This window comes from Brachyhypopomus gauderio, chromosome 10, assembly GCF_052324685.1.
Source record: "Brachyhypopomus gauderio isolate BG-103 chromosome 10, BGAUD_0.2, whole genome shotgun sequence".
In the NCBI taxonomy this organism is placed as follows: Eukaryota; Metazoa; Chordata; class Actinopteri; order Gymnotiformes; family Hypopomidae; genus Brachyhypopomus; species Brachyhypopomus gauderio.
This window is the reverse complement of record NC_135220.1, coordinates 13,089,678-13,233,856: the sequence shown is the minus strand read 5'-3', so window position 1 is coordinate 13,233,856 and position 144,179 is coordinate 13,089,678. Positions and strand designations below refer to the sequence as shown.

Below are 144,179 nucleotides of genomic sequence, written 5' to 3'. Positions count from 1 at the left end.
TGTGTCTCATCCCATCATCTTGGTAATATGTCTTGTTTTCTCCTGTGTTTGGGAGTGCAAAAATATTGTGGTGCACAAAACTGTTTATAAGTAAAGTTTTGTCTCTTGTGATATAAGCCCAGTCTGTCAGTATGGTTTAAGCAGGCTTGCAGTTAGAGCCATAAATGTATCTGATGATTTTCACATAATGAATGGTCAGGAAATAATATACGTACATTTCCATTTACATGAGAAATTAATTAATTTTAAAATCTTTGAATTAGAGAACTAGGTTTATAAGGAACAGGGATGGGTTTGGACTGTTAAATCCTCTAGTCACAAGACTCATGGAATGGCTACAGTTTTAAAACCTAGACATAACCTAGTTTAAACATCACTACAATGTGCACACAGCACTTATAAATTCAAGTCATAATGTTAACTGAAGAAGGAATTAAGAAATTTTCTGTCTTCTCTCTCTCCCTCCCTCTCTAACTCCCTCCCTCCTTCACACTTTTCTTGTGAAGATCAGATGCTTGTTTGCACTGTGATGAGTATGAACCGAGTTGTTATAGTGTTATAGTGAACACTGTTTAACACAGCTCTGCAGAGGAGAGCCAGAAATGCCAAATGTCTCAGTTTCTGGGTGTTCCACAGAGGATCCTCTCTCTCTCTCTATCTCTCTCTCTCTCTCTCTCTCCCATTAGAATGCTACCTCTGCAGGAACTTTATTAAGGCAAGCCGCTCGTCTTGTGCACCTCTGTCTGACACTTTTGGATTACAAGGTGGGTGTTTTAGCTTAAAAGGGTCTATTCGTTTACGCCATGGCGAGTGACAGAGCAGGTGATGAGGGCCGTGTCGGGACTGCAGGGAGCGTGGCAGGACGAGCGGGACGCTTCGTCGGATGATTGGTGAAACCAGTCGTCCTGCACCCGGAGGGGCCCACCCGACGCCGGGCTTTCTGCTGCTGCTTAGGAGATAATGTATGTGTTCTTGGGCCGAGCTGGTAATGTGCTTCTCCTAACTCCGCCTTTATCTGCAGAAATGAAACAAACAGAACAGAAAAACAAGGTTTTCGACCCATTGCCTTTGATTAAGTGATTTAGCATGCGCAGTTCCCAGGCCTGGCAATATCTCTAATGGTCTGGAAAGAAAAGTGAGGAGTGGAGGATCGGGGTGGGGGGCTTTGGTCAGCCTCATACAAGTAACATTATGTGGAGAGGGAAAGTGATTATGTGATTATGAACTTTAAAATGGGCTTCTTATTTTCCTGCAGAGCAAGTTTGGTTGGGAAATTATACGTAAGCCAGCTTTGGGTTAAGTAAATGGGCTGAGCTGTACGGTTCGTATGCCGAGAGCAGTCTGTCTTCTGTCTGAGCTGCTGTAATGTAAGGCGACATACAGCGGGTCTCGGGACATGAGCGCAAACATAACTGCTTGTCCCCCATATTGCTTTCTAAGCAAATAATTACCTGTAGTGGTTCCACACAAACGAACAGTCATCGTAAAATTTGCTTCAGGTTTATTTACTTTACTCAAACGATATCTGCCTTGTGTTAGTAACAGCTACAAACAAATAAACAAGCCAAGCAAAGGATGAATGTCCAAATAATTGCTGACAGAAAAAAAGCAAATATCCATTGAAGTGAATATACTGAAACACAGTTCAGCCTTTGGTCCAGCAGGACACTATGTGTCGTATAGCTGTCACCATGTGGAAGTATACCCTCCAAAAAACATCTGTCCTCTACAGGCAATTATCACAAGTGTTGTGTTGAAAAGAACATTACCGGTAATTATGGCAGGCAATAACCATAATGACCAGAGTGGGAGGATTATAAAACCGTGGAGCAATTAGAAGTTAATCAACTAAAAGGTGGTGAATAATTAGAACTGCGAGCAGCAGGGGCCTTCTGGACGACCCGACGTTTCCAGAGAGGCGTGCGGGCCCGGCACGGCCCGGCCTGGCCCGGTCGGCCCACTCATGGAGCCCATCCACAGCTCCGTTTTCATTTTGGAGCTGTTTGCACGCCGCGCCGCTAGCAGGTGCAATTAACGCCGCCTTTCATTCTCCACCAAATGAATTGTTGGCCATATTTAGTGTGCAACTGAGCAGGGCCTGGACTGTTGGTGCAGTTAGTCATGGGGGGTTGGGGGATTCACGGAGCCCCGTGTGGCCTCGCGCTTCAGAGCGTTTACAGGTTCACCATTAGGATTTTGTAAAACAAATGGAGTTACCATATGTGTGCCATATTTGTTCTATAGTGCTTCTGCGTGTGTGTACGCCACTGTGTGTGTGCGGGCAAACACACACACACACACACACACACACACACACACACACACACACACACACACACACACACACACACACACACACAAGCTGCTAATAGTCTGGCTGACAGAGGTAATAACTTGTTGTGTTTAATTGCACATTGTGTATGAGGTAAAGAATTGACTAATTAAGAAGGAGTAATCAGTGCGGCAGCATCAAGAGAAGCTCATCTATAATTAAAGCAGGATGTTTGTCAGCATTCAGTAAAACGAACACACCACTGCTGCGTGCGTGCGTGCGTGCGTGTGCGTGTGCGTGTGATAAAGAGAGAGCAGGGAGGTAAACAAAAGCCAAGGAATTAATGAGGCCAACATCACAGCAACCATAACCATTTATATATGTGTGTGTGTGTGTGTGTGTGTGTGTGTGTGTGTGTGTGTGTGTGTGTGTGTGTGTGTGTGTGTGTGTGTGTGTGTGTGTATGTACCCTGTACACTCTGCCCAGTCAACCGTGTTGCTATGACAAAAGCTCAAGTGACAATTACCATTGATCAGTTACTGAAAAACACAAACTCAGTGACAAGGGATCACACCCTTTCCCAGATACTCCACAGGGGTAATTGTCACTGGTGCTTTTCCCCCTCTTGCCCCGTGTCCCCCACACTGTTCCCCTCCAATTTGTAAGGTCCTGTTAAAAGTAGTTTATGGGGCCGTTTGACTGGGGCACCTGCAGGGCGGATGCTTAATGAATCTGTCACAGCTCCATTGACTGACATGGCAGGGTAAGTGATACATGCGATAGGGATTGACTCCCTAATTACTACAGTGGTGATGTCTGGAAGGACACGAGGGCCAGAGGTTAATAGTGCTGGACAGCTCCTCTCTCTCTCTCTCTCTCTCTCTCTCTCTCTCTCTCAGCCCTCTCCCTTTTCCATCTTCTGTCTCTTTTCTCTCACCTGAACCCAAATCAGACATATCATCTACCCTGTCTGACAGCCTTCTGGGTTCACTTGAAGTTCTGATTCAGTGTTTACCCAGATTCACCCACATGGCACGTCACTGTGTGCTTGTAAAACATAACATGTCCTTCAGTGTGCAAATGACCTTGAATGGGTTTCCATTTCAGCTTGTACTGGTGGAGTGTCCTCTGGGATAGCACATTTAAGTTTACCCTTAGGTTAAATCACACACAGGTAATATGTAATATATTTAGACCAGCCAAAGTAGTCAAACTACAGCTGTGGTAAGTACAGCAGTAAAATGTTTTTTTTTTCCCTCTCTGGTTTATTAAAGGCAAAGTAAGCAAGGCTTGTCCATTCTGTCATTTGCTATAATTCACTTTTATGTGCTTGCTGTTGACTTAATGGGCTGTTGATAAATATCTGTGTCACCTCGATGGCTGAGCACAATGGCGGTGGAGTGTGAGCAGGAAATGTTCTCTCCTCCTGGGTTAGTTCATCATAGAAGAGTCTCTGAACCCTGGCTGGGGCATGTCTGACCCGTGGTCCTCAGAGTCCACACTCTCCTCACTTCACTCTGGTCTTTAGTTCAAACAAACTTCAGTCTAATGACTCAGCTTTTCAAGAGTTAAGTCAGTCACCTTAATACGCTGAAGTGTCTTAAACAATTTTTGCAGATGACAGTTAGATATTATATGCACTACTTTTGTAGTGCAGTGGTTATTTATTGCTACCGTATGCCACTGTGCAGATAACATTGATTACTTTATTAGTTAACACAGCAGTAACAGTTATGTGCACCATAACATTGATCAACCCTAACGCCTGTCAGTTCATATTTAGTATGTGTTACTGGAAAGGGCGATATGCATATGGCTGCTGTTGTTCTTTTTTTTGAAGAATTCTTGATTTGGAGTTTTTTCCTGCTTGACTGGCACACCTCAAAGGCATTTCAGAGGAGTTTGTCTAGTTCATCTTGTGTCTCTAATATAGGTCATACTAACAAGCTGGACGGCTGGGAGTTGCCGGAAACCACTTGTGAATACCAGAAAAGAAGACAAATAATTAAGCAATTTTGTCACCGAACGTTAGAGCTCTTTGTAGCCCGGGGCAATGAAATACGATTAGTAAAAGCGGGTTAGAACCCTAACAGATCACAAGGATGCCAGCGATCTAATTGAACAAACACGACTGGCCCAGATAGAGGCAGAGAAAATATATGCTAGCAGCCGTCACTGGGGAGCACTTAACAGAGGAAACAAGACTCGCGTACGCCACCAAACACTCGCGCTGGCCGCCACAAGGCTTGGCACCCCCAACTGGAAAGTCAACAGGGTTCAGCTCGGAGGTAATGGTCGTCCGGATCAGCCGCTAGTCACTAGGAATGCCAGCCCTGGTGTGAATGGTCGAGGAGGAAACGTCAACTCTTTGTTCCGTTCTTGCTGATGGAGGTCTGCTGTGGGTCAACTCAAGACCCTGTAATCAGATAATAATCTGACTTTATGCTGTCACAGTGACGTGTAGTGTTTGTGCAAGTAAACATAGAGGTGCAAGAAAAGCTTAGATGGGCATTTTTTGAGAAGTCTCCTTCCAGATTGGCAGTGTTTTTAGGCTGATGAGTAAACAGCTTTAATTACTAGTCCTTTTGCATAGGCGTGCTGTAAGAATGGCACGGATCATTAATAGTGTTAGTGAGGGTACTGGCTCTGTTTTTCCCCCTGAGCTGTTTGACAGGCTCTGGCTGTATCAGAGAGAGAGAGGGAGAGAGAGAGAGAGTGAGATAGTCAGAGAGGGGGGGAGCGATAGAGAGAGAGGGAGAGAGAAAGAGGGAGAGAGAGAAAGGGAGAGAGAGAGAGAGGGGAGTTGACTGCTATTTGGGCTGCTGATTTATTAGACACTGCAGTTTGCCAGATCCGTGACCTCTGAGCAGGGATGGAACACACCGGCCCCTGGCCGCACCTCTCTGGTTCGGCCTCGCGCCCCCCATCACTCGTGGGGATATGAACATCCCTGTGAACCAGGGTGGGGGGGAGGAGGGTGGGGGCTTGTCCTTGGCTTTATAGGCTGGGAGTTGTCAAAAGGGGTCTGGCTGTAGCGGCCTCCCAAAATCAATTTCAATCAGCATAGAGTGCAATATTATCAAATGTCAAGCGCGAACAGGCCCTGCGCTTGGAAAATTATCCTTGACAGTCTTGTGGTGACTTAATTAAGTGGGAAAAAAGAGAAAAGAAGAGAGGGGAGGGGGAGTTAGTGGGGGAAAATCAAAATATCTCAATCGCCTGGTCTTTTTTTTGTGCTTGACTGGTTGTATTGACATCTTGTAGAATGATTGCCTCTGTAGGGAATGGATATGCGGAGAGAGAGAGGGAGAAAGGGATGGATGGAGGGGAAAAGGAGTGGCTGGTTTATTGATGATGTCTATACACGGTCTGTCTTTTTTTTCTGAAATTGAAATGATTCCGACCAAATAAATCACATTTCGATTTTGTTTGTAATTGCTGTAAATCGATAGCAGACTGCGAATGGGGCACTTGAGGAGTCTTGCCTTCTTAGGGCTGCTCTATTCAGAAAGGACCAGAGTGCTTTGGGTAGTGACCAGTCAAAAAGAAACCCAGAATGCTACAATAATTACACCATGGCGTCCTGACATAGTGATAATGACCAGTGATGCAAAAAACACCCCTCGTAAAGACCCCCATAAGCTGTTCGAGAGTGTACTTGTAACGCCCTTCCATAGTTCACACGATCCTGATACCATGGTGCTTCTGGGAGAGGCGGCAGTGGAAGTGGACTGAGACGAGTCGAGAAGTCAAGAAGGCGTGAGCACCACCGTACCAATGACAGGGCCCCCGCTGCCACGACGAACCGCCGCGTGCGGTAATCGACTCGTTGGGTCTGTCGTGCGGCGTCATTTGAAAGTCAACAGTTCTGGATGCGGTCGGCGGCTGAAAGGTTAAATGGGTGGCGACAGAAGCCACGATTGGAAACAAGACGCTGGCACAGATGATCAGTCAGATGGCAAGAGCGAGACAGCACAGCACTCTCCCTGTTAGCTCTACATGTCCTTTAAATGCACTCTCCTGTCATCCACAGGCACTTCATTTTTTGTGAAATGATATTTACTGTAAAACTGTGGCCACTGGTTTGCATTTAGGTGCTGTATAGATAATAATTTTACAGCCCCACAGGAAGCATCTCAGGTAAACTAGTGCTAAAAGCAGAGGCATGTGGGAGCTGAGGAGGATGGGTATGGATTATCCAATGTGTGGAGGAATTGACTACTCTCATTTTACTGCAGAGGCGAGTGCTTATGAATATGATCATAGATTTCTGTTCTGTAATGTCACAATAAATGTGACTCCCCTGTTGTAGTCATGGCACTTTGGCAGTTTCAAACCCAAATTTGAGAAGCAAAATGCACTCTGGAGTTGGAGCGCTGGCTGGGGTGTTATTTTGATAGGTGGAAAGCGTTCAGTCATGCAGGACAGGTCACTGATACAGTGAAAGTCTGAATACAAGTCAAAAAATGGGATTCATTTGAGGAAAATGGTAGTTCTGTGTAGTGTAGGAGTCATACTCCAGATGGTCTAGAGTCTGCAAGCAAGTTTAATATCTATTGACAACATTTTAAATTCTTTTCAAAATTGTCCTGTGAACATATGATAATAACCAAACATCAGAGCAAAGCACTTAACAGAAGAGTTTTCATTATTCTGCATGCTCACCATTGAAAGACCAAAGTCTTTAACGTTGTGGTGACCTGAGATTACTTAAGGTACTTTTCTGTATAAGCAGCAGGACAGGATCTGTGTGTAGTGTGTTCCTTTTGGAATGAAATGATCGCAATGGAACGTGTGTGTGTGTGTGTGTGTGTGTGTGTGTGTGTGTGTGTGTGTGTGTGTGTGTGTGTGTGTGTGTGTGTCAGGGCCGGATGGAGTGTGTCATTAAATATATTAAGTAGCATATGTATGCTGTTTGTTAGCATGGCACCTTTGTGTTCTGGTTTTGGTATATTTGAGAGAAGTGTGTGTCCTCACCCAGGGGGACTCTGTGTAAATAAGCATGCCCCCTCTCCCAGAGGGCGGACAAAACACAGCTCTATCATCTGCTGCTTTAGGTCATCTAGAGACAGAGTTTACAGTTGCCCCATTCGCCTACAGCCATCATTTACTGAGTCCTGTTCCAAGTGTGTTTCGGATGTGTAACACTAGCCAGGCCATCACTGAGACAGACACACACACACACACACACACACACACACACACACAGATGCCCAGGAAAGATAAAGCTATTGCCAGGAGTGTGATGTGTGCAGATAGGTGTGGACAGGCCTGTTTTTCTCACATAGTTGTAATGCATTTAGGCGAGATATGGTGTAGATGTCATCAGGTGCAGGAGAGGCTGTGGTCTTCTCCTCCTGCCCATGACTGTGATTCCACCAGGGCATATTGCTCGTATGGCCATCCAACACTGGACTGTACTGGGGGATCCCAATGAGATTTGTGTCAAAACTGGAAAATGAGAGATTATATGTGTGTAAGGACATGTTAATGAAATAGCTGAGATTTTGTGCTTTACTGATCAAGAGGAAGCTTGTCACAACCATTCAGGTGTGGATCACAGCTTGAAGAACTAGTGTCATCAACTAGCCAGGACTGCTACATTCAGCCAGTGTTACTAAGCTGATTACCATCTGTGCAGAGGTGGGTTTATCATTTAAAACCCTTCAGGGTTGCCTGCCCATCCTTAAACTTTAGGATCGAGCAGTTTTAAGTTTGAAAGAAGCTTTTAGGTTCTCCAGCAGCTCTCCAGATTGCAACACGCTGGTATGCAGGAGCCATGGAGGGAGGCCCTGGGGGGGGGGGTGCAGCCAGCCTGACTCACGCCTCCTCCCCGGGCAGCACTTCATAGCCGCTAAATCACCCTTGTAAATGGATGCTGAGCTGCTTGGGTGACCCCCCCCTCCCTCCCCCTTCCTCTTCCCTATGTTTTTAGGTCTCAGACGTGTAGCGCAGACGAGTAGTGCAGATGAGTAGTGCAGATGAGTAGCGCAGACGTGTAGCGCAGACGAGTAGTGCAGACGTGTAGCGCAGACGTGTAGCGCAGACGTGTTGCTTTGACTCTTTTCTTTCAGGCAACATGGTTTTGGTCAGAAATTCATTGATTTCATTTGAGTGCGTTTCTACATTTCTGGTGCTCTTCAGTGTCTTTTGTATGAGTTTCCCATTCACTACCAAACCACACACACACACACACACACACACACACACACACACATGAATACGCACACACACACACACACACACACACACACACACACACACACACACATACACACACACACACACACACACACACACACACACACACACACACACACACAGCTCTAATGGATAAGTACTGCATTATCTCTCATGTCTGTACTTAAAAATTCATCAGGCCATTAGTCAGGTCACTGTGATGCTGCTTGCAGTTCTCTAAAGGGTTAATTACCCCTTGTATCTGCTAAATCCAAGATTTAGACTCTTGAAGACCAAAGTACTCATATTAATGAGTAATGTATTATTTTTGAGAGATGGATGGTCTAAAGGTGGTGTTTTGATTAAATTGCGTTGGAGGATAAGCTTTAAGCTTAACCCAGAGCCCTGTTTTATGAATCCTGTAGTGACCCCATTAAGACCTACACAGGCTTATTAAAGTAAGTGATGTATTAAGACCACAGTGTGGACAGGCTTACTTACACTGTCACCCTTGTGCTGATTATTCTGAATTAAAACCTTTACCCCTGTGGCCTGGCATTCCATATAAACACTGTTTTCTTTTTTGTGTGTGTTTATATTTTGTGTTTGTACTTTGCATTCGTGTTTATTATTGGTGGTTTATTGTGCTGTCTACCTGTAATGCCAGAGTTCATTTAAAATTTAAAATCATTTCAAAGCCTCATACTGAATGTATACGGGTGTCTAATGCTGTCTGGCTCAGGTGAAATATCTTATTCATCAGGGTCTTATGCAAACCATTAATCCTCAGAGTTCCATCCTGGAGCACATTAGTGTCTGAGATTTCATGTGGGGCAGCTCGTCCTGAGATTGCTGCAAAGAGCCTTTTAGGTGTGTTTTATTCTCTTGGTGATCTAACATGCCAATCCATGTGGGTATCCGTTAGCCGGGAGGGGAGCTAGCTTTAGTGCGGGGGGAGGGAGGGGGGGTGGTGGGGGTTTGGGGGAGGAAGAGGTGGCATGGGAGAAGTGGGTCAATGATCTCGGCACTCTCAAACGTCTGATGTTCGAATGCAACAGTCATGGCATGTGATTTATAACCAACAAATGCTGCTTGACATGAACCACAAGGCACATCATGTTGGACAGGTTAAAAAAAGGGAAACTGGAAAAAACAGCCATGACTTCTGAAAAGATGAAATTTTACAAAATTGTGTTATGTTTACTACACATTACAAACACATAGTTGGAGTCACGTTGTTTTGCTGTTAAGGGATACGCAAATGGTTTCCCCACCCCATACTACCTTGGCCCCGCCCAGGCTCCACCGTAGCTCCGCCTCCTGTGTTTTGTCATAATGCTTGTACATAGTGTCGGAATCCTGAGCTGTGTTCCTGCTTTCTCTTGGTCCCTGTTTCTCATGTCTTTTGCTTGTCCTGTTCTGGGGTTGCAATCCTAGATCACCTTTGGGTTATCTTGCCTGCCTATACTGTAATCTATTCATCTATGATTATTGGAAGTAACCTAATAACACTCATGCTTACTTCTCATTATTATTATTATTATTATTATTATTACATATTCTTAATCACAATGTGAATTTTCCCTGGTTAAAAACAGGTTAAATAAATATATATTTCTTGGATAATAAAACCTGATGAAGTGCAGCTTTCTTGCTTTCTCAGGTCTCATGTGCAGTAAACTGGGTGTTTGTGCCTGAAGGTTTGATTTATCTGTGAGTAAAAGAGATTGAGAAAGTGCTGCAATCTTGAGCTTTCTTTACTGATGTACAGTGTCTTACATCTAAGAGGGATTGTTTTGTGTATGTTTTACTTGTACGTCCAGTCCGAGGTGCAGTGAGGTGTATAAAAGAAGTGAGAATAATCTTCACAAAACTACTTTCTCCTTAAAAAGACATCTTGGTATGTCCGGTTTGTAGTATTGCATGTTTAATAATCGCCTCCTCGCCCAATTTTCAAAGTTTGTTCAAGATCAGTTAAATCATCTATTTGTTTACTTGTTAACTCTCATGCTGGAATCGTCACCCGGTCCGTTCCTTAAGAGCCCTGCTTTGTTCGGGCTTTTAATTGCTGGAGTCGATAACCCATCCGGATGTGTTGTGGTCAGTGAGCGGTCAGCTTTGCTTACACTGGCCGGCCGCACATAGAGCCACAGGCTTTTAGAAACATCTTCTTTTTTTCCCATTCGCTCCTTTAATGCCATAAACACTCTGATTGTTTTCATCGTGTTTAAGATCCATCATGAATGTCCAGGGGATGCAGTCCCCGCTGAGCTGTGGTCAGACAGCCCACGCAAGTCTATCTTCCTTTTATGTTCTTAAATATTCATAAGTAGCTTTGCAACATTAATATCTTAGATGGCTTACAAGAACACTTAAATAATATCCAGTACTCTTGCCCCCCTCCCTGTGTTTTTTTTCTCTGTCTCTCTCTCTCTCTCTTTCATTTGTATAATGCACTAGGTTGTTTTAGGGATGGTCCTGGGATTAATGGACTGGGTTCCATAGTTTAGTTGCGTAGAGGGCAGTAATTACAAAGGGTGGACGCCCTCTGCCAGACCGCAGAGGCGGGGAAAGACGAGGTTGGCCAGGAGTTTGGGCCTGGCATCTGTTCATGTCTGAACATTCTCACTGTGAAGGCCAGAGTGGAGTAAGGAGATCTTCACCACCGTGGCCTGTAAATGAGGAAACCCCCGTCTGCAGCAGACCCAGTGCTGACAGAACGGCACTTAAAAGGCTAAAGCTGGCCATGGGTGTGATCTCACTCACAATCCACAATCAGGCTCTTGCTTTGTTTGTTTCTTCTTTTGCTTTTTTTACAACTTTGACAGGGCACAGTCTGAGGGGAAATCTGTGTGTGAAACTACAGCAGGTGCACTGTTGGCTCCTCCGAGTCTCCTCAGAATGTCACGGACCCTCTCATGAGCATTATGGCTAGTTTTTGTTGACCTCCAAATGCTTTAAGAATGCAACCTTTTTAAGAAATCTTGTGTATCATTTCATAAATGTTACAATGCCAAATAACCAACCAAGGCTCCCAGTGTAATCCACACCCTTTCTTCTTATTAATAATAACCAATTATTCAAGATGGTTATTACTGGTCTCAGGTCAGTTTTCAGCATTGGTTTTGCCCGTGTCTGCCAAGCTGCCTCTCATGGGTTTGAAGTTAAACTGTCAAGTCGTGTACTCTGAATGCTTTCCAGGTCACCTGCTGTGCACAGACGATCTCTGGGAGATTGCCAGCCTAATTAAGCAGTCAGCTTGGGGGGATCTTGCTGCTCTGGTGATGTCTGTCTGATAACTAGCAGCGGACTCAGCTAAAGTTACTGGCCACATGAGCTTTGATTACCTGGAAATGATTCAGAGGTTTTTCCAATCACTCCTTCTACAGTGAGGCGATAGTTGTTCAAATGGAAAATTTGGGCTAGTAACAAATGCCAAAAACAACAGCAGCAAATTGGTCATATTGTCAAGGAGGATGGTAGAGCAAATGATATGCAAAAATACACAAATATATGCAAACCTAATGTGTAAAATCTAGTATAATAGTGTATAACAAAACTATAACAGTATTGTATAAAATTGTTAAAATTATAATACAATTAGCTTAGAAATTGTGCAAAAAGGTATGTGATGGAGAAATACAATTCTTGCCTGCTGAGAACACTCATTTGTATTAATTTCACATAAGTGTTTGATTAGTGAAAACAAGGGCACGCATTTAACCCCAGACATGACGTTAATGAGAACCTTTCACTTCCCCTCGCGCTCAGCCAATAATGAACCACACACTGCACAGCGAATCAAGTCTCAGAGGCGGACTGTGGTCCAGCGCGTCCCCCTCAGAACTCCACCCTGATGAAGCAGGCGATTTGACACAAACCTTTCATGAGCGATTACTTTTGGGGACAACGTGAGGCGGTGCCTCTCCCCACTTTAACTTTCTGAAAAACGGGCCCGGATCAATCGCTGCTCGCACAGATTAAGTCTTATTCTGCTCTGGCATGTCCCTGCTGGAGACCACTTTGACTTAATCTCACCCACACGGCACCTACGACCCCACAGGGACGGCTTTGAAAAGGCCCGGCCTAATCCTGTCTAATCACCGCGCGACTCTGCCGTATCTGCGGTGGCTACGCTAACCTCGCCTGAGATTCAGAACATTTATACTGCTTAACCTGAATTTAGTTCCCAATTGTGATGACATGACTAGGAAAACTGGATATGAAACGTGACTCCAATTTCCATGTTTTTCTAGCTTTGATCATAGTTAGGTTTTAATAGCTGGCATCGGGGATCTGTCTCAGTTTTGAGTCAGGGGAAACAAATATTAATTGCTACACATTTGTTTTGCACATCTGTTGCCCACATCCAATATTGCTCCATGTAAAGGTGTCCTCTGCTGGTGCCTTTGGCATCATTACACAGTCCCCATAATCAGATGCCCAGTAAGGCGTTCAGTGGTGGCCACAGCGCGTTGGTGAGCTGGAGGAATCGGCGGCGTGGTTATGCCCGGCTCGGCCGAGACGCAGGAATGAACTCCACGCAGCCCGGACCGTCTGTTCATTAGCCGCCGTTGTCGGCAGGAATCGGAGCGCGGCTTCACTTCAATAAGACAAATTTGTGGCGTGTTGTCCACGCGGCAGTCGAGGAAGCCAGACGGAAAAGAATGATAGGGCGGGGAGTGGCGAGGTTCATCAAAGTCACCCCGCGCTCCTCCACTCATTTTTCAGGCACTGAGGGGGCGCATACCTGCAGCCCACCTGTGAGCTATATTGGACAAATTGAACGACAACATGTCTCTTTCATATTTCACACACCAGTAGTTTTGCTTGGGAGGGGAGAATGTGTGTGTGTGTGTGTGTGTGTGTGTGTGTGTGTGTGTGTGTGTGTGTTTGTGTGTGTGTGTATTTGTGTTTGGGGGGTAGTTGCTTAAGGGAGAGAGATGGCCCACACATTTCAAGCCATTATACATTTACAATTTTTGCCCTTAGCAGCATCTACCTCTCCCTCCCCCGACTCCACTCACTAAAACCCCACTGCCAGCTCCAAAAACAAACCTCTGTTAATATAGAATTAGCTTCACTTGGCTGGATGAAACATGTCAATTGAAGTTCAGCTGTTAAAGGTACATGGTGGGTGCTGGGCACTGCGTCCCAAGCAGGTGGCCAACACAGTCTGCACAGTCTGCAACGTAGTCTGTTTGTTGAGAGACACTTGTCTGCTTTAAATTGAAGCTAATTAGCTATTCGCTATTAGCTAATTAGCTTTAAGGGTGAGGGTTGTCTCTGTTGGTCTGCACACTCACCTAAGAGTTTTGTCTCAAAACACATCCTGTATGAAAGTCCAAGTTGCTTGTGTAAAACAGTAGTAGTCCAGTAGTCCAGACATTTAATCTCTGGGTGTGTAAAAACTACAACTGCCTATGCACTTGAGACTTGACAACAAGAGTGGGAAACGGGGGAAAAAAATAAAAGGTCAAACTCTGACATCTGCCCATCTATCAAAGAGTGATAGTATTTAAGCCATGTTGACAGGCCTGATTGAATATCTCTCAGCACTGGCAAAGTTTGCGTCCAAATGGCTCCTATTACTTCAGAAGGCTGGTACTGGATCTCCTGAAGGTAGCCAGGTTATCATCAAGCTGTGATGATGCTCAGTGGTGTCACAGGACTTTTGATTGTACTCTGCACCTCTCGGCTGCCCCGGGCCGATCCTGCTATCAGAAGGTGGGGGATGCCACTGAGACAATGAAACACACACACACACACACACGCACGCCGTAGCGGCAGCCATCACTCGCAGGCTGTCAGGGCACCACATGCCGGATATGCTCCGTGACACAGAGATATCAGTTACACGTTTCCTCCAGCTTGAGTTTAAACCCACACAGGCCGCATGGCGAGGGTTGACTCAGATGTGCATTACACTGGGAATGCCACTAATCCATCAAAAGCCGAATGTTCACATCCACACCCCATGTTCTCCCAGGATGTTTGTATAGTGTTTGAGGTTGTGCATCAGTGATGGGATCTATAAAAGGGGAAAGTTTTTTTAACTGTGTAATTGGGCTTAAGCACCAAGTAAACCACCTTTCTCTGCACTGATATCAGATTTCATCACTTATCGTTCACTATCTTATTTAGCTCTTAGATCTTGAGATCTTTTTAGAGGCCTTGTGTTGAAACACATTTCACACTTCACATTGGATTTCACCTAATTCTTTTTTTTTAATATATGAAGTTCAGGAAAACCACTCTGAGCATCCAGCAGTACTTAAACTGCATGTAAACATTTTTGACAACCATTACCTTCACTCAACCAAGCCACCTCTGACTCTATACGGATTTCCCAAATATGCATTTAGCCGGTTTCTCCTTCAATAATCTTTTGTAGTTGTAGTTATATCTCAGATGTCTAGCTCTGCAACTATGCATAAAACTGCTAAATCAAATGTTAACAAGACAACCAACACCCCCTTATGGTTCACACTGTCCTGTTCTCTCATTTTGCCTCACGCCTTAAAAAGACAGCGATCCATTTACTGCCAGAGTCAAAGTCGTGTTCATGCCTCCGTTTAACCGCGAGCCTCTATTGGACTCCCATTAGTAGATCAATAACTCAGCAATTGAAGAGGAGGTGCTGACATTTGAGGTTAATGACTACATGCCCCAAAATCAATTAGGATCATCTCGTTAGCGTTCCAACAATGTACCTGTTTCAATTGATAGCAACACAATGAATGAGGAATTATGATTACCTCATGCCAGATGGATGAGTTTTGCCAATACCATTATGGATCTGTTGTGGAGTGTTTGAATTTTTATAATGCAATTACTTTTCATATATGTCACCAGCAACTCTGTTTGTTGTATATTAAATGGTTGTTTTTTTTCTTCATACCAATGAAAAACATCTGTATTCCAGTCTGTTCTCTGTCACTCTCTCCCTCTCTCCCTCTCTCTCTCTCTCTCTCTCTCTCTCTCCATCTTTCTTTCTCTGTCTCTCTCTCCCTCTCTGTCTCTCTCTTCTTCTCACTCATACACACACAGTCTATTCTTTCTTCTTTCTTTTCATCCTCTTATACACACACACACACACACACACACACACACACACACACAACAACAACGACAACAACAGAAAAACAAAATCCATTATTGTCTGCCAGTGCCACCTCAAGCCATAGGTGACATGTACAAACTGCTGCCAGGGGCACGACTGCCGCTTTGATTTTTGCTCTTGTTTTTTTTTTCCTTTCCTTTTTTTCCTCCGTGGTGTGAAGGTTGAGTCCAGTCATTTTGCACCCAATTACACTGCAGTAAATTTGTCGGATGGTTCTTGTCGCGCTGTATTGATCCGCCATGTCACCTTGAACTTGTTTATTGACACATCGAAAGCGGCCCTCTCAATTTACTGCCGCTCAATTATGGTATTCATATGATGTCACGGTCTCCACGGTCTGTCACTGTGGACCCCCCCGTGCTGTCCCTCTCTCTTCAGCCTCTCTCACCCCCTCCATCACCTGCCATGTTCCCGCCATCCTCCCCTGACCTTTCCTTTAGACAGATGGCAATATGGAGAGCACCATGCTATTAGCACACATGTCATATTACTCCTGACCAGATCTTTTTTTTTTCTTTTTTTTGTAAGTGAGAGGTACTTGCTCAACAAATGGATTTTCAATTTGCTGGTTGTGGCCACTTTTTTGTTTTTGTTTTTTTTTTCTTCCCTGCAGAGATGTTTCTTTCATGGCCATCGAGAAAAATTACCCAGAGATGGGGATGGAGAGTGTGGCAGGGATGGGGATGGAGAGAGTATGGAGGGGACAGAGAGAGTGTGGACAGGACAAAGAGAGTGTGGAGGGGACATAGACAATGTGGACAGGACAGAGAGAGTGTGGAGGGGACAGAGAGAGTGTGGACAGGACAAAGAGAGTGTGGAGGGGACAGAGAGAGTGTGGACAGGACAAAGAGAGTGTGGAGGGGACAGAAACAGTGTGGACAGGACAGAGAGTGTGGAGGGGACAGAGAGAGTGTGGACAGGACAAAGAGAGTGTGGAGGGGACATAGACAGTGTGGACAGGACAGAGAGAGTGTGGAGGGGACAGAGAGAGTGTGGACAGGACAAAGAGAGTGTGGAGGGGACAGAGAGAGTGTGGACAGGACAAAGAGAGTGTGGAGGGGACAGAAACAGTGTGGACAGGACAGAGAGTGTGGAGGGGACAGAGAAAGTGTGGACAGGACAGAGAGAATATGGAGGGGACAGAGACAGTATGGACAGGACAGACAGAGTGTGGAGGGAACAGAAAGAGTGTGGACAGGACAGAGAGAGTGTGAAGGGGACAGAAAGAGTGTGGACAGGACAGAGAGTGTGTGGAGGGGCAGAGAGTGTGGAGGGGACAGAAAGAGTGTGGACAGGACAGAGAGAGTGTGGAGGGGACAGATACAGTGTGGATAGGACAGAGAGAGTGTGGAGGGGACAGAAAGAGTTTGGACAGGACAGAGAGTGTGTGAAGGGGACAGAAAGAGTGTGGACAGGACAGAGAGTGTGTGGAGGGGCAGAGAGTGTGGAGGGGACAGAAAGAGTGTGGACAGGACAGAGAGAGTGTGGAGGGGACAGATACAGTGTGGATAGGACAGAGAGAGTGTGGAGGGGACAGAAAGAGTTTGGACAGGACAGAGAGTGTGTGAAGGGGACAGAGAGAGTGTGGACAGGACAGAGAGAGTGTGGACGGGACAAAAAGAGTGTGGACAGGACAGAGAGTGTGTGGAGGGGATAGAGAGAGTGTGGAGGGTACAGAGACAGTGTGGACAGGACAGAGAATGTGTGGAGGGGACACAGGGAGTGTGGAGAGGACAGAGAGAGTGTGAAGGGGACAGAGAGAGTGTGAAGGGGATGGAGTGAATGTATAGGTGAGAGGTTAGGGGGACAGCGTGTGACGGGGACAGAGTGTGGAGGGGACAGAGAGTGTGATGGGGACAGAGATTATGGAGGACAAGAGGCTTTGGAATGTCTGGCTCCATCTCCCTATCAAGATTTGGGTCTCAGCTGGTGATCCAGTTTGAAAGCTTTTCTCTCGCAAAAATGGTTGTGATGCCAAGCTGTCTAAATATATACAGCAGAGGACACAAAGAATGTCCTTCTCAGGCCAGGGCCGTCGCTGTGTCCCCACAGATGTGTCAAGATGGACGTCCCTGCAGGGACAAATCATTTTTGCATAGTCTTTTCATCAAACGTCACAGTAACTACACAAATCAGACACTGGGAATGATCACCAGTGTCAGCGTAACCTAATGCACGGCCAAAGTTCCTGTCCAAATGTGATGAAGTGTTTGGCAGGCCACTGGTAGGAGTGGGTGCGGTCTCCGTAGGCCCTGCCCTCAGGAGTGGCCACTGAGGGCAGGCCCCCTGGCCCGTTTACAGCCACTGCACAGATGCTGGGCCCCATTTGCTGTGGCTGGGGGTCAGAGATCACCTGTGAATCTTTGATTTCACTCCATCCATCAGCTTTATGGCCAGGGTGCGTCAGTCCAGGCACACACACACGAAGGAACCCGCAGGGACCCGGTCCGCCTGACCGTCCTCTGTGGCAGCCTGCTGATCAGGGTCAGAGGATCAGGCTGCTTCTTGCTTAAAGATGAATAGGCAGGACGAAGGAGATGGTGAGAGAATGACTAAATGGACGAGTGATGAGCTGTAGATGAGACGTAGGTTACTGGATAAACGCTTTGGTCAAACGTATCGCAGAAACAAATCTTTTTTTAATGATTCATTCATGTAGGTTTCATACATTTCATTCATTGACTTAAATGGGTGTTTTAGCACAGTGTGATGTGCTCCACTTCTCCAGTCCGCGCATGGACGTGAGTTTTACCTTGAGATGTCCGCCATGGACAGATTTGGTTCTCCCTGTGTTCCTAGCTGTAACTACAGGAGGCCCCAAGGGACACAAGCCACTTCTGCCTCCTGTCACTTTCTCTTGCTGTCACCCACTTAAATAATGACAATTTAATTTTCTGTCTAATTGGACCTGTAAGTTATTTAAATGAAACACTTGGTGTGTGAAAAAGGAGGAGGGGAGAAAGAGAGAGAGAGGGGCAGAGAGAGAGATAGAGAGGGAGAGAGAGAGGGAGAGAGAGAGAAGGAGAGAGGGAGAGAGAGAATGAGAGAGGGAGAGAGAGAGGGAGAGTAATGACAGCTTATCGTACACTTATCTTTCCCATTTCTTACTGAGAGGGGTGAAGGCAAGAATGAAGGCTGAGGAAGCTTTTACTTTCATCTATAGAAGTGAGGTGAGGTGATGTGAGGCAGAGCCGCACATTCCAGGACACGATGGCCTTGTGTCCAAACCCCATGGATGTCACTGCCCTTAGTGTGGGTAAGCCCCGATTATAGAGAGCCACTCTCATTTTGATTTTGCTTGGCCAAATATGATATGCGAATGTAACTATCCGTTTTAATACATGGCTGATAGTAAGTAAAAATAACCTTTTGTAATATCTTAAGATTAAATACAGTGTTGTAGGCCTGTGGCCATCCCAGAGATATAAGCTGCCCTAAGCTCTGTCTTTCCCTCAGCGTCTGGTGTTAAGCCTTCTAGAGAAGTCTGAGCTTTGGAGGGCAGAAGACATTACTCTAAATGATGATTTAAGCATATTTAGTTATTGGACATAGTGTATGGAGTGAACACACTTAAAGTTTGAGATTTAAGGAATCAAATTTTCATCATGGAATTGACAGCAATTCAGTAAAGAGGATGCAGAGTCAAATGAAAGGGAACAGAGAGAGAGAGGGAAAGAGAGAGAAAGAGAGAGAGGGAAAGAGAGAGAGGGAGAAAGAGAGAGAGAGGGAGAGAGAGAGAGGGAGAAAGAGAGAGAGAGAACGATGCGAGAGAGACTTTGTCCACACATCACCATCAAGCCTTCAGTTGGCTCTTGGCACCCAGCTGCCACGGTGGGCCTGCTGTAGGTGGGAGGTCTGCACACAGACTGATCCTGCACTGGGTGGGCCTGCTGTAGGTGGGAGGTCTGCACACAGACTGATCCTGCACTGGGTGGCCTGCTGTAGGTGGGAGGTCTGCACACAGACTGATCCTGCACTGGGTGGCCTGCTGTAGGTGGGAGGTCTGCACACAGACTGATCCTGCACTGGGTGGCCTGCCGTAGGTGGGAGGTCTGCACACAGACTGATCCTGCACTGGGTGGGCCTGCTGTAGGTGGGAGGTCTGCACACAGACTGATCCTGCACTGGGTGGCCTGCTGTAGGTGGGAGGTCTGCACACAGACTGATCCTGCACTGGGTGGGCCTGCTGTAGGTGGGAGGTCTGCACACAGACTGACCTGCTTCTGCAGCAGGTCTGTAGCTGAGCCAAGCAGAAGGGACAGGGGGTGCCAGATTCATTTATATCCCCCCTTCGTTCCCAGGTGTCAATCTGGGTTGGTCAGGGCTCATCCCTCCTCTCTACAGAAGGACGTGTTAATGGTTCCAGTGATCTCACATGCTACGATTGCTGTGTGATGCTGCTGTAATTTAGTTCTGGTTTACGCAGCCATTGGAGTAAATGTCTAAACACATATTTTCTGCTGAAATGATGTAAAATAATATATTTTTAATTAGACCTAACTAACTTTTTGAATATAAAAGCCTCATTATCTTGTGGATAATAAAATTTATATTATCGTCTTGGTAAGTGATCTGTGTTAAGAAAGCCGGTGCGTGGAGCTCTGAAGACGGCCCACTGCAATTTGTAGCTAGCAGCAGGCACACATTACAAACGCACACGCACATTTCTCTGTGTCTCTGTCCAATTTACCTCCAGTTCGAGGAGCATAACCTGTGTTTGCTGATTTAGAGGGGAGCAGTTCTGTAATTGAGCTGGGGAATTCAATTTTACTTATGTCCAATTATCCACTAAATCTGCTGTCTCCTAAATGAGATTATTGCAATACAGTAAGCCTCTCCCATTGGGTTCCATTAGCTTTGATTACTGCAAATTATTTACTTACAGCTTTGGTTCGCATTATTGCCATAGCAGACGTTGGGGAAGTCACTCACTGTGCAGCGGAAGTGCACCCGTGTGCCTCGGTTCCAGCTCCATGATGAAAGGGTGTGCCCACATACACACGTGCACACACACACACACACACACACACACACACACATACACACGTGCACACAGCCAGCACTCACCTCTCCATTATGTCAGTTATTGCATATGTATGTGAGTTAACATTAGATGGAGCGGTCCTTTGACATGGGAGACAATGGAATCGGCATGTCCGCACGGCTAAGGAGCCGGGCTAATGTCCTAGCCTGTCCAACTGTCCCCAGAGCGTCCCGCCATGTGGTGCCTTCTGCCTCTCTGCCTCTGCGGTGCCCTCTGCCTCTAAGATCGCACTTGTCTACTTGGCTCGGTGATGCCCCAGGCATATTACCATCGTACACGCTCAACGAAACGCGAGCCCGGCGCACTCTCAGGCTTGCGAAGGAAGCCTGTCCTATTTATCTCTCTGTTTGTGACACGCACATGTCCAGTGGTAATTTCCCCACATTTTGAAGAGTGCCATTGATGGTGACAGGCTGTGAAGACCATCAGGCATGCTTTTGTGTACGACATATCTCATCCCGCCTGTCACCATCACTCCATGGCCTGGAGTTTTCTGTACTCTGTTCAGTTTGCCATTCTTGCACCTTAAATGAGGCAGCTATCCATAAGGAAAATCCATCCAGTACAACAAATTCACTTTTTACATTTTTTGTAGGGGAGGTGGGGCTACCTTCCACAAACCTTAAAGGGAGGCGGGAGCTTTAAAGCCTAATTTCATGACACTGTCCCACACCTAATTGTGAAATCCTTTCGTCTATTTTTTCCCTGGTTTCTCTGTCTGCCAACTTCCTCACGCTTGCAGCTAAAAGAACGAGTCTAATTTCATTTCAGTTTGTCTTAGGACAACCCTTTGGATGTTTAATTCAATCCCATTTTCGTGTAATCAGGCGAAAGGCTTCCCCCGAGGAGAAGCAGAGCTGTGAGGACCAGCAGCTCACAATTTGCAAATGTAATTGGCCCACCTCTTTCTCTCTTTCTTCCTTTTATTCTTCTCTGCCTCTCTCTCTCTCTCTCTCTCTCTCTCTGTTTGTGTTCTACCACAGGCTTTATTAACTAATATCATTTTTTGAATGTTTTCCATCTATTTTATTTGTCCTTTTTTTCATGGCACTTCTATTCACATATCTGAAGCCATCTCCCAGCCCCACAGAAAGAGAGGGAGGGAGAGAGAGGGAGATAGTGAGACTGAGAGAGAGAGAAGGGACAGGGACCATCATCCTGTGTTTTCCTCAAGGCAAGCCTGTTGTTATTGTAATATTCATATTTCTCTGGATTTACAGCCGCTGGATATTGAGTACAAAATCCATTATCATTTGTATATTTTAATTATGCAAATGAGGCTGCTCAGCTGGTTGGCCGATCCTGCAGGGAAGCCTAACTTCATTTCGGGTGATTACAATTTATCCAGTCGAGTCACTTTAATTGTAACAAGCTAATTACCTTGTTTCATTTAGTTTTAACAATGCCAAAAGAAAAGCACGTGGTGATAGCACTTTCACTCACTGAAGACCCTGGAACGCCAGGAACAATAACAAGAGAGGAGTGAGAGGGATGGAGAGATTGAGAGTGAGAGACAGAAAGGGAGAGAATAATAGAGCACAATAGAGCTGTGGTTTTCTCAAAATTAGTTCTCCCTCGTCCATTTTTCACAGAGGCTCAGATTCTTTGTGGTACGGCCCCTGTTGACAGTCTGTGAAGAAATTAAAACATATGTGATTGTCTTTAACTTTTACTTGAAGCTTCATCCCTACAGTAAATGTTTAACAAACGCACAACTTTGACTGACAGCTGAAAGATGAGGACACACATGTTTATACATGGATGTTGTAGAGGGGCGCGGAGCTGGGAGGAGCAGGAGGAGCAGGAGGAGCAGGAGGGCCCATGCTGGTCGTCCCCACTGGAGCTCAAATGAGACGAAGGTTGTGCTTATATTACAGTCATACCACTTATCAGGCAATTATCGAAGACAAATGTGGCCTGTGTGCGTGTATGTGTGTGTTTGAGAGAGAGAGAGAGAGAGAGAGAGAGAGAGAGAGAGAGAGAGAGAGAGAGAGAGAGAGAGAGAGAGAGAGAGACTGAACAGTTACAAGAACAAACACAGAGATGCTAAAAGCTTGTAGGGTTCACTTGTGCATTGTAATTACTTCACTGAGTGGCAACAATAAACCAGTGCCCCTGTCCATGGTGCTGAAATGCTCACTACTGGGACTTTTTTTTCAAAGCATTTATATTTCCATACGTATATTATAACACATTATGTTGCACAAAGCTTAATGTTAAATCTTTGTTTTCACTTTTTATTCAATGTAAAATACCTCTATATTCTCACGAATTCTCTTCTACTTATGCTTAGTTTCGGGAGGCCTGAAAGGCCAAACACTGCTGCACTTAAACATTTAAGAATCGTACATTTCCCATCTTGCACCCATCAGAATGAACAAGAAAGCATCATAATTAACAGTTTGCCCAGAACCTCCCATAATCCCAGGCCAGTCAAAGTACAGTAAAGTACATCAGATTATCACATTAGCATCTGGAACCCCACTAATGTGCTGCATATGGTTTTTTACGGCTAATGTTTAAACATGTTTTTCTCACTCTCTCTCCTCCACACTTTCACTTAACAGTGATAAAGCATGTTTCAACACTCCTGGGAAATAATTCCCTGCTCCACATATTGAGATCTGTTGTCGTGACTTGTAGTGGTTGCGACAACATAAAACATATCCAAAAGCACTTAAGAAATGGAAAAAATGAAGCATCTGTCAGTTTAGTTCTGAGAGTAAATAAGTTCTCAGCAAGCACGCCTGTGAAACTTAAAGCACACTGTGCACATGTTCATGATGTTTTTAAGTAAAAAGAAACATTGTAGAAAAACCAAATGTAGCATTAACATTTATTCTCCTTTTATGTTGTGCAAAGTTGTATATTACATGTAATATATGTATATTATACATCACTGTTTACAATAATATGCAACACTGATTTCTTTGTGTGCCCTGCTTTATACTTTCTTATATTTGGATGAGAGTTCTAGATCTCACAGGTGTTTTTTAATAAATACGGCAATCCTTTAAGCCTCTTGTAATGCTCCTTTACTGCTACTTTACTGCTCCTTTACTGCTACTTTACTGCTCATTTACTGCTCCTTTACTGCTCATTTACTTCTGCTTTACTGTTCATTTACGGCTCCTTTACTGCTGCTTTACTGCTCCTTTGCTGCTCATTTACTGCTCCTTTACTACTCCTTTACTGCTCCTTTGCTGCTCCTTTATGGCTCATTTACTGCTCCTTTACTGCTCCTTTGCTGCTCCTTTGTGGCTCATTTACTACTCCTTTAATGCTCCTTTACTGCTGCTTTGCTGCTGCTTTACTGCTCCTTTACTGCTGCTTTACTGCTCCTTTACTGCTGCTTTACTGCTCCTTTACTGCCCCTTTACTGCTCCTTTACTGCTCCTTTGCTGCTCCTTTGCTGCTCTTTTACTGCTCCTTTGCTGCTCCTTTACGACTTATTTACTGCTCCTTTACTGCTCCTTTGCTGCTCTTATACTGCTCCTTTACTGCTCCTTTACTGCTCGTTTACTGCTGCTTTACTGCTCTTTTACTTATCTTTTACTGCTCCTTGCTGCTTTACTGCTCCTTTACTGCTCCTTTACTGCTCCTTTGCTGCTCCTTTTCTGCTCCTTTACAGCTATTTTACTGTTCCTCGCTGCTCCTTTACGAGTCTCTGAGTCTGTGTGTCAGTGCCTCATAGAGGCAGAGGTTATCTCTCTGGTTTTGCTACTTTGCTTGTGAACTGTTGTGCAACTTTCTTTTTCCAAATTCTGAGACTGAAGATGTATCAGACTGAAGATGGATAAAACTAACCACAACACCTGGATGATTTTGTTGTTTCAACATACATCAGTTGTTTACCTCATTCTCTACCAGTCACTTTGATAATACATGATTTAATCTCCGTAATAAAAAGGACAAACATGATGTATCATGTAATAATCCATAAAGAGCTTGCATGTGGTTAATATCATCAACAAGAACCAGTGTGCTTAAAGTCATGATTATGAGGTTCATATGTTTAATCCCTCATTAATCCCACATTAATGACCTCTAGTTTTCCGTTCAAAACCTGCCCTGATACTGTGATGCTATTGGATGGCTGTGATGGATTTAAACTGGACTCACTATGATTGTGTTAATAAGAATGTTTCATTTGCCATGCAAGGCACGGGCTATAATGTCAACATGTCCTGTTGTGGTGTGTTATGTCTGATTCAAGTGGAGATTACTGTATTCTCAATGCCAATGCCAGTTGTGCATTACAACTAATGACAATTGTTATTTAAAAAACAGAAAGAGATTTGTGGGTTGTTGCCTTGAAAATAATTATGTGTGTTAATTGGTTCTGTTTTTGTGCGTTTGCCCCGTGGTGTCTCCCAGGTAGAACATTTCACTCAAGTGCTTCTGCATTTAATGATTGCATTATATTGTTTTGGTCGTTTTGGTGCAAATTATCTCCCCTGCTCTCATTACAAAGGTTTAGTTATATGTGTGTTGAAAATGTGGCCCTAAACATGTACAGTTATTACATTTTTAACAAAATTATTTCTTTGTTTGTTAAAATACTACATTGTATACAGTAAGTTGTAATATTATAGGTTTCAATATAGTATCACGTAGAAATGTTCATTTCTGATCAGTTGCATTTTCTTTTCTTCACTTTTGATGTTTCTAAGAGTCAGAAGCATTCTAGAACACCGAACCTCTCTGTGATGAACCAATGAAAACAGACGTCATGCCATAAAAGACCACCAATCAGCACAGCGAGCTATCAGATGAGCCCCTGAGGTAGGACGTCTCATGAGACAGCTTAAACCATGCCTATGTTTTGTTAGTTCATGTATGCAAAGAACAGTAAACAGTTTAATCCCCATATTTGCTACTGCATATTACTAGGGATTACAGGTCCGATTAGGAGAGCGTTCAATTAATGGTAATCTATGGTGGCCCAGAGGACTGTGGAAATAACGTGTCTCTAACAAGCAATCTCATCTCAACTGTGAGACTTAGGTTTACGTAGTAAGACTTCTCAGTTCAGACTGATAACTCATGGTAAGAATAAATTGGCTCATTAGGCTCATTACACATTACAAGATATTAATAATCTCCAGTATTTCAGAAAGTTTCTTGAATTCAAAGTTAATTTAAAAGCTGGGACAGTAACTGTCACATTTATATATAGCCAAAAAGAAAAGTAAAAACATAATAGTTGCAATCCTATAATCTCATATTCTATCATTTTTAATATGTAATTTCAGGCACTGTGTAAATGAATTAAATGATAAAATTAGAGGGTACATAAATGGATAATGGACTTCCTGTCTCCAGAAAAGGACCACTGAAGTCTTCACTATGCAAACAATGGTGATTAAGCAATGGATTAAACCTCCTCATGAATAATGAAGAGCTTTTTTTCCCTGTTTCCTGTCCTCTTCTTCTAATAGCCACATTAAAAGCTGTTTACAAGTCGGTGGTGAGAGGAACTAAGAGCACCCCTAATGAGCTACAGAGGGGGAGGAGGAGGGGAGGGGGAGGGGAGAGGGGGCTGGGGGGGAGGAGAACAGAACGCAATAGATCTGTGCTTCTCTCCAAATTAGTTCTTTGTGAACGTTTATGGCAAAGACTAGAATTTCTCCCACCTTCCTGGTGCGGTTGTGGTGGAAGTGTAAGTTAGAAGAGCTTGCTTAACTGCAATCCTCCTATCCCCCAGTGCAATGCGTATGACCCTTGAATTCTTTATACGTGAAGCATCTCGTGTTACCAAAGAGTCTTCAGGATTAGGGTCGATATTCTGCCTTATGCATTTGTCCGGTATCTCATTTGCAAATCTTAACCCAATAGAAGCAAGTGCTTCAAACTTTTTCATTTACATGCTACTCTGCTTACGGTGTCAAAGTTTACTGGGCTTAAGCAAACAGATACATATCAGTCCACAATGCTACCATGCGGTCTGTTCACTGAGCAGAATAAATAATTAGAAATGGTCAATTTTACAATCAAATGCAAACTGGACCATTGGTATAACAAACTGTCAAACTTACAAGGTAAGGGGTCTAACCATATAATGGTGACAACCAAAGTTAGGCAGATGACACTGGCAAACAATTTTGCTAATAGTCTGTTATATTGAAGATATTGATGATTAAAGTGCTGATGCAGAAAAACATTTGAAGTTTGATTAACTGTGAACAAGCAAGGTGCACTGCTGCTCACGAACATCAGGTCAGAAATACTCAGTATTAAAATATCTTACATGCACAGACTACATGAATTTCCATTGCTATCTGTTATGTGTGAGTTGCTGCATCGTGATGATGTTGAGAGGTGTTTCTTGTGTGGGCTTCTCACTTCTCACACTTTTCCCCATTAGTACGCTATAATCTCCTAAAGCCTGTGCAAAAGCTTCCTGTATTTACAAGTCGGCAGGGAAAACTAAAACCTGTTTCCCTAAATACTGTAACAATACTTAAATTGAATATGATACAGAATTATCCTTTTTGGTCCAGTTGTTAATTTTTGAAGGTTCTCAGTTTAATGCAGTGCTGCAAATGCAAAAAAAATAGTAAAAAAGAAAACACGCAGGCAAGCACTTTTGACATTTGACATGCATTCATGTGAAATCCAATGGATTTGCATGAAACCGAGTGGCCCATTTATAGACTACCCATACGAAATGCAGTACATAGCCCTGTGTTTTCAACCCAGAGATGTAAGATGACACCAACTTAAACGAGCTTACGCTTATGGTAGATGGAGAGAGATGTAGCTTATATGGAGGCTATGCTGGCTTGTATTGCACCTATATTGGAGAAGACTATTAGAGGACTATAGACCGTATACGGTCAGGGGACACCAGCTTAACTCTCATGCATGTTTAGAGTGAATGTAGACTGTAATGAAAGGAATTTGTTATGAACATAGTAGTGCACACCGTGTAAAGAAAACACGTACATGTACAAGTGCTCCTCCTTAGACATTATCTCTGTAGGTCGTATGTTTTCAAGCTTACTCTGAATAGCACTGATGCAGAGCAAAGTGACTTTAATTGGAATTTGAGGGAGATCTTTGAATGGTGTCTGCATCTCTGTTGTTTCATAGACTTTTCCAGCCGTTTTCCAAATTGTAACTTCAGATGTGTTTCTGGACATTTCTGGATGTCTGGAAGAAGATGCCTGCTCTTTCTCATTCGAGGTTCTTCACCAAGCTCTTCCAGAATGGAGATGTTCCTTGCAACATGTTTCTAAAATCCATTTGCTGTAAATTGTTTAAAACACATTAGATGTGGTATTTATGGTACTTTTTAAATGCTATTTACTTTTAAAATAGGCCTATTTCAAGTAAGCATCTCCACTGCCTTTACACAGATGTTCATGGTGTATGTGAAGCGATGAAGGCCTGCCATAAAGATGGAATTGTTCTCATTAAACTTAAAAGAAATTTGAGTTTATGTAAACTGGCTCTGTTTTGGTAATTGTGTAAAAGAAAGTTAATGCTGTTCATGTATTTTATTATATATATATATATATATATATATATATATATATATATATATATATATATATATAGAGAGAGAGAGAGAGAGAGAGAGAGAGAGAGAGCCTATTTTTGTTCGTGCTCCTCAAACGAATAATAATTTTAAGAGGATGACAAAATTACTTCATCGCTAATCTTTATCAAGATATACAAAATCCGGTTAAAATCTGCAAAGTGAACATTTTAGCCAATAAACATACAACAACGTGCCTAAAAAGAATTCACTGTCATCAGTCGGTAAATCCAGTTTCAAATTTCCCTCAGAAGTTTAAGGTAGGAAAGATGAAAAGTGATTTGCCATTATCCATTTTATTATCCAGTAAAAAGCCCGCCCGCGATGCGAAGATCCTTACGATTTGTTCTCGTTCAGACCTCGAGATGAGAAGTGATAGCATTGGCTGAATTGAGCGGATTTTTTCAGTCCTGTCCCCATTGTAGTCCAGGAGAGCATGCGGAGATCTATTTGGTATGTTTTCATGCCTCATCCGTTTGACTCAACAGTCCAAAGCAGCAGAGAGGCTATACCACAGTCATTGTGCCGGTATCAATCACTTCTCCTGGTAGGTTAGCGGTACATTTGAAAAGCTCAGGGAGGAATACCGCCCGTCTGTGTAAGAACAGAGCGACGGAACCGCGTGTCGAGGCGTGGGGCAGCACGTCTGCGCTGACACCTCTCCGCAAGTGCACTGCACATCGCTTTTACATGGTACATAAGGTAAGACGTTTCTGATAATATGTACAGTGCTTCGGCCGTCAAAAAGTTTTTTTATAGGCTGCTCTGAAACAGTAGGCTACTTGGTAAACAAGGTTCTGGAAAGTCCAGCTGCTTTGACAGGCGCGATGGGCTCGTGAGGTCGAATAAATGCGCTGTTCAACTTATGGATTATCATTTTTTTGTTCATTTCACGTATGATTCTGTGGACTGACAACAGAAAATGTTTTATGCAAGCAGAATATTGTGCAGTACAGTAACCTGATTTTCAAAGAAATTGTATTTAAGAAAATGTTTTCTAAGTTTTCACGTTTTAATACTTGATAAAGGAACTGCTCGCAGTGGTTTCGTGAAGATACACTCATACGGTTCAGATGGGCGATAGTTGTAGCCTTTATAAATGATGGAAAAGTGGTCCTCTTTAGCACAGCCTAATTTTACTGTTAATGATAATTATCAATAAATCTTTTTGTACTCCTAACTTAAGTTGGGTTGTGTAGGCGTAATTTTAAAATGTAGTATTTTTATTTGTAATTATTTGAATGCAACGACAAAAATCTTATTCGTGTATATAATTAGGCCTGATCCTACATAATCTGTTCCTACTTTCATTTTACATTACCTCCTGAAAGTCGAGTAGTTGATTTAAACCTAACTTGTATCTTGCGAAATAGGCCCGTGTCACCCAGAAATCCAGATATGGCACTGAATATTTCATATGGACATGTTTTATTGCGAAAGCTATTTTTAAATTAGTTGAAAACGTCCGTTCACCTTTTCAGATCTGATGCTGCAGCTTGACTGGACTGCAGAACAAAATTTGAAAGACTAAGAATACCTGTTGGTAAGGTACGTAAGTTATTTTAAGTTAAACTTTTCAAACTTTTCACTTTTTTATATCAACAGTTTCAGTTGCCCACAGAAATTCATTACCAAACCTCGCAGATTGCAAAGCAATTTTGCACCTGTCTTCATAATCTCTGAACTCAATTTTCTCGCATTTTCTTTTTACTGTACATTTACTGTTGTTGGTTGGAAATTTGTGAGAGTTCCAGTTTACTTTTTAACTTTTTTTTGTTCTGAGTACTTTAAGCTATTTATATGTTGAACAGTAGATATACACAATGTTTATTCGCTTTAGTAAAATTGTGATATGAAACTACCTGCATTGAAGATGGTGCTTCTGGAATTGCAGCTACAGAGCTTGGAGGGCCGGTGGCCCCACTTCATGTACTGTGGGACTGCGTTTGGCCTTTAAATGAAGAGTAAAACATTACTTAATCATTAAACATAAAACGTTAAACATTCATAAAACGTATCGCATAATGCTGAACATTTTTTTTCCAACGACTTAACCAAAATAAACGAAGTGCGTTTAACAATGGTAAATTGGGGTCTTCATTATAGGTCAGCTGAAAAACCTCGGCACAATACCTTCATCATCTTGCCTTATGTGTTTGGTTCGCACGCTTCGTGAATCTGAAGGGCGCGTGTGCGGTGGGTCCGGTGACGTCAGAACGAAGCGTTACGTCTCAGTCCGCAAGAAACCGCCACTAGTTTTAATAGAAAACACCCGTAAATGATTTTAATGAAAAAGGTGTGAGGAGTACATTTAAATTATATTGCGTGATAAATCTGGTGAAGAGACAGACGTAGAAATCCCACAGCAGGGATTTGTTTTTAAACAAGGACTTAGATACGTGTAGTTTTTTAAAGAAAGCGCCGGTACATTTCTGGTCATAAATTTCCTCTTCATTTTAGGCCACGAATACGATGAGAAATCATTTTTTCTCTTCGGAAATCTGTTTTGAAAAGTTAAATTCATACCGGAACATCCTCGTGGCCCTTTGTATAAATATGATGTCTTTCATTTGTTTAAAAATGAGACTAATTTGCTCCAGGCATGTTTGATTTGTTGACTGATTTGGTGTGTAATGTCTTACTCTTGTAGCTATTAATTTCAGTAGTATCTCTCCTCATACATTGACCCCTAGGTCACGTAAGCAATTCTTTTTAAACGCATGATTAATTTCACAGTAGGGTTTCCGCACACATAGATGACGCCCAATGCATCAAGGAAACTCATAATTTATTGATACCTACATTTTTAGGCAGTTTACTGTTCACCATGATCAGCTCTGTGTAACGTCTGTAGCTGTTGAGAGTTGCTGTATCCCAGCAATCCAGGGCTGGTGTGTACACCAACAGCAAGATAACTTAGGCGTTATAGGTAAACAGAGAGTAAAAATGTAGCCTAGCTATTTAGTAGACCATTTATATATTTGTCATATATATATATATTTAAACTGGATGCTGCGTAAGATATATATATCTTACGCAGCATGCAGTTTTAATATCCCACGTCCATATATCAAAAATAATTTTCATTTTGGGTCATGGATTGCGTGTCTCGGAGGTGCTGACTCCGGGTGCGGTGCGCGTGATGCTGCTCTGTGTCACGGCTGAGATGGAGACAAAGGCAGACAGGATGGGATCTAAATGAGTTTTAGAACCCAGCAGATGGGACCCATCCCGGCTGTCACTATAGGCCGTCGCTTCAAAAACAGTTAACCTCTAATATTCTATTAATCACCCCGAAAATACCCGAAAAATAACAATGACACTGTTCTTGTTATCGGGGTTGTCACACTTGCGCTTAAACCTGCTAACAAATGTACCGAACAGCCTTTAATTTCAATGAATTAAAGCGCTATTTATGATTTTGTCACTTCAATGTATTTTGGATCCAAGATTATTTTTAATAATGCCCAAAATAAATCAATAGCCCAGCAGACTATATTATAGGATAATATTATTGATGAGTTGGTCTAAGACGAAAGATGTCATTTGTTCAAATAATCACTTAGCCCTTTGCACTTGATTGTGGTCGATCGTGGGTGTAACCTATCGCTCTCATAATGATGAAAAAAATGACAGCTCGGTACTTATCCACTGTCTATTTTCTGTCTACCTCCTTAGCAGAGTCCCTGATTAATAAGTGGACACCATTAATAAGCTGTATCGTCCATCAGTTTTAGGTGTACAGCTGAGGTGAATCGAATAGGTTACAGGTAGTCATCTTGTCATACCGGAAAATTAGAATATATTGTTGCTACTATTAATAAAGAAGACTGATTATACATTATAGGCCAATTATAGTCTAGTCCCATAAATTAGTAGGCTAGCAAGTTGTAATTATACCTATAGCACAGTATGTAGCCTAGTTATATTATATGCCTCTCACAAGACCACCATAAGTTCATAACAGATAAAGATGGCCTAAAGAGAAATACACGTGCATTCGATCCTATAGTGTACAGCTTTTGAAAATATTTTAGACATATATTTTATTCACAATCACAGTCTTTTCTCATGAGTGATTTGCGAAATAAGGCTCCGAAGAAGCCTGAAGTATCAGCAGGCCTATCCGAATTCGCAGTGGCTAAATAGACTCGCTTGTTGCCAGCACAGAATTAATGCCACGTAAAATGAACGTAGACTGGTGCTTATCACTGCTGTCTTGTTTTTGGCCATGGGCAACATATTAGTTTGTCATACAAGCATAGAACTAATCACCACCAGCCTGCGTGTGTCTCTTTTAAAATATGCGTTGAATGCAGTCATATGTAAGGTAGACAGCATAAAATAAAATACAATACGACCGTTTTACTCTACGTGTTAAACAAACAGTGCTTATGGCACGCGTCGATTGCTGTTTTTTTTCCCTCATTCCAAATTTCAGCCGCACGAGCTCGGAATGGCCCGGGGCACGGCTCGTGCCTTAGCCTCTCTTTAGAGTGTTGAGTGGCAGTTAGTGAAACGTCATTGGCTCCTCGCGCAAAGTCTTTTGAGCCGCGAAGGCAGAAGAGGGGCAGAGCCAATCAACTCAGCCCCAGCAGCGCTCGCGCGGCGCCTTTTACGCAGAAGAACCCAACTCGTGCCGGGCAGTCGCTCGCGCGTTCGCTCGTGTTAACGCGACTTAAAAAGGAACTTTTTTATTTTGATGTTTGTTTGGCTTTGTCGTGTTTAGGCCTGTCCTCATCTGTGAAGGGAACACGGACATGTTTTTAATTTTGTAGCGCTTGGATATCTCCGACAAAAAACGGAGGTGAGGTGCTCAAGCTAAAACTTTATTTTAACAAAGCGTGGTGATTATATATGGTATATTTTAAATATTTTGCTGTGTTTGCTGTTGTTGCATTGTGAAATTGTATTTCTTTTTGTTTAAAGCTATAATCATAGCCAATTACTACTGCTACTACTACAAAGTATTACTAATACAAAGTATTATTATTGTTGTTGTTGTTATGTTGCCAAAAAGAATATAATTAATCATGACTCAAATCTTGTAAACGGACATCAGAGCCGTTATAGAATGTAGCGTTGATCACGGGTCGGGAAATCTGTCACCGTCACGTTTTGTTTTTAGGCGATAATAAGACCGAGTTTAGTGTACGGCTCAAAGTTGATGTGGGAAAAACGGCGCGTTGCAGTTCAGTTATGTGGCTTTCTAAATGTTTTTAAAATATTGTATTTATTTTATTATTTTATTTTTTCTAAACATTATACATTCAAAATTATATATATATATATATATATATATATATATATATATATATATATATATATATATATATATATATATATATATATATATAGCCTATTTTTGTTTGTTCCTCCTCAAACGAATACTAATTTTTAAAAGGATGACAAAATTACTTCATCACCAATCTTTATCAAGATATAAAAAATCCGGTTAAAATCTGCAAAGTGAACATTTTGAGCCAATAAACATACAACATATATATATATAGGCACGTTGTTGTATGTTTATTGGCTCAAAAAAAATATATATATATATATGTGTGTGTGTGTGTGTGTGTGTGTGTTTTGTTTTTCATAAGAATTCACATATGGTCGCGATTTCTATGAATATCCTTTCACATTTCTTGCTAAAGAAAGTTGTTATGCAGCCTACGAGGATCTGAATAAATAACATAAATTGTTATATTTCTAATCTTTTATAATTAAAATATTTAGCTGATAGAAATAAACAAAAATGCAATTTATCCCTTTTGCTATTTAATAGACCTGTAAGGATTTATATTTATATCCACTGATTATATGTCTATTGAATTAAATTAATATTAAATTAAGCATATTTACGCAAAACAGTATTGCATTCACAATTAGTGAATACTTCCAATTGTAATATCAATGCTTTCCTCTTTTTTTGATTTACAGTGAACAAACAGTGTCTTAGTTACGGCCTCCACAGGATGGACAAGAGTCTACTTCCTGGACCCAACGATATAGTCATGACTTCTCCACCTAACTCATTCCAACAAGAACCACTCACCCCACCCAGATCCAACCACACCTCCCTTAAGCCCAACCAGGTGGGTCAGGTCATTCTCTACGGAGTGCCCATCGTCTCCTTAGTCATTGATCACCAGGAGCGTCTGTGCTTGGCTCAGATCTCCAACACCTTGCTGAAGAACTACAGCTACAATGAAATCCACAATCGGCGTGTGGCGCTGGGCATCACCTGCGTGCAATGCACCCCCGTGCAGCTGGAGATTCTGCGTCGGGCGGGCGCCATGCCCATCTCGTCACGCCGCTGTGGCATGATCACCAAACGGGAGGCGGAGCGGCTGTGCAAGTCCTTCCTGGGCGAGAACTCTCCGCCCAAGCTGCCAGACAACTTTGCGTTCGACGTGTCGCACGAGTGTGCGTGGGGCTGCCGAGGGAGCTTCATCCCGGCGCGCTACAACAGCTCCCGGGCCAAGTGCATCAAGTGCTCTTACTGCAACATGTACTTCTCGCCCAACAAGTTCATCTTCCACTCGCACCGCACGCCCGAAGCCAAGTACACGCAGCCCGACGCCGCCAACTTCAACTCGTGGCGTCGGCACCTCAAGCTCACGGACAAGACGCCGGCGGACGACCTAGCCTTCGCTTGGGAGGACGTGAAAGCCATGTTCAACGGGGGCAGCCGCAAGAGGGCCCTGCCCTCCTCCCACTGCCAGCCCATGGACTCGGTCAAGGCCGTCGGCTCGGTTCTGCCGCACATGATCTCCTCGGAGCTGGGCCAGAAGCGCGGAAGGTACGAGGAGGAGGAGGAGCTGGATGCCGGCGGCCTCTCGCCCCGCAAGAACCCGCGCAGCTACCCGGTTATTCCCGTGCCCAGCAAGGGCTTCGGCATGTTGCAGAAGTTCCCGCCCACCTCGCTGTTCCCGGGCCCTTACCCCTTCCCGGCATTTGGCCTTTGCCAACAGAAGAAGGATGACAGCGAGACGCCTGGTGGGCAGAAAAGTGCCGGCCTGTCAGGCCTGCTGTGGCCAGGGCGCAAAGATACGTTTTACCCGCCGTTCTGCATGTGGTGGCCCCCGAGGGCGGCGGGAGGAATCCCGGTGCCCACGTACCTCCAGCCCCAGCCCAATGCCCTCTCCTCGCTCACGGAAGCCCCGTCCCTACGCCAGGCGTTCCTGGACCTTTCGGAGCAGAGCGACTCCGGCACCGGCATGGCTGCCAACCCAAGGGCGGGGCTCTTTGAGAGCGAGTGCCCGCCCGTGGGCCCCGACCTGCGGCCCGCCCCGGAGGGCTGGCTCAAGCTGCTGGACACACCCGCCCTGCAGGCACGCAAGGCCAGCTACCACTCCGCCTTCCGGCCTGTGGTGAAGGACGCCGAGAGCATAGCCAAGCTGCATGGCAGCATGGAGGACTTCGGAGTGGACAGGCACCCTTCGCCCGGCACCAGCTGCAGCTACCAGAGCGAGAGTGGGGAGAGCGACGAGGAGCAGGAGGTGGACGTGGAGACCAAGCAGGACGAGGAGCACGAGGGCTTCGGCGGCCCCCCCGCACCTCCCCCCACAGCTCACCCCGCAGACGTGCACCCTGCACTTGCGCGGGCACACCGACAACGACGCCGGCGAGCGGGATAAAGACGCCGCCCCCTTCTCCGCCGTCGCCCCCGAAAGCAGCGCGGCAGACAAGTCCCGGCTGGCCGTCAGCCCGCCCACGTCCCTCAAAGTCTCCAGCCCCGTTCACGCCTCGCTGGAGGACACCGCCGTGTACAAAAACGTAAATATTCCCCGCAGGCCCTTAAACTAATTATTATTTAAATGCGGGCCACAGACTGGCGGGATCTGCATGCATAAGGAGATTGATAGTGCCGCGCTCCCTCCAGAAATGAAACAGTGCGAGTGCTCTGATCCCTCCTAATAAGCCCAGGCGTGTTTTGTTTAATGGCGACATTATGTTTGCTCCCCTTTTGTCACTCCTGTCTATTCGCCCTCTCAGTCTTTAACCTGCCGACACTACATTAACCGGGGGAGCTGACTGAGCTGTTGGCAGCTGCTGGGGGGGGGGGGGGGGCTGCTTAGCAATGCAGTGGAGAATAGAACACACACACACACACACACACACACACACACACACACACACAGACACGTACATGGCCCAATTAATGGCTCAGTTGTTAAACAATCTGACCTATCTGGCAAAGACATTTCAACAGAGTGCACGTGACAACACCATCGTTCTCGAGGCCAATCACGTGTGTGCTTTTGGTCAGCTGACAGATGTGCATGGCGTTGCATGTGCAGCCTCTGGCCTGCAGACATGAATCAGGTCTAATCAGATCACTCTGGTGCTCTGGCTTTACAGTCACACAAGAGCAGAGAGGATGGACTCCCCGCATATGCAACCAAAGACAAACCAGCACGAGCAGGTGAGGGGCATCCCAGAACAGCACATCAGATCTCACACCGGCTTCTCGCCTTAAGCTCTATGTGACAGAATCCGGTGTTGGCATGTGTAATAAAATCGACCTTAATGTAGGCAACAATGAGCTGTTTATTTATTTATTTAAAACACTTACGAAATTAATGATGTGAGTAAGTAGCTTTGAGTAAACACAGAGGGCTGGATTATGCTGGGTATGGTCATACATAGTCAAAGGGGATTACTCAGAAAACCACAAACTGGAGGAGGAGGCACTAAGTGTGCATCCCCCAGGGAGACTGACTTTGCGGGCTCGAGTCTGTGTGCACGTCAGACATTAATGGCATTAATGTGTCTCTGTGCTCTTACAGAAGAAAATAAAGAACAGGGAAGTTTCTTTGTATCAGAGACAGAAACGTCAGCGCCAGAATACTGGAGGGAAGGCACAGGTAATTCTTACATCACTGCGTTCATCACTGCCGTTCTACTGAAAATAAATAAATAAGCAAAGAAATAAAACATCTGGCATTTACAGCAAGACAGACTCGAAATAATTCGCACAGCACAGTTAGGATATTTCTGCAAAGATAGTGGGATTAGACTAAATATAAAAGACGAAATGGAATATGTATTCAACTACAGCCACACTCTTAAAATAGAGCAGTTCTCTCCACAATGTCATTGGGAAAATGTGTTCAGTGGGGAGCCATAACAGTTCAAGAAGACAGTCAGCTCTGTGCAGGGAAGGTGACAATCACCATTTGAACAATATCAAATGGATATAATTGCCTTTTGCCTGGCAAAATCTTCCATTACAAAGATCATAGCTTATTGCCTCTTATCTGTCAGGGAGACATTAAAAGTGTTTTATGACATCTATGCCAACATTTATATTATCGAGCCGATAATGATCTCCTCACATAATGTATAATATGTTTGAAAAAAATTACATGAAACAAATTAAATGAAACCACCTTTGCCTGATTGCTAAATGTCTCCAAGGGGCTACCGGGGAACGTGATTAGAAGTTCTGATTTCCGCGTCTAAAGGCAGTGTCTTAAAGAGAGCTCTGTTTCTTGGGAGAAAAAAAATAATCTAATTTTCCATTTATGTAATGCAAACTGCCTTGGCTTTGACTATTCACGGTTAATTGACTGTCAAACGAGGTTGTTATCCTCAGGCAGTGTCTGCAAATTTGCTTGTCAAATGAGACAGAGAGAGGAGAGCAAGAACAAGCCCGCTTTCCAAATGAGGAAGGCATTGTAAGACTTAAGGACGCAAGACGTGTGTGAGAGAGAGGGAGAGAGAGAGAGAGAGAGAGAGAGAGAGAGAGAGAGAGAGGGAGAGAGAGAGAGAGAGAAGAGAGAGAGAGAGAGAGAGAGAGAGAGAGAGAGAGAGAGAGAGAGAGAGAGAGGAGAGAGAGAGAGAGAGAGAGAGAGGAGAGAGAGAGAGAGAGAGAGAGAGAGAGAGAGAGAGAGGGGGAGACACAGAAGAAGAGAGAGGGAGGGATTATATACACAAATGTGCTGGATTGCTTCATTTAAGGCATTTGATTTGCAACACAGCACACGGAAAGCAGACACCCCTGCATTACCAATATACTACATAGGTGCAATATGCTTAATATGGCAACTCCTGAGGACATGCAGGTTATAATAATTTGATATTTTAGTGGAATAACAACAATAAAATCAATAACATGAAGAACCTTATCTTCAGAACAACTTCTCACCTTAAATGAAATTGCTTTCATTTTCAAATGTATAGGCAGATGAATGCTGGTGCAGTTTAGACACACTGATAAGCACGAGGATTTGATTAGAAATGTATAACAACGGAATACTCTCCTCTTAACTGAGACAAGCACGTGTCATTATCTAAAAATATTACCATTGACACACAACCACTTGTTTATTGACAATCATAATAATTAGTGTACTAATCTCATTTGAAAAAAAAAAGATTATATTATATTATTATAGATTATATTGTCGTAAAGGAACATTGTGACCGCAGCACAGAATTCTTACAATAAATACACTGTACCTGAAAATTTATCTTGTTATTAGACTGACACCTACTGGTACTTTATTGAATTGCATTGGATGAAATGTTTTGACATTATTTTCAAATTCAAATGTGAGATGTACGTCATTATGTGGGATTTGATACACACTACATTTATACATTTATAGTAATAATAATATAAATGCTGTTTTTTGCAGCATCAGCAGCAGATCAGAATCAAGATACACCTGCTTCACTTAAGAAGGATGTTGAAAACATGGAGAAAGGTATGGTCAAGAAAGGAATCTTAACTGTAGCATATCTGAAAGGCCTTTAATTTTAGACCTTCTCACCAGAGATGTTCTTCATCGTTCACAGTGAGACCCGACCCTGCCGTGACATCTTGTAATGTTTTTCTTTCAGAGGAGCTCCAGAAAGTTCTTCTTGAGCAGATAGATTTACGGCGACGTCTGGAGCAGGAGTTCCACGCCCTCAAAGGCAGCTCACCCTTCCCCGTTTTCCGTAAGTCGCTCCTGCACGCCTCTCTTTTCTCAGCAAGTGAGAGTTTACAGAAGCATATTGCGCAAGGTTTACTCTAATAAGGTTTTTGTTAACCGGAGTGAGATGAATTACAGTATGCAGCAGTAACAGTTAGTGAGGGGAAAGGAGATTGGTGTTTATCTACTCGAACAGTGCCTCATTTTCACAGAATAATTTTCTTCTTTAGACAACTTTCAGGACCAAATGAAAAGGGAACTGGCATATAGAGAAGAAATGGTACAGCAACTACAGATGGTGAGGATTCTTCTCTTATTAACACAGACTGTAAAACCTCAAGTGCTTCACCTGTGGGTCAACACGAGTCCTCGGTTATTGCTCAGAATATTCATTGAATGTTGCTTTTAAAACAGGCTGATAACATTTTGTTTCAGATGCGTCTGAATTTCCACCTCTTATCTAATTATATTAGCCTGTGATGAGACAATTCAGACAGGGAACATCATGGTCTGCTGCTACCTAACGCTGGGGATTTTTGCCATCCTACTGAGTGTTGCGTAGATGGTTGTCATAAAGACAGAACCCATAACCACTGCCTGAAAATCAAGTTGTAGAAAGTTTGACCACTGACTTATTCCCATACATTTGTTCATAGATTCCCTATGCAAACATCATCAGAAAAGAAAAAGTTAGCGCACACCTAAACAAAAGCTAAATGGTAAGTATTACGATTTAATCTTTGTTTTGGGGGGGGGGGGGACTATATGGATAATAGAGGTAACATCATTATGGGTTTTTGTTGTTGTTTGTCATGTTCTCCTTATCTCATCTTTTGCGTGAACATCAAATCAAATCAAATCAAATCAAAGTTTATTAGTCACATACAGTTATACACAGTACAACAAGTAGTGAAATGCTTTGAGCAACATACCCCCCACACCTGACAGTTGGTAAGCAAATAAGATAAGATATAAACTATAAGTAAATATAAAATATAAGTAAATATAAGATTTAAAATATAAAAATATGAAAAATTATTAAAAATGTGAGCAGCAAGAAGTGAGTGACCGAGTTGAAAAGGATAAAGTGCAATGTATGTACATGTCCGGGTAGCAACACATTCTGAGAGGTTTCTTTAATAGCCACGATGCACGCGTTGCCTTTAACATAAAGGTCTTTTAGGTTTACTACAAAGCTACCAAATACTCTAACATTAAATATGTTGCCAACAAACTAATAGTATACAGCATGTTATTGTGTCTGACGACCCCCAACCCTTCAGTACTTCTGTAACTGGGATTGTGTCTTCCTGTTTTCAGTTTTGGCTAGTGCTGTATTACACACAGGACTGTGGCGGGCTGTCTTCAACCTCACTTACGCACTCTGCGATGCTCTGGATCATTCCTGATGACTCCAACAATATGACAAACACAGCAGCTAATGCCGGTTGTCAGAAGATGCACTCTCATCGTACTGCCATTACATGCCGATGATCTGAAGATAACAAACTATGTACATTTCCCTGACAAACCAAAATGCATATTTACACTACAAAAAGCCTGTCCTCTCTACTCGTGCTACAGAACACATCTTTCACCACACACTTCCTGTACAGTGAGCTCATTTTGTGTATTCTTTTATGTATTTATTTATTTGTAAAACCTGAACAGTCTACAAATATACTGGCTACAGAATTACCATACATATACAAGGATGGTGTCTAGAGAGCCACACAGGACATTAGCTCTTTACTGAAATGCCGAAGGGTAATTGCACAAGTGAGCAATCTGCTTCAGGCTGCTTGCTTGTTTACATACAACATTAACATAAAATTAAGAATGTTATTATTGTTAATGCAAATGTATTTAAATATGTTCTTGTAGTTTCTCTACTATTTATGTGGATAATAAAAGTCTATAACATTAAACAAAATCTTGTGCATTTCTTAATTTTGATTTATTAGCAATGTAAAGTATTCCGAAATCCGAGAAAGGACTATTATTTACACGCAAATAAAAATAAATGAAGCTCATTTTGCAAAACGATTGATCCTATTCGGGTCTTATTGATCAGTCTTTGGCTAATTGGTTTAAATTCACTAGTCAAAAGCAGACGGCAGACACGGACGTAAACGTGCCGCGTTAAGACGAAGCGAGTGGAGGCACGTGACATGCTTGCGTGACGCTTTGCGTCCTCTTGCATGGTTGCGTGATTACGTCATCGCGTCGTCACAGAAGTGCCAACATGGCGTTTACGTTGTACTCGCTGATTCAAACGGCAATTTTGTTTACAAATGCGGTCGCTGTGCTACACGAAGAAAGATTTCTTAGTAAAAGTAAGTGTTCATTCATGTTCTGTCTTGACGGAGAAACCACTGATTAGAAAGCCCGTTGACACTAGGCTGTCCTAGCGAAATGTTCCGGTAGGTAGCCTGGCTGTAGTAGCTAGACTAGTGTTTCTTTATCTGACTACCAGACTGAACCTGTGCAGATTAACACGGAAACTGTTACTACTGCATCGCTAATTACACATTCAATTAATCATTAATCATTCACCATTAATCATTACAATTAAGTAATGGATGAAATAATGTCCGCGAAGTGTAATTGTTAACCGGGGACTTCAAACCACATAACACTGTGAATATATCGGTAAGATACAAACCGGTACAGTACCAACGTAACGGTGTTTTACCATGATGTGGTAAAAATACTTAATTAACAAATAAAATGGTTAGACATTTGTGGTTAGACAAATGGTTAGTTTTAAGATCCCTGGGCTACTCTAACTGCAGCGTGTCATTGAAGAGTGCTGGGTGTATCTTTAATTCCAGTTGGATGGGGAGCAGACCAGGGCATTGGTGGCTTTGGAGATGAACCAGGAGTTAAAGCACAACTTCTAAACCTCATCCGCTCGGTCAGGACAGTCATGAGGGGTGAGTGGATTTCACTGAATTGTTCTTTTCCTCTTGGAGTCATTAGATGTAGTCTGTGACCTGCTTTAACCCCAGTCAATCTGTTCATGTCCGCAGTGCCTCTGATCATAGTAAATACAGTGTGCATCTTGTTACTGCTGCTGTTTGGATGAAGAAGGACGAACATTCAAGACGGAACGTGAAATGGCAAAAAAGGAAGTGGACTGTGATTTTTGTACATGCTTTTCTATGTCTGTTGTTTCCCAAACGTACCTGGGATTCATCAGGTGATCCTTTCCTACTCTTGTCTACTACAACATTTTATATCTCCATCAGAACATCCAGTCTTTTGTTTGTATAATGTTGCTCAATAGAAATATGGCTTTTAGCAGAGCTCTACTCACTTGTCGTTTACAGAATTAACTTTTCCAATATAGTCCAATATAAAAGTTCTCGTTAACTTGCTTTGCCCCTGGCGTCATGCACTTCTGAACACACGTGGGCATGTCTGTTCATCACAACTCTTGAAGGCAAAGCAGTGCCATTATGTCTAGGTTTGATTGTTTTAGTTCTTGTTTATGCTTACTGAGATGTCAATATTCTGTGCTAAACGTGCACTCCTGACATTAGAGAGTGGAAACAAATGTTTACTGGAACAAGGTTTTTGTGTTCTTTAACTAAATGGAGAAGACGGTTGCTATTGTCAGTGGTAGTGGTAGTAGACAACATTAGCTCGTCAGTATTACTGAAAAAACAAGCTTCAATTCCAAAACATCTAAAGTGTCCAAAATACTGTTTTGCTGTTTGAGTGCAATCATCCTATACCTCTTTAAGCAAGTTGGTATGTTTCTCACATTTTAATAAATCAAATTAATCTATCTCTGCATTTGTGATGTACCTTCACTAATAAGCAGCTAACGCCTTGAATCTGCATTCGATTTATTGCTATTAACCTATTACAAAAACGTAGGTACTGAAGGAGTGTGTACTGTGGATTACTAATGAAGACCATTATTAACACTTAGTGGAGCCACCTATCGGTTTTTAATACACACACATATATGCTAGAAAATTATGCACTTGAATGAACTTCAGTAGCGATTTAAGAGGAACGTCTTAAATCTCAGTCTAAGTCTGCTCCTGTATTCGTTTGGTCCTGTATTGATCAGGTGCCCATGTTCATGTACTATACATTCCCTTCATTGTTCATTTATTTCTTGTAAAGAGACGATAAGGTCACATTTGAAAAGTTCATTGTTGGCCAGTTAAAAAGTTACCAACCTTTAGAAACGTTTTATTGAATGTAAATAACTTCCATCTATAATGGTAACATTTTCACTTTGATGAGCAACTTTTAAATAAATGATTAGACGATGTTTGAAGTCGATTTGTGCACATATAGCTGCTGGTAAAATAGGCCACACGTCTTTGCTTATAGCAAATGAGTTCTCTGCTCCATAGATAACCCTCTTAAATGATTAAACGCTCATTATATCTGAGCTATTACATGTACCCTGAAGTAACAATGTGATTGATTTAGTGTGTCTTATAGAGACTGACTGACTGCAGGTTATTCGTGAAATTGTTTTGATTGCATTAAGACAAAAACGTCTATTTCACATTCACACCCATTAAATCTTACTTCGAAACAGTGTTGCCAGGTCCTACAAAAATATCCAGCCCAAAGTCAGTATAAAATCCGCCCCTCAGAAGCCAAAACTAGCCCAAAGGCCAAAGTTGTTGAGCGGGGGGGGGGGGGGGGGGGTGGCGAGTGTAAGTTGTTGAGCGGAGGGGGGGGGGGGTGGCGAGTGTAAGTTGTTGAGTGGAAGGGGGATGTAAATTGTCGACTGGGGAAGCAGAGACAAATTAAGTATTATATCGCCATCGATTCTTAGTGTTGACTTGTAACTCCCGCAGTGGCCCAACTCAAAAGTAGCCCAAAAAACCGCACCCCGCGACCCCAGAATTTTTACCCGCGGAAGGAGTTTCAAACAAGCCCAATTTGGCGTGAAAACCGCGAACCTGGCAACACTGCTTCGAAATGATCGATCAAACAGGCATATACTAGGGCACCAAAATGTTAACCCGAGCGAAGGACCCAACCCGGAAGCGGGTGTTAAAACAGAAGCGAAGGTTCTTCAGGCTTGTTTCGCTTTACTTTTTAATTTCGTATTTGATATATTTCCAACCTGATTCAAAGGAAATCCATTTGCTCTTAGGGATTAGAACTGTTTTTCTTTTATTGCCCACTTAAAAGGTTTATTGTACCCTATGTTTCCCGACTTTAGCCGCAGACGGCACTGAATTGAGTCTATGTGCATAAATACAGCCTAAAGATATTAATGAACGGTATATTGTAGTTCCCTCATTTATACGCCTCTTATCTGACTGTTATATTACATTTGTGTGATTCTGGGCTTCCTTATTGTTGTATATCTAAATCACTATTGATTTGTTGTGCAAATGTCTGGCACTATTTTACAAAAAAATAATTTTAGCGAAACTTCCAAATCCTGAAATGTTTGGATAGATACAGATAAGGTATCAAACACGTTGGCCTGGCGAGCATGATTAATACGGAGTTTGCTTTCAATAAAAGAGTAATCGTTTATTCAACTTTACGGATTTCATTGCACTAAGTTAATATTTATAAATAGGCCTACATGTGAATCAACGAGGCTTATATGTTCTTCAGTTGAGCTGTTTAAAAATCCTTAATAACTGTTTACTATTTAATAACCGTTACTATTTTTACTCGCCCTTAATAAATGTTTGTAATAATTACACATTTTACTGCTGTGTATTTAAATTTCTTTATTTATAAATTACATTAGTGCGTACTCCAACAGGTCAAAAGAAAGTAGTGTCTGAAGTTTGGTGTGTAGTGGGCTCTCCAAACGGGGCTGGGGCTCGCCGAGGTGACCCGAGTGTCTTCTGGTTTGATAGGTCATGGCATCCCGTCGGGCACTGAAGACAGTGTTGATTGACTTAAGTGGGACCCTTCACATTGAAGACACTGCCGTACCTGGGGCACAGGAAGCACTTGCAAGGTCAGTTATTATACAGTGGGTTGAACTACGAAGTGGCAGAGACCATCAAACCAAAATCACCTGCATACAGTAACAATTTCTATTCATTTGCTAGGTTACGGCATGCTCCAGTGGCTGTGAAATTTGTAACTAACACGACAAAGGAGTGTAAGAGAACCCTGCTGGAGCGACTGCGCCGGCTCCAGTTTGACATTGAAGAGCATGAGATATTTACCTCACTCACTGCAGCTCGTAATCTGCTGGAGCAGAAGTTGGTGCGCCCCCTGCTGTTGGTAGAGGACAGTGCATTAGAGGACTTCACAGGTGAGCTGGGAGTCATATCCAGTACAGTATAGTTTTTTTCTGTGAGATCCTGGTCTCACAAAGGGCTTGATAAAGGCATAAGACTGTACTTATCTTTAGTTTTTAGTGGCAGTGCCACACACTAGCATGCGTTCTAAATGAAGATTTTTTTTGCTCTTGTAACAGGAATCGAAACCCACGATCCAAACGCTGTTGTGATAGGCTTAGCCCCAGACCACTTTAATTATCAAACGCTTAATAAAGCCTTCAGGTGAGTTCTCAGGTTAAGTGGCATTTTAGTGCAGAAACATTATGTATGTCATTTACATGTTTTCATCCACTTATTAGCAAATTGTCTCCCAAAAAATACGCCACTGCCCACTAGGTCTGCTTGTTATGTGAATGCGCTTTCCTGTGAGCTTTGTACTGTTTGCTAACTTAACAGAGACAGTGAATATTTCCACATTAAGTTAAAATGCAAGAGTAAAACCACATTTAAACACTTTTGAACACTGAGGATGCATCACAAGCAAGGACTTCGAGCATTTAGCAATGGTAGCATGTGATTCACTGTTCATCCATGTTTCTCTCGGGTTCGCGTCAGGCTCCTTCTGGAAGGCGCTCCCCTCATCGCGATTCACAAAGCCCGTTACTACAAGCGCAAGGACGGTCTCGCACTGGGGCCCGGTCCATTTGTGAGCGGACTAGAGTATGCCACCGACACAAAGGCCATCGTGGTGGGCAAACCCGAGCAAACCTTCTTCCTAGAGGCTCTGCGCAACCTGAACTGCAGCCCTGGAGAGGCGGTGATGATCGGAGATGTAATGATGATTCTGCCTCTTTAGCATTGGACACTTGTTATATGGTTTGATTGATTGGTGAAGAAGAAATATTGTGTTAACAATAGACTTTTAATTAATGTTTGAAATGCTGATAAGTTGAATAATAACTGAAATAATGTGGCGTTTGCCCTTACAGGACGCTAGGGATGATGTTGGAGGAGCCCAGAACACAGGAATGCTTGGAATATTAGTAAAAACTGGTAAAATGTTGTAACCTTACTTCAGACTCATTATTCTGTTTGATAATTCCAGTTGGAAATCCACTTCATTCCTCTGTAGTTTTGTAAGTAATTAATGTATGGCTGTTCATGTTCTTAGGTAAATATAGAGCTGGTGATGAAGGCAGAATACATCCTCCTCCTCACATGACATGTGACAGCTTCCCACAGGCTGTAGACTATATCCTTCAACATTTGCTTAAAGAAAATGATCTCCACTGATGCTGCTTGAAAATGTGATGAAATCGTGGAGCATTGTGTGACAGTAGCTGTGTTTTTGGTTGGAGGAACAGTGTCAGTGTTGTTTACTTTTGGGATATGGTACAATACTGCATCTAATCCATAGGAAACTGAATGTATTTCAGTAATTCCATGTCAGGCATGTTTTGATACAGTAGGGTTCTACTGAATCACCTAATTAAACTCACATATCTTGTAAGTCGTAGTCAACTATACTGCTTGCTATAATGGAACTAGAAGTAAATCCTGTTAAGAGCAGGATAGTAGCAGCAGTTGGGGGTTTGACTCCCAGGGAACACACATACAGCCATACTGAGAAACATCCACGCCACTCTGGATCAGAGCATCTGCCAAGTGCTGTGAGTATAAACCGTGTTTGCCCAACCTGAAGAGAGATCCATCTCCCCTTGCTTTAGCAGTAAATCCTCACTCCAGACCATAGGAACTGTACGTGTTTGTACTGTCACTATAAACAAACATATAGTCTTGTTTTTGAAACGCCTGCCTAAATAAAAGTATACAACAAGATAAAATAAAAATGTCCATTTTATTTTTGTGGGGGTTTTCCTCAAAATGTAGGCCAACTCTGTGTTTTATGTTGTTGTTATCCTGTGATCAAATTGCAGACGTGGGTAGATGTGATGAATCACATAAAAAACATTGGAAATGTATTTATTTATAAGGTCCCCAGTGCCACTGTCATTGTGACAACCATCTTGGTTGCCTCCTCAGACAGATTCATACTCTCTCTCCCAGGCAGAGAATCTGTCGGACAGGTTCCTGGCTGATGGTTTGGTGTGAGCGATTACTTCCAGGAAATCTGCTGTGGTCACCATTTCCAGCTCAATGTGCGGCACATCCCAGTGACCTGTGGGGAGGAGTGAGGGCATTAGAGTGAGGGCATTAGAGCACACGCTGACGGAAGAAGCAGAAGAAACGTGGCACTTGGAGGTCAGAGGTCACGTCTTACCCTCGCTCTCATTTTCCAGGGCGTCAAAAATCTTCCGGACGGGCCTCATTGCGGCTTCTTTACACACGAGTCTGATATCTGATCCGGAATAACCTTCCATCTCCTTAAAGGCAAACACTATCATCAGCACCTATTATTCATCATTCTCCTTTTGCCATAATGTTGCATGACCCACCTGTGCCAACACGTCATACGCTAGCTGGGTTCGAAGCTCCACGCCTCCCGTGCTGCTGACCGGAGGAAGCCAGTGGTTGATCATGGCCTCCCTGGCGGGGCCAGATGGCAGACCCACCAGTATCCTCTTCTCCAGTCTCCGCAGCATGGCATGGTCCAGCTCCCTGAGATCGAGCGAGAGCAGAAAGAGACGTCTGGAGACTCACGCTGTGGACCTCGCTGCTACCGCAGTGCAGCGCGCCACAGGTAACTTCAAACCACAGTGCGTTTGTGCCTCCTCACCAGGGCAGGTTTGAGGCAGCCAGCACGAACACCAGGTCGCTGGAGCGCGCCAGTCCATCCATCTGCACCAGCAGCTCCGTCTTCATCCGCCTGCTGCCCTCGTGATCACCTCTTGGTAGGAGTGACAGGGCATAATTCACACCAGAGGACGGGAGTGCAACATACACATTTACGTTACTGCATACTTCCCCTATATAGTGTACACTCACCGGCCACTTTATTAGGTGCACCTGTCCAACTGCTCATTAACGCAAATGTCAAATCAGCCAATCACATGGCAGCAACTCAATGCATTTAGGTATGTAGACATGGCCAAGACGATCATGCTGCAGTTCAAACCGAGCATCAGAATGGGGTAGAAAGGTGATTTAAGTGACCTTGAACGTGACATGGTTGTTGGTGCCAGATGGGCTGGTCTGAGTATTTCAGAAACTGCTGATCTACTGGGATTTTCACACACAACCATCTCTAGGGTTTACAGAGAATGGTCTGAAAAAGAGAACATAACCAGTGAGTGGCAGTTCAGTGGGCACAAATGCCTTGTTGATATTAGAGGTCAGAGGAAAATGGCCAGACTGGTTTGAGCTGATTGAACGGCAACGGTAACTCAAATAACCAGTCGTTACAACCGTGGCATACAGAAGAGCATCTCTGAACGCACAACACATTGAACCTTGAGGTGGATGAACTACAGCAGCAGAAGACCACAACGGGTGCCACTCCTGTCAACTAAGAACAGGAAACTGAGGCTACAATTTGCACAGGCTCACCAAGATTGGACAGTAGAAGATTGGAAAAACGTTGCCTGGTCTGATGAGTGTTAATTTTTGCATTTGGATGGGTATGGCGTCAGAATTTGGCGTCAACAACATGAAAGCATGGATCCATCCTGCCTTGTATCAATGGTTCAGGCTGGTGGTGGTGGTGCCAATGGTACTTTGGGCCCATTAGTACCAATTGAGCATCGTATCAACGCCACAGCCTAGCTGATCATGTCCACCCCTTTATGACCACGGTGTACCCATCTTCTGATGGCTACTTCCAGCAGGGATAACTCGCCATGTCATAAAGCGCGAATCATCTCAGACTGGTTTCTTGAACACGACAATGAGACACTGTCCTCGAATGGCCTCCACAGTCACCAGAACTCGATCCAATAGATCACCTTTGGGATGTGGTGGAACGAGAGATTCGCATCATGGATGTGCAGCTGACAAATCTTCAGTAACTACATGATGCTATCATGTCAATATGGACCAGACTCTCTGATGAATGTTTCCAGTACCTTGTTGAATCCATGCCATGAAGGACTAAGGCAATTCTGAAGGCATAAAGGGGGTCCAACCCAGTACTAGCAAGGCATACCTAATAAAGTGGCCGGTGAGTGTATATGCTATACATTTATTACTTGGAATGTCGGGTGATGTATTTTTGGGTGAGGGTTCATACCCTTGTCCAGCACCTCTCTGACCCATCACTGACTCCAGTTCATCCAGAAAGATTGTGGATGGTGCATGGTACCTCGCCAGGTCAAACAGAACCTGCAGAAGAACCACAAAAGCAGACTGGATCTCAATGATGGAGCTCCCCCTCCGACATGGACCTCGTGGAGCAGTAGAGTGTAGGTGTGTCGAGTTGTGGAGTGAATGCCTTTTTGAACGGGCTAGAAGTGCAAATTTAATTCCACTGTGTAATAAATATGAAAGCCCCCTGTCCTGAAGAAGGTTCTGCACTCATGATGTTGGACTGCAGGAGCTGGAGAAGATGCTGACCCGAACCAGCTTCTCTGAGTCTCCTCTCCATTTGCTGACGATGCTGGAGGGCCGAAATGTTGAAGAACGTGGTGTTGCAACTCTGTGGCCACGGCTTTGGCCAGCATCGTTTTGCCGTACCTAAGGTTTACAAGACCACAGCACAAAAATAACAGCTGGGACACGTCATGTCAATAACAGGTTGTTACAACGGCTGACTGGGTGGTGCGTTGAGGACAGCGTGAACCTGGAAAAGAGCCTGTGTGTAGGAGGGTTACATTTAGCCAGTCCTTGCTGGAAACTGCTTGTTATAACCTCCAACTAGCGTGCATGTTGGGCCTGTAACTCTCCATCATGAGACAGGTTCATTAACAAGCAGCACGGGAAGTGCGGTCCTGCCATATTTCATTAAGTCCATTTACGAATTATTGCTTATGAACACTTACCTGGAGGTCCGTAGAGAAGTAGTCCCTTCCACGGGGAGAGAATACCGGAGAACAGTTGGGGGGTACTGGACAGCAAGAGAGACATACGGCTTGTAATTAACCTTACGCATTGATTTCACTTATACCATTTTAACTTAACAGTGTGGTGGCCTCTTAAAACTGATCTTTATTGAAGGTGCATACTGGCAGGCAGTCGTAGCTGAAGCCCAGGGGAGTCTCTGTGTATCGACAAACTACATTTCCCAGCTGCTTTAAGATACTGGAATGGCTACGATGGTAGTGCTGATAATCCACATAACAGTGACTTTATATCACTATTACGCATTTCAGGCCTGGTAATGTGCAATATCACAGTCCCTTTGCAAATAAACCACTCTGCCCTGCATACAGGAGAGGAAACCGTATCGCGTCAGCGCCCTGTGCGTCAGGACTGCCACAAAAAAATTCGTCACCAGCACAGGAAGCAGGAATGACAGAGTTGGAGCGTGTCGAGACTGGGTGGTATTCAAGTATGGATTTAGTGTCATCTGAAGCTATGGCCGCCTGCACCACACTCCCCTGTAGCCTTTAGTGAGGTATTCAGAATCGAAGGACAGTGGCAATTTGAGAAATACCACCCTGTTTAGCAGACTGGCACCTTAATGGGGTAGACGACAGCCTCTTTGACTAATCGCTTGCCGCCTCCAGGCCGATAATGTCATTCCAGCGCACGTTGGGGTTGTGTAAATAGATATCCTTTAGGGGAAGACAGGGTGGGGATGAAACAGCAATTCATTAATATCCACTGAGCGGTGGGGGCTCACATGTCCACACACTCACATACTTTGTTGAAAGAGATTATCGAACCTAGATTGTGAAAGACTAGATACATTTTTATTACAGAATGCAAATCAATAGAACTGTACTGACTCACTGAATGTTTGATAAAACACCCTGTGCTGAATTAGAGCTGCCTTTCGTTTCTAAGTGTGAAACAACCGAATGGTATGATGTGTGTAGACTGCGCCTACCCTGCTAATGACCGACGCTAGCTCTCTCATCTCACTGCTGGCGCCGTAGATGGTACTGATGGGTTTGAGCAGCCGGTCCTGTCCCAAGGTGAGAGAGAAACCCTGCGTTTTCCAGCCAGCCGTGAACAGAACACTCAGCCGCAATGCTACCACCGTGGGTAGGACCAGCAGTAACATGCACATGGATCTTGGCTCGTCGAGCCACTTATGCACTAATATTGAACCGAACTATGTTCTTAATGTGTTGGTCAGAAGGCAGTGAGGTTTACTGAGGGATCCGGATTGCAGGATGAGGCATTTGCAGTCGTCTCATTAAAGGTTCCTTTAACCGCATCCTGGATCAGACCCCTGTAGTCAACCAGGACTCTAACAGAGGAGAAATTACTTTGACCTTCATTTTCACATCTGTATTGTACATGTGTATTCTTTGAAATAAGTCCTAATTCAGGAGTAGCTGTTGTTGCCCATAACAATCTGTTGTCATGGATTTTCACCTTTTTCACATGGTTCCCTTCACTTCCCCCGTTCCTGACTATGGTGGACACGTTTAGGCGAAGTTCGGCGCTCTCCGCCGAGAGGAGACTCCGTTCTCCTGAAGAAGGGGAACAGCCGTGGTGTTGGTGTGCTCCGACCGTGACAAGACTCGCCGTCTGACAACTTTGTGCGTCCGCCCTCTAAACGGCCCGGACGGAGAAGACACTCACACAGCCTGATTTAGCGGGTTCCTTGGCTGCTGTTTTATTCTCAAACCTTTTGATCCCAGTCTTGGAGAGGGGTCGCGGGACAGTTATTTTGGGCAGTGTTTGAGTTGTGCATGGTGTCCTTTAAGACATAAACATAAACTGCTTTTGAGGAAGAGAATTTGTTGTTTTTTTTTTGTGTGTGTGGGTGAGCATTAAGAATTCTTGGTAAATACAGGGTGTCTCAAAACTAAGGAAACACCCCATATCAAATGAATACATGTTGTGAAGATTCAGAAATGTTGTTTGTCTTAAAGACAGATTTATTATTGCTTGTGCTGGCATTTTATCTGGGTGTTTTCTTATTTTTGAGACATGCTGTTCATCATCAATACTCACCTCTTTTTACCACAGCTTCTAACAAGTCTGTTCTCCCCTGTGTGGTATAAGAAGCAACAGATTGAAGACCAAAGACAAAACTAGCATGTCCTCTTGGGCATTTTAAAATTTTAAATCACTTTGTTATAATCACACCCACCTTGCTCAGGCAGTTTCTTTGTTAGTTTGGGGTATTTATGAAACTTTATGAAATAGAAGCTTTCATACTCCAGGAGAACTGTGTCCAAGTCAACATTGTCGCACACTTCAAACCGCCGCAGTCCAAAACTGGTCTCCTGTTCCAGTGCAGCTGCGGCATCTAAATACCTATACGGGTGTGGAAATGTGAGAGGAGAATGTTGGATGTTCTCAGTCCAAATACTGAACAAGGATAATGCAGGTTCATTATGAAAGATCCTTAGAATCTCACCCCTCATCCAGTAAGTGATGATAAATCAACACAAGCAAATTTCTTTTTCTTGTCTCTGTTCTCAGTTCATCCTAAAAGGAACATAAAGTCACTGATGTTTTACTGTTTCAACTCACCTAAAAACATGATAGTTCACTAATGACTATCTTTTTTAAAAGTCAGTATTTCACAGGACTAAAATGACAATAACTGTTCATTACATTCTGTCAATATGTCAAAATATATATGCTCAGTTCCACACACATGAACAGGGGCATGACACAAAGAACAGAGAAGCAAAGAAGAATAAAAAACTAAAACATTACATAAACAATAGTGTAAACTAGTGTTAAGTGTAAACTAGAAATAACAACTATTGTATTTATCACACCAACTTTTCCAAAATGTAGCAGATTGGTATGCAAGTCATTTGCCAATTTTTCTAGGGGTGATGAATGAACTGCTTGTGTGAGCAACATCTTAAAATTTAGCAAATAAAAAAGCGCCTGTCTTAACCTTATTTTTGAAACACAAAGTGGGGATATGCAATAGGTAACCATGGTGAAAAGGTGTTTTTTAAGGAGGAAATTCATCAAACTGTATTAGAAGATAAGACGCCCTAGCCGTGAATAAATGCCTATGAACAAATCCACCAGAAGATGGCGCCAGATCTTCGGAATAAAGAATAAGCAACTCGAGCCACGTGAAGGGTTGCCTAGGAAACATAGGACTCCAAGCAGTGTAATACATTTGTCAGGCACAAACGTTACCAAAATGTACAGTGCAAAATTAAATAACATCCCACATAAAATACGGATAATGAATAAACTCTAATGACCTTCTGTAGTTTTTTTTTCACTGAAATACATTATATATTTAGGTAGATAACTCCCTTTAGAGCTAGCTAATTGGCTAGCCAACAGTAGCCGACTAGCCAGCTGAGAGGAATGCGCGAGACACTACAGTGGTATAAACGGTTAAAATGTAGCGGCCAAGCTAACCGTCTAGTTTACTCACAGCTTCCCTTGCTTGGGTCGCAGTTCTCATAGCTTGATAAGACAGCTCCATGCTGATGTTAGCCAGCAATGTAGGGCATCCACGCAGCCAACCACCCACATACAAACACTGGCCCCGAACTAGCCGTCTAGCTAGCGCTACTGGGAGATCTCATTCTAGAGATCCATTGGTCACATCCGAGACGACACCGACAGAATCAGATTATTAAAAAATCTGATAAATCAGACATAAAAAGAAACGCACAGAACCGTAGACCTCTTGGCTAACTTTACAGTTAATGTATGCACCAGTTATGTATTCAGTTACTGGAATTACATTTCTTAACTATCAGGTATTTTTTCACAAGAAATGAACGAGTAACGCTGAACAGTACAAGCTTTTTTACATTATTTTTATTCTGAAGAACAATTAGTATTTGTTCAACAGTAAGTATTTCCCAGGGAACTTGAAGGAACAATTGATATAAAACTTGTAATATTCAACAGCTGAAGGCGCTGACACAAGGGCCTAACACATGAAACCGTTATACATTAAACAGTCCATTTGTCAGCAGGTTTTTAGAGTCCAGTGGCATTGTATCATCAGGTTGACAGCTTTGTAAAAGTGCAGTTCACAAGCGGCAGTTTTCAGTTTTCAACTGTCCATCTAAAAGACACCACCACAGCCATGTCAGTGTGTTGCAAGACAGCATGCCGCACTTGGGAAATACAAGATGTCACTAGAGAATACCAGGGTCGTCAGAAGAATCCAGCTTCAGTCAGGAAGGTGTTGGCCTCCAGTAGCATCCCCTTGATGTACACACGCACAGTGTAGTACAGTGTAATGAAATCCTGTGTGCTGAAGACCGTGTCGGCCAGAGCAAAGCCCAGCGTGGATGGAATGAATCCTCTGCCATAACTCTACCATCCAGGTCCCTGCACTCCACTGCACTGAGGTAGCTTCTCCCACAGCGTGCACAATTGTGTCACCTTTCAAAATCACATGTCCAAACGCGCACACACAGAAACACACACAAACATGTTGTTCTTGAAAGCTTTGCATCCTATAAGGCTGATGATCACACTATTGTGGTAGCCAAGGGATGCAGTATGCCATTTGCTCATTGACCTATGAAAAAGTATATCATTAAAGTCATACCTGGGTAGTAAGTCTCACTTTTAGTTGTTCCTTCCTTCCATTGCCTAAAGGTTCCAGAAATGACTGTGTCTGATATTCTGCCCAATACCGCCCTGAAGAAGACATCAAAAAGCAAGTACATCTCTTTCAAAATGGAGATTATTCTTAAAGCTAGGAACACTGTTTCAATACTACATATGCATTAATGACATAAAAGGTACGAGTTTTGCCAGACAATGTATTCGTATGAAACAGCATCCCAAGCCACTTGCATGCAGACATGATACTACACAGAGGCGAAGGTAAAGCCAAGTCCAGTGTGAGTTTCTTGATCTATAGTACTATATACAAGTCAAGTGGCTTTTTATTGTCATTACATCTGAGTACAGGTACACAGTGTGATTAAATTTCGTTCCTCCGCAACCATGGTGCAACACAAATCGACAGTACAACAGACAACATAAATTGCGGCAGGGTAGCAGTACATGACTTTGATCAGGGCAGTAAGTATATATGTGCTCTACACAGAAAACAAGTCCCATGGTAAACTTGACAAAGCTGAATGTTTTAGCTTCAGTTTTAATTGTATAACTTATTAGTACTCTACATTGATTCTAAATGCAAATAAACACTTACAGCTCAAATAAATGGCCCAATTAATTTCTTAGATGGCTTTCTGCACAAAAATGCAACTTTAAGTCACCTGAGTGTCCACTTGTGTCGACCGCTGTCCCAAAGAGCAGCACGTACTCTGTGAGAGAGGAATGGAGCAGGCACATGGCACCCATCCACCCACCCGCATTCACAAACACCCACTGCAGGTCCTCGTCGGGCAGAATGTGTCCCGGGTACCGCTTCCTCAGCTCCACCACTACTTTAGAGAAGGCTTGTTCATGATCCTGACCTACACACACACACACACACACACACACACACACACACACACACACACACACACACACACACACCACACCTGTTCTGTGTGGAGGTCCAACTTAAATAGGCTTATTAGAAAGTCACTGACAATAACATACTGTGTAAATCTTAGTTTATATGTAAAAAGGGAGAGAAAAATACAATTATTTTCAAAACGGATAACAAAGCAACTTTAAACTGAACTTTGAACTGCCCTACAAACATTAACACTAAGAAAGTAACGTGCCCGTCTGACTGGCTCCCAGATGTGTGTACTGAATATGGTCCATACTGGATATTCTCCATTTCAGACAGAACAGATCTTGCTAGACAGGCTTGCTAAGCTATCCAGACTAACCTACCTAACCTTTTAATTTTAACAGCACACACCGTTTTAATTTAAATTGATAAAATTCATCAAAAACCCCCAAACATAGCTCCCTCCTGAACTCACCCGCGTACTGTTTGGCCACTCTGGCCACCTCCTCTTTCGTGAAGACATGTCGCTTATTAGCCATCCAGTAGCGCAAATACTGGGCCACCAAGACCAGCACGCCAACCGCCACCACCAGTTTTAACAATTTTGTGGTTACTGACATGGTGATCGGGAGCACGACGGCGTTTTAAGCGTTTAAAAACACCCGACACACTCTCGTTCCGCCGGACATAACGGTTGATGAACGTTAGCTAGCTAGCTAACCGCCTGACGTGACGTCAACCCTGTCGTGCGTTTTGACCAATCATCAGTCAGCCTAAGTTGCTTTCGACCAATGAAATATCGCAAATATGTCTACTAAGGAGGAGTGCGCAATTACGCACATCAACGCCGCACATAAAGACGCAAATAATTAAGTGTATCATAAAAAATCATCTTACCTTTTGGAACAGGTAAAACGTCAAAAACACGGATAGACTCCCACTTTCGTACTTTTTAGTTTCCGCTTTCTCTTATTTCACCTTATGATACTTATGTTGAATCGAGAAGTAACGTTTAATTCGTTTGTTTTGCGCTATTCTAACGCAAACGGGTGTTCACTAAAGCCTACAGGAAAAACAAGAAACTTCCCAAAGACTGGAGGACTCCACCTGCACAGATAAGACATGACATGTGTCTAGACGACCCGTGTCTGCTGCGCTCTCTAAGCACATCTAAAAGAGTTTAAAAGTCTTTGGGCGTCATCTTCTTCACCTCCATTAAACGTGCACTGCTCGCTTTAATCTACTTTTGGAGGAGTCCTTAGTGCACCATGGACACTGGCATCAGACTCCAGTTTGACCCCAGGGGTGAGTGACAACCTGAGAGCTTCATGACCCCTGACTCATGATGCACGACCTTCTGTCGGGAGGATTTTGTTGACACGGGGTCATTTCTTTTACTCTCCCGTTGGCGATATATTTTCTATTCAAGAGGTTCGCAGCTTGCGCAAGAATATCCGGATTTTGTCCTTTTGTGTCACGCTGCTAACTCGTGATTTGTCCCGTGATCAAACTTCTGCGTTTGGACCCTCCGTTACTGTCGTAGTTGTGACCTTCTCACACATGGGTATCATTTGAATTTCCAAAGAAAGTCAGCTACATTTGACGAGTGTCATATATAAAATTGTGGAGAGTTTTAGACCTTGACCTGTTGATGCACTTGTGTGATTAGAGCACCAGCACCTGAGGTACAACCCCCTGCGTGACTCCTGGGTTCTGGTCTCAGCCCATCGGATGAAGCGTCCATGGAAAGGACAGGTGGAAAAACCGGCCGAAGACAACATCCCGCGGCATGACCCACACAACCCGCTCTGTCCTGGAAGCGCCCGGGCCAATGGGGAGGTGAACGCTCCTTATGACCCTTCGCCTCTGTCACTCCTTATTACCCCTCACCTCTCTCGTTTACCCGTTTACCCCTCACCTCTCTCTCCTTATTACCCTTCACCCCTCTCGTTTACCCCTCACCTCTCTCTCCTTATTACCCCTTCACCCCTCACCTCTCTCTCTCCTTATTACCCCTCACCTCTCTCGTTTACCCCTTCACCCCTCACCTCTCTCTCTCCTTATTACCCCTCACCTCTCTCGTTTACCCCTTCACCCCTCACCTCTCTCTCTCTTTATTACTCCTCACCTCTCTCTCCTTATTATCCCTCACCTCTCTCTCCTTATTACCCCTCACCTCTCTCTCTCCTTATTACCCCTCACCTCTCTCGTTTACCCGTTTACCCCTCACCTCTCTCTCCTTATTACCCCTCACCTCTCTCTCCTTATTACCCTTCACCCCTCTCGTTTACCCGTTTACCCCTCACCTCTCTCTCCTTATTATCCCTCACCTCTCTTGTTTACCCCTTCACCCCTCACCTCTCTCTCTCCTTATTACCCCTCACCTCTCTCGTTTACCCCTTCACTCCTCACCTCTCTCTCTCCTTATTACCCCTCACCTCTCTCGTTTACCCCTTCACTCCTCACCTCTCTCTCTCCTTATTACCCCTCGCCTCTCTCTCCCCTTATTACCCCTCACCTCTCTCTCCTTATTACCCCTCACCTCTCTCTCCTTATTACCCCTCACCTCTCTCTCTCCTTATTACCCCTCACCTCTCTCTCTCCTTATTACCCCTCGCCTCTCTCTCTCCTTATTACCCCTCGCCTCTCTCTCTCCTTATTACCCCTCGCCTCTCTCTCCTTATTACCCCTCGCCTCTCTCTCTCCTTATTACCCCTCGCCTCTCTCTCTCCTTATTACCCCTCGCCTCTCTCTCTCCTTATTACCCCTCGCCTCTCTCTCTCTCTCCTTATTACCCCTCACCTCTCTCTCTCTCCTTATTACCCCTCACCTCTCTCTCTCTCCTTATTACCCCTCACCTCTCTCTCTCTCCTTATTACCCCTCGCCTCGCTCTCTCTCCTTATTGCCCCTCACCTCTCTCCTTATTGCCCCTCACCTCTCTCCTTATTACCCCTCACCTCTCTCCTTATTACCCCTCACCTCTCTCCTTATTACCCCTCACCTCTCTCCTTATTACCCCTCACCTCTCTCTCTCTCCTTATTACCCCTCACCTCTCTCTCTCTCTCTTTATTACTCCTCACCTCTCTCTCCTTATTATCCCTCACCTCTCTCTCCTTATTACCCCTCGCCTCTCTCTCTCCTTATTACCCCTCGCCTCTCTCTCTCTCTCCTTATTACCCCTCGCCTCTCTCTCTCTCCTTATTACCCCTCGCCTCTCTCTCTCTCTCCTTATTACCCCTCGCCTCTCTCTCTCTCTCCTTATTACCCCTCGCCTCTCTCTCTCTCTCCTTATTACCCCTCGCCTCGCTCTCTCTCCTTATTGCCCCTCACCTCTCTCTCTCCTTATTGCCCCTCACCTCGCTCTCTCTCCTTATTGCCCCTCACCTCTCTCCTTATTACCCCTCACCTCTCTATTACCCCTCACCTCGCTCTCTCTCCTTATTGCCCCTCACCTCGCTCTCTCTCCTTATTGCCCCTCACCTCGCTCTCTCTCCTTATTGCCCCTCACCTCGCTCTCTCTCCTTATTGCCCCTCACCTCTCTCTCGTTATATCCCAGAATGGGCGTGAGCCCTGACGTCACGTTGTGCCCTGCTGAATCAGGGGGCTGCAAACATTTATTGCAACTAGTGTGTGTGTGTGTGTGTTTTGTGTAAATATTGGAACATTTTGTGCAAACTTTCAACACCCTGTGCTGAAGAATTGGCCACATTAGCTTCTTTAATGTTGTATTATACATTGATTTGAGCCAAGTTATTATCTCTAGAAGACTGACGCAGGGTTGTTGCTTCGATTGAGGTGCATTTTATTCTAAACTTTATTGACCATTTCTCTCTATTGTCCTCTGAATCCATGATGATGCTGAGTAGCTTTAAAATTGTGTTTCTTGAGCAGCTTTCAGCATGTCCCTGATCGCCACACAATGTACTCATGAGTATTGGGTCTGCTGTTTCTGTGCTTTCCTTTTGTGAAGTCTCAGGTAATACCTCTGTGACTAAGCAAAAGAAACGATCATTTGTGCGGCTTTGAATAATTACTGCAGTTTTTTTTATGAGCTCCTAAGTGTGACAAATCTCCTTCATAGACTCTCTTCCCCAGCACAGTTATTTAATAACTAATCAATGGAGTTGACTTTTTATTATATTCATACTTTTATTATTTTATTTAGTACCCTACAATCACATTTTAAATTTCATTCATTATTACCTGAAATAAGTTGGCCTAACATTTCTTGTGATGATCTACTCAAATCCAAAAGTTAGCACTGGAAGTGACTGACAGGTGAAGGGAATTTCAACTGCAGTCTTCACATTGTTTGTTCCCCTGTTGTTTCAGGTGAATCCAGAGTATGACAGCACTTTCCTCTTTGATAATGACTTCCCTGCACTGCAACCAGACGCTCCAGACCCTGGTAAGATCAGCAGGTCTCAAACAGGGTCTGTTCACCTTGCTACCCACCCAGGAAAAGCTTCCTGGACATTCAAGACAAAGTTCGTCGTCATGAGGGTCACAGGCCTGAGGGTCACATCTGAGAAATCTCTGAGCATTCATAATTGACAGATATCTTGGTTAAGAGGTGAACACTGTATTTATGTTGGTCAGGCTAACAGGCTGAGAAGGACATCTGGTACTTCTTTGCTCCCAATTTGGTCTATGAAAAGACTGTTTTCCAAAGATCATGTGTTCCTTGTGTGTTGTAGGGTCTGATCATCACCCTCTGTTCCAGACCAAAGCGGCAAGAGGGATTTGGTGAGAAAATGTTTCCTTTCTGTAGAACACCCAAAGGTCTATTATTTTCCCTATTATTTGCACCAAATGTGCAACATTTTGCCCTGTTCACACCACACACACGTGTTCTGCTGTGCCTCCTGCACCCTGAGCTCACTGTCCATTACACTTTCACAATAGGGTTTGTCTGTGTGCATTGTGACTGAACGATGAACAAACACAATCATGGATCTACAGGACACACTCTTGAGCTGTTCAGGAAGCGGTGTGTTGTTCATTCGAACATATCGGGAGCAGCAGAAACAAAAACGATACACTAGATTGGATGTATTTTTGGAGGGTGCACACAATAAAGGCCACTGTTGTAACTGTGGAAAAATAAGAGACTAGTTCTCCTCCTTTCCTGTCAGATTAATTGTAAATGAAGGCTATTTTGCTTGGAGTAAATGGAAGCCCCACACATTTTCTCAGCACTGTACATTTGAGTCCCGGCTACGCAGTCAGAGGAAATGCTTGCCCTTAGCTTATTAGTGTCCAGTGTTGGAACACTAATGCTTTGTGTCCTCTCCAGAGAGAGTGCTGTTCGAGGAGAAAGGGCAATGCCCAATGATTTTGTATTCAAACTTGTGGCAAATTGATGTTAAATCAATAGGTGGCGGGGATGCTGGGTCATTGTTTCTACCAGGCCTGGTGTAGTTCCTTAATGAGGTGGAACATGCCTCGTTTGGGCTGTTCAGGCTGCCAAAGGTCCCTGTAGATCAGTTCACTTTTAGCGCTGCTGGTTGTGCATTATCATGAGACCTGGGTATGCTGCTCATTTGGCTAACTAAAACCAGGGTGTGTTGCCAGACTGAAATGATTAACACTGAATGGGCAGCAAAAACTTGACTTGTTTTTTTAATGTCAGGAGTGATAACGAGCAAAACATTTCAGTGAAGTGCTAGCTGACACAGGTACACTAGGAACACTAGGTGGTGCTGTCATCAAATGAGTGTGTAACTGATGAAATTCCAGTGTGTTGAGCTGTTGGCTCTATTCATTGTGGTGATTTGTGATCAATTATGACCCTATGACTCTTTACTAACATAAAACAGTCAAAGTTAAACTTTCTGTATGATTTAAAGTAATATGGTCAGCCAGCAGTGTTGTCATATCTTCTGTATCTTCCATTGCTTCCCCCTTCTCTACACTGGTTTGAAAGTGAAAACTCCATTAAAGCACCCAGACTCCAGCGACCCCGTCTGAAGCAGTCATGCGTATGTGCGTGGGTGTGTTTGTGTGTGTATGAGTGTAGGAAGCCAATTAGTGGTCCTGCCTCAGCAAAGGCTAGTGTAGGAAGGTCTCCTGTGACCTTCCCTGGAGTCTTCCTCCCTCACACGAGTCTTCCTCCCTCACACGAGTCTTCCTCTCTCACACGGGCAGCTTATGTTGTTCTGCTCGAGCCTCGTTACCGAACGCTTCGTGCGCAGTGGACTGCTAAGCCTGCCAGCCCCAGATGAGGACTGAAAGGGGAGATCGGACACATTGTGGGGGGTGTCGGCCCGCTTTGGCTGCTGTGTGCCCTTTGAAGCTGGGCATGTGGTCCGTCTGGCTGAGGGGCTGCTGGGAAGTCCGTGGTCCGTGTCGTATTCGGACCCCCTCTGCCGCGAGCACTAGGGGGTGTGATGGATCGGGGCACTAGCGGGTGTGATGAATGGGGGCACTAGTGGGCGTGATGAATCGGGGCACTAGCGGGCGTGAGGAATCGGGGCACTAGGGGGCGTGAGGAATCGGGACACTAGCGGGCGTGAGGAATCGGGACACTAGCGGGCGTGAGGAATCGGGGCACTAGTGGGTGTGATGAATCGGGGCACTAGCGGGCGTGAGGAATCGGGGCACTAGCGGGCGTGAGGAATCGGGGCACTAGCGGGCGTGATGAATCGGGGCACTAGCGGGTGTGATGAATCGGGGCACTAGCGGGCGTGAGGAATCGGGGCACTAGCGGGCGTGAGGAATCGGGGCACTAGCGGGCGTGAGGAATCGGGACACTAGCGGGCGTGAGGAATCGGGACACTAGCGGGCGTGAGGAATCGGGACACTAGCGGGCGTGAGGAATCGGGGCACTAGCGGGCGTGAGGAATCGGGGCACTAGCGGGCGTGAGGAATCGGGGCACTAGGGGGCGTGAGGAATCGGGGCACTAGGGGGCGTGAGGAATCGGGACACTAGCGGGCGTGAGGAATCGGGACACTAGCGGGCGTGAGGAATCGGGACACTAGCGGGCGTGAGGAATCGGGGCACTAGCGGGCGTGAGGAATCGGGGCACTAGCGGGCGTGAGGAATCGGGGCACTAGCGGGCGTGAGGAATCGGGGCACTAGCGGGCGTGAGGAATCGGGGCACTAGCGGGCGCGATGAATCGAGGCACTAGCGGGCGCGATGAGAGGTTGCCCTTTATTATTATTATTATTCAGAGGTCATAGGAAACGGGTTACTTTGAACTAAGGGAAAACAAAATGATTCTTTAGTTTTTTGGAAGAAGGGTCAAATTGGATCTTGAGTTTTGATGTTACATTTAAAGGCATGTGATTTGTCTAATGCTTGTTTTCTCTCAGTAAGGTCATGTGCTTTCACCCCTGGTCCGACATCACCCTTCCCTTAATGCAACTGGGGGAGATCCGCAAGGTGATCGACAAGTGGGCGGAGTTGATAGAGGAGCTAGGCTCCACCTACCCATGGGTGCAGGTAAGACATTCTGAAGAGGGCTGAAGTAGAATCAGTTTTCTGCCGATCTGGGTCACAGCAGCTGGTCTACGAGCGGCTTTTTCACATGCTGGCCTGCGCTCCACTAGCTCCTTGTGCAAAACAAACAGAAATGTCGCACACGTTACATCAGCTCTGCTTTAACCCAGTGACGTCTCAACACACTGGGAGTTGCCGTGATGCATTTGCATCACAAGACGTTCCCTCATAGCCGGACGGGGAATATTCCCCGTCTCCCTCTTGTGTAACGTTCCATGTTTTAAAGCATCCAGTCTGTGCCGGGACACCGTTAGCTTTGGCTCCCATGCCAGCGTTCCACGTCTTGGCTAATTGGATCAGTTGGGAGATCGCTTCCTCGGTGAGGGCGTCTCGGGCTTAATCAATGCGAAACAGCGCTGTGTGTTCCTCCGGCCACCCTCGGCACATCGGAGCGTCCAAAGCCGCGCGGCCACGCACCTCCGAGCCTGTCGGCGCTCGTAAGCGTCCGGGCCGGCGCTGATTTACCGTGTCAGATGGAGCAGGAGCTCCAGCGCAAACACACAGACCGTTAAGGTCTAAAATGGCTGATGAGGTCTCGATGACAAACCAAGGGTTTGTCAGCTTGTGAAAACAGCTTTGTGAAAGGTTGCGTGGCAAGAACAAAGGACACGTTTTACTCCTTTACTTGAGTGGTGTGTGTGTGTGTGTGTGTGTGTGTGTGTGTGTGTGTGTTGTGTTGTGTTGTGTTGTGTTGTGTTGTGTTGTGTTTTATTACTGACTGCTCTGGACAATTGGATAGCGCACTGGGTTCATAGCAAAGGCCAGTGCGGCATCAGAGGCAGCATTAAGAAACACTTTCAGCTTCCAGTGAAGGACTTTTTTCAGGCTTCAAGAGTAGTTAGCAAACTTGTTAAAGGTCAGCCTGCCTGTATGTCAGAGCGGACTTTAACACGGCCCAGTCGTGGAGAACCGAGCCGTGTGCCTCTCACCTCTGGAGAGCTCCCCTCCAGGACTCTTGTGATGTTTGTCTACTGGAGAGCTCTCGTAGCCCTTCAGATAAGGCTGGGTGGTTATCTGCTCTCTGCTAAAGGCATCAGAGCGTGTGGTTACCCCCCCACGCCCCTGATTTACAGACCCTGACGAACAACGACTTTAGACAAGTCAATATTTATCAAGCAGAGGGGACAAGGGCAGATCCTGTGCAAATCCTTTCATATTGCCCCTGAGGGAGGATTGGGGAAGTTTTAAAACTCCTCCCGACAGGAGACTTCCTCTTCTACGGCCCTGCGCACACCACTGCCCTTTGACCTGTGCGTGCGTGCGTGTGTAGGCTGGGACTGGTGTGTCCAGACCTGGCTTGTGCTTGAATAGTGCAAGTTTATAGTTGCAGTCTGCTTGTAGCTGTACATACATTTTGTTTGCTTATAACAGTACATTGTAGATCTACTCTTCAACTGCTCATTAGTTTCCTTTCCTTCTCTCTCTCTCTCTCTCTCTCTCTCTCTCTCTCTCTCTCTCTCTCTCTCTCTCTCTCTCACCTTTCAGATCTTTGAGAATCGAGGTGCTATGATGGGCTGCTCCAACCCTCACCCCCACTGTCAGGTACGGCGCTGCGCCAGGCCGTCGTCTTCGGCCCGTTGGCACTCGTGCTTTCTGCCTCGCTCAGGTTTGCCGTGGGGTTTCTTTCTTCCTTTCTTTCTTTACATTTACATTTACATTTATGGCATTTGGCAGACGCCCTTATCCAGAGCGACTTACATTTTTATCTCATTTTTATACAAGTGAGCAATTGAGGGTTAAGGGCCTTGCTCAGGGGCACCTCAGTCATGGCCTCAGGTCTGGGAATCGAACCCACGATCCTCCGGTCACAAGACCAGTTCCCTAACCACCAGGCCATGACTGCCCTATTTCTTTCTGTGGATTAAGATGTCGCCATCTGGAATTGCATCTTTTAATGGGGCTCTAGCTGTCGCCCTAGCACACAGAGAGCCAATGAGACGAGGCTCATCGTGCAGACGGCACCAATGCAGACGTTGCACGTGCAGACGGCTGCTTAACTGCTCTGTGGACTCCAATTAGAGGATGAAAATGTTCCGGCAGCACACACCCCTGAAAGTGTGTGTGTGTGTGTGTGTGTGTGTGTGTGTGTGTGTGTGTGTGTGTGTGTGTGTGTGTGTGTGTGTGTGTGAGCGCACCCCTGTAACTTCCTCTATTCTGTCGTCCGGTGAACTTCTCCCAAGTCTGGGTTTCAACTGCACAGAGGAGGTGGTGCGCGCGTGTGTGTGTATATATATGTGTGTGTTCTTGGGTCACTGGGCCAAGGGCCCGTGAGGAAGCGGGTGGAGCCGGTGCCTCGCTGCACCTGACGGAGCTCAACACGGCCGGTGCACGATAGCGACATCTTCATCTCTCGCCTCACCGCTGCTGTCTTGTCCTCTCCTGTCCCCGCTCGGCTGTCTGTCTCGTCCCCCCTTGTCTCCAGGTGCAGGTGGGCTGTCGTCATAGCAGCGTGACGGTGGGGCCAGTCGAGCGTGCCCGCTGGCTCCCCACCTCACTAGCCATCATGGGATACGTGTTGGGCCGAGCTTCTCAACACAACCACTAGGGGGCAGTAGAGGACCTCAAGTTGGGCAAATGAACTGTGAAAGGAATCTTAGCAGCCACCTGTTCTTGTTTTTCCATTCAAATACCCCTCTGTGGGAAAGCAGGCTACGGGAACTTGTACTGGTAATGCTGTTGTAGTATGTCATTGACTGTCATTGAGCTACGTCAGTTCAGACTGGTTAGTGGACTGGTTTGTTGGGATGTCTGTCTAGATATGGAACGAGACTCATTTTGGAGTTGTTAACCGAATCATTTTGGATTCTGTTAACTGAGGTTTTCAGTGTCTTACTTGAGATCTTAATTCTAGAGAATGTCTAGAAAACCTTGCTAGTTTGGTGTGTGTGTGTGCGTGTGTGTGTGTGTTTAAGTGTAAAAACTAAAGGAAGGCAATTACTTTTTTCCAAGCCCAAATATAAGTGATTATGCAGCCAGTACATGTTCAGCACAGGTGTCAGCTTAAAGTTCAAACTACAATGATCTGGGAAGTCGTCACGATTTTGAGACTTTCTCGGTACATTAATATGACACCTTTGTGCACACTAAAACAAAGGCGATGCGGCTCCACCCCTGTTCCTTTCATACACACAGTGTGCCATCAAACGCCTGCACCTCCTTAGCCCTAATAGTCTCCTTACTGTCTTCTTCCATGCAGTTTCCCTGGCAACACTTTATCTATACATCATGAACTCGCCGTGACAGTTTCTCTGCACGCCAGTCAGCCCTCGCCTGCCTCCTCGACGCTCCGAGTCTGTTGTTCACAGGCCAGATTAAGCTCATGCCAAGCCTGACAGCTTTTGATTCCTGGGAGCCGCCGTTTCTATCAATGGGCTGAGCTAAATATAGGCTGACAAATCTTCCTTCACGTGCCCCCCCCATGCCCCCCCGCGGAGAGCTGGCGGCACCGGGCCCCTCGGCCGTCCACACTCTCCGTGCAGGACGCTGGCTCTGCCAGGTCAGGAGAAGATCACCAGGAGGAGCACACAGGTGGAGGTGTTGGAGGAGAAGGAGCACACAGGTGGAGGTGTTGGAGGAGGAGGGGCACACAGGTGGAGGTGTTGGAGGAGGAGGAGCACACAGGTGGAGGTGTTGGAGGAGGAGGGGCACACAGGTGGAGGTGTTGGAGGAGGAGGGGCACACAGGTGGAGGTGTTGGAGGGAGGGAGAGACAGAGGGAGGAGGGAGAGGATGAGTTTTGTCAGGAGCGCTACAGTACCACAGCTGTGTCGATGCAGCCGCCGATATCTCTCGCTTCTTCTCCTCTCCCTCCTTATCATATGCACCCAGACTTTTACCTTCTCTGAGGTTTGCGTGGAGAGCCAGCAATGGCCGCCACGTGACCTCCTCGCCCAGCCGGGGTGTGGCCCCCACGTGACCTCCTCGCCCAGCCGGGGTGTGGCCCCCACGTGACCTCCTCGCCCAGCCGGGGTGTGGCCCCCACGTGGCCTCCTCGCCCAGCCGGGGTGTGGCCCCACGTGGCCTCCTTGCCCAGCCGGGATGTGGCCCCCACGTCTGCCTCGTGCTGTGATTTTCACGGCTGGCTGGAGTATTGCTGAATATTCTTTAGGAATCTGGGAAGGAAACTGCACTATGACGCAAGCCCTCCAGCAGGTGTTCAGCACGGCTAGTCCATCATCCGCCTCCATCACCGTCTCATGTGTTTCTGCTTCTGGGCGCATAGTTGTACAAGTTTTTATCTTCTATTATTTGGCAGTTGGTCTAGTGGTAGCAACCAAAGTCTGTTTTATTAAACTCACCGCTGCTTTTTGTCATTTGTGTTGCAAAACCACCAGCTCTCAGTTCTATGACAAACAGAGTAAACACAACTCCTACAATCTCTACAGTCATGCCGACTTTATAAAGTCAGAAATACTAAGGATGGCCATGTTGTACTAAAGAGGTTACATTGGGGGGAGGATTTTAAGATGTGATATTCCATTTTGCCCTAGACCTGAACTTCTGTGCATCTCTGACGTTGTCAGCTGCGTATGACTGTTATGTTTCATTCACAACTGAAATGCAGCCACCCACACAGCCTGTAAGAGCAGAGCGCTGCTCACAGAAGACTCATGAGTGTGGCAGGGGTCCCTTCAGGAATCAGTGAAGGAATTGGGTTATACTGCCAGGGGGCAATAAAGAACTGGTGATATGAGCATGGTCCTACATGTTCGTTCTCTCTCTCTCTCTCTCTCTCTCTCTCTCTCTCTCTCTCTCTCTCTCTCTCTCTCTCTCTCTCTCTCATGCTTCTTGAGGGTACCATTTGACTGCTATGTAGCTAAGGAATGGAATCCATCCCTTTTTTCTCTGTTAAATGTGCTCTCTGTGTGTACATATATATATATATATGTACACACACTCGCAAGTTGGGAAAACTCTGCTGAAATCACTTAAAAATGCATTAGGCCTAATTCCAAAATTCCCATGTGCAGATATTTGCTGTGAATACCACTAGGCTTTTGAAGTACTATCCAGGCGGTGTGGAGTCCGTGGAGGGCAGACAGAAGAGCCTCGTTTCCTGCGAGCACAGAGAGGGACCTGCTCACTAGGTCAGAACAAGCGTGTAAAACGCTTCAGCTTTAGCTGCGGTCGAGGTGCACATCCCGTCTGCCTCGGCCCGTTTGGGTATCCTGCCTCTTATCACACAGGACGGGTCCTGGCCCGTTTCATTCGTCATGTGTTTGTCCTGTTGGCCTTGAAGCACAAAGTGTGTTTACTACCAGGCCCCACTAGGTTAAGTAAATGACTGCTGGGATTAAGTCCTAAGCATTAATTTGGCGGAGGCTGTTGTAGCGGTTGCCTCAGATCCGTCTTTATTGTTTGTATATCTGGGATTGCAGTCGCAGGCTTTCGATCTGCAGTCTTGAGTCATTTGTGTATCTGTTCTGGCAGGGGCAGCCTGGCTATCGTGAGTTCTCTCTTAATTCAGCGCCTGTCCGCTTCCTTGTGTTTGATCAGACACCACCTGTCATACCACGGTTCTCCATACTGAGACCGTGGTCCACCCTGTTCACACATTCAAGCGTTCTCTCCTCTGTCCTTTTGCTCAGAACGTTGCCCAGTGAACGCCAGGCTCATTGGGTCCCATTTAATGTCATATCCCCGGTCATTTATCATAGACTTATCACAGCCAGTAAGTAAATATAAGGTGATGTTTTCTGTAGCCTAACCCAGATGGCTTTATCACAGTTTCAGCCCGCCATGAATAAATGCATGAGGTCGTGTATAAACATGTAATTTTACTTATCCATTTATAAAGAGAGATAGAGGACACACCGGGAAAGGACTGATGGGAGATTGACGTTCTCCAGGCAAACTGTGGCTGATGGCTTTCTAGATGGGAAGTCGGTGTGCAGCACGTGGTGGGCTGTGAAGGTGAGGAAGAAATAAACAGCACAACGCACACGGCAGCGAAAACGTCAATCATGCGGAAATCCTGCAACAGGGAAAATATTAACTGGACCCTGCATGCGTGCAAGACCTCTCCTGCATGTAGCAATCCAAGAATCGCACCGAATCACGTTCTGTTACCTACAGTGGCATTCCTGCCAGATACTGGGCTCTTTGCTCTTCCTTGTATCTTACGCCATTCTTTAACTCCCCCCACGGGAGGGTGGGTGGGCGTGGGTGACGGACTGGCATCGTCTGACGGCACATGGAAGACCTGCGGGCGGAGAGCGATTATCCCCCCTCACCCCCCTCTTCTCCCCAGATGCCTCCATTATCACTGCTGATATTCAGATCGGTGGCTGTAGTGTGGGGGGTGGGGGGTGGGGGGGGGCGCCTGTGTTGGGGTGGCATCTCCTGCCTCTATCACACACAGGCAGCCACAGGGCTGCCACTGAGCTCCTGGGTGAGAGGACCTTTAAAACTAGAGCTGAGGCTGTTCGCACAAACTCTTTGGCATAAAACACTTCGTTTTTTAATGACTAATTGATTGTGTGTGTGTGTGCGCGCGTGTGTGCGCGCGTGTGTGCGCGCGTGTGTGCGCGCGTGTGTGCGCGCGTGTGTGTGTGTGTGCGCGTGTGGAGACAGGATGTTTAATGCATGAGCACAGCATGTTCTGTTTGAGTGAATTCTGGGTGAGATTACCTGGTTGACCCTTGCCCACCTCGGAGCAAGTTGTGCTGTCATCCACTGTGCATAATTAGAGCACTTTATGTCTGTGCCTTGAAAGCAATTAAGAAAACCATGACTCTGTGAGGGCTCCTTCAACCGGCTGTCGCATAATAGAAATGCTGAATGACCTTTCACCTTCTCGCCTCATTGGTCAGACTACTACATGAGGCAGTGCTTCATTTCCATCTTATTGGCTCACCACAGGTGCTCTGTTATAATGTCTCTCAAAACAATAGCATGAAACATAGTCTAAAAAAACCAACAAAAAAAAAACCCCTCCATTCAACTATGATTCATGTTCTGGAAGAGATGGGCTCCAGACTGGGGTAATCCTTCTGAAGTTCATCTGCTTTTAATGTAGGCACTGGCCACTGCAGAGCAGGCCTGTAAAAATCACCCACCAAAAAGAAGGGGGGGGGGTGTGTCCGCTGGAGACTAGAGGCGCTAGTAATGAGTCGTTTTCTTTACGTAATCCTTCATTTTGAGAAGTCCTCACGAGCGCCGACGTTTTGGTGCACAGCCTCGAACGCAGTATAAACACGAACAAACAAAGAGCCGCTCTGTTCCAGATGTTTGCAAAGCGAGCGAGACCGACTGCCCGCACTTTCAGAAGAGAAGATTATTTTTTCTCAAGTGTTATTTAATTTTTATTGCTGTACAACGGTTTGATGGAGCAGAAACATGCTTTTATCCTAAAATTAATCCACATTGCTTGATGTAATGCTGAAAAAGAACACCAGCTCCCCCCCATGTTTTCACTATAGCAGGCCTCCGCTCTGACAAGACTTCCGTCTACTTTTACAGCTAGCACGTTTTCAGGGATTATATACCACAAATAACAGTGCTGTAAAGTTCACTCTGGTCTCCCATTGGTTTTGCTCGGTGGCTTGGCCCCCGGTACACTTGATATGAAAAAGTGGTTGTGGAAGAAATTGTGGGGATTTGTACCGTTTGGCTTGACAGTCATTGGTCATTTTGATGTGACGTCTCCCTCTATCAAAGAGAAGTTTCCACACGGAAGTGTGCCCGAGCCTTGCAGCAGTGCGAGTGGTTTTGCCATGATGTTTGAGGGAGGTGGAAAGGAGTTAAGATCTTGGTCAAACAGTCGTATGCTTGACATGAGACTTTATTTGAAGGCTGTTCACTCTTGCCGAGTTTAGACAATGAAGCTGAATCAAATTCCATCGTTCCTGTCTGCAACCAGAATCTGAATGTCTCGGAGTCAGAGTTTTATTACCGGTAGTTGCTTTTGAAAACGGACCTGCAAAAGTAATCAGTCGTTAGTCAGCCCCTGCAGTGTGTTACGTTACATCACTTAGTTAATTTAGTCTTTATTCAATTTCATCACCTTTTGATGCAGTAGTTTGGCCTGATATCATAGCAGCACACTAATTCTAGCAGGTGAGCTCTTCTGTTTGTTTAATGATGATCTATGGTGGTATTAAATGCAGCCCACACTATGATACTTCATCAGTATGCTGGTGCTCAAGAAAGGGAATTATAAACCTGAGCTTTTAAGCAAAGCACACCTGAATTCCTACCACCTCGTTCAGTTGAACCTTGAGTTTTAATAGAACTTTGTTGTCAGGCTCGTATTAGTCATAAATCTTGATGTCTTTCTCAGGTGTCATCCTGTCCTAAATAGGAGTTGTTTTGTCCTTCTGTGTGTGGTGTTGTCATCACTCAAACATCCCTGAAAACAGATGCTGTATTTACAGTGGTCCGTAACGTTTAATGAATAAATCCTGATTGCATCTCCTCATTCCAGCTGTAGTAGACGTCTTGGAAGGGTTGGCACACTGTGTTTGAACTGAAATTACAAGAACGTTTACAAGCATACTGCACTCCAAATGTGGTACTGAAGGAAACCAGACACTTTTTTCTCAAAGTCTGTTAAGTCTGACCAGGCTAATCAAGAGCAGTTAAACTTTATTGGGCATTAAACAGAGTTCAAAATACTGAAACATGGCAGGTGTGTTGGCATCAGTGTTGGAAACGACCTGTGAATTGGAGGGGCACATCAGTGTTGTGGTTTTCTCTCTACTTTTACACGGACAACCTGAAAATGCTTTTCTGCTAGGCAACGATGCCAGTTGATTTATTACCCAGCTTAGAAGAGCTTAAATAGCTCAGTGTCTCTGCAAATGAAGCGTTGGGATCACTCCTGCTTGGACTTGAGTCATTTAGCACCGTCTGTGCTCAAATGTGCTTTGCAGCGTTTCATTATATAAAGTGAAAATTCTTATCATTGTCCGTTTCTAGTTTTCCATCTCTCCTTTGGTCCTTTATCAGCCATTACGCCCAATTAACCTACAGCAAAGAAGCTAACAATAGATTTGATATAAAAGTGTTTGTGGTTGAGCGTTAACCTTATTTGACATTTTTTGTAATTTAATGTTAGCTGTGGATTGTGATTTTTGGATTCTGTCGCTTGGTTTGTCTTGATTCAAATGTGAATCTGTTTTGGAATTAGGACCTTCTGGTGATTATAATTTGGACCATATCAAATCATGCAGCCCTCTGCCACCTTTAAAAAAAAACATTTAAAATGGGCATGTGTCAAAAATACTTAATCTTATGTTATATTTTTTAATGCAGTATAGGAAATGCTGAAGAACATGATGTAAACTACTGTGAAACTAAAACTCATTTGAGTGGAATTAATCAGCCTGGCAGAAAACTGTTAAGAGGGAATGTAGGAAGACCTTGGTGTTTTATGTATGGGCCGTGTTGGTGTTCCTCTACTTCAAGTCCATCTGTGCTGAGCATCGAGGCCTGAGGTGATCATACTAGGATGGAAGTCTCTTGGTGTAGGAACGGTGGAGAAGAGCTCATCTCAATCACAAAGTGGACAGATATTTTTCCCACTGGCTTCATGCACATCTCATGAAATGCACCATCACCACACACTTTGTAGCGAGCCCGTCTGCTGGGAAGTGTAGTCCGAGTCCGTATCTGTTGCTGCTTCATACTCCGTAAATCTCCTCTGTGGGGCAGCAGATGGAGTAGATACTATCTCCACAAGTGCTTATTAACTCCAGCGGTCATGCAGGGTAATTGGGACTTCCGTGTTTGACGGTACCAACCCTCTTCATCCGTCGGTGTGTGAGCACAGGGGTTTGCTGGGACTGTAGTTATTTTTCTGACCGAGAAGGAGAGTTATCGTGTCATTATTTATCATTGGGAGGTGGCACAGACTCTGCTGCGCGGCGCTGAAGGCCTTTTGCTGTTTGGTGAATGTGATTGAGTCCAACTGCACTGACTCAATCACGTCCTTTGTTGTCTGTCTCTGCAGATTTGGGCCAGCAGTTTCCTGCCTAATGAGCCCGCCCTGGCTGAACGCTGTCAGAGGGAATATCTACGGAAGCACGGGGAGCCCATGCTGGTGCAGTATGCTCGTCTGGAGGCCCAGGCACAGGTAAAAGCCCACTCGGCTATGGATGCTAATCTCCTTACGGTAGTCTACTCCATTGCTCTGACTGCATCAGGGGGAAATTGGGGATATCTCACATTACCCAAATGATGCTGGATGAATAAACTAATGGCATTCATTCATCATTCACCATTAATTTACTTGTAATATGGACAATGCACTCTGCTTTCTCTTGGTCTCATTTCGTACAGCAGGTTTTAATGGCCTCGTCTTTTAATATCACTTTCAACAGAGTCCAGCACTGTTCCTTTGAGAGCAGGTGGTCATTCCTCCCAGAAGCAGCTGCTCCTCAGTCTTTACCATCCTGCCTCCTTATGTCTGTGGAGGTCTGCAGGGAGGACCAGGAGGCGTTGGCACACGCAAACGTATGCCGGAGCCTCACCTGGCTCCCCGCCGTGACACAGCCGTCGTGTGTGCACCTATGGCTAGAGGGGGGGCGGTGCTTGTTTGAGGGTGGGTGGTGCGGGTGGGGTTTGTTCTGCTCTGCACAGCGTGCTAGTCAAGCATGGGAGTCAACATGGAAAAACCCAGCAATTACCATAATGCTGGAGAAATTACTCCTGGCTTTGTTACATTGCTTGGATAAGGAAGGTAAATGAGAGGTAAACATCAGGGTGCAGACAGGGAGGGTTTGATTATGAAATGCCTTGAAGCGTGGTGTTTGTAGAAAGACGGTGATATTGGTTTATCTGGCATGACTTCAACATACAAAGGCTATTTGCTCAATAACACTACAGGACAGAATTTGTAAAGGACTGTCCTCATCTGGATAATGGTTATCAGATGGCTCTAATACGAGTCAAATGCTGTAGGAGCCCTGCGATTTTTAGACATTGCCGTAATGGTCAAGTCTCATGTGGGTTACTCAGCTGTTTTTCTAGTTTTTGTACTAGAAGCTAACAAAGTAAGCAAGTTAGCACCAAGCCTCAGTGTTTTGGTATGCGATGACTGAATTAGCCGACGCTCTAACGCCTCAGATTTAAAAAAAATGCTTAAGTTAGCTGATTAGCACCCAGACAGCTGGTTAATATAGTCCCCTGTATGCGAGACAAAAAAAACACCAACGGGTTTCTTACCAGAAGTGAGAGGCTTCCCGCTGGAAGCTTTTGCCTTAATTTCTGAGTGACTTAAATGATGGCGGATCCTGACACGCTGGCAGAGTGCGCGCTGTAGGCGGCACTGGCAGGGCTGCGGAGAGTGGACAGCATGTCATATCGGTGGCTGCGAAGTGCCAAAACAAATCTTTGCGCAGTTAACAGTTCCAAGTAATGCCAACACAAATGTGCAAAGGCTGGATAATTTCAGGCACATGGTTACAGGCGTGGGCCGTATATTTACCGTGCCAACGCAGGTGCGCGCACACTCCTCAGCGTCCTCTGTGATTGGACGGTGTGCTTATGGAAGCCAGAACAGAATCGATAAAGTTCCACGATTCATTAGCGCGTCTCGTTTCTTCATCTCGTGTTCATCTGCGATTATTAAAATTATGGTTAACAAGCACCGCCCTGTCGTACTGGTATCGGGTTTGTTAATCTAGGTTACAGTAGCCTGTGAATTAGCCTAGCGTATGTGAACACCGGGACTTTGTCATCACTTGTGCGTGCTATCCGATATTTCCCAGCGCCACGTCTTCAGGCCGTCCTCTCTCTCGCAGGCCTTCCCGTCTGAGCTGTGTGGCTCACGCCTCTGGGTGGCAGCGCTCAGACATTCCTGCTCTGAGTTTCTGCCCAAAAGGCCGGGCCATGTTCATTAATCAAATTGGAGCGGTTAGCATTTTAAGGATGCAGTTTGTTGATTGAAGATGGGAACAGCTCTGAGATGTTGGAGCCAGTCTAATGAATGCACTAAGTAGTATACCAATTAATCAAATAAGCCTTTAACATAGCCAGCTTTCCTGATATTAATGTTTGCGGAATGGAATAAAAAATGTTTGCGGTCATTCAGTTTGACGGTTATCGTTAAATATCGACTTTCTAGGAGCGTCTGTTAATACGGCAGAAAGCTTTAAACTGGCATGTTTCGTTGTGCGTCTGCACTTAGCACTGTTTGGACGGGAGCTTTGTGTTAATCACAGGTGGGCTGACGGACATGCCACTCCCCCCCCCGAACTGGGCGTTCCTATCGTGGCTGAGCTGCTACGGCCGCCACGCCTGCTTTATGTCTCTCGTGTCCGGGCAGCAGGGGGTGAAGGAAAATGTGCTGACCAGCTGGAAGCAACACGCTGTCTTCATCACCTCCTGCATATGAGGAGCACGTCCTCTCTTGTGTGTTTAATTATGAACTAGATAATGCTATGGCGTGTTTTGTTTGTGTTACGTTGTCATACAATAGAAGTGCCTGTGATCTGTCTAATTCAGTAAGAGCTTTCAGTTATCATTAGATAACTTCTAAATTCAATGAAAGACCCTTTCCTGAATATAATTGCAGGTTTTGGTTATACAAAAAATGTTACAAATTAATAGAAGGGGCAGTATTCATTTCAGATTTTTTAAATTAAAATAAACTCTCTATGTTGTCGTTAAAAGGTAAATTGGGCAGGCGCAAACGAAGGTATTGTAGATGGCTGAGGTGTTTTGGATGGCTGAGGTGTATTGGACGGCTTCCTCAGAGGTCCTTCTGGCCACCCCATCATGAGATGGATGTTATCCACTCTCTTGTCGTGAGTGTGGCTAATTTCCCCGCTGACTCACCAGTACCTCTTTCACACGCTCACCTGGCCTTTTGTCCGGCTGCAATCTGGCAGGGTCTTTTTCTGGCCCAAGCGCGCTCTTTTCCACTGAGCGCAGATTAGCCCGTCATCACCGACCATCTGCAGAACTCTGGATAGGGTTTGGGCCTCCTCTACCTGTGACCCATCGAAAATCCCCCATGATTTGTCAGTCTTACCAAACATGTGTTTCTTTAAATGTAGATACTGTTTAAAAGCTTTGTAGTCACCAGTTCTAACTGTGAGGGTGAGGGTTGTCCACTTGCATTTGTTATTGACAATGTTAGCTTTTAGCTTCAGCTGTTTCTCACCATTTTAAGTACTTTTTAGAGTACTTTTTGAGCTGAAAGTAATCTTCAAACTCCTTTCTAGTTTCTAGTTGATCTCCTCTCCCATTAGCGTCAGTGCTGGAGGCAGGGTCAGCAGAACGGACAGCCTCACTGTGATGAAGAGCAGGAGCAGGCACGATGTTCTCTAATGCTAGCGCTCCTCTAGTTTCCCTTTGGCTGGATTTTCTGCTGAACTTCAAGCACACAGAGAGGAACCCCCTCAAGAACAGGCTGGTTTGTGTTCTCCTAGCAGTGCAGCTGTAGCGAGACCAGCTCCCAGACCAGTTCTGACAGGGCATGGGTAGTGGGGAGGGGGCGGAGATATGGGGCCATGCTGTGGCAAACCGCAGCCCATTGTGCTCACGCCAGCATGGGATCTCCAGCGATCTGTCACTGCTCATGAAAGAGAGGTGGCTGGAGCATAACCTACCCACCCATGCCTCGCCCCCACCACACCCACGCCTCACCCCCACCCCACCAACACCCCTCACCCCCCACCCCACCCACGCCTCGCCCCCACCCCACCAATGCCCCTCACCCCCACCCCACCCATGCCTCGCCCCCACCTCACCCACGCCTCGCCCCCACCACACCAACTTCCCCCACCCCCCACCCCACCCATGCCTCGCCCCCACTCCACCCATACCCCTCACCCCCCCCCCCCCCCCAACGCCCCTCCCACCCCACCTCCTCCACATTTTCCCCTCCACATTTCTTTTTCTCCGTTAATAATAACAAAGTGAATCAAACATACCCTCTGGATTTATTCAGGATGTTCCAGGGCAAATGACCATGAAAGCACTAACGGTATTCATAGAAATAATTGCCTCAGCTCCCGATTGGAGATGGTCTTTAAGTTCATAAATTGCATAAAGAATCTGGAGATGTTGAATGAGTTGAAGAAATTGGATGCACCCCCCCCCCCCCCCCCCCCCCCCCCCCCCTTGCTGTTGCTAGGTTTCTTAGCTGCTGATGTATGGCGTTTATCTCTTTGTGAAAATGAGCTGCAGCATTTATCCTGATTTCCTGATTGCATCAGTTAAGCACACACTGTCACTTTTAAATCACAAAGACCATAGATCCATATATAGAAATGAACAACCAAATACATTTAACATATGGCCGTATAAAGAAATGACAGCACAGGCTGAATACATTTATCAGCAGCACATTATTAGATTTCTCTTGCTCTCGTCAGTGTTGACTAGTACACTGAGTAGGACCATAATGTGTTTGACAGGCCACCATACTGCTGCATTACTGTGGATGTGTGTGTGCATGTGTGGGTGTAAGGGTGTGCGTGTGTGGGTGTGTGTGTGGGCGCAGGCGTGTGTGTGTGCGTACAGGGGGAGGTTAAAACATATACCACCATTTGGCTCAAAGCCAATTTCCCAGAGTACCGTTGCTTGCGCTTTTACCTTGCGTGAACACACAGCATGTAACACAATGCAAGTTTGTTATGCAACAGATTGACAAAAGCAACTTTACTGAGAAAATGGTGTAGTGCTCTAGCCATCGTTTGGCATCTATGAGCAGGTGAGGTTATGCTGCGCTGTCGAGCTGTCTCTGGTTTCTGGGGCAAGGCCAACTTTTGACAGTTTCCACGTTCCAAGTTCTCAAAATGTCTGAAACCAAGCTTTGTTCGCTACTCGGCTGTCCTCTCCATGAGTGACATGGGTCCAAATTAATCTGCTACGGTGACATGTTTCATACCAGAAGCTGTCACAGGACTATAAAAAGATCCTTCCTGAAAGACAAGAGAAAAATGAAAAGTCTGGTTAAAGTTAACTACCTAGGAGTTCCTCATCTATTGTTGTACAGTAAGCTCTTCTCAAATCCGAACATCTCCCAGCAGTGTGTGTGGAATAAAGCCACGGGGCTGGGGCTGCGTCACTGAAGGGCTAGGCCAATGCGGAGAGACTGCTTGGGGTGACTCTGCAGGTTAATGAGCATTTGAATATAACTGGCAGAAGATGGTCCAACGTAGCCCCTGCTTTAGGCTGAAGAAATGAGAAAATTCACTCTTCTCTTGGTTTCCTGCGCCATGGATGTGCAGAATGTCACCTTCACGGCTCTATGCAGAACACACAGAAGAAACAACGGTGCCACTTGTTTGTTCGGTGCGCCCCTGTAATTCAAGACAGACTTGGAAAAGTAAAGGAAGAAAATGCCTTTTATTGCTCAATGCAGTAATGGAAACAGTTCCATTAGTGAGCGGAATACCTGTGCTGCTGCTTCATTGTGGAGGTTTTGTCACATTCCTGTCTTTTATTGTGTTCGGAGTGTGACCACAAGCGACAGTTTAATGTGATGTGAAATATCTCCATCTGTGGAAGTTAAAAACTGTGTGGAATCACGAAGGAAGAAAACATTGTAAAATCAATTTTCTCGATGACTTTGTACATCAGACACAAGCTCTTTCAATTGCAGCTCCTGAGACCATTGGATTCTTCTTGTAATTGCTAAGGGAGTTAAAGTTCAAGGTTAAAAACACTCCTGGACCCGCCTGGACTCTCCTGGATGTCTTGCCAAATGTACCAAAACACCTCCACATGCGTCATGTTTGGATTTAAATCCCTCAATGGCATGAAGCGCTGATTAAGGCAGGAACTGATGAACCATGATGCCTCCCAATCACCAGTGATGCATGTTAACATTTTAAGTTCAAGGTCTTATGACAGTCCGCTGCTTCATTTACCGATGTGTTAAAGGACAGAAAAGGGGCTGCAAGCCGAACGCACAGGCTGACCTTCTAAATGAGAACGACTGATGCCACGTTGGTGGTTCTGTTTACCATGTGAAATTATGGTATTACGCAGGTCTCTGTTGTGTCGTATCCACACAATGGGTGCCAGGCTGCATGCGCACGACACCTTCAACGCCTAATCATATTGATTATGATCCATTAGGTTGATCGCAGCGAGTTACTGTGGTGGCACACAGGGTCCTCGCAAGATGTCTGCAGAATATTAACTCGGCAATGTGTTGAGGTAATAGGTTACAGCAGGAGTTTAGCACCATGAGCTTGTTAACATTGCTATTTTCATTTCACTTTACAATAATTCTTTTTTTTTCCTTCGTCCTTAAATGCACACAAGGCGCCATGATAATTGCAACAGTGTTCGATGGTGATTTTGACATAGAAGGCATGTGGAGAAGAATAGGTAAGTAAAATAAAACGTTTAAATTGATCACAAACAAATTTCAGGTACAAGATTTTGAAGAAAACCAAACAAACAACTATAAGTATTCAGAGATGTTGTCCACGCATTCATTCAGATTTCATGGTGAAATGAAAATGCTCACCAGGGATTGAAATTCCCTGAAACACTGATTTCAGTTCAGCACTGAAAACGACCTTCAGAAGCACAATACGCAACCTCATCATAACAAACGCGTGTTTTTAGTTTTATTTTAGTGTTGCTGACATCGCTTGAGCTGTTAATTTTTCAGAAGCTTTTGGTTTGAAGGACTTCAGGCAAGCTGACAACATTCAAAATGTCTGAAGTGCTAAACCCTCAACTGTATACTCTGCTATGCCCAGAGTAGTCAACAGAAAAGGTTTTTGCTTTGTAATGATAATAAATGCTTTGACCCTCAATGTGCAAAAGAGCTTGGACAATGGCCCAGATAGTTTTACTGCAGGGAAAAGTGTGCAGGCGTAAGTGTGATTAGATGTAGGGCCCGGGGTATTGAAAATTTGGTTCCGTAAACAGCAACGTCTTAACACAGGGCTTGATAACATTCCTGCCCAAGTTGCTGTATAACGTTTGGAATGTTGGATGTGTAAGTTATTTCAAAACCTTTTAAGACCTTTTGTCTGTGTTGAAATGTCCCTGATTGGGGTCTTTTTCCTACTGTTGCCAGCATTGTACTGCATTAAGAGAGGCGTGAGACACCGAAACGTTGAGCACCGCTTGAATGCAACTTTTAAATGCTTTATCAATGCTCCGCCAGAAGAAATGGATTAAGAAAAACAGCTTTTCACAACTGTCATCTTGTGTGCCCGAAAGTTTATCTCCCCCCGCTGTTGTAAATCAGGCGTCTAATGGCAGGGATAAGAAGACTGAGAGAGGATGCAGTTAGCATCTGTGCCTGGCGTGAGAATAAAGAGGCACTTTTTATAGCGCCGTGTGATGAGTTAATCATACGCTCTCACTTGTCCACTCCACAGCTTCTCGTGGCTACGTCTCCCGGAGCCAAAAAAAGAAGAGGCCTTCAGCTTGAAAAGGGCACCTGGGACGCTTCTTTTGATGATAATGACAGCATCTTGCTGGCTTTTTTTCTTTTTCTTTTCTCGTGTGCCAGCTTATGTGGCTGTGGGTAAGGGGGGGAGGGAAAGGATGAACCATCTGTATGGGTTCATACTGGAAGAGAAGTTAGACGGGAGTGTGCTGGATCTCTGGCAGGAAGGAGAATCCTCTAATCCTGGACTTGCCAGCTGGACTAGTTGGACTCGACTGTGACTTTCACGCTGGAGTTGTCAGGGCAACGGCTCTGAGGAGTTGGAAGCTCGGGGAAGGAGGCGTCTGGGCCCGTTTGCTGTTCTTGCATTGTGCTCATACTGTGATTGATTGATCCTCCAATCACACTACAGCCCAACGAGGGGGCTCGGGCAGATTTAGCTGCAGATACCCCCTCGTCTGATGGATAGCGATTTTCCTGGGGCACATGTTTTCACATACAGGGCTTTCTGGAATGATGATTTGTCTATTCTTTATTCTTTGTTCTTTTTAGGATAATTTCTACTTCTCATCACATTTCTGTAAAATCATAATAAAGTTCTACTGTTTATCTCTTGCTGTGTTCCGTAACCCTGGATTAGAGTCCTGGTTAAAGGGATCCAGCTCCTCTATATATTATAGAATGGTGTTAAAGTTGTTTTTTGCTCCCATAAAGGTGTACAATTAACTCAAATTATACTCAAAGAAGAGTACAATTATTGCCTTTCTTTGCATCTTTTGACCAAATTTGAGTTGGCCTTTCATTTAAAAATGAGATAATTGTTAAATTAGTAAATGCAAAGCCATTGTATGCTGGAGATGTTGAACCCAGGACATGATTTAGTTGACACATTGTGCCATTGACATAGATGAGGGATCTTATTGCCTGGTGATGTTTCTCTCTTGCTACTAATGCAGTGAAGATTTTTTTCCATACAATAGTTATACAGTTACAGCAGATGCATAGAGAACGTATCCGTTCACATCAGTATTCTGCACCATCTCTCTCCCAATACGGCAGAATATTGTGACCCTCAGATGAGAAACTGACGTATCTCAGCATAGGGAAGGATGCCGTAAACTTCACAATGATTCAAGCAAAGGACACACAGGCATGAAATGGATTCTATATGTGTTCCACAGTTAGTGAGTAGCCATCTGCCACTTCCCGACTGAGAAGGGAAAAATTCATACTGCTCACTTCAAGTTTTGTTCAGTTTAAATCAGTAGAGCTGATGTTCATTAGTGGGAAACTTGAGTGTAAGTCTGACTGTGTGTGCGAACACGTGTGTGAGTGTGTGACTTGAGTTTTAAGATAAAATACAGTGTTGACACGAAGACGCATTTGAAGGCGGCGGTGGCTTGCTGTTTACTGGGACATGTTTGCCAACTTTGGGTAAATACTCCTTTCATGTTAACCAGGTGTTTCTCTCTTTCACATGGAAATGAGAGGATGTAAACCGAAAAAGGCTCAACATGCCATGTTTTAATACACTTCTGTATTCTCCAACCCTGCCAAGTCATTTCAAGTTACCTGTAAGATAATAAAAGGTGTCACTGGCAATATGTTCAATCACAGTTAAGTTCTCTAAAATATTCTGCTCCTGTTTGTTAATGGATTTATTTCATAGAAGGTGATGGTGAGTTTCTTGTTGTTTTAAAGAAATGTAATTTTTTTTTTTTTGGATGGAAATTATACAGTAAGCTATTCAAGTGAGGTCTGGTCTGTGGTGATTTTGAGTAAATTCATAGACTCTGACAAAGTTTTAGCCATTTCATCCCTGAGTATCATCATATTGACCGGCTGTTTCAGTCATGAGGCTCATTTAAACTCAAGCTGTCCAAACTGGCTTTTGTCTTGTAAATTGTATGGGACATTATCATGTGTTCTAATGTTCCTTACAACTGGCTTTCCCTCCAGGACCCTGCATCCATATTAGAGTTGTATTTTAGTGCTAGTACCTCTCTGCCTGAAGAGAATGTCTGCTTTGCCAGTCAATTGATGGTGGTGTTAATCAACCATATCCTGCCAGCATTGGTTAGATAGAGGGAAAAATACTCTCCATCTCTCTGTGAGGTACAATGAAGACCTTAGCTTTCCTGACCTGGAATGTTCTCCATGAGAGAACGGAAATAGTTTTTGCAGACGATGCCTTATTCAGCTTGTTAGAGGCTGTATATCTGTAGGTTTATGCATTGTCAGCATTAAGCATGTGATTATGGCTATTTTCAGAACCTTTTACTTGTTGCATACTTTGTTGTAGGTGGGATTTTGAATGGGTGTAATTGCCATTTTCATCCATTGGCATATGCGTAATCACCCATAATAATGAGTGATAACACAGCAATTACAGCTGTAGGTCTTCTAAGTTTCTACAACCTTTGCACACTTTGGATTTGGGAATTTCTATCCATTCGTTGTGTCAGAACCTCTGGAGCTTTGTCGGTTTGGTTGACATCCTCTTCTCATCTCTCCACTAATGTTTGGTGGGGTTTCCCCTCTGGGCTTTGGCTGGCATATTCAAGGATATTTAGAGCCTTTGACCTGCAGTCTGTCCAGTGTTATTTTGCTGTATACTTTGTTTGGGTCGTTATCGTATTGAAAGGTGAACTGTCTGAGTGTGTGTGTTGTTGGAAGAGGTTTTCTCCAAGAATTTTCCTGTTACTATGCTATCTGTCCCTGGCTCTCAGAAGCATCTCCTTAGCATGACTGCCAGCACCTTGTTTCTGCAGGGCTAGAATTGGCGTATAGGTGATGTGTTGTGTCTTTTCTTCTGCCTAGAGTTTAATTTTCATTTTATCAGGCCAGAGAATCTTTTTTCACGTTACCAATCCTTTACATGTGGGTTAACAAAGCCCAAGATGGCATATCTTTTACTCAACTGTGGTTTCTTTCTTACTGCTCCACCAACAGGCCTGATTTTTGGAATGCCGTTTGGCTGCTTACTCTAAGAAGGCCCAACATTGTGCTTCCTGCTCTTCTAATGCATGATGATCACTGTGTGTACATGTGGAGATAGTTTCATATCCTTGCCTTTATCTGTGCATTGCTGCAGTTTGAGCTTGGAGACCATCATCCACCTCATTTGACTTCACGGCTTGGTTTCTAACTTGAGAGTAAAGTCTCAATTGTAGGCCCTTATAAATCTAGGTTTGTGCCTTATTTCCAATCATTTCAAATGGTAACAGATTCCAACTGAGTTCTTGTCACATCTTAAGGACCAATTTCATTTTTCTAAGTTTGAATGCATTTTCAAAACACTCTAAAATCATTATGAATGATTAAGTGTAGATTAATGGGCAAATGTATAGATTGATTGGCAAAATAAAACTGGCAATTACATTCATTTGGAATCAAATCCACAACACAATAATGGGCAAGAAGTAAATGCATCTGAATACTTTCTGAATCCACTTCAGTAATGGTAGAACAGGGCAGTAAGATTTTGTATGCATTGTTGTAGGCACTGCACAGAAATTGGTTGTCATTGGTGAAGCTGGAGTGATGAGACATCAAACAACAAGTGAAGGAAGATGTGGAACTAAAGCCCATGACATTACACATCATAGCTGCTGCAAGATGTACCTGATACCTGATGTCATGCATTATGCAACATGATATGATCAGTCAGCAATTTAAATGTGTTTGAGCCTGGATAGCTCAAAGTGCACGGTGTTCATACTGATTCAGATAACCAGTACTACGTTCCGAGAGTGTCACTCTGGCTGAATATCTTTACTGAAAGCGTTTGTCGTATATTTGTAGAGTAAATGGTTTGGTAATAATGGGGAGAAGCCACAAACAATCTTATATTTCTAATTGTTATGAACAGATTGCTAAAACTACATTGGTCATGTGTTGATATGGCGTCCATCAAGAAGTCCCAAGGAATGATGCACGAGAGTCTCAAACTTAAGACCGTTCTGAAGATGCGGTTATCTGCGGCGCGGTCGGTGGAATCACAAAGAATGGCACATTTAATGGGCTTTTGCTTATTATGCAAATAAGTGTTCCAGATGATCTGTTGTCTTCTCAGGGCACCTCTCTGGATAATTCAAACTTAACAACGTACCTGTCAGTGATGTTTGACTCTGCCTTTTTTCTTGCTGTTTGCAATTTTAAATTGCTCTTTTGCAATTAAAATATTAATGTTCAGACATTTCAAAAGAAATCGGACTCAACAAAAGGTGCGATGTGACAGTAAGGCCTGATTACGGTGGTAACACCCAATCAAAAATAATCACCATTGTCTCCATGCAGCTTGCAATATTATGCAAATTTAATGCAGTGTACTGTTCACAATCCCATTGGACTCTGATTTGCATCCCCAGCCAAACTCATTAGGCTCCAGTTCAATGCTGCCTCACACTTTCCGGGCCCACAGGAGAAGGCCATGGAGCTCCCTCAGAAAAATGCAAGACAAACAATGTTTTTTTTCCCCCCTTATTTCTTTCTTTCTTTTTTTTTGACCGAGATACCGAGCCCAGACATGCACTCCGCTCAGGGGAGAGAGAGTGAGAGATGTTGAAGCAACAAGAAGCGGCGCCAGCCAAAGGCAAATGCCTGTGAGCCCGAGCTGTGTGCCGGGCAACTCGCCTTGGGTCGCTCGGGACGGCCGTGATCAAAGCCAACCTTGCTCTCTTAAGGATTTCGCCGGGGCTTCCGTCGCGGCCCACTTCTAGTCGCTGCACGACACCCGCCGAGGCCAGATTCCCATAAAGAGAAGTGACTTGGAGAGTGATACCCGCTTGAAAGAGAGTCTGAGGGAAAGGAGCAAAGATGGAGAGATTAGAGACGTGTTGCCTCCACCCTCCTCCCCCTAAAGAAAAAAGAAAAAAGGGGGTGATTCAGTTCTGCTGGGACGAGGCAGGACTGTTCTGGCCCTGCCTGCTGCCGCGTGGAGTCCAGCTTTGAAACCGGAGTCTGCATTTTCCCAAACAGCCACCAGCAGCCGGCATGGTCTCGAGCTGCGGTGGAGTCCGTCGCTACCACGTACGCTCCGAGCCTTTTAGCAGGATTGGACTGGGTTGAAGTATAACGCCGAGCTCGGACCTTCCGGCCTCTGTCCTCCGTGAGCGAGCGCTCGGCTGCGGTCCCGCGCCTCTTTATCTCCCCACTTATAGCCGTCCAGGTTCGTCCTGTCTGCGTTCCCAGAGACCAAGATGCACTGTCTGCATTCAGATGGATATCAAATAAAAGATTCAAACATCCCTATCTGTTAATGTGGCGTATAGTTTCCCCTCTGCTTTACTGGTATTCTTGGTCATAGTTTTGTTCTTCTTTGATCTAAATTCTTTCTTTCATTTTCATGTTTCAGTTCTTGACTTTGATTCGAAGTGATCACGCTGACGTTTCTGCAGTAATTGGCTACATCATAAGCCCTTTGCCACTTACGTTTTACAAAGCGCTTCATTAAAAGGCGAGGCTACTGAGAGACCTTTTGCACTGTTTACTTATGAGGCATCTGAGATTTCATCCTCTTTAGCGCATATAAAAACATGCATCCCTAGAGGGCCTGGAGCTCAGAAACAGGAAGAATTATCTGTGGAGTTCCATCCTCGGAGCATGAAGACATGAAAACCCATCACACTCCAGAGTAGCATCAGCAGTCTTGTTGTAAGATGACGACCCTCTTGCAAAACTTAATCTCAAACACTTTATCCTAATCTTCAGTGTTGGAACTGAATCCTACAGTGAAGTTGCTACCAAGGTTTCAGGGTTTGCTCTGGCTAATGGATGCTGCTACTATTTTAATATAAATAGAATAGTGGTAGTTGTTGGTATTTTATTGATGTACATTGTGTAATCTGTAAAAACCCTTTTTTTGCCTTCCTTTTGCTTAGTTCATATATCATATATTTGATATGATATATATATATGAGAGAGATATATTAAAACTGTAGTAAAGTACACAAAGCTTCCAGAGAAACAGCACATTTCGGACAGAGGTCCTTCTTCATGCAAGCAAAGTGTGTGTGAATGTGTGTGTGTGTGTTCACAAGCTGGCCCTGTGAATAGGCTTTTGGCTTTTTTAGAGATATTTTGTGTCTGTGCAGAGTATTCTGCTAGCTGTATGTTCCAACTGCACTCGTTCCTTGTCGTCTAATCCCTATGGATTCCTTGCTCTCTGTCTGGAGCTGGACCTTATGACTCTGTGATTAGGCCTCTTGTGTTCTTCTTTGTTGGTAAGGGCTTGAGATTCCATCTTATGAAAGAGATTAAAAGATGAAGCCAGTGCATTAAAGGAATCACTGATGTATCTTTGTGTCTGTTCCCTCAGCCTCGTGTGCTGCCGCTGTATTACTCCCCAGAGACCATCACTGTAGAGTTCTGTGTCTCGCTGCAGGACATCACTCTCCTGCCCGAGTGGCCACCCCTGTGTTTTCAGCACCTCCACACTAGCATAATCTGGTGAAATCTGCACAATTATACTTTTATCATAGCTGTATTAACATGGACAGCTGCCCAAGACTCTGAACTACTTGTAGATGAAGGTGAATGGATATATTGATATTAAATAAATACATCTGCACATTCAGAATGGTGAGAGCAAGAATTCAACACACACAGAGCAGGGGTTAATCAAGGTCTGTGTGTGTTTATGTAGCCATGTCTCATTTACAGTGGAATGTAGCCTGGCGTCTCTCCATCCCGACGGCCTGTGTGCTCATGAGCTCCCCCCCCCCCAGCATTCTGCGTCTTGTTTTCAAAACAGAGCTCTCGGGCTAGGCAAACTAAGCACTGTTTAGCATCTCTAGCATAACATCAGGTGCTCCTCACAACACTGGACCCTCTCACGGATTTATCTCGCCGCCTGAGATTAGATTAACATGAGCCGTTTGTAATGTGGCCCCGTCATTCCAGGGGGCCAGGCAAGAAATCGCTGCGGTTCTGAGACGCTGGCACGTCGGTTATGGCCTCTCTCGGGCGTGCAGTCTCGTAGACGGATGGAACCACTGGGCCACACTGCTCACCCACAGTCATTTCAATCTGGCTCAGCAGATCGAACTTCTGCCACACATTAAGGTCGAATATTTTCCTCGGGTAGCGGGTGTGAAACGTTTAATACCTCAAATTCTAATAACTTATTCATCAGATCACTCATCTTTCAAGTGCAGGGATAGTACGCAGGATAAATAGGAGAGGGGGAGATGATGGAAGTGTCTTCTGAGGCAGAAACCCCCCCCCCACATCTTCCTACCCCACACCAGAAGTGCCATCTCCATAGCAACTGCTGTTGTGCCTGCTTCATAAATTGTTAAATAATTCACTTGTAAATGGTGCCTAATTGCAGATTTAATAACCCGTGGTTGTGTAGTCACATTTTGTAACGAAGCGGTTACGCTGCGCAACTTCCTTATCCGCAGGCCCAGAATTCTTATGCTCTCTGACCATGTCAATATGGAGGGGAAAATAAGACTTTTCCAGAACAACTCTGAGAAGTCTGAATGAGGAGAACATCTCTGAGGAGTCTGAATGAGGAGGACATGGCTTGAGGAGTCTGAATGAGGAGGACATCTCTGAGGGGTCTGAATGAGGAGGACATCTCTGAGGGGTCTGAATGAGGAGAACATCTCTGAGGAGTCTGAATGAGGAGGACATCTCTGAGGAGTCTGAATGAGGAGGACATCTCTGAGGAGTCTGAATGAGGAGGACATCTCTGAGGAGTCTGAATGAGGAGGACATCTCTGAGGAGTCTGAATGAGGAGGACATCTCTGAGGGGTCTGAATGAGGAGGGCATGGCTTGAGGGGTCTGAATGAGGAGGACATCTCTGAGGGGTCTGAATGAGGAGGACATGGCTTGAGGAGTCTGAATGAGGAGGACATCTCTGAGGGGTCTGAATGAGGAGGACATCTCTGAGGGGTCTGAATGAGGAGAACATCTCTGAGGAGTCTGAATGAGGAGGACATCTCTGAGGAGTCTGAATGAGGAGGACATCTCTGAGGAGTCTGAATGAGGAGGACATCTCTGAGGAGTCTGAATGAGGAGGACATCTCTGAGGGGTCTGAATGAGGAGGGCATGGCTTGAGGGGTCTGAATGAGGAGGGCATGGCTTGAGGAGTCTGGTTGAGGAGAACATCTGCAAGGACTTTGAATGTGGTGTTCTTTACATCTGTGGACCTCTGGTGAGTGGAGCTTGTTCAGAAGTATACATCGTAGCGCAATGCATGCTGCACTCCAAACAGCAAGAAGTTGCATGAGGTTACCGCTGACACTTGAAGAGTAATCAACAAGTCTAGACGTAAATAAGGTTTTGTAGGGGAGATTGCTCTCAGATTGTCGTCATGGTGTAAGCAGAACGTGTTGTTCCAAAACAGCCTCTTTGCAACCCCTGGCTACCTGCTTATGGTCTTCTTTTATTCCATAGTAGACAAACACTTTCAGGAGACATTTGAATAATGCATCAAATACAACATTTGGACTATGAAGGCCTTGGCGAACAGGAAGTGACTGAGGTGTTAAGACACAGCTTGTTATATCTCCTGAACACATTTAGAGCATGATGAAAGATAAAGCAGCTAAAAAATGTTGTTTAGCAGGCATCGGAAATGAGGACCAAGGTGTGGGACAGGCATCTGTTCTTTAGTAGTTAGAGCCCATGAATCCTCCAGCGATATTGCATCATGTGTTTTTGTGAAGCAGAGATGATCGCACACACTTGTTTTCTCACTGCTGAGAATCCTCCAACCCAACATGTTAAAACAAACAACGCATTCTGGAAATCGTGTTTCTGCTGCATCTTGTGTCTTTCCTGTGTCCCAACCCCCCCCCCTCCCTCCCTCCCTCTCTCTCTGTCCCTCTTTCTCTCACTCTCACTCTCTCTCTCAGTCAGTGTGTGTGAAGATTGTGGCGAGCCAAGGTTCTAATCAGCTCCCATCACTCACTGCCTCATGGAGCTGTGCTTTGTCAAATGCCTCCTCATCAGAACCCGGCCCGCTGTAGCAGCCCCCGTCACCTTCAGCCATTTTGTAATCCATCATCGGCTGTCATGTTGCAGAACTGCCTCCCTGGTCTCGTCCTTGGGAGTCTAAGGGAACTACGGGGAGAGGAGAAGAGCAGCATCACGGCGGGTCGCTTTAATCAGACTCCAGAGCCCGTTATAGGGGTTAAATTCCTCTAACTTGGCCCTTTAAGATGGCCCGAAGCCCCGTTTTCCCTCCCTGAGCTGGGTTTAAATTGGCTCGGGCGGAGTGAAGTGGATGAGGTTTGACAGCAGCAAAGCCCACTGAGTCAGGGCCCTGTCACACACTACGCCTGCGTCTCTGTCTTGGAACTTTGTGACTGTGTAGCTTTGCTCATACCTGGCACACAGTAACAGGGGGACAGAGTTGGCTGGAGAAAACCATGTTGATTTGGCTCAGTCCACACTGGCTCCTTTTTAGGTTTTGCATTGACTGCAATGTTTTATTTCAGACACCTGAAGCTCTGTGAGATCTTATCTCTGACATGTATTACAGTCCTCCTCAAGATTCTCATTCTGTCTGAGTCACATGGCCCAGTCTTAATCCTGGGATAACTCACAGCTGGGGTGGAGATCTATTTCTTATATCGTTCCAAAATTGGGAAATAGTGTTTCAGAGAATACTAGAAAAACATGCTATAATGCTAATGCTATATAGGTATGTTTAAATCATAATAAAAAATCATAATTTAAGACTTTCTTGCTTAGGCAGATCTATATGTAGTTTATTTGGCCTTTCATTTTAGTTTTATGGTTTGTACTATGTAATAAGTTTTATGTAAAATAATAAAACATTTTTATTATCATATGAACTTTATAGTTAAATTATTATTATTATTTGTGTTTACTGTTAAATATGCTAAATGTACTTTAGTATTGCAGTGTTCCTAAAAGCCAAAATTTGTAGCATTGTGACCTTTTATTACATATCAGATATATATTTGAGGTTACATGTATATCAGATGTATTTGATATGATATGTAAATCAGACATGATGAATCGGATATGTATTTGAGGCTACATGTATATCAGATGTATTTGATATGATATGTAAATCAGACATGATGTATCAGATATGTATGTGAACTTACGAAGACCATATGTGCGAGTAGTTTCGAACATTTGGTCATTTTTTACAAAGCATCAGAATCTGTTGTCTCTTTGATCCAAGATTCAGATGCATCAGTACCTGGCACTAAAATGTTTTTCTATTTATCTTGCTGCCAAAATGTCTGACACTCTGTGCATTCAGTAAGTTTAGAAAATTGCTTGATGTTAAGGAAGAAGTGCTGTTTGCTATTTTCTGTGTCCTTGCAGGGTTGATGATCAAAAATAGATTTGAGAAATCACACCATTGTGTTTGTTCATTCAAGTCCCCCTTCAAAAAACAAAGACTCAGCTGTTTTGCCCTCTTAAACAACATGTAAAACTCAAATAGCAGTGTCTGCCAAGCTCTCTGTCTGGGGCACGTGATATTACTCACAACATGTACGGCTGATGAAGTGGAAGGGTACTTGAGATATTACTGAAGCATGAATGTGCGCATATACATTTCAGTTATGTTATGATTCGTCCTTGTGGTTAAAAGTGTTGACTCTGTGTGGGGGTGTGTGTGTGTGTGTGTATCTTTCTCTCGTTCAGGTGCGAGTGGTAGTGGAGAACGAACATTGGCTAGTTGTTGTGCCTTATTGGGCCACATGGCCCTTCCAGACCCTGTTGTTGCCACGACGACATGTCCTACGCTTGCCTGACCTTACTTCAGAGGAAAGAGACGGTGAGTTTTCCTCCTCTCTTTACCTGTGCTGTGTGGAGACGACATCTTTAGCTGTGCTGTGTGGAGACATCTCCTTTACCTGTGCGGTGTGGAGACATCTCCTTTAACCTGCTTAGTTAAGCCAAACACTTCTCTGTGTGGTCTTTGTGGAGCACACATGTGTCAAACCTATTAAATTGCATCATTTGCATTTGAATGTCAGTGATTGGCTTTAATGACTGGTTGAGCTGCTTCAGGAATACCATGTCCAGTCTGTAAGAGAGCATGATGACTACACGAGCAATATCCTAAATCCTCCATAATTTAATCCTCCATTATTTACTTCTTGACTGTTTTTTTTATACTACCCATTTCGGAAGAGTCCAGAATAAAAGCTCAGTTTTATGGGCTTAAACATTTCTCACACTTATCGTCCATTAAACAGCTCGAACGTGTGTGTGTGTGTGTGTGTGTGTGTGTGTGTGTGTGTGTGTTTTGACCTTTTTGCTAAAGCTGCACTCACACGAATCTTCTATCCATCACATCACCGAATGTCCTTGGCATTACACCCCCACCACCCCTCCACCCGTGTGTGTTATTAACATCAACCTGTCAGTACTGAAATAGGGGAAGGGTGTGGGGATGGAGGAGGGGGGGTGGAGTAGAGCCTGCTGCAGTAACGGACGATTCTTCCCTTCCTGGATGACGTGGGCGGACCGCGTGACAAGCCCGAGCGCTTTAGGCCTGATCCCCAATGTAAATAAATGTCAGGCAAATTAGCGTGCAGGTCGGCCTCCGTCAGGGAGCGTGGGGTGGAGCAGCGGCAGATCACGGCCCGCCTCCCAGCGCCGCAATTAACCAGGCCACCGCCCACTTAATGTGCAGAGCAGGGCAGCTCCTTTCGCTATTGGCTGCTGCCAGGTGGGGAGAGGTGGAAGGGGCGGGTCTCCAGGCTGCTTAGTGACGAAATGCAACTGACTTTGTAATTGCCTGAAGGTTGGAGTTGGACCGCACAGGACACCGTAGATTTACATTAGCTTTTCAAAACGGTGGGAGTAAATGAATTGAGTTGAGGAAGTCACTAAGTTTAAAATGTGCTGGTAATGAATCTCAGAAGCTGCAGTATTTCACTCCCCACTCTAATTTTACATGGTTGTCACTCTCGTAAATCTGTTTTTGTGTTATTAGACCGATTCAGGCAGTGGTTTGCGGTGTGATTTCTCTAGTGTCGTGTTTCACAGTGTGAGCCCTCAGAACACATTTACCTTTTGCTCTTCTGCCTACCTTCATTTGTGTCCTCATTACAAATGCTTGTATTTATGCATATTTCATAAAATAGACAGCACGCATAATGTGAATGGAAATGAGGTGTATCTGTCTGTCTTCTAGATACGTGTGCAACATGCTCTCTGTTGAATCCATTTTTGTTCTGTTGGGGTCGGTTCTGGTGCTTAGGGAGGGAAGGCCCTCGAACCAGCTTGTAATCCATTTTATTGATATTAAAATCTTGTATATGTCTGACTAAAGACAAAACAAAACAGAAACATCCTCAAAAAAGCAAGAAAACACCACAACGTGCCCATTTTGCATTCTGTAAGCACCACAGACGTAAGAGCCGGGTCGTTGAGTTAAAAAAATCTGCCGTGAGGTTTTGCACCATAGAACTGAAGTGTGTAGTTTTCTTATCAGTTTGCACTTCATTCTGAGTCTGTCGTCTGAGTTAGAGGTTTAGACGCTGCGCATGCCCTGTTGTTATAGTCTGATGACAGCTGTTGCTATAGGGCGACTTTCATTAAGTTTGAGCTGTGGTTTTATTGCATTTTTTTCCTTCTCATCTGGACAGCTGTTTCCTATTTAGTAAAACAAATTCCCTTTTAACCTTCCTCACAATTGAAAGACTCATTTGATTTCTGTTCTGTCACTGTGTCAAGGTAGACTTTTTTATAGTGTTTTCATTTGTACATACATATATGTGTGCGTGCGTGTGTGTGTGTGTGTGTGTGTGTGTGTGTGTGTGTGTGTGTGTGTGCATGTGCGTGAGTATGTGCGTGCGTGTGTGCGTGTGTGTAGGCAGTAAGCATGACTGCAGCTCTAGCGTGTGGTGGTAGAGTCTGGGGTCTAGTGTGGTCTGCGGGTAATGAGACAAAGCAGACTAAAGCCCAGGCAATATCGCAGGGAAATTGAAGTCAATTCTGGCCAGTTGGGCCTTCTTATCTTCCTCTCTCTCTCTCTGTCTCGCCACAGGTCTGGCATCCATAATGAAAAGACTCCTGACGAAATACGACAACCTCTTTGAGGTCTCCTTCCCCTACTCGATGGGCTGGCACGGTAAGAGATGCATTCGATGTGCCAATTATGAGGCTGGAGGGGAAGACAAAGGCGGAGCTTCTGACAAAGGACAGGTGTTGCCGGTTGTGTCGTTTCCATGGAGAACTTTAGAGGAGGGAAAGGGAGAGAGCTAAATATGTCACCCCCACCGTTCCAGCACCCCCGTCTGCGATGAAGGTGACGCTTCTTTGTCGTGGCTCGACTGTCACCCCAGTGTGGCGGTGGGACCCTGGCGTGGCAGAGCACTGAAGGGAGGTTCAAACGACACTCCTCCCCGGCGTAAAGCCGTCGGAGCCTTTCAGGCAAATTGTGTGCGGATTAAGCGCCATGAAGGCTCTATTCTTGTTATCGCGAAATGTCTCAAATATCTTTTGGCCCGATAATGCAAAGTGCCAGCTCGGAGCTGGTGCATTATTCATGAGCAGCGCGGCTAATAGATTGCTCTTGTCTCCTCTTGTGAGCGGGCGTCGGGCTCGGAGCAGGAGACACGGCCTCTCAGCACGGCCGTGGGTTAGTGGCGCCCTCATCCTCCGCTACGATCGCTCCCGCTTGCGCCTTAATAAGTGCTTGTTTTTGTGTGTGTGTGTGTGTGTGTGTGTGTGTGTGTGTGTGTGTGTGTGTGTGTGTGTGTGTGTGTGTGTGTGTGTGTGTGTGTGTGTGTGTGTGTGTGTGTGTGTGTGTGTGCGTGCGTGTGTGTATGCACGCGTGAGAACGACAGACCGGTTAAGTTCTTGTTCACATGATGTGACTTTCACTCATTATTATAAACATATGTAGCATCATGCTTTTCTCACACATTATAAAACTACACGGACACCATTATACCTTTTTCATGCATTATCTTTTACATGATGTCATAGTCTGACAGTTTGATAGCGTGAATGAGATATTGATATGTATAATACCATGTATGAGACAGTGATGGTATCATAGTCTCACACATGCTAATACTCAGGTTTAGGTATCTGTGTGTGTGTGTATGTGTGTGCATATCTGGGAGTGTGTTTAAGAACTGAATGCGTGTGAGAAGTATAGTTGTGCATTCATGGCAGTTTAATGGGGTATGAAATAGAGTATGATGGTGTATGCAGGGGAACTTGATAGTGTGTGGCAGACAGCGATTCTGAACGCCTGGGTGTGTGTGTGTGTGTGTGTGTGTGTGTGTGTGTGTGTGTGTGTGTGTGTGTGTGTGAGAGAGAGAGAGAGTATGACATCATGTGAAAGGGAGTTTCACACTGCAGGACTGAAGCATGATGGTGTGATGGTTGTTTCTACAAGACAACACACACATGGCATCTCCTGTGACTTCAGTGGAACAGTAAGAGGGCTTTGTAAGGTACGCAGCTACCCACCCCCCCCACAACCCCCCGCGGTAGATGTGCCTCTGGTGCTGCCCTGTGTTCAGCCAACCCGCCCTTTTCCCTCTATCGCTCCTCTCACGATCCCACTGTCCTCTTCAACGTCCTCCCTGACTGGAGCTGCACTGAGAAGACGACGTTTCTCCACACATCTGTCTGCTGCGCCACGCTGCCTGTGGACACTCTCACTCGTTCAGAGCCGACAGGATGAGTGATAGTGAGAGATGATTGACAGCTGGTGTGCGGCGAGCCCGAGGCACTGGGGAAGGGGGCGGGAGCTTTAATCCGGTATCTTGTTACTGCCTCAGACGGCTGGCCTGTCAGACGGCTGGCCAATCAGATGGCTGGTCACTCAGACGGCTGGCCGCTGCATGGCCAACCCATCTTGTGAACAGGTGAGTGGCAGCGTACATGTCAGTCTGCAGATCTGACAGCTGTCACCTGCTAAACCTCGTTCTTTAGCTGTGTGAAAAGCAGTGAGGAGCACTTACTCACACTCCACTAATCACACACGCACACACATACACACGCACACACACACACACACACACATCACAACCTCATATCACATCAGTTGATACCATACTGGTATATGAGATTCATTCATGTTTTGGATTTGAACGTCTCTCTCTCTCTCCACCCTCTCTGTGCCCCCCCACCTCCACCCGTGGTCCTTCCTCTCTCTCCACCCTCTCTGTGCCCCCCACCTCCACCCGTGGTCCTTCCTCTCTCTCCACCCTCTCTGTGACCCCCCACCTCCACCCGTGGTCCTTCCTCTCTCTCCACCCTCTCTGTGCCCCCCCCCACCTCCACCCGTGGTCCTTCCTCTCTCTCCACCCTCTCTGTGACCCCCCACCTCCACCCGTGGTCCTTCCTCTCTCTCCACCCTCTCTGTGCCCCCCCCCACCTCCACCCGTGGTCCTTCCTCTCTCTCCACCCTCTCTGTGACCCCCCACCTACACCCGTGGTCCTTCCTCTCTCTCCACCCTCTCTGTGACCCCCCCACCTCCACCCCCACCCATGGTCCTTACTCTCTCTCTCCACCCTCTCTGTGCCCCCCACCTCCACCCATGGTCCTTCCTCTCTCTCCACCCTCTCTGTGCCCCCCCACCTCCACCCGTGGTCCTTCCTCTCTCTCTCCACCCTCTTTGACTAACAGCTTGAAAAGCTTCTGTTTCTTCTCACTCGTCTCCTTTGTGCTGTTCATTAGTCTCTGACGGGATAATGGCCGGCTCTCCTGTTGGATTAATTACACCTCCCACATGCTTGTTAGACACACAGTGAGTGCCATCGCCCAGAGCGATTACGCAAACCATTCGGGCCGCTCCACACAAGATGTCCGGCCCAGGTCCGGTCCGGCTCAGGAGTCGGACAGGCGTCCTCTGGTGCAATAACACGTGCCGCATTTAACTGGGAAGCCAGAGATGAGGAGAAGTCATCACCATGAATTCTTTAGCGTAGATGGGGAGCTATCTCTGTTGAAGATGTGATGCCTCTGGAAGGGATGGGATGGCTCAGGAGATGATGGGATGGCTCGGGAGATGAAGGCCTGACTCTGGAGATTATGGCCTGGCTCAGGAGATTATAGGATGGCTCGAGAGATTAATGGATGGCTCAGGAGATGATGGGATGGCTCGGGAGATGATGGCCTGGCTCGAGAGATTATGGAATGGCTCGGGAGAGGGTCGTCTAGCCCAGAAGTCAGATTAGCACAGATGTGGAAGTCCTTGGGAATGACCAGTGGTTTAACTAGCCAGAAAAGTGCTTCTGTAAAGAACTGGACAGCATATGTTTTTATGAGATGGCATGGATACTTTTAAAAGGCTTTTTAGATGTAATTAAATGAGCCATACAAGAGCTTTAAAATCATCCCATACATGGTAAAATGGTCATCAATTTTTTTTAATACCCTGCTACCTTTGACCTAATGATCACCTTGTGAATTGCTGTTGGGTGGTACAAAACAGTATAAAATACTCTGAGCCCTTGAAATGTGTTTACAAAATCCCTGAAGCCTCTAGTCATCCACAGACCTGCTCGGGGTAGCAGAGGTTTACCCCACAACAGTATTTCAGATTTAATTTCCAGGTAGAGTCCTGTGCAGAGATGCAGAGAAAGGCTACAGGTGTGTGTGTGTGTGAGTGTGTGAGTGTGTGTGTCTTTTACTTGAATATGAGATTAGTTTGATGATTTGTGAGATGCTGAATGCAAGTGTCTTCCTCTCCAGGAGACCATAGAGCACTCAGAGAGACCCGCCACATGATAAATATACGGAGAGGGATCTGGAATACAACTAGCTGGACTGGAAATCACCGCTGTATTAATTTGATGTTGCTGCCGGTGAAGAAATTGTTTGTACGATTAAATACAAAATATTAGGTGATCAATCAAAATATTATTTCCTCTATTAGAAATTACATAAAAATGACTGGACTAGAGGTTACATGTAAATTTCATCATAACCGCCCAACCACAGTCATAGTACGGCACATAATAAACAGCCTGATTTAATAGGATTCCAGGGAGCAATATTCTGGAGAGCTTTGTTGTTGATCTGGGGGGGGGGGGGGGGGGGGGGGGACTGCATAATGCTATCTGCTATTTTTGCTTACAGAGCCTATATCAAGGCTTTAATTTATATGCACATCATCCTGAAATCCCACAGATAGTCCTTATCACAGCAAGATCGCCCCCCCCTTTCCAGTAGAAGAGACTGGATCAACCATTATTTATTACTTGTGATATGAAGACACAAGGAAAGGCAGGATATTTGAACTGGAGTCAATTGGCAGTCATAGTTTGCACATGTGGGTTTATAAGAAGTGCCACAAGAAGCCAGGATGTGAATGACGGGGAGAGATCGTATTCTCTGCGGTCTGACCGCCGTTGCTGCATGTATGAGCCAGCCGTCTATATGACACGAGGCTTGGATGGCGTAGGAACTGAAGCCATTTATTTGGGCGAAGAGGAACCGGCTGTGTGGCTTGACCCGGCCGTGGCAGTGGAGAGAGTGTTTTCACCTTTTTAAATTCCCATCATTCGCCCGGCAGATTTTTCCAGCCTGTCTCGTTCCGTGCGAGTTCCATGCCGTATTCATCAAGCATTAAAAAAAAAAAAGGAAAGGAAGAGGGATTTGCAGAGATCCGTTCCAGCTCTCGGTTTCCAGGCTGCCCGTACAGACTCTAAACGGCCATCAACTCTGTCTTTGCACCCGGTAGCCGGTGCGTCCCAGGTGGGCAGCGGTTCATCACATGGACGCCTCCTGCTCGCAGGGGGTGGGCCGATGTCCGTTGGTGGCGATCTCGTTTAAAAGCAGGGGGCGCGTAACGAGCGGCTCTGCGTTTGTCTGGCCTCTTAGAAAAGTAGCACCTTGCTCAAAGACTTCACCACATTCATCATTTACTGCTAATGGGGCTGTAAAATGTCTTCCACAAGAGGCCTTCAGTGTGCGCTGGTGACTAACAGAACATTAAGAACCCCTGCGTGTGTGCTCGTGCTCGAGGAGGCCATTAGGGGTTCGAGCTGGAGACGTGGACCACGCTCGCGTTCGTACGGCTCTGTCACACGTCCCTTTCTCCTTTCATTTTACCCCTTTTTTCAGTTCTAAATCTTTTTTTAAAAGAGCAGCTGACGAGCGTATGTTTGATGTGGAGAGACAAAAGTAACTGGAACTCTCAAATTTCCCTGTCGTCTATTATCGGACCATTCAGACTTCAAATATGACCATTTTTTGTTTGCTTGTTTCGATTTGTTTGTTTGACTGTTTTTATTAGCAGTAAAGCCAGGAAGTAACACTTAAGTTACCTTTTTAAATCACTTCTGTAAAGTCTGCATTGTGTTAGACAGAACACCTCATATGGCTCTGGTTATACAGTTATATTCCTCTACTCTGTCTTGACTGGTGTGGCAGTTAACGTATGAGGGGAGAAAGAGGAGAAGGACACACACACACACACACACACACAGTTCTCCTAGGGTGTGCCTTCACGTCCAGGACCAGCTCACAAAAGTGTCCCCCGTCTCAGCCTGTGCTTAAGACAATACGCAGCATTAATGCTCTTCTTGCCTCTTAGAGCTTCATCCAAACCCATGCAAACTTTAATGTTTGCAGGTACAGATCCCCCGAGCAGTTAATTGTTTAGCTGCGTGTAATGCCTCGGTTGTCGTAGGGTTTTTCAAAAAGTGCCGGTGCTTACGAATGTGCAGAAAGAATGATTAATATCTGAAGCTTGTGTTCACCCACGTCTCTGTGGTGGTTGTTTAGCTATGCTCTGATGTGTTTAATCTCTGTAGGTGCAGGTGTGTCTAGTGCCCTGTGCTTTGGAAGGCTTGCAGAACCCACTATGTTCCTGTGACGCCTGTGAAGCTTTGTAATCACAGCTGCTGAAATGAGAAATTATGTGTCATTATTTAGTAATAAGTTACAATCATGCCTCCTTTGTTCATCTGTTTATGAATGCTAATACATGTGGGAGACTGAGTAATTAATCAGATGACTAGTTTTAAATCAAATATAAACTCTAAATTAATCATTTGTTCTTGAATATATTCATACGTCAATGATTTAGTTTCATCTCTCGATATTTTACCAGTTATTCTACTTATCCTCAGTTCATCAGTCCATCAGTTCATCAGTCCATCAGTTCATCATGCCACTTTCTCACACTGGATGACATGCGTATGTTTATGCCAGTGTCATTTATTCTTAAGACATAGCTTGTTAACACATCTAAAAATGCGTTAGCACGAGAGTCAAATAGTTCAGAAATGATGGAGGGGTCATCAATAGTATTCGGAATGCTTGCAAAGCCGTCACTGTTTGAAAGTTTGTGTAATGTGTAACGTTAATGTTTGCATTTTCTTCCACCGCTGCGTTCAGCCCTGTTGCAGTGCTGGCTTCCTCCAGCTCTCGTACCGCTCTTCCCCACAGAGCGTCAGATATTCTTTTGTTTCACGTTCTTCTCTTACAGCCATGACTTATTAAAGATAAGATCATTTGTGGCGATTAATCCTGAGAGATCGGTCATCAGGTTCCTTGGTCTTATTCGACAGGCAGATAATTGTAGGGTGCAGTCATCTGTCAGATACCTCTCATGGCCATTAAAAAAAAAAGGAGTGTCGCTTTTCAATTACTTTAATGGCTATAATTGAGCCTGTGAAATGAGCAAGAATCAATCCATTAAACATTTGGAAAGCAACCCACTGAAAACTTTTGGGGCATGAATTTTTGGCAGTGTGGTTAGTGTCTGAAGCTTTATAATGATAGGGAGGAAGAGACTTCAGGATGCTGAGTGCATTTCCAGCGCCCGACCCACGAGGTGCCGGCCAGACCGCACAGCAGGTGCCACAGAGCAGGCAGGCTCACTGCACCCAGCTCCGGATTCATGCGCTCCAAGGTGAACGAAAGGTCAGCACCAGCGGAACCAGGTGAGCTGGGAGGGCCAGAGTTGTGTTTGGGTTCGGCTCGGTTGCTGAAGGCCAAGATAATAACTAACTAAAAGGATAAGAGCGAGGCCTGACATTTCAATATCAAGATTCAATTCAGTACCATTATTCTGAATTGAAATTACAATTACAATAACTTGAATATGGCTTACAAAATCATACTTTGGCAATATATTATTTTGTAGATGCAAATTCCAGCAATAAAAAATTTGCTTTTATTCTAGTAGAAACATTCGCATATTCTGTGTCCTGAACTAGTATCAGAAAGACGGTTGCTTATGTATACAAGAGTTAAAAACTGTAGGAGAAGACAGACCAGGCTACACTACACCAGCCAAACCAACAGGAACATCATGTTCCTATCGATGTGTTCTGCACTGAGCTCGTGTCATACTGTGATAACCTCACGCTGACAATAAGTCTTCCATCATGGGGTGAAGTTTTCCGCAGCATTTAGACGTCCTCCTCATCGTCCTCCTCAGCGTCCTGCGTCGCTACGTGTTTGCGTGACGGTCTTCGCTGCCTTCGTCTTCAGCCGGCACACTTCAGCTGCCAATCACAAGAATTTCTGTCTGCAAAATTACCTCAGTTCAACCCTGTGTATCGGATTTCTACTTTTCCGTCCTCTTCATTAACCACTGTTTCGCATGCTAGCGGCACTTTAAGTGGAGGAACCTCACCAAAACCACTTCTCCCCTGTATTCTCATTAACCACTGTCAGACGGTCATTGTCACAGAGTGGAGATAAGACACAGTTCTGGAGGGGTTTGCTTTCACTGATACACTATATAAACCCATACACTGCAAGAACTCAAAGCTCGAGAGCATTTGTAGTATAATTTATGCATGTTGTAATTATTAATCCGTACTTAAATTATGTAAGGGTAGCTCAAATTGGACATGGCAGTCAGATTCCATAACACATTTTCCATGCGTATAAACGGACCATTACCATATGGTACCATACCTTGATTATATGACCTTCTCCATGCAGTCCTGCCCACCTGATTTGCTGAACAGACCGTTAGGCCGTTCGCAGGGCAGCTGCGAGAAGATGGAGATGCCCCGGGTCTTCACAGGTGCCCGCCGGCCACGTCTGACAACCTGCCCCACAGCGTTAGGCAAGTTGGAGCATTTTCAAACCAAACTCCTCTCAAGCTGTGATTAATAACTCAAAAAGTCCTGCTCTGACCTGCTTCGTGCCCCGCCCGCTCGCACCGCTATCTCCACCACCACATGGGCACCACATGAGGAGGATTTCCATCCAGATCTCCAGAGCTTGCCTCCAGTGGTGCCACGGGCAAGTTCCATTCCTCCTGATGTGCTCCTCTGTGCTCCTCGCTAGCCTGACCACAGGGAGGTGCTTTACTGCTCGACTCCATTAGCGATGATTTAGAAATAGCCAGATGATGATAATGCATGGTTCAGTGATGTGGTTAATGGCAATACTTTGTTAGCTACATGTGACATTACGATGATTAATTTAATAATTAAGACAAGGACAATTATTGTAGTTAATGTGTTCTCTGCATATGCGGTTCTAGATATACACAGGCAGCAGTCGCGTTTGACATTTAGTTTAACACGTTTATGTACGCTCAAACAAGCGCGCTACACGTGTATGGAACACGGGCGGTCATGTTCTGCTGCTTGGCTACTGCTGTCATAGACACAAGGCTACTTGTGGGAGTCTCGTGGGAGTCCATGGCCCAAGCTGCCAGGTTTGGTTTTGGACGTAATTCCTCATTGTTGAGTTTCTTCAGTGAGCTCCGTTGAGGGGGCGGGGCCTGGGGGGAGTGGTCTGTATCGGATTTACTTGCTCCGTATTTATTGACTCCAAAGACCACAGACAATTATTGAAAGAACATTGTCAGGCTCTTCGCTGTAAATCCTTCAGACGGCGATCAAGACAGCACACACTGTGGGTCAGGGGTTTTATTTAGAGTCGGGGACAGAGCGCTTGTACAGAAATATGTGTGAAGATCAAAGGGATTAGAGCTTCTTGGTAACACTGATGCTAAGCTGTGTTGAGCCTTTTCACTAGGTTGTCATTACATTCAGCAAAGGTGCCTCTGCTAAAGTGCAGAACTCCAAACGCCTCCTTCTGCAGAGCAGCCACTGTAAGGTAATCTCTATCCATTATCTTCAGTTTAGTAGGCTCGAACACCCCAATCATGTGAAGCGATTTTCTCATACCAGGGTCTGTCGATATGAGTCTCCTTTCCCGATGGAGGGTCACACCTCCTGCCCACCATAACCCTCCGTCATTTAGATCCACAGGCCATTTCATCCCTGGCAGATGAATTATCCCCATAAAAGTGATGGTGACATCCGTAATAGGCCTTGGTCAGGCTTATTTAAATAGGCGGCCAGGCATACAAAATTAGCCTTACACAGCTATTAGGCAGAATCTTGCCTGCCTGCATTTAAAGCAACACTGCAGCTTGGTTTTAAAAACATGCTGTTGTGCTTGAGCTTATAGCGGTGAGATTGGGGCCCGTGTTCTGGTAACTGCCGTCTGTCTTGCTGAGCTGAGAGTGTGGATCAAGGTGAGGGAGCATTGGAGATGGGGGGGGTGTTCATTCAGTCCCGCTCTGCTCAGCCGTGCACGGCTTCATGTTAATGGGCCCGAGCCTTTTGAAGTGACTTCCAGTGTGTGTTACTCCATGTGGACCCGTCACAATGAATGGATGAAAAGATTCAGGTTTCCCTGCAGAATGAAGTGTATTCAGCTCGGCATCCACGAGCCCATCTTGACATATGTCTCGCATTATGTACATAAGCCAGCTGTGTGGCCACATGATTGCACAACATAATGCTTAACGGCTCATTTCTGCATGCGTGGCGTACCTAACAAAAATACCACAAGGTGCCCTTCACGGTAGGTGTTCATTCCAAAGAGAAGCTCGGGCTGTTTAACATGGGAGCGGAGGAGAAGGAGGGTGAATAAATGTGTCTGAGAAGAGCATATAGACCAGGACACACAGGTCTCGTTGGACATGTGCTTGAAAGGACAGACAGGGAGTGAGTTTGTCTGTGTTTACCTGATTATTGCAGGGCCATTATTTTGTGTCCACCGTCAAATTCTAAATAACTAAGTCTCAGTGCTGTGGTTAGATTCAGTGTTGGTCCTCTTGTTAATTAGAACAACTAACAAAAACTACAGCAAATAGCTGAAAGGTGTCCTATCCAGCCAGCCGAGATGATTACACGCGTCACTGGGTGCATCACTTTAAACTTTTGTAGCCATTATTTATTCCAGCTTAAGTACCCTATCAAATGGGGCAATGATACATCTGCACTATATGTTACTTGGAACCACAGATTGTTACACTTCATTATTTTATATAATGACTAATTTAGTTGTTGCATGTGTTATAATTGTAATATTAACTTATTATATAAATTATATTATATCCATTTAAGTGTAATATTAACTTAGACTCAATTTAAGTGTAATATCCATTTATTTCAGCAATTCATTGTAGACCTCATTATGTATGGTATAAGCCTAATACCAGACACAAAGTGAGGTGTAATATTTTGCGCAGAAGCACCTGATGCCTTTTCTGACCTCATGGGCCCTAAACATGACCTGCTGTTTCGTGTCTTTTTGTTACGCTGCTTGTAGCTCTGAGCATCAGTGATAGAGACGCGTGATGTTCATATTGATGAAGAGCTGAAGTCAGGGCTGCGTGGACTGTTCTGTTCTCCAGGACCCGAGTCACAGATACCCCACGCTTTGCAGATACCCCCACGCTTTGCAGATACCCCCACGCTTTCAGATACCCCCACGCTCTGCAGATACCCCCACGCTCTGCAGATACCCCCACGCTCTGCAGATACCCCACGCTCTGTGGGTTCTTGAGGAACCTGCAGCCCAGGTCAGTGGCCTCGGAACAGCTGTTCGTCCCACACCCTGAATAGGTTGTGAATTATTTTCGTCAGGCCTCTGTTTATAACGCCGGACCGCAGTTGGAAAAGTTAAAACAGAAGTTCTTTTCCCAGTATGTCTGGGTAATTGACCTCCTGTGCAAGGCTAATGAGGAGAAGGAGGGCGATCTTCTCGTGCCTGGAGGCCACGCTGAGAAACAGTCTGCCTGTCTGTCCTATTTGTTTTCACTTATGCATTTGCAGACAGGAGAGAGGACAGAGGAGCAGTGGGTTCTCCACAGAGACTCTCACTCTCTCCACCTCCTCCGTCCTCTGGTTGGTGGAGGCCTGAGCACCACCCGCCACTCCAGTCACGTGGCAGGTCTCATCTGGAGGTGGTGTTAGGTCCGCGTGAGACGGAAGGTGGAGTGTGAGGTCGCCTTTTGTTTGAACAAAACTATTTGCCTTTGCTGGGTGGTGTGAATCTGTATTCGGAGGCTGGTCAGATTGCCCACTGCGCACAGAGATTGTAGTGATATATTAAAGGGCTCATTAGCATACGGTAAGTCTGGGACATATGAGAATGCCTGAGGCTAATATTATAACGACAATTAACTAGGATATATTGGGCAGCCTTAATCACAATTATACCTGTCTTCCCGTGGCTAGTTATATCCTGCCCTCCGTCTTTCTGGCTAAGGGCATCTTGTGTGTGTGGTTGGTATGAATCTTAAAAGCTAAAAATGTAGCCATTTTGAGTCTGGTGTGTGGCCATTGCCTTTTTCATTGTTGGTGCGTGTCAAGGATATAGAGGAACCCAGTATAGGGAAGAACAGAAGCATTTGTTGTATGTCCTGTGGGCAGTCCAAACCGCCAGCCAGGTGCTTCTATAGCAGGAGAAGATGAGAGAGGTTCAGTGTTCATATTCTCTGACACCGCTGTCCTCTCGGCATTTGTCTGTGTGAATCCCCCTCTTCTGTCTGACCTTTACACTTTACACTTTGCCCTTTATCCTCAGAGTGTCGTATCTTTCACTTTACGAACGTTCCACAATCACCTTCTACTTCTCACTCTTTTAATTGGTCTGGGGGAAAGTTTTCACTAGACACTGGGAACTGTGAAAGTCACAATTAAAAGGACGTTATGACATGACGTTACTTGTGAAAAAAATCCATTTCAATCGAGCTCATTAATTTGACCGAAAGAAAAAAAAAAAGTAATGTTTTTTTGTCACCAAAAGACTTCCTGATGAGCTAGGAATGCAGTCAGCTAATTAGCTCCTGGCTTTGTTGAGCGTTAGTACAATTATACCTAACGAGCGAATTCAGCCAATGGCACTTTCCGCTGGGTCACCCATGTGACCCCCCCAGAGCATCCTGGCAGACCTGGACATGTAGAGGTGTGCTTTACCTCCTCGGCTCGCACAAGCATGCTAACCTCCTGCAGATCTGGCTGCATATGCTAACCCATTCAACCACGCGTGACCTGTTCTACTTACTACACAGAGGTTGTGAATTTAAGGCCATGTAAGAAGAGAAAGGGCAGAAGTTGTTCATGCATAAGCAGATTATTTTGGGTCAAAGGAGACTGCTCTAGTATCCTGACCAGGTTTAACGTGTGGTAAACACCCAGGGGTTTTAACACGAACCATCTACAGTTCAAATCCTCCAGACGATTAAATCTCCGGAATGATATAATAAAGCCCAGATCTGCTCTTTCGCCAAGGTAATGAAATGCATTTCACGTTCAGTAATTTAATCAGGAAGTTGAGGTGTGGAGATGTAAATTCATTCGTTTAGTTGGAAACAGAATGAACAGTGCTACGGGAACACACAGTCATGACACATGATTCAAAGTACACGCAGCAAATTAGGGATGGTAATAAACAAAACTTTGTTGCATGCATCCTGTCTCTGCACCTCAGCTCTGGTTTGCTACAGGTGTGTGTGTGTCTACTAAAATGCACAGACAATTATAACTTCTGGTTTTTGCAAACACACATTATAGCATCCTGCATGTGGCAATGAGGAGATGCTATTGGAATAAATAATTACTTCATTATGTCTATGTATTCCGTTGATTTATGATTGGTATCGGTCTCCACAGAATAAAATATTCAAGCATATTATATTTTACAGTATATTATGCCATGCTGAAGGATGTCTACATTTATAGATTTGTAGAGTTTCTAGAATTGTTTAGAATTTCCTGTAGCCTGGGTGTAGAACTGCAATATTCGATTGGCCCTTGAGAATTTACAGTAATGGTACAAGCACAGTTGATTAACCTGTCATGTTAATTACAGCAGTCTCTCGTGCATGGCCCACAAGGCTTTGGGCCATGGCTCTTTGTTGGATTACTTGACCTCCCAGTGTGATACAATTATGAACAATGTATTAATTTTATTAGGCATGATGTCATCACTGCCATGCTTAGGTAGCAGTGAACAGTTTTCTCCAGGACACATTGGTCCATTTGCTATGCTTGGCCTTTGTGCTGAGAGTTAGTACTGATTCAGACATTATTTACTGTTGGAGCTGTATTTGTGGAGCTAAACCCTAAATTATTTTCTCTGGCCTGAATTAAAATGGCCGACATCCAGCGGGGTCTCCTCATAACTTTGTTCGGTGTGGAAATTTCAGGAGCAGAAGGCAAATACGAACCAGGAAAAGTAAACACAGGAGATGGGGAAACTTGAGAAGTCCCATGATATTGTGTGTGTGTGTGTGTGTGTGTGTGTGTGTGTGTGTGTGTGTGTGTGTGTGGGGTGGGGTGCATGAATATGTGCGTTAAGATAATAACATTGAGCCCCAAACCCAACAGCATCCCCAGAGTCAAGCTGGTAGAGAGAGAGGGAGAGAGAGAGACAGACGCTCGAGAATGTCAGTGGAGGAAATTAACAGCCGTTTCATTGCAACAGACAGGATGAGTCCGATTTAACTTGCATGATACGCTTTTCATTCATTATTATGGATATAAGTGAACTGGGACTGGGGCCAAACCACTGGTTCTCACAGCCATTTTATAACTTAATATGCACCATGAAACCTGACAAGAGATTTCTTGCATGCCACTGACGTCCAGACGTTAGCAGGCACAGCCTTGGCCACTGTGGTCATTGGAGTTCTAGCTGGGCTCTGGTCAAACAGGTTGTTGTGCAAACCCGTCCGTGTGTCAACGCTGGACCATCTGCTCCTGCCTGGCTGCTTGCATTTGACTGGCAGCACAGATGCATGTCAAATGAAGTTTATCCTGTCTTAAGAATTTCATTTTTTTATACTATGATCATTGATAATGCTTTAATGTCTGCTTTCCCAACCAGATTATAAAGTTTTTACCCGGTTCCAATGCATTACTTAATTTTGTGAATGCTACCCATCAGTCTGCACTGATGAATTCAGCATGTTTGCAGTCACCCTTGTAAGTAGGTTGTCAGTAGGTTTTCTGCACCGTGAACAGATAAGCCGCCAGCCTTCTTCACCATGTCCAACTGCTGTCAGATCTCATCCATTAAAACTCTCAAGCTATCTTGAGGAGCTTTGGCTTTGCTTCCTAGCCACCATTGACCCCCCCGGTCACACGCCTGCTTCTGCCCTGTGCCCCCAGGGGCCCCAACAGGAAGTCACCTGGAGGAAGACACGAGCCACTGGCAGCTGCACGCGCACTACTACCCCCCCCCTCCTCCGCTCGGCCACCGTCCGCAAGTTCATGGTGGGCTACGAGATGTTGTGTAAGGAGCAGCGTGACCTCACCCCCGAACAGGTCAGTGTCACCGCGGAGACTCCCACACCATGGCCCTTCCGCACCGGGACTCGGACCTGCTGACTCCCACACCATGGCCCTTCCGCACCGGGACTCGGACCTGCTGGCTTTGGCGTTCTGCAGCGGGGTAGTCTGGGCCTGCAACACTCGGATAATCATGTAAATCGGCCAGGGCAAATTTGTGTTTTTCTTATTGCATCCTGTTCAGTTTTTGCAACATTCATGTTTTGTATTGTTTTCTGTGTTTTGCTGTGCTGAAAACCTGCCCTGCTGTTGGAGAATAATGGACCATTACCATCAATCTGGGCCTTATGGACCGAACACCAACATTCACACCCATTACACCACTGTAATTGTAACATACTTTTAGAATAGAAATTGCATACAAGAGTCAATCAAATATAAGGAACCGGAAGGAAGAATGTTGGTGTTTTTTCCCTTAACACTTCTTAGGTGCCCCACTCCTAAAAAAATAAAATGTCCACAGCACAGAAAGATACCCTGCCAATAACCCATTTAGTCTTCCTGAAAGTACCTCGTCTTTCTGATGGCCAGACGTGGCCCGGCAGCTGTCCGAGCGGCCATGCTGGGCAACCGTGTCTCCTCCAGCAAGAGAGCGACAGAGAGCTACTGTCTGCTTCCTCAAGGGGGCGCTGTTTAAAGTCCATCTGCTTGCATTGATTGATGGCTTCATCAAATTACCTGGTGCCACCAGCCGCTGTCAGTCTGCTGCATGTCAGTCTGTTACGCCGGCGCTCTGATCGACTTACTGAGCCTTGAGCAGTGGCCTGAAACCTTCTCACTAATTACCCAGCTGACCCCAACACTGCCACTGAACAGCCCTACCACATTCACACTAGTTAATGACCCCAACCCACAGTAATTAACCCACCCACCCAGACACCTCCACTCTAGCTACCGCAACCATCTGACCACATCACATGAATAGCTCAACTCTCCTCAGCACCTTTTCTGTTATCACCTAAACCGCCACAACACCTCCACACCAGTAACCTGAACCAGTCTGAAACCTCCACACGTATTACTTCACCCACAACACCTCCACACCAGTAACCTGGACAAGACCTGAAACCTCCACACGTATTACTTCACCCACAACAACACCTCCACACCAGTAACCTGGACAAGACCTGAAAACTCCAGTAACACACAACTCCACCCCTCTGCACTAAACCACTCACCAGAAGTCACCAAGTACAGTTTTTTTTTATAGTTTTTGCTTGTATAATACCTTACAGCTCCTCCCCTGTCCTGGATCTTGACATATTGTCACACCCAGACCGGGTCATGTGGGCCAGAACATTGTGGTCAGTAATAAAATGAACTTTCTTATCTGCTGAACCCCATGTGTTCAGAGAACATTAGGATTTGGCACTGGGCGGAAAGACAATTTAGACTGAAAAAGGGTGTGTGTGTCTGTGTGTGTGTTTGCGTTTGTCTGTGTGTTTTATGTGGCTTGCGTGTGTGTGTGTGTAAGTACTTATCAATGGGTGTTATAGTTCAGCATTATGGGAGTCTCAGCAGAGGAGCTAAATGTAATAGACTGGGTGCTTTTATATCTTTAAGTGCAGATATTTTCTGATTGAATGGTTTAGAGTTTGGACATTGAGGCCCACCTCTGGGCTATTTAACGTGCTGTAACGTTGATTATGGTCTGGTGAATGCATCAGACCAAGTGGAGCACTGCCACTGCCGTGACCCCTGACCTCTGCGGGCCTCGGTCCGCCCACGAGTTGTGCCAAAGCCATTGTGGCATGGAAATGAAGTGGCGTGACGCACCCAAGACAGTGGATCCGGAGTACGGTGTGTGTGTGTGTGTGTGTGTGTGTGTGTGTGTGTGAGTGAGTATGGTGGGTTTGTGTTTGTGAATGGGTGAGGTGTGTGTGTGTGTGTGTGTGTGTGTGTGTGTGTGTGTGTAGGAGCCCATGACCGTGTGTGTGTGTGTAGGAGCCCACGTTGCCACATTGGCTGCTTCAGGAGATCTCCGTGTCCAACATGGGGCCTCAGGCTTGGGCAGTGAAGCTTTAGAGAGGGGGCATGTTTCCCACGCGTTCCCACGGACGTGTGCTCAGCCCTGGGTTCCTCTCGGGCGTCTCTGAGTCGAGGCCCAACTGGCAGGATTGATGTGCTGACTGTGTGTCCGCAGGCTGCCGAGCGATTACGGGGTCTCTCTGAGGAGCACTACCGGAGCAGAGGAGAGGAGAGAGGAACCGAGAGAGGAACCGCTCCGCCCACTGACGGACTGTGATCACACGGCCGGAACAAGGAGGACACGCTCACAAAGACCTGCTGATGGGAAATCACAAAAAAATGAGAACAGTCAGGTTAAAAATGGGAGAAACCCAAACTAATAAAGAATGTGCTGGGAGCTTCCCCAGATTCAGGTCATTGATCTGTCTGTGGACTTGCAGACAGCACAGGGGCCTAGTTGATTTCAAAGAGGAATATGAAACCAGATAACTGCTTAACTCAGACATGCTGATAGGGAACTTGAGTTGCAATTATTAAGCTGTTTATATGGCTCCTGTTCTTCAGAGGGAGTAATATTAAAAACGTAAAATGACTCGGGACTCGAGAGTCTTTGGGAAAACAAATAGGCCGTAATGTTTAACGTCAGATGCTATTTTTACATACATCCAGATGCAGATTATCTCACTTCTAGGGTTCAAAGGATAAATTAGAATTTACCTTTAGCTTTTTTCTTTCAAATATGTTTTTCTACAGAAAAAACATTTTATCTTAAAACCTTTAACTGATACTGTTAACTAAATCATGTCTTACATTATAATCTTTTCATTAATGCCTCATTTGTGTCATCTAAAATAACCCTCTCAAATATTTATTAATTGCTAATCTGTTAGCAGTTGCTCATCAATGAGTAATGACAAAGGAAATAAGGTTTACAAAAAAGGTGTTATGAAGTGTTTATGGTTTTAGAGTGGGGACATGTTCAGAGGACTGTCCCTTTGGTTTATAGTTTAAGAGAGGGGACATGTTCAGAGGACTGTCCCTTTGGTTTATAGTTTAAGAGAGGGGACATGTTCAGAGGACTGTCCCTTTGGTTTATGGTTTAAGAGAGAGGACATGTTCAGAGGACTGTCCCTTTGGTTTATGGTTTAAGAGAGAGGACATGTTCAGAGGACTGTCCCTTTGGTTTATGGTTTAAGAGAGAGGACATGTTCAGAGGACTGTCCCTTTGGTTCATGGTTTAAGAGAGGGGACATGTTCAGAGGACTGTCCCTTTGGTTTATGGTTTTAGAGAGGGGACATGTTCAGAGGACTGTCCCTTTGGTTTATGGTTTTAGAGAGGGGACATGTTCAGAGGACTGTCCCTTTGGTTCATGGTTTTAGAGAGGGGACATGTTCAGAGGACTGTCCCTTTGGTTCATGGTTTAAGAGAGGGGACATGTTCAGAGGACTGTCCCTTTGGTTTATGGTTTTAGAGAGGATACATGTTCAGAGGACTGTCCCTTTGGTTTATGGTTTTAGAGAGGGGACATGTTCAGAAGACTGTCCCTTTGGTTTATGTTTTTAGAGAGGGGACATGTTCAGAGGACTGTCTCTTTGGTTCATGGTTTAAGAGAGGGGACATGTTCAGAGGACTGTCCCTTTGGTTCATGGTTTTAGAGAGGGGACATGTTCAGAGGACTGTCCCTTTGGTTCATGGTTTTAGAGAGGGGACATGTTCAGAGGACTGTCCCTTTGGTTTATGGTTTTAGAGAGGGGACATGTTCAGAGGACTGTCCCTTTGGTTTATGGTTTTAGAGAGGGGACATGTTCAGAGGACTGTCCCTTTGGTTTATGGTTTTAGAGAGGGGACATGTTCAGAGGACTGTCCCTTTGGTTCATGGTTTTAGAGAGGGGACATGTTCAGAGGACTGTCCCTTTGGTTCATGGTTTTAGAGAGGGGACATGTTCAGAGGACTGTCCCTTTGCTTTATGGTTTTAGAGAGGGGACATGTTCAGAGGACTGTCCCTTTGGTTTATGGTTTTAGAGAGGGGACATGTTCAGAGGACTGTCCCTTTGGTTTATGGTTTTAGAGAGGGGACATGTTCAGAGGACTGTCCCTTTGGTTTATGGTTTTAGAGAGGGGACATGTTCAGAGGACTGTCCCTTTGGTTCATGGTTTTAGAGAGGGGACATGTTCAGAGGACTGTCCCTTTGGTTCATGGTTTTAGAGAGGGGACATGTTCAGAGGACTGTCCCTTTGCTTTATGGTTTTAGAGAGGGGACATGTTCAGAGGACTGTCCCTTTGCTTTATGGTTTTAGAGAGGGGACATGTTCAGAGGACTGTCCCTTTGCTTTATGGTTTTAGAGAGGGGACATGTTCAGAGGACTGTCCCTTTGGTTTATGGTTTTAGAGAGGGGACATGTTCAGAGGACTGTCCCTTTGGTTTATGGTTTTAGAGAGGGGACATGTTCAGAGGACTGTCCCTTTGGTTTATGGTTTTAGAGAGGGGACATGTTCAGAGGACTGTCCCTTTGGTTTGAACCCAATCTGCCTCTCTGTAGCCACTCTCTGCAACTACACTTAAACAATCGCCCCTGCATCGTTGACATGCAGAAACGAGACATTTTCCCAGACAAACCAATTAACAGTGGCAAAGCAGAAGGCCTCTGTCCGCACCAGGTGCTCAGCGCCTCTAGGGGGCGCCGGCGAGCGGCTCGGGCCGGCGTGGCCCCTGTCCATCTGCTGCGGCGTCTGCTGCCGTTTGAGAGGCTGTGGGCGGGCTCACGGGGGGAGGGGCTGGTTTACAGTTAGCGTGTTGCAGAGGTGAAGGGAGTTATAGCTCGTAAAAACCCACAGTACTACCGCTCGGAAAAAAACGTTTGGGGGGATGTCTGAGTAAGAGTGTGGGCAGGAGTAGTTTATTTTTTACATATTTGTAAGCTATTTCCTTATGTGCAGTAATGAGATAATAGTTTCTATTATCGCACACTGTGTATTTGAAAAGTTTAAACATGAGTGATCTTATTAGTGGACGATGTAATAGCTTCTTTTTCAGAAAAGGGACCCAAGAAACAAACCCTCGGGACTCTCAATCTGGTGTCCATGCAGCGCATATTTCTGTGGTTTCCCATAGTCCACTGTCTCCTGCACGGCCGTGAGACCCCACAGACGCACCGCGGATGTGTGGAGAACAAAAGACACGGCAACTTCCTCGATTGGCCTGGGCACGTGTCTGTCTGCAGACCCTACTGCTGGAGCCTCCCCTCCCCTCCTCTCCCCTCCCCTCCCCTCCCCTCCCCTCCCCTCCTCTCCCCTCCCCTCCCCTCCTCTCCCCTCCCCTCCTCTCACCTCCCCTCCTCTCACCTCCCCTCCTCTCACCTCCCCTCCCCTCCCTGCTGCTCTCCTCCCCTCCTCTTACCTCTCCTCCCCTCCTCCCCTCCCCTCCTCTCCTCCCCTCCCCTCCCTCCTCTCCCCTCCCCTCTCCTCCCCTCCTCTCCCTCACCTCCCCTCCCCTCCCTGCTCCTCTCCTCCCCTCCCCTCCTCCCCTCCTCTCCCCTCCCCTCCTCTCCTCCCCTCCCCTCCTCTCCCCTCCCCTCCCCTCCCCTCCCCTCCCCTCCTCTCCCCTCCCCTCCTCTCCTCCCCTCCTCTCACCTCCCCTCCCCTCCCTGCTGCTCTCCTCCCCTCCTCTTACCTCTCCTCCCCTCCTCTCCTCCCCTCCCCTCCCTCCTCTCCCCTCCCCTCTCCTCCCCTCCTCTCCCTCACCTCCCCTCCCCTCCCTGCTCCTCTCCTCCCCTCCCCTCCTCCCCTCTCCTCCCCTCCTCTCATCCCCTCCTCTCCTCCCCTCCCCTCGTCATCTCCCTGCGTTCCTCCTCATCCTTCACGCCCAGCTCCACCAGACCCTGTGCTTTTCTCATTAAAGGCAGCACATTATGGATGTCTCCGTGCTCTGAGGTGTGGTATTGATACTGATCGATCGTTCTGATTTCCATAACCGCTGCTCCCCCCCCCCCCCCCCACTCACAACCCACTCCAGGCACACCATCCATCTCCCGCACAATTTATAGGTCACGAATGCCATTACCATCCAGGGCCTTCTGTAATCCATAAAGAGATATGTGTTTATTAAAAAGTTTGCCTCTCGATCGATTGATTTTTTTTGTTTATTTAAATCTCTCCCTGTGCAGCACTGCTGTGTGTTCCCTTGGCACTGAGGAACGTTGATAATGGCAGATCAATTTGGTTTTTAGGAGACTTACTTAAACAATCCATATCTGCAAAGCAGGCTCGAGCGTAATAGCTGTGTTTGAAAGGCAGTGAATTACTTCTGCTATTGAGTTCGAATTAGTGCACTGACATGTCTGTCCAGCACCGCTTAATCCCAGATTCACGAGGAGTCATTCACGAGGAGTCAAACGCTGATGTCTGAACTGTGTTGGGGAATGTGCATGCAAAGATTCTGCATGTGTGTGTCCACGTGTGTTTCTGCTTGAGAGTGTGTCAGCTTGACTGTAAGTTTTAGGCTTAAAGCGAAGCTGTTTTTTCTTTGCCCTGTTTTTCTGCTGTATTGGAACCATCTCCCTGGGTCCCCAAGATCATATTTATTCTCAGCTGTTTATGTTCACAGCATTACATGTGAATGCACTTTGAAGCACTTCAGTGGAGCTGTTATTGGCCATCACCAAGTTCAAAATGTTGTGTCAATATTTTGCATGAAAAATCATCATCCTGTGGACATGGCAAATCAAATTTACATTTATGTAGTCCTCAGATCTTTTTTATTAGACTTTGAGGTTCATGGAGTTTGAGTTGAAGTTGACTCATTACACCCCACTGGACTGAAACTGTATCTGGTTTGGGATTCTCTCTTCCCTTCCCAGGGGATTAGTGGTGAACTTCTAGTGCCCTCACAGTCCCGCACAGCCCCCCAGGCGTGAGTAGGGTAGGGTAAGTCTGTCTGACCACAGTCACCTGTTCCGAGCACATCTGTCCAACGGCTAAGGGAATTCTGGCAAGCAATTGCAACAGTCATTCCAGAAGATGCCAAAACAGAGAGCTTGTATGTGCATGTGTGTGTGAGTGCATGCAGGTGCATGTGCGTGCGCGCGTGTGTGTGTGTGTGTGTGTGTGTGTGTGTGTGTATACGAGATCCTGTTGGACACATTGCAATAGAAATATTTTCCAGTGAGCAGGGTGATGCTGCACACAGGCCAGGCTTGGTGTTGGGCTCCCACATGCTCCTCACGGCTGATTGGACATGAGGCGGTGAGCTCACACGGTCTGTTGCTCTCACATGACGAAGGGCTCTGAAACCCACCGGTGCGGGACTTGTGGGGAGGACGGTTCTGGGCCCAAGACTGTGCTCACGGCATAAATCCAAATCTTGAAATACTGCCATTACTAGTACGGTAAATGAAACTCCCAGCGTTCCCCGTGTCCAGCTGTATTGACGTAAATGCTATAGATGTTAACAAAGGCCTGTTTGCCGTGCCAGAATGTTCTCTGTTGGATTGTATGAGAAGGAAAATCTGCTGAGGACCAGGAAGCCCTGGAAGTGTTTCTGTATTTGCTGTGCCCTATCGTCCTTGAAAATGCACAGCGCTAACTGTACCTTGGCAAGCAGATGCTTTCACCCCTGCTAGCCTAGCTGTTGTGTGTGTGTGTGTGTGTGTGTAGCCTCCACCTGCATGCACAGGCCGTAAATGAGCCGAGAAATTGAACGCTCCCCCACAGAACACAGCCCCCTCCCTCTCTAGTTCCTGTACCTCTTCCTCTTCTCTCCTCATCCTCCGCCTCCCTCTCTCCTGTTTGGAGTGTTGTGCCAGAACCAAAGCATTCCAAACACATACACACACACACACACACACGCACACAAACAAACAAAAAAACAATTGAGAGCCACCACGGAGGAGTGTGATCACGTTGAAACAGAAACTCTTTCATGTGCCTCACTTTGAAATGTAACCCTGGGGGACACACCTGCCTCTGTATTCCTGTCTATAATCAGCACAGTGTCGGTGTGTTAGTTTTAAAGACATCTGTCAAGGTGTCTAGTACATCTGCCGGTAAGGCCTAACCAGAACGTGGAATGGCTGGATTGTTTGATCCGCGCTGGGGCCCTTAACAAGACCCTCGTCTGCCTTCACTGGAGCGATGCTCCACAGATTCAACCTCCTCCCTTCTTTTATGTTTCCGCCCATGCCAATCCCTCCATCTGTCCCCACTTCATTCCCTCATTCTGTTTGTTTACAGAGGAAGTGACATCACCTATTTAATCGGACCTTTTCGCCGTAAAACTCAACATCACACAGGGCTGGCTGTTGGCCTTCTGCCCTGAGGTTTCATGAGCTGAGAACACAGCCATGGTTCATTTCGCCACGCTGACGGCAGACCTGGCCAGGACACACGTCTCTCCCGTGACCCCGCCCAGCCCGTCTCTGTGCTCGGGTCTACCCCGTGGCCCCGCCCAGCCCGTCTCTGTGCTCACGTCTACCCCGTGACCTCGCCCAGCCCGTCTCTGTGCTCGCGTCTATCCCGTGACCCCGCCCAGCCAGTCTCTGTGCTCGCGTCTATCCTGTGACCCTGCCCAGCCCGTCTCTGTGCTCGGGTCTACCCCGTGGCCCCGCCCAGCCTGTCTCTGTGCTCGGGTCTACCCCATGGCCCCGCCCAGCCCGTCTCTGTGCTCGCGTCTACCCCGTGACCCCGCCCAGCCCGTCTCTGTGCTCGCGTCTATCCCATCACCCCGCCCAGCCCGTCTCTGTGCTCGCGTCTATCCCATCACCCCACCCAGCCCGTCTCTGTGCTCGCGTCTATCCCATCACCCCACCCAGCCTGTCTCTGTGCTCGCGTCTATCCAGTGACCCTGCACCGCCCGTCTCTGTGCTTGTGTTCCTGAGAGCCACTGAAGTCTCGTCTGTCATTTATGTACCACATTTACTTACCTCAGATCACTACAAGATCACTTACCTGAGATTACTACAAGATCACTTACCTGAGCAACCAATGACATTTTCTCAGTAATCAGCAGCATATACCCGTGAGCAGGCCATCTCTCTTTTGTGTATATTTAGCAACTGCAATTAAGTAGCTGACTGAACCGGCTCCATTGGCCTAACTGCCCCATGATTGATTTGATTGGACGAAGCCTCTTGTCTATTGGCCTAAAAGGCCCGGCATCAATTTGATATGGATGAGGCGTCTGTCTATTGTAAATACACTGATTAAGCAGCACAGCTTAAGGTCCTCCGCACAGTGACTTCTTAACATAACTGAAGGGATTATTGCAGATGGGTGCACTTTCCTCTGATCGTTAGCTTAACTGCCTTCTGACAACAAGGCCTCCATGGCCCCCCGTTAATTAAATGCTGCGTTTTCACCAGCCTGGGCTGGGGGAGCTGAAGGAACAGCACGCTGGCATCTGGGCGGTTGCTGGGCATCGGTTGGGGGCAAGGTGTGGTGATGAGGGTGACCTTTGACCCCATCCTTCCACCCTGAGTTTAGTGGGGATGCTGGCAGGCCAATCGATCAGCATCACCTTGAATTCTTTTGCATAGAGATTAGCAAGTGCTGTTTGGACCTCAGTAAGGTAGCTCGTGGGGCGTTGTGGGGGCAAGTGAAGAAGTGTGTGTGTGTGTGTGTGTGTGTGTGTGTGTGTGTGTGTGTGTGTGTGTGTGTGTGTGTGTGTGTCTTTCTGTCTGGCTGTGTCTGTCAGGCTGTGTGTGCGCATATGTGCATGCGGTGGGATTGTAAATAGATTTGACAGTGAGCTCATAATAGTCATGTAGGCTGCTAAGCACAATGGGGAATGTTATAGCCTTGATGCTTTATGCTTGAAAATACGCCTGAATCTATATATAATATTCTGATGGACAGGTGTGTACAGGAGTTGTAAAAAAAAGCTGCACAAAGTTTGAAAATATAAAATTTAAGATTTACTCATAAATGTCTCATATGAATGACAGTTTTCTCAGAAGCTTTGGAATTGTGTGTTGCAGAGGGATACTGATTTTGAGAATTGCATTTTCGAGTTTGCGTGGGCTTTCTACAGCGAGTTAGTCAAGCGTTGTTTTGTCACAAGCATCCAGATGCATCTAGACGTGTGATCAGAGATTTTCTTGATATCACGGAGTATATGAGGCTTTTCAACATGGGGCAGCCTCCTGTAGCTCCAGCCTTTGCCTGCGGTGAATAAATTGCACAGCGCAGAGATTCATGGCTCCCTCCCCTTACACTGTAGTTTCTATGTTGTGTCTTCTGGCCTCCTGGCTCTGCTCCCCAGATCCAGTGTGCTGTAGGCTCTAAAAGGTGAGTAATCCCCTTGGAGCCTGTTTCCTCACACACACCGCACCGTCTCACGCTGTTTCCTCACACACACACCGCACCGTCTCACGCTGTTTCCTCACACACACCGCACCGTCTCACGCTGTTTCCTCACACTTACACCGCACCGTCTCACGCTGTTTCCTCACACTTACACCGCACCGTCTCACGCTGTTTCCTCACACACACACCGCACCGTCTCACGCTGTTTCCTCACACACACACCGCACCTTCTCACGCCGTTTCCTCACACTTACATCGCATCGTCTAACATTGTTTCCTCACACACCGCACCGTGTCACGCTGCTTCACACGTTTGCTAACCAGCCCTGCGAACCACGGTGCGTTTCCTTCGTCAAACGATCCTACCAACGACCTGCTCGCCCCGGCTGCACTGAAGGACTTGCCCGCCCCGGCTGGACCGACTATTCCCGCTCAGACACCAGGTCCACGTTTGAGCCGCAACACGACTCCCGTGATGTGCTGGAGGGATTTCAGCTCTCTTCATAATTCGCTGAGACTTACCAGCCCTTAGCTGATGCAAGTATTACCGTGGGTGTCATTGCTTGGTACCAGCTTGGTACCTGAGCTGTTTACCTGCTTTGGTGAATTCAAATGGACTGAAGTGATCTGTTTACACTTTCCTACTCTGTCACTGATTGCTACTGCTTGGTTTTTCAGCTCTTGCACATTCTGCTAACACTAAACCCCTCAAAGAGCTTCACCCTGGACCTCGGGTCTCAGCAGTCTGTCCTCCCAGGCACTCTGCATTTGCAGGGAGACATTCTGTCCCCCACATTCATGTGGAAGTGTGATTGGCTGGGGAATGTGTCCTGAACAGCGCGTTTAAAGAATCTAATATGGTTTAGCTCCTAGTCAGGCCTTTCCATGACTCCCTTGCACTTAACCAAGGTTTTTACTGCCCGCGTGTGGGTGGGTTGATTTAAATTTGAGCTATTGAAGTCTGCTATAAAAGTGCAACAGGAAATTAAGCTCTTATTTCTGGGAGCTTGTATGGCTCACCCACTTGTAAGTGACACACACACACATCCATCAGTGACGTCCGTCACGCACAGAGTGAGGGTGAAGTCATGAGGCAGAGCTTTGAGTTAGGAGGGGGTGTGGGGACTGGGGGAAGGGGTGTCTGGGGATTAAGTAAAGCCATATGAAAATAAATGTTTGTCAAAATGGCTACCTCTCAAGCACCCCGCTGGGAGGGCGTGTGAATGTGTGTTTGTGTGTGTGTGTGTGTGAGAGAGTGGGTCCTGTGTGGTTGGTCTAGGTGGGAGGCCGTGGTTAGCACTCAGGGCTAGGGTGGTTTGGTGAGATCCGCCCAGACCAGCAGCACCCTCTGTGGCCTTCGAGAGATGACTACCATATCGAGGGAAGACCCGGAGGTCCAGGCTAAATCTGGGAGTGTTAATGTCGTCTGGGTTTGATCCCCCTACATCACCGCTGGCCCCATGGACCACAGGGGCTGATGAAGCAGACCAGAGAGGCCACGTCGGCATAATGCTGCCATATGGTAATAGCAGCCAAACGCATGTGCGTGTGCCTGTGCACCTCACGTGCAGCGGTGGGGAGAGAAGGAACCAAAACTCCAGCTGGTAACGCGCTGACATTTTGCAGCAGAGTAAATTGCAAATGAAATATAAGGCAGGCTTGCAATTCATCTTAATTCTGTGGGCCGATATTGTTTTGGCCACATACGCAGTTTAAAATAAACATTTTACGATGACGGTTTCTAATGCAACATGAGTTACATTAACTAATGGGTTCTGAATGAGGTCAAGCCGCTGACACCCGAGTTAGAGGAGCGTCATAGAAACAGAGTGGGATGTCATAAATCAGCACGTCGTATTGATGCTGTCATGAGAGAAAATCATGGTTAGTCTAAAAAATATGCACACACACACACAAAATCCCTTAAAACTTGGGTGTACGTGTTGAGAGACACACACAGGCCTGCGTCCTGCGCAGTGCGGAGGTGTGTAGAGGAGGGAGGGAGTGACACACATGAATTTGTGGCAGAATTAAATCAAAACATGAAACTTGGAACTGCTTGGAAGTGAGTAGAGTCCTTCCTGACACCAGTGATATATCAGCTGTGGAAAAACTGCCGAAGAGAAACCGGTCACGGTGTGCAGCTCCCGGTGGAGCGAGTCGTGCGCAAGCGTGGTGCTTTATTAGACACAACATGTGTCCGCTCGCCGCCTGTGAAGCCCTTTCCTGACAGAAGGCCTCTGAGCGGAGGCGCCCTATTCATTTGCAGAATGAAAATGCACCAGTAACTCGACTAAAATCCAAATATCCTCAGAATTTAAGAGTAGTGCAGCACAACCATGCATCCTCCTTCGCTCCCTCCCTCCCTCTCTCTCCCTCATTTTCTCTCCTTCCCTCACTCCTCCTTCTCTTTCTCTCTCTCTCTCTCTCTCACATACACTCTCTCTCTCACACACACACACGGTTTGTGATTACTTGACAGTCTATAAGGGCCCATGGTAAGTAAGGCCTGCTGGTTGGCCTCCTGATTCTTGCTACAGATGGCTGGGGCCGGCACTGGCCAGCGCAGTCATGCCACTAATTAAAGATGGAGCAGAAGGTAGTGTGTGTGGTGCTTGGGTGTGTGTGTGCAGTGTGCTGTAGTTGTAGCATTCAGCGCCAGACCTTAATATATTACCTACACAGTAAATCCTGGCCATCATATGCAGTGAGACACCAGTTAGTTAGTTAGATGTGACAATTAGGGTTGTTATTGCAGGTGTAATTTTAAACATGATTTTGGCGAAAATACAAGAACTATTCCAACGAAGAATCTTTTTTTATTGGCACAGCAGTGCCTCTCGGAGACTGGCTAAGGCGTATTACTTTATAGATGATTCTTCTCAGTAGTAATGCTAATAAGCAAAGCCCTTCTGTTTGGGTTTTAGATAATATTGCTTTTGTGAATGTCACATGGGTCCTACCTCAGTTTAATGAGGTAAAAAAAGACCATATTATGTATCCGTATTATATTTATACACACTCACACTGAACTTGCTTTCCAGCAGTACTATGTTAGCAATGGTACATTTGCTAAAATTGGCCATGTGAATCTGGCTATTGTTTATAGCTCATTTTTTCTCATCAAAAGCTAATTTACTTTACATTTCTTCTTGTCCCAAGCGACCCCGTCTTGGTGTTACCCACATGTCATGGAACAGTTCAGCACTGAGCTGCTTTTCCTCTCACAGACGTACGGTGCTCCCAAGATCAAACAGCTTCTTTTTTTTTTTTTTTTTTTGCAGTTTGTTAGTTTGCCAAAAAGATTGATTAGCTATGATTGCAGCACTTTGGGAGTTGTACCAAGTTCATCCCCTCTCACACCACTCCAGCGCTGACCACTTTAAAGCAGCAGACACACAATGTAGAGTTTAGAGTTTGAGGTTGTTCGCAACCCTCTCATTTTTTATTTAGAGAGATGAGAGAGCCCTGTGAGATGGCATTATGGGACCGAATCAGGGAAATTGAAATATGATAATAGTCTGATTGAAGCAAGTAATTTCTGGATGAGGTTGCTTGAGGGTAGCTCTAGTATTCTGGCAGTTTGGGTATTTATTAGACCTGCCAACACTGTCGGGTTTAAACAAGGGAGTTCATTTTACCTCCGTGAACAGGTTACACTCTTCTTTCTGAACTCCATGCTTGGGGCATGATAATATAGATGATAGCCTGCTGGCAGTGGATTTTTCATTTGCAGTAGTATATTTAATGTCAAGTTTATTACATTGAAATGTAGTTTTCTTTTGAGGGATGTTGACACTCAGTGGGTGTGTTAAATGGGTGTCATGTTTCTGTACTATGAATCCATCAAATTTGATGACAAACGTTTGAGAACGACACTCATGTTTCCTTACACACACACACACACACACACACACACACACACACACACACAGACCGGTGATTGCGACAGCATTGTGTGTTTCCAGAGTTAAAACAGCACTCACAAATAAAGAGGCACCCCCCCCCCCCCCCCAATTTTGGAGCTGATTATAATTTAGGTGATTCTGATATGATCAGTGCCAAAGCAAACTTTCCCCTTTCTGTGCCAAACTTGACTCCACTTGCTTCTTTGGCCTTTGTCCAGAAATGCACATCTTTTATAGCTCTCAGATGGATTTTGGAAACTTAAGTCTAACATCAATGTCACCCCAGTCTTTAATGATTTAGAGCTCTGCAGTGGGGGGTGGGGGGTGGATAGGAGTGTTATTAGCTGGAATAGTGAGGCAGATTAACTGATCTTCTTGATGGGGTTGATTTCAAGGTCATGACAGTTAAACGGATCCTCGGGCCCTCGTCCCAGAGAGCCGTTATTGGAGGTGCTAAGTGTTTCATGATCAATGAGGTACATTAGTGTGGATGAGGAGCAGGAGTCAAGGCCGTCGTGCCGGGCTGGATGAGGGAGAAACAAAACCGGGCCGTCCGTTCCCTGCTGGTGTCTTTGCACAAATAAAGTGTTGGACGCTTTGCTCAGGAACTGAGTGTGATCCCACGACTGATCACATGACTGTAAGAAAGAAAAAAAAAAACAAAACAAAACATGGAGAGCCTGTTCGAGAGGTCTGTGGTTATGCTAACACAAAGTACTGTCTGCCATAAGTGCTAAATCTGAAGAGAGACCGTTCATCCATCACTTGGGTCTCGTGGGAGAGTTACAATAACACTGAGCACAGGAGACAACAGACTGTTTATGTACACAGCACTCCATAGCTCATTTTACTGGGAACGCATACAACATCAGACACGTGTCTGTCAAGTTAAACGCAATCACATGGCCATCTTGCCATGTTGATGAATCGCTATTATATCCTCCTCTATGTGCATAAATCCGGAAGTGTCACTCGATGGCGAATCTGGTGTTTATCACGCAGATGGATTGATGAAGATTCATGTGATAGATGAGAAGAATATTTTTGGGAACAGCCTGCAGGTTTGGCATTCTCCCCACCTCTGACTCCTCCCGCTGAGATGCAGTGCTGACGGAGGTGGGAAAGGGTCACACAGTTGTAGCAGCTCCCACTCGTGGACCTACGTCTGTATATTAAAGCAGCCCCACCCCGGGCCGCTAGTGGCACTCCTGCAGTACCTAGCAGGGAGATCCAGGTGGCACTGGGCGGGACAGCCACTTAAACGCAAGAAGTAATTGGCTGTGCTGTTTGACGAGCACTAGTAGAGAGCTACTGGGATATAAACGGGGAGGAGTTAATGTGCGTTTTGGAAAAGTAATGCTGTTTTGACAGGTGGTGTTGAATCAACCAATCATTTGGGGCCAGCTAGACCGATGTAAACACTAGGACTTGCATTTGGTGCTGGGATTGTTGCTGTGTAGGGCTATCTGGTTGCAAATTATTTTTTTGTTTGTTTGTTTTCTGTTTTTAGTTAGTGTGGAGCAAGAAGAGAGAGAGAGATATATGAAGTGCTATGAAATCTGCTTTTGGTGCAGTTCATCTGTCAATATGCCCAAAATTTTTTGTCTGTTCTTACTTTGTTCTAAACGAGATTATGATTAGATGCTATTAACATTAGCACAAAAATACTCCCCTTTCCTCTTCACAAAGATTCAGAAGAAAAGTTTTCCTTTTTAAGCTTAAGAGCTTTATTTTCTAAGTTATTAAATGGTTGAACAACTTCATTTAAGTTAAGGAAATATATTGAATGAATTCATTTGTCATAAGAAGTGGGTGAACTTCAGAAGCAGGGCTGTGTGCTGCCACAGAGAACTCCTTGTGATCCTCCTCAGCAGTGTGTGATGTTTATTTTCCCCAAATACACCTGTGCATTCATGTGTAACTCAAACCACACAATAGACTTCACATAAAAATGAGCGCAGACCTGTTGAAGTTCTGTTCACCCCCCAACACACACACACACACCCTGGCACGTTTCATTTTCATTCCTGCAATCATTCCGCTTAAGTTTCACTGCCACATAAAATGAAAGGAAAAAAGTTTCTTTCCCCTGGATTTGGTAGTCAAAATTTCAAGGTCAGGCTAATTGAATCCAGACTTGGGAGTTAGTCCCCTGTTAAATTATATTAAACTGACTTACCAGAAGGGTTTTGTGATCATCTCCTCCTGTATTTAGTACCACCTAATTAGGTTATGAGTCAGTGGTTGATTAAGGTAAAGAAGTATGCTGTAGCATGGGGGGAGATCCCAAAGAGCCTGATTCCAGACCAGTGCTAATGGGAATCAACCCATACTTCACCATGGAATAGGGCTGACTCCACCCTGATTCCAGACCAGTGCTAATGGGAGCAAGGGGTAGGACACTTACCATCTCTTCCCGCTGCACTCCTGAACTCGCCCTGACGAGGGGGGTAGGGGGGGGGGGGGTCATAAACATCAGTGTAGGAGTAGGGGTCGCATTCCTGCCGGGTCATTTGGAAGACGGGAAGCAGGGTGGAGAGCTCCACCAGTCCCGCCCGGACCGCACCATGAGCGGGACCAAGACCAGAGGTGTAGCCCAGACAGGGCGTCTTGTGAGCTGCCCCACGTGCATGTTGACGGGCCACGGTTTGGCTTGCACTCTATAGGAGTGTGTGTCTCCCCCCCCCCCCCCACTCCACTTTTATTAAAGGCAAAAACTGGATGGACAGAGCCGTGTCGGCACATCAAAGAGATTCTCACCCGTTTTTGTTTTGTTTTACACACTTGGCCAGCAGGGGGCATGGCGTGAGACTCACATTCCTCCCCCACCAAGGCTCACTGTTCAAATAGGTGTCAGATTGGATAGCAGTGTAACTGGAGATGAAACATGCTTATAGAGGAAGATTATATCTTGTGTTTCTTTTCATTGAAGCTTTTTTTTTTTTTAACAATTTCCTGACCTTATCATCTTGAACTGAAAAACAAACCAGTGAGATGGTGTTGAAAATGACTCCTGGTGTACTGGGATACAGGCGTGAACTAGCTTATGGCTTCTGACCCCTGGCCTCCATTTGACTTTCGGTTGCTAAACTAAATGTAAGAAAACAAAAATAAGTGGAACATTGCACTAAAATATTACAGATGTTTGGTTTGGCACCTGGAATTACAAAAGTTTAAGTTGTTTCTCTGTCAGTTCCCCAAAGTGTAAAAAAAATATGTGGTGATGGTCTAAGTCATTTTTGGCACTTGAATATACACAATAAGCCCCTGTATTTTCTCCTCGTCAATCACCTGGACGTGTCATGATCCCAAGATTCCCTTTGGCTAGCCGGACTTTGGAAATGTTGCACAACAAAAGGAAATATTGGTTCAATTAAGAAGCCATTGCTGGTGGTTCTCACATCTAGGTTTTAGGAGGCAGGGCCACATATAATCGTCCTGTAATACCAACAGTTCATCCACAGTGTGTTCTCTGCCGTGACCACAGCATTTACAGTAAGTAATTAGCAGTTAATGGCCTGTACCTCCACGTTCCTGTTTATCGTAGTTGTTCCCCCTTTGACCTCACAGATCTGTCCGCCTGTAAGCAGCCTTACATAACAACATTGTCAGGGTTCCCATTTATTTTATGTTTGTTTGAGATCTGTTCAGAAGATTCAGATATCAGCTGGACAAAAATGAAAACCTAGACCTAGCTCTAGCTACACTAGCTATGAACTTCCTTGTCATCTGAGATGAAAAAAAGACAAAAAAACAAAAACAAAACAGAAGGTGTCTCTTAACCTGGCTCTTAGCTGTCCTGTGTTTTGCGTGTTCTCTTGCCCCCAGGCCAGTGTAATCAACCCGCCTGGCAGGAATGGCTTCCCCTCTCCTCCCAACATTGCTTAACGCCATGATTTCCTTCCCTCCTGTTGACTTTGACAATATGCTTCTTCGTAAAAGATGGCTATAATTTGACCTCATAGGTAGGCCACATTAATCAAGAGGAAATGACTGGCCAAGCTGCTGCAGCTTTTCTGAATGATCAGAGGCCACTGCCACAGAAGAGAGATTTATTTGATTTTGTTACTTTATGTTTTATTAAAAATAAATGGTTGTAGAAGCAATAATGAATGTCACACGCATCTTGGATTGGTATGGCTTTGGCGCAAAAGTGTGCCATCTGAATGTTCTACATGTTTTTTGGAGGGAACTGGCTGAAGTTGATTACAGGAAGTGATTTTTTATTTCTTTCCGGAGTAATTGCTGTTCCAAAGGCTGGTTCTCTTATTCTCTTAGCACGTGTAGTGAATCTGAAACAGACGGTTTTGAGTTTTGACAGAGTTTTGAATGAAATCCTGTACAAAATGAAAATGCATAACTCATGCTCTATTATGAGTACGCAAAAAAAATGTTTTAAAATGAACAAAAAAAATCTCGTCAGCTTAGACCTTTCAATCCGCCAGCGAGTGTCTGACACAGTATTGGATTTCCGTCTGCAGCGTATTGTTTCATCATGCGTGCCGTGTTTCACAGGAATGAAAATATGGCCAAAGGGCTGCGATTGTGGAAAAGCCTTGTAGACTGGCAGGTACTGTACATTTGCCGTGACCTTAGTGATGGATCCAGACGATCTGTGTCTGCTGTCGTCCAACAAAGAGCCATTCATAGGCGGCGTGCCATCTGTGTTCAGATGCGTGCGCTACAGCTCGGACTTTCAGATGTGCACGTCATGTTTCGTTGTTTGAGCTTAAGTGTGACGCCGCATTTGAAAAGATGATTAAGTCACAGGAATCTCACTTATGTGCTGTTATCTGCAAAAAGAATTGATTCTCAGGGGCTTGCTTTTGATAGGATCTAACCTTCGAGAAGACAAAAAACACTTTTTTATCCCCTTCTATAATGGATGTTTTGAAACCTGTAGTAGCCACTTTCTCTTTTATGATGTGCCTATGCTCGACTCGGTAGATGTAACAGCATTACAGAGCATGTCACTATTTTGTTTCTGTCCGATCAAAACTTGCCTCATACTCATGTCTTAGAATTAGCCTCAGACAATTAAGCTTTAGTATTCCGTTTCCGCTCCATCGACCGAAAAAGGGAGTGAAGGTGGCGGTCAGTGCACACGCAGGCGGCGGTGCAGGAAGTCCACGTCACTCTGAAAAATGTTCACATTAAAGCTTTCCCGAGACATTTACATTTATGCGAAAAAAACTTTACGTGGTGGAGAAAGGGAGTGTGGGTCAACATTGAGAGAGAGAAAAAATTGCACAACTGTTTGATCAAACAAGAACTTTTATGTGAAGCACAACTCATTGGCTTTCTATTGGCTGTATAGACTTTACTGGGCGCTTGGTTGACACAATCATTTACCATAGCGAGGGTAGGACAGGGCAGGCAGACCCCAGGACGGGCAGCGCAACGCGCACGACGTTCGGCCTCGAGAACGCACCGTGTTTACGGCGCTCGTGAAGCCTGTGAAACCGCAGGAGTGCTCGTTTTCATTTACCTGTACCTGTTCACCTGTTCAGCATTCACTGTCTACTCAAACTGTGATATTTACACTAGAGCTTGGCATATCACTTCTGTTTGCTTAAATAATAGATCGACTGGGAATCGTTTTTTTTTTTTTTTGCGCTTAACTTTTAGACGAAGACACTATTGCTGTGTGGCTACTGCGTATGTCGAGCCATCAGACCGTTGTATTTAAAAACCGGAACTGAAAACCTTTCTGTTCCACCTTTGACTCGTGACGCTATTCTCCTGTCATTGCTGCACTGGGAGTCATGCAGCGTTTTTTTAGCGTTCGACACAACCCAGCAATCGGTTCCACATTCACCCTGGCGTTGTAGGCGCAAGAAAACGAGAACAGCCGTGGATAATCAAAAACGAGTCTCCTCGCAGAGCGCCGACGATCACTCAGGATCCGGAAATGAAGGAGCATTTCATGCACACATGCACTGGCTGAATATCAGAACCAGCTCCACATCTGCATCGGATGTCTTCACACTTAAAAAAAAGTCCTGTATGAGATTAAGATCATACAACACACCGTGGGAGCAGTTCCAGAAACTGGTTTATTGAGATCGTAATGTGGTATGGCTCTGACCTGGTTTGGGCTGCGTAAATTAAGTCAGTGTAATGAGAAAGCGCGAGACATTCCTCTCCAGGGTCGCCGAGTCGTTCTTCATTTACTTCAGGAGTCGCAGAACAGCTTTGATGCTAATATTGCTAATTATCATCCCAGGGAGAAAAGCTTTGTATGCGACGCTGCTGGTTGTAGAACAGGTATGCCTTGGCATTTGAGATGCAGATAATGTACACAGCTTGCTTTTCTGTCTGCCTTGGTAGAATCTCGGGAGAACTCTGTTATTTGAAATATTGCTCCCATTGAACCATATCGACATACTCTTCATCATGCTTGGTGATCAGCGCTAATGAAGTATGGCTAAATCAGGGCCTCCGAGCCAAGAACAGCCAAGGTGGCTGCCAGATATTGACTATTTCTGAACGAAAGACAAAAAAGTATCTGTCACAGCTTGCCAGATGCAACACGCAAATCGGGCATCGTTCTTTTTGCATTATGCAGAAATGACCTTTCCTTCATTAGCGAAGCGCATTATTGCTGCTTTAGCTAAAAGCCATGTTCTTCAACTTTGGCTGGACAACAGTCGTATCTAGCAAAACAACAAACGTCTACCAGGCTGTTTGTGGAAGGCTGGTCCTGTCAAACCTCGTACAGCTTCTGAACAAAATCCTAAACCTTCATGCATGCAGCAAGAGAAATGCAGACCAGACATGTTTTTGATGTTCCCCTTGGTACTAGTTCTTCAGTGAGCATCACCAGACACTTAGCAAGACTGCATCTCCAAAAAGCCGCTGGGGGGTAGAGTCATGTATTAAAACACACACACACACACACACACACACACACACACACACACACACACAGATGACACATGCTCCAGGATACAATTCATAATTACTTTCCTTTTCACATCAAAGAATGCTCCTTAAATACATTTAGACCAGCTTAAGAGACCTACTGTGTCTACTGTTTATTGAGACCAGTTTCTGAGTTGAGTCCGAGTCTGTTGCCAGGATCTGTTAGCCAGTTCTTGACTTGCAGCCAAGAGTTGAAGTAAACATATAAGGTGTGAATAGAAGATTCGGAAAGATTTGAGCTCATGGCTTTTTTTCCCCTGTTGCAGGGGTGTGGTTAACGTTTGTGAAACTTCACCTCCTGCTGTTGGAAAGCAGAGTCATGTTTGTGCATCTGTTTGCTGTTTACGTAGTGCTTCACTACATATATCTGCTCTAACGTTGTTGAAGCATTTTTATGAAATTGGTACCCACTTCATTTTGTTTTTCTTGTCTGTTCTTTCTGCTTTGATCTTGGATTAGGATGGTTTGTATTTAAGCTCATCCTCGTGCTGTAACATGACGTCTTACAAGATGTGTTATTAATATTGTTCATAGGTCTCCATAGTCTGGAACAAGGCAAAAAAAACAGATTTACCAGCTTGACTGTGACAGATTAATTGAGGGAAACATCTCAGGGTTGTGAAGGACACATAACTGATGCTCCTCCCTGTTCCCCTGGTCTTGCCATTCTGTTCCCATCATTAGCGTTGCTGGTACCAGCTTGTGCCAACACCTGCACACCCCAGCCATCTAGCGAGAGTCCCCCAGGATGGCAAGTTACAGCATTGCCTTTCTCGTGATGGAGATTCAAGCATGAGTTCATTTGTTGTGGTGTCCACGTTGTTTTTGAAAGAGGTCAAAAGACGAGAAAAAAAGTCCAGTGAGCAGAGAGCAAGGATCTTCTGGGCCACGGCTTTATTTATCAGCTCCCCAAAACATCTCCCCACAGAAACAAAATGGGAATCATTTTAGCAAGGGGTGCACTGACTCCCTCCACAGATGGTTGGTGTTACCAAAGCTTCCTCCCATGTCGGCCTCCTGGGGAACAAAGTCTCCTGTGTGCTGAGGAAGAAGCACATTTTCCTTTTCCGATATTTATTGGTGGACGGAGTAAAGCTTCTGCCTCCGCCCAGGCTAAGTCTGACTGGAAAATGCCTGACAGTGGTTAGGGTGTATATCACAGAGCACTATTTATTACCCTCACAATTTATTACAATGATGTATAGGTGCTGACTCTCTGTGCTGTATGGATGAGATATTTTCATCCTTGGGAAGAACCTGGAAAAGATTCTGCAAACAATCTTCCGTGGCATGTAGAGATGCCAGCTCCATTCAAACGTCCTCATATTTTGATGTATTAGGTTTTAAAATGTCTGTTTATTTCATTTTGATCAACTTGTGTCAGACAGAGGCATAAAATACCATTGAAACATTTCCGTTACACAGAATCAAGCATCATTCTTAGTAATTCTGCTGGGTAATCTGGCCTGTACTCGTCTATGAAGAATTCTTGGTGCCCACGGCCTGCCACTGAGAGAGACGGGCTGAAATGGTGAAACGAGGAAGAGTGATCCAAGAAACTATTTTCCCCTTCTCTTGTGTTAATTAAAAGCAGGACATGTAAAGATTTACTTGAGGCTGAGAGAGAGCAAGAGGAGAGACAGAGAGGGAGCGACTATGTCCACGACTGATTAATTTGGTCCCTGCAGTACTATTAAAGACAACTTCACAACCTGCAGTGAATCATGTTCAATTTCACAGAGAACAGACTCTGTCTCAAGGCATTTTTGGTACTCCCTGGAAAAGATGTTTCCTAATAAAACCTACATTTCTGTGGATTATTTTTCATGAAAAGTCTGTTTTATGCCCTGGTAAATGTACACTTTTATGAAGGAATTGCTTCACTACCCTGTGAGAATTGCAGCGACAGCTTAAACCAATTTGTTTGACTATTTCATATGGAATATTAACCCGCTCATTTGGTGGGAACGCGGTTCCAACTCAGTCATTGAATACATTGCCTTTTTTCCCGTCCAATCAGACCTCTGCACTCTCCCGTCTTCACATTCTGCTGAAAAAACACTCTTCTGTACTTTCACATCCATTATTAATTTATTAAAAGGATTAAATAGCTGCTGATGGCAACTTCCACATAAAGCCTGAATTGTCGTAGTGTGTAAATAAATGCAACAAACGTGTTGTTATTGCCGTAACGCAGACGGTCCGATGTAGACAGCCAGCTTGACTGGTTTTTCCTCATTTCCCTCAGTGCGAAGTGCAGCTCCATCGTAAACGGCACGTGGGAAGGCGAGCGAGGGGTCAGCCGGCACCAGCACTCTCTCTGCCCTGCCGCACGTCGGAGCGCCACCTGAACGTACGTGAGGGGAAGAGACGGCGTCTGCTCAGGCGAAGGACGGCGCGAGAGTCGCCGACCCACGGGCCTGGCGCAGGCCTGCTGCCCTCGTATTTCCAGTCGTGTCTTATCCGCTGCATGATTTGTTAGAAAGGAAATAGCTCAGTGCCACTCGACACGACCTGTCTCCTTCCCCCAGAAGGGAAAGACTGGCTCCGTTGTGTTCACAATGTCGTGTACATTCCATGGAAGCCAAGAGCCTCGAAATCAGCGAACAGTGTGTTTGTATAAATCTTCGGCAGAACTTTACGTAGTGTTTGGTCCTCGGACTGTAGCGTGTAGCGTCTATTTCTAAGGTTGGAAGACAGTGCGCTTATGTGAGTCTAGGTTCTCGGAGCACAGCTTACAACGTAAGAGCTGTGAGCCTAGCTGATCTGAATTTGCATAAAGGACCGTACCTGTATGTCTGGAGCTTGACTGCCTCTGTTACGGATTCAGCACATCATCATTCATATATTCCTCTTTTCCAACCACGTTACGCAAAGAGAACGACGCTGTCCATCAAATCTGATTCTCCGTGACTGTGAACATACTGAACAATTCATTAGGTCCGAGTCCCAGGCTCGGTCAGGAGAGCTTCGTTCCTGAGTTGAGCATCTTCGCTTCACGCGCAATTACCCTCTCTATCTTTGCCTTTTCTCTGACACATCACATTTAACTGCCCACAGAAATCACAGAACTCTGACCGCTCATCTGCAATACAGGCTACAATTACCTCTCAAGGCAGAGAAGGCGAGTGGGGAAGGCAAACGGAAATTGCGGCGGGCTGGAGGTGCCATCATCTCAGCTACGCAGTCCCATAATTGGGTCCAATTTGTCATCACACACACCAAAACAATATGGCTGTGTACGTCTGATGGAAATGCACCTCAGATCGCTTGTTTTTGCAGTCCTTGTATTGTGTTAAGAATGTCGTGATTTCCTACAGTGGATGGAGCTTTCACAGGAAGTTTTATAGCAATTTGTGAGTTGTGACCTGGGTTCTAGTTCTAGCAGGTTCTAGTAAAGTCAGACCAAAGATATGAGAGAGAGGAGAAAGATTCTGTACTATTAATGAAGGACGGGGAAGTCTGCATCATGTCAGGGCCTAAAATGGATGACAGTGGGAGAATTTAAAGTGGAAACATGTGCTTTTCCATCCTTGAGCAGACAAACTTTTACAGTTTGCTGCAACCCACAGAAATGTTCTCATTTGCAGACCATTAACAATTTATCCAATAACACTGAAGTTTTATGTGTTTTGTTTGTTTTTTTATAGTCTGATTTGATTTTGAAAGCATTGTCAGATGAGAACACAGTAAAAGTCTGCAGCCTTCAGAACCTCATGCAGTGGTGAACTCTGCTGTGAGCTGTAATGCTCTGTGCTGTTTGCCAAGATCGTTGTTGCACAAAGGACATTGGAAGAGTGCTTGTAGGAGGCATCGATCTAACACTCATCGTGGTGGACCACAGCATTGTTCTCACTTGGAAACAGAGTAGAGATGGTGTTTGGAGAAGTGTGTTCAAAAACCGTTTCTGAGCCCCAATTCTGGAGGTGTCACTTTTCATGTAAAATCGGAGACACTGATGTCTGCATGGCAGTAGATCATGTTTCTTCCAAGATGAAGCAAAGCGTTATTGTAAATTGGTTAAATTGTTCTTGGCCGTATAAAACAGGTTATCTTACTTGTTTACCTCTTAGCTTTAGGTCATGTGACAAAACAAATAAATAAATAAATGCATACATTTAGGAAACCATATGAAGAGATGCTACAGAACCACGCAGTGACCACCTCACCTTAGTGGAGGGACCAGCTGTCAGCTCCTCATTCTGGGCCAGAGTGGGGCTGTGAGGCTGTTTTGCTAAGTGGACGTGGCAGGCGTCTTGCTGATGAAGGTCCTGCTGTCTAACAGCCCAGCTGGCATGAGCAAGGCCGACTCAGCTGGGGTCCTCGGGTGTTTTCTCCTCTGCCTTTGCTCTCATTGAGAATCGTGCACGTAAGGGCCGCCGCACCTCAGAGAGGCCGTGCTCAGGCCATGACAGAGTAAGGCATGTTTATTGAGACATCGCCGTGTGAAAACTTCTGCATAAAGCATTTGTGCTTGTAAAATAGAACTTGGAGATATCTATGTTTCAGAGCAAACGGCCCGGTTAACTTGCATTTGCTAAGGTGGCACTGGTAAAATCATAAGACGGTGTCTTCTCCACACACAGACGTCTCCCAAACCCCCCCGTCCCTCCTTGCAGCCACTAATGCATTCACCTTGTCCAAACATCTTTGTATGTCACTGATGGGATATCCAATGCCGAGTGCCCAATCCACGCATATTTCTTTGGAGCGAAAGCTGTCACGAGAGGGGGCGCGATTGTCGGTTCTGAATGACGCTAACAGACTGCACTCTCGAACGGGGACAGTGAGGGTCCTGTGCTTCTCCACGCCAGCCTCCCTGTGGACCCTCCCCACACCAAGCTGCTTCCTTCTGGCCTGTGGCCCCTCCGAGGGCCCGGGGGCCATGATTGATGTGATGTCACCACCCGACAGCGGTCTGAGAGGTATATTACTCTGAAGCAGCATCGGGATTTCCCACAACCCCTCCTCCTACCCCCTCCCCATGAACCCCTGGACTCACTTTGACATGTGTACACACACACACTTTTCCACACTCTCCTTCGGCCTTGTCGGGTTTAGTTCTGATCAAAGCCTGTCGACGCCAGACACCGACGCTGTGCTGCTTCCTGTTCTCCTGTCTGGTCCTCCACGGACGTCGGCACTCATTCGTTTTATGAAAGAAAAGAAGGAATCTCTCTTCCCTTCCTAAGAGCTCTCGCAGACGGACTCTTCTCTAGCCTCTATAATGCTAAGGGTCCAGTGCCTGTCTCAGCCGCGGAGGACCTGGGGTTCACTGGCAACATCCCTCTCTCATAAAAATGTATCTGTGTGTGATGAAGGAATGTGAAGCCAATGTGTGTCACAGACACACACGCAGACAGACATGTGGAAAAGCCATTGGAATGTGGAGTGGTTACTGTCCACTACATTTCCCACAAGGCATCCTGATACATCACCCTAATCAATCTGACATTACCCTTTCATTCCTAAAAGTCTGTGCAAACTAGAGCCCAGAGGACGGCTAAGTGAGGCCAGCTGCCCTGTTTACTCGAAGCCACATAAACTACTAATGTTTTTCAGCTCTCTCTGGACTGACTGGGACTGATGGACCTGGTGCCCAAGTGCTGTGTATCTAAAACTATTAGTTACCCAGCCTCCAGTCATTAAGCACTGCACTTGTGGTCACAAAGTAACAAATCAGACCAGTCGAACACACTTCTAAGAGATTAGGTGCTTGATGAAAAACTTGTTTATGGTGGCGAAATTTATCTGCAATTTCACAGCAGCTCTCATACTTGGTGTTGGTGTCAATTTGTCCCTACTGGGACACCAGCAGTCATGGTGTGGATTAGTGGACCGGACCAGGCGGACTATCAAGAGTTGAAAACGCTGATCTCAGATCAGCTCCCCTGCTTGCTTTATAGACCTTTGTGATCAAATGCAAACCTGGCTTGGACTGACTCTCGTTTGTAAATGTGGAGTGCAGAGTTAGAAGAAAAGAGACTCATGCCAGAGGTTTGCTGAGAGAATGAGCTCAAACTTCTGACCTGCCTTGGTGTTTTTAGATTTTCTTACAAAGTTTTACAATCAAAGACAGAAGCGGATGGAAATTACAAATGAGGCTGCCTATTAATTTTGGAAAGAAAACATTGGCACTGAATCTCAGATGCCATTATGAAGAGAAATTATTTTCCTTTTTATGTGCAAACATACTGTTTTTGTTTTGTAGTCAAGATGAATTGCACTATAATGGAGTCAATTCCAGCCCATTGAATTAATATAAAATATTTGGTTTTGTTGACAAAAGAGGAAACAGTGTTTTAACACTTACTGGTACAGCAGTTTTAAACAAACAAGGACTAAACGTGCCTGGTCTCTCCCTCTCCCTCCCGTGTTTGGGTTTGTCCTTTTGGCCTGCAGTTTTTGAGATGAGGCCAAATATGTGACATTAAGAAAGGGTGAAATATATATTTTTTGTCATTCAGCAAAGGAGCCGTCATGGCCGTTTTGGGGTCCAGTCCTCCCTAAGCCTCCAAATAAACCCGTCGGACTTCAGAGCAGAAGGAAGGAGGAAGATGAAAGCCAACAGAGACCAAAACACAGAGCTCTCCTCTCCGGAAAGAGTAGCGTGCGCTTGAACTATTAACACAGGAAACGGCGCCTTCGCTCTGATTTCTCAGACAGTGCTCCAACACATAACGGACGTCTGCTGGATCCTCAGAAGCTGCCACCTACCAGAGAGGGGAGCACAGTAACGATCTGGTGCTGCGTTAATTGCCTGCAGGGCGACTACTTTGTCAGTTGGCCTCGACCTCCTGGTAACTGTAAGTCTTTGAAAGCCTCGATGTAACTCTGAGGCTCTTCTGAGGCTCTTCTCAGGTTCTTCTGAGGCTCTTCTGAGTCTCTGTCCACCAGCATCTGGTTCAGTTACAGGAATTATTGCTTAAAGAACTGTAGCTTCAAACAAGTCCCTTTGTTTAATTCATTAACAATCCATGAGAGACTGCTGAAATTCCCCTTCCTTCTTTCCAGCAGATGCTCTCTTTGGGGTTTTATTTTATAAGCGCTTTGCTTATATTCATGACCCAGAAATGATGCAGCTTCTTTAAGTGGGTATGCGTGTGTACGCATGTCTCATAGCATCAAAAATAAAAGACGTAAAAAGGGAGGGGGGCGAATTTAACACAGACAATCCAGACTCATAACGCAGGTCTGTGGGGTAGTGGCTCTGTGGTCTAATTAAGAGCAGTGGCTATGGGGGGGGGGGTAGACCGTATGAACTCTGCAATGCGCATCGCCTCTTTCACAGCAATTAGTCTTGTCAGTTCCACGGTCCTTCTACCGAGAGAGCTGAAAGTGCTGTGAGGTTTCTCTGAAGATTATAGGATGCCCCCACCTTACCCACAAACCCCCAACCAGATCCCATAAGTCCCCCGATGGCAGAGGCCTCTCAGAAAAAATGTGGTTAACTCTCATGCAGTGTAACGCATACAAACTCACCACACCAATCTTCACTAACACACAGCCCTTTAGTGCCTGTGTTGGAGCATGCACCCTCACTAACACAGCCCTTTGGTGTCTGGGGTAGAACATACACCCTTACTAACGCACAGCCCTTTAGTGTCTGGCGTAGAACATATACCCTCACTAACACACAGCCCTTTAGTGCCTGTGTTAGAGCATGCAACCTCACTAACACAGCCCTTTGGTGTCTGGGGGTAGAACATACACCCTTACTAACACACAGCCCTTTAGTGTCTGGCATAGAACATACACCCTCACTAACACACAGCCCTTTAGTGCCTGTGTTAGAGCATGCACCCTCACTAACACACAGCCCTTTAGTGTCTGGGTTAGAATATACACCCTCACTAACACACAGCCCTTTAGTGTCTGGGGTAGAATATACACCCTCACTAACACACAGCCCTTTAGTGTTTGGGTTAGAACATACACCCTCACTAACGCACCGCCCTTTAGTGTTTGGGTTAGAACATACACCCTCACTAACACACAGCCCTTTAGTGTCTGGGGTAGAACATACACCCTCACTAAGTCACAGCCCTTTAGTGTCTGGGGTAGAACATACACCCTCACTAACACAGCCCTTTAGTGTCTGGGGTAGAACATACACCCTTACTAAGTCACAGCCCTTTAGTGTCTGGGGTAGAACATACACCCTCACTAACACAGCCCTTTAGTGTCTGGGGTGGAACATACACCCTCAGTAACACACAGCCCTTTAGTGTTTGGGTTACAGCATGAACCCTCACTAACACACAACCCTTTAGTGTCTGGGTTAGAACACACACCCTCAGTAACACTCAGGCTGCTCATACGCAGAATAAAGTGCATAAGGCAGTTATTTATGGCTAAAAGAGTCACTCCAAGCTACATTGAACACAGTATGGAGTGCTGTCAGGAACCAAAATCTTCCAACTGTAATGGCGATTTTTTAACAGTAACAGTGATCTATTCACTGCAATTCATCTGATGAAAAATAAATGACTGGAGAGTTTAGGCATGTCACATAAAACCTGAACAAAGCAGCTGAGCTCATGTTCCTTAAACACACCATTCCACAGCCGGCCTTAGCATAGCGGCCTTTCACAAATCGACTGGATTTTTTCGTAAGCGGCATGAGATGGGTATCTCCTTCTCTAGTGACAGTAGAGGTCAGATACCGTAACATCAGAAATCTCCACATTTCCTTCATGCTCAACACATTACCCACAATTCCTCTCCTGTGTCCAGTTTGCTCCGGGTTTTGATGCACCATTTTATGGACATAATATTAAAGACTGCAGCACACAGTAATGAGGAACTACGTCCATTTAATGTCAGAAACAATTGGGGCATTATCAAAGTTCTCCAGAGAGAGCTATCTCCATTTTGCTGAAAGAGATTTCTGAGGATCCATCGACGCATTGAGAAAGAAATTACATTTTATGGTTATGACCTTAGAAAATGGAATATAGTCAATACTGGCTCATATCCTCATGTTTTTGTAATACTCTCAGTTCTGATTCTTTGAATTTTCCTTACCTAAATATGAATACACCCCCATTTCTAATTATAGAGGTAATATTGGCAACTCAATGGGTTTTTATAAAACCCCAGCAATCGTTTTGTGGTTAATATACCTGGAGTAAATATATTTCACTCTGAGCTGTCATATCATTTCCAAATGACCCAAAAGATCCCAGCATGAACTATCTCATGAATAACTCTTTAATCTTTAATATAATCCTTGCTCCCTGCAAAGTGTTATTGTGGAGGCATCCATTTTCTCTCTGAAGCACACAGATAGAGGGAGATGGACAGATCGGTATACAAGAGCAAAAGAGATATTCAAGAGTCTTGTTTTCGCATCCGAAGCAGACGGTCTAATATTTCCTCAGTTGCTGCGCTTCCATGGCGATCACTTCCATGGTAATCACTTCCATGGCGATCACTTCCATGGTAATCACTTCCATAGCGATCCTTTCATGGTTGCACCAGTGAGTTGCAGGTGACCCGTGTGTCTTCTGCAGCTCATTGTGCAGTCAGGCCAGCGTTCGCAGCAGATTTGTTACCAGGGAAACCTCTTGTAACGTTTGGTTGCTTGTGTGGTGATTAGCAGCAAAGTTTTTCCTATAAAACTTTCCATCATGCAACCCAACACAATGGCGTTCGCGTCTCCGTACGTGAGAAGTTGCCTTATTCAGAGTGATTCTTCCCCACTTCCAGTCAGCTGGCCCACTGTACTCCCCCAGCTCAGGAAACACTGAACATCTCTTACAAAACAATCTGAACACAAGCGTGCTCTTAAATGACCCCGTGACCCCAACCCCCCAAAAAAGCGTAGTGTGGAAACGCTTGAAAGCAGCGTTCCGGCAGATTGTAACGAAAGCCTTTGGGAGCTCAGCAGCAGCGGGAGAGAGAGCTGCTGATTCTGGAATATTCTCTCACCCTCCAGGGCTAATAGAGTGCACTGTTCTTACACTTTAGATGAATTAGATTATTAAAAATCTTAATCAAATACTACGCTTCATTTAAATGTGCCATGTGAGAAATCATTACTTTTATAAAACCTTCATTGTTAATCTTAAGAAATGCATATAAAACAATTCATTACAGGTCATTTATAATATATAAAGAACATATTAAGTTCCATTCATATTAAAACCTTTTATCCTGCTCTTTCCCCATGTCTGTGTTGGAGGAATATTCTTGGTGATCATTGCTTGATTGCAAACATTTTTAATGCATGGAAGCCACTTTCAGGAAAAAAACAGACTCTTGATGCAAAAGCTAGCAAACCAGCTGTTTGGAATGGGAATAAGACCTGGTTGGAATTCATACCAATACTGAACATATTTATGATAGTAATGTCATGAATATGGCCACAGAGGACTACACTACCCAGGATGCCACTACAAAACCCGGGAATAGTTTTTTTGGGTTAGCCTCCCTGCTATTAAAATATTCTATCCTTTTTCTGCAAGCATCTGTGAATCCTGTTTCACAAATGTCACAAGTAAATAGTAATTGAAGGGATGAAGTAAGGCACTAGGAACTCCATGGGTCCATGGATTATTGGGTTCAAGGGTTCAATCTCCAGAGAGTGTGCATACTGTCAAACTTGTAAACATGTAAGTACCCTTGGAAATTACATCTGTCAAAAATGTAAATGTTTTTATAGGCTTCATCGACTTTGTTAAACAGAAAGCCAAACTTGGAAAATAAATAGAAAGTAATGTCAGACCTGTTGGTTCTGTTTGTAAGCACCTGTAGAGTACAGGACAGGCCTGTTGTGTACAGGGAAAAAATATGAATCCAAAATATGAAAAGGCCTGACAAATGTGTGAGTTATTCAGCAGAGGATCAAGAAGTCAGTGGAGAAAGTGAGGAAGGGTCCAGGATTTGTCAAATGAAAGGTTATATTATAATAATTGAATAAATATTTAAATAAGTAGAAAAAATGTTCAGTGTTTTCAATTCAGGGTTATTTGTAAAATAAAATTCACAATTCAGTTATGTTATTCTCTATAATTAGGCTAATCACTATAATTATGAAGTTCTTCGGTAAGTTCTTGGTCTATGGAAAGCATTTTTTAGCAGTCAGTGTTGCACTTTGTTATCTGTGAAGTATTTAAAAATGTCCAGTTATTGACGGGCTCTTTTCCAACAGACCGAAAGTATGCAGACATTTTCACTAATGGGAGAGAACAGGTTGAGGTCCAGTGAGGGCAGAGTTCAGTCCCGCTGATCCAACCCTGGACACAGAGCTCGGAGCAGTGTGTGCCTCGGGCCGCAGTTCCTCGCCCACACCCAGAATCTAAGCGCCACAGGGTTGCAATCGGATCATCCATGCTGGCCTGTGACCCCCCCAATTGCACCTGGCTCTTACACCAAATGGGGTGCGGTTCAAAAACAACACCCCCCCCCACGATGAGAGGGTCAGACATGACGACAACTATTACAGCTGGCTGCTGCTTGTTTTTTCAAGCTCAAAAGACTATTTCTCACAGGTGGAGGAAGCTTTAAAATGTGAAATAAATCACACACCATTGAGAAGTTTGAATGCTTTCAGTTCACACTAAAGGACAATGAAAGGGTGAAACTGGAGTGTTCCACATTGCTCAGTGTTAATAGTGTAGAAAGGTCAAGTTAAAATGTTTGAAAGGGATGCCTATCTAAAGAGTTACAGTCTAGAAATGTATTGCAACTCTCATTAAAAAATTTTATAAAATATCTAATAGACAGCTGTCTTTCAAACTCTCATGTTTTAACTCACATGAATGCTTATTTAGGCTAAAACAGTCCATCTACAGCATCATTGGCTTATGCTAGATATCTCCCACATGTCTCACTGTAGTTATTGACTTGTACAAGCTGCCTTTTCCAGCATAGACGAAAATACCATGTGGAAGAATGTGGGAGACACATACCCATATGTATAATACGGATACAAACACACACATGCACACACACTGTAAAATATGATGACACCTTTACACCCTGCTGCTAGTTCTCACTTAAAAAAGATGCTGAAATATCTACATTCAGAATAAGCTACGAGACAGCTTCCTCTGAGCACTTCACATTGTCAGAATATGTTTTACTGTGGCGACTATTAAGGTGTGCGGGAGGTGGCCAGAGGTGTCTCGCAGTGGAAGAGGAACTGTCTCACACCAGCAGAACACCATTAATCACCAGGATGCAGTGGGAGACTGCAGGAAGCCAGGCAGAGGGAGAGAGAGTTGGACGCTCAGGCTGCCGCAGCTCTTAAAGTCCAGATGTGTGACAAAGTGCATCGTTTTTTAAGTCCTCTAGCTCAAGGCCTGTATGTCAGGTCACATATGCACGTTGACTGGCAGCTTTTCCAAGGCTTTAGGTTGAAGGCAGTTGTGTTTAGGAAAAAGGCACCAATTACAATCGGATTTAAAGGGGCTCAGTTAATAAAAAAACTTATTTTTATAATTTTGCTGTACAGTAATTTAACAAAGATTTACCACTACGGACGCTTCACACTTGGCAAAGCAGCAAGACCACAGAAGTGTGTAAGAAAGCAGAATTTGGTTTATATTCAATTTAATTTTTTTGGCTGTAGAACATTCTACTTGGGAGTGTTGCCTTATTCACACTATCCAGCAGTTTATTCAGATGGCATGTCCAGGAGATAATTCTTGAATGTTTTACTTTTCTACTCACATCATCAGAATTAAGCCATTCTAACATACCAGAAGCATACCGTAACTTAATAAAATGGGACTTTTTAACAGCTCACAACTTTGAACGTGTCATGTAGGTTTATATTTTTTGTTATAAAGGGCTTATGTAAGGGTCACATAGCCTCAGAGCCGGAGTGGCTAATCGGGAGATTCGGGAGGATTCCCAATGGGCCGGCTCATGTCAGTCTCTAGTTTGGGCCGATTGGGAGGTAAAAATCATTTTGGGCCGGATTTGGGCATGAAACTTCCGGGCTGAAAAAGTGTCCCACTCCTGCCCTGCATAGCTTTACGTACTTAAGTGAAGTATTAGACATTATTTTTTATTTATGTTTTTCTTCACCATTCATTCATCCTTCTAGTTTAGTGCATGACACAGTTAAGCTGTATTGATCTGCAGCGTTGTTTGAGCAGGTAGTTTGAGTCTTGGCTGCTGGGACCACTGCTTGGTTGATGTGTCCTGTTTAGCAATTTGAGGTAGATGCATTAACCCATTCTTCCTTCCTGCTAGTAGACAGCGGCTTGCACAGCTGTGATTCAAACCTGGACTCTTATAGTAGGGCTTCTTTCCCCTTCTGTTGTGCTAGAGGATTTATCTGGAAGTGATACGAATTAGTCAGAATAAACATATAAGGCCCTAAAGGAGACGTTACATCAACCTAGTTCCCTGAAATGCGCTGTAAACACACTGTGCCTTTGTATTGTACATGGGAAAGAACACAGATGTGAAGCCATTAATGTGAGTACATAGGGAGTCATTTTTGCACTATTCAAATATTTTGTGGCTGAACAAAAGTCTAATTATATTCATTCGGACCAACTGCTGTTTTGTTGTTGCTCAACTGACTCCCTATGAACATACTCTCATTTTTTATAATGTAAATTATATATGAGTTTGACTATGTAGCCCAGGCTATGGAGTTGGGTACAGTGAGACGGGTCTGTCCCTACAGAGGGTGCTTCAAAAGCACATAAGATTTAATTGCTAAATTGAAGTATTACTGCGGAGCCATATGTCACTGTCATCCTGGTTTTTTCCCCTCTCTCTTTTTTTCCCGCCCAAACTCTTGCCTTTGAGCGTCAGGGAGGCCCATTATTATTTTCAAGATGTGCTTTTGAAAGAAAGGGGTTTTGTAAAATTACAGTTACATAACAGGTGGGACTGATTTATCTTCGTTCCGTGTATTGCAAGGCCGCTTCTCCCATAGTTCCCAACGTCGGCTCGTGTTGGAATCCGTTCTCCAAAGACCTGCACACTTCCCTTAAATGCTTTCCTCCTTTTGCTGAAGAAACACTGATTTGCAGCTCAATTGCCAGTCTAAACTCAACCATGCCTGTCTCCTCAGGCATTGTGGGTAAAGCCGCCTGGGCTACCTTCCATGTGGGCCCTGATCCCGTGCTTGAGGGCCATGGGGAATGTTTGGGGTTTCCTGCTGCGTCTGCAAACCCCTCGACAGTCTCTTAGCTACTGAGCCAATCGTACTTTCTCCCCAGGGGAGGATGGGCCGGCTCAAGACGTTAAAGGCAGCAACGGCTTCTCGTCCGAGTGGGTCCCTGGCACTCTCCCTGCCCCGTTGGGGCCCGGCTTCCAGCTTAGGCACTTAATGGCGTACGGCGGAGATGCCGTCCTGGCGAGTGTGGTAATTGAAAAGCAGTGACGTTAATGTGTGAGCGGGGATAGTGTGCTAAGCGTTTCACGAGGGGTGCAGCGTATGGTTGAAGGGAGGATCAGTCAGTCATGAAATTGACTTGGGTGGTGGCACCGAAGTCCCAGGCTCCCAATACGCGGCACAATCAACGTGAACTAGACTCGAACGTGCCGCATCCACAGTGCTGCTCACTACGGCTGCTCCGGCCTGTAACGGCCCCACAAAACCTACGACCACAGATGTTCAAAAGCTTCGTCTGAAACACATGGCCTCAGACTCACACAGTGCACCTTTCTTTGGATTGTACTCTCCTTCCACAATGATTTATAGTCTAACCCCCCCACCAAAATGCCGTGGAACTGATACAGCTCCTCCACCGTCACATTTAAGAATTGGCTGTTTACAGACTGTCTCTTGAAGTAATGCCTTTCTGCGCGGTTGTCTGAATAGGGCAACATATACGCACAGGCCCTGAAATGAGAGTTTGGATTTCCCGGATTGTTTGTGTCCCTTCGTCCTGCGGTGTTCTTCTACCCTCAGTTACGAAAGGCTTCTCAAAATCTGCAGAAACTGTTTTATGCTTATTTGGTCTCAAATGCCTTACAGAGC

At 45.2% G+C, this 144,179-nt stretch overlaps 6 protein-coding genes across 7 annotated transcripts; 4 read left to right on the top strand and 2 right to left on the bottom strand.

Annotated features, from left to right (window-relative positions):
* The first annotated feature begins 32,757 nt into the window (after window positions 1-32,757).
* skor2 (SKI family transcriptional corepressor 2) lies at window positions 32,758-40,995 on the top strand. The gene is given in 10 exon segments (XM_077018309.1): window positions 32,758-32,969; window positions 34,106-35,739; window positions 35,741-35,944; window positions 36,530-36,593; window positions 36,958-37,035; window positions 38,812-38,880; window positions 39,017-39,115; window positions 39,321-39,388; window positions 39,747-39,809; window positions 40,411-40,995. Coding segments are annotated over 8 exon segments (2,241 nt in total). The 5' UTR covers window positions 32,758-32,969; window positions 34,106-34,140; the 3' UTR covers window positions 39,807-39,809; window positions 40,411-40,995.
* A 246-nt stretch (window positions 40,996-41,241) lies between these two features.
* ier3ip1 (immediate early response 3 interacting protein 1) lies at window positions 41,242-42,883 on the top strand. The gene is made up of 3 exons (XM_077019607.1): window positions 41,242-41,426; window positions 41,925-42,026; window positions 42,123-42,883. Exons 1-3 carry the CDS (start codon window positions 41,336-41,338, stop codon window positions 42,176-42,178), a joined length of 249 nt encoding a protein of 82 aa, XP_076875722.1. The 5' UTR covers window positions 41,242-41,335; the 3' UTR covers window positions 42,179-42,883.
* A 1,206-nt stretch (window positions 42,884-44,089) lies between these two features.
* Window positions 44,090-47,191, top strand: hdhd2 (haloacid dehalogenase-like hydrolase domain containing 2). Of its 2 annotated transcripts, none has more exons than XM_077019603.1 (7): window positions 44,090-44,138; window positions 44,952-45,055; window positions 45,150-45,358; window positions 45,524-45,608; window positions 45,942-46,158; window positions 46,316-46,379; window positions 46,498-47,191. In XM_077019603.1, the coding sequence occupies exons 2-7, from the start codon at window positions 44,955-44,957 to the stop codon at window positions 46,617-46,619; spliced, it is 798 nt and encodes a 265-aa protein (XP_076875718.1). In that variant the 5' UTR covers window positions 44,090-44,138; window positions 44,952-44,954; the 3' UTR covers window positions 46,620-47,191. The 2 variants fall into 2 exon arrangements, with proteins under 2 accessions (XP_076875718.1, XP_076875717.1); XM_077019602.1 differs by having other exon boundaries at window positions 44,091-44,354; window positions 46,498-47,190.
* Window positions 47,192-47,200: 9 nt separating this feature from the next.
* On the bottom strand, window positions 47,201-54,024 carry katnal2 (katanin p60 subunit A-like 2). The gene is given in 18 exon segments (XM_077019608.1): window positions 47,201-47,505; window positions 47,608-47,710; window positions 47,783-47,945; window positions 48,064-48,174; window positions 49,513-49,604; window positions 49,836-49,883; window positions 49,885-49,914; window positions 49,916-49,955; window positions 50,257-50,325; window positions 50,896-50,938; window positions 50,941-50,995; window positions 51,271-51,348; window positions 51,540-51,859; window positions 51,971-52,092; window positions 52,350-52,386; window positions 52,489-52,655; window positions 52,759-52,829; window positions 53,755-54,024. Coding segments are annotated over 18 exon segments (1,740 nt in total). The 5' UTR covers window positions 53,806-54,024; the 3' UTR covers window positions 47,201-47,365.
* Window positions 54,025-54,128: 104 nt separating this feature from the next.
* sigmar1 (sigma non-opioid intracellular receptor 1) lies at window positions 54,129-56,506 on the bottom strand. Its single transcript, XM_077019604.1, is given in 6 exon segments — window positions 54,129-54,650; window positions 54,652-54,722; window positions 54,892-54,966; window positions 54,969-54,983; window positions 55,574-55,774; window positions 56,240-56,506. Coding segments are annotated over 6 exon segments (666 nt in total). The 5' UTR covers window positions 56,385-56,506; the 3' UTR covers window positions 54,129-54,491.
* A 93-nt stretch (window positions 56,507-56,599) lies between these two features.
* galt (galactose-1-phosphate uridylyltransferase) lies at window positions 56,600-110,910 on the top strand. Its single transcript, XM_077019601.1, is given in 13 exon segments — window positions 56,600-56,673; window positions 56,827-57,069; window positions 57,434-57,603; window positions 60,100-60,175; window positions 60,465-60,513; window positions 63,083-63,212; window positions 64,755-64,811; window positions 73,221-73,343; window positions 91,224-91,356; window positions 93,580-93,663; window positions 107,946-108,010; window positions 108,012-108,101; window positions 110,269-110,910. Coding segments are annotated over 12 exon segments (1,116 nt in total). The 5' UTR covers window positions 56,600-56,673; window positions 56,827-57,032; the 3' UTR covers window positions 110,371-110,910.
* Window positions 110,911-144,179: the final 33,269 nt, after the last annotated feature.

What these genes read in the sequence shown, in the direction of transcription:
- hdhd2 (XM_077019603.1), top strand. Translation starts at nt 44,955, where the DNA reads ATGGCATCCCGTCGGGCACTGAAGACAGTGTTGATTGACTTAAGTGGG. An exon ending in GCACAGGAAGCACTTGCAAG is followed by an intron (nt 45,056 to 45,149) that starts GTCAGTTATTAT and finishes TTCATTTGCTAG; the next exon opens with GTTACGGCATGCTCCAGTGG. An exon ending in TGCATTAGAGGACTTCACAG is followed by an intron (nt 45,359 to 45,523) that starts GTGAGCTGGGAG and finishes CTCTTGTAACAG; the next exon opens with GAATCGAAACCCACGATCCA.
- ier3ip1 (XM_077019607.1), top strand. Translation starts at nt 41,336, where the DNA reads ATGGCGTTTACGTTGTACTCGCTGATTCAAACGGCAATTTTGTTTACA. An exon ending in AGAAAGATTTCTTAGTAAAA is followed by an intron (nt 41,427 to 41,924) that starts GTAAGTGTTCAT and finishes CTTTAATTCCAG; the next exon opens with TTGGATGGGGAGCAGACCAG. An exon ending in GGTCAGGACAGTCATGAGGG is followed by an intron (nt 42,027 to 42,122) that starts GTGAGTGGATTT and finishes TCATGTCCGCAG; the next exon opens with TGCCTCTGATCATAGTAAAT.